The 124,461-nt window shown below is 54.5% G+C and overlaps 32 protein-coding genes across 32 annotated transcripts; 13 read left to right on the forward strand and 19 right to left on the reverse strand.

Annotated features, from left to right (window-relative positions):
• Positions 1 to 24,473: 24,473 nt before the first annotated feature.
• Positions 24,474 to 24,797, forward strand: IUM83_11538 (Amino acid/auxin permease protein; the record flags this gene model as incomplete). Its single annotated transcript, XM_067936109.1, has 1 exon — positions 24,474 to 24,797. The coding sequence occupies one exon, from the start codon at positions 24,474 to 24,476 to the stop codon at positions 24,795 to 24,797; it is 324 nt and encodes a 107-aa protein (XP_067781685.1).
• A 12,615-nt stretch (positions 24,798 to 37,412) lies between these two features.
• Positions 37,413 to 37,742, reverse strand: IUM83_11539 (uncharacterized protein; the record flags this gene model as incomplete). Its single annotated transcript, XM_067936110.1, has 1 exon — positions 37,413 to 37,742. One exon carries the CDS (start codon positions 37,740 to 37,742, stop codon positions 37,413 to 37,415), a length of 330 nt encoding a protein of 109 aa, XP_067781710.1.
• Positions 37,743 to 39,832: 2,090 nt separating this feature from the next.
• IUM83_11540 (uncharacterized protein) lies at positions 39,833 to 40,807 on the reverse strand (the record flags this gene model as incomplete). The annotated part of the gene is made up of 2 exons (XM_067936111.1): positions 39,833 to 40,253; positions 40,338 to 40,807. 2 exons carry the CDS (start codon positions 40,805 to 40,807, stop codon positions 39,833 to 39,835), a joined length of 891 nt encoding a protein of 296 aa, XP_067781862.1.
• Positions 40,808 to 42,158: 1,351 nt separating this feature from the next.
• Positions 42,159 to 42,617, forward strand: IUM83_11541 (Transmembrane protein; the record flags this gene model as incomplete). Its single annotated transcript, XM_067936112.1, has 1 exon — positions 42,159 to 42,617. The coding sequence occupies one exon, from the start codon at positions 42,159 to 42,161 to the stop codon at positions 42,615 to 42,617; it is 459 nt and encodes a 152-aa protein (XP_067781861.1).
• A 16-nt stretch (positions 42,618 to 42,633) lies between these two features.
• On the forward strand, positions 42,634 to 46,192 carry IUM83_11542 (Acetylornithine aminotransferase; the record flags this gene model as incomplete). Its single annotated transcript, XM_067936113.1, has 2 exons — positions 42,634 to 42,990; positions 45,707 to 46,192. The coding sequence occupies 2 exons, from the start codon at positions 42,634 to 42,636 to the stop codon at positions 46,190 to 46,192; spliced, it is 843 nt and encodes a 280-aa protein (XP_067781863.1).
• Positions 46,193 to 50,717: 4,525 nt separating this feature from the next.
• On the reverse strand, positions 50,718 to 52,112 carry IUM83_11543 (TKL protein kinase; the record flags this gene model as incomplete). Its single annotated transcript, XM_067936114.1, has 1 exon — positions 50,718 to 52,112. One exon carries the CDS (start codon positions 52,110 to 52,112, stop codon positions 50,718 to 50,720), a length of 1,395 nt encoding a protein of 464 aa, XP_067781821.1.
• Positions 52,113 to 53,279: 1,167 nt separating this feature from the next.
• Positions 53,280 to 54,146, reverse strand: IUM83_11544 (TKL protein kinase; the record flags this gene model as incomplete). The annotated part of the gene is made up of 1 exon (XM_067936115.1): positions 53,280 to 54,146. The coding sequence occupies one exon, from the start codon at positions 54,144 to 54,146 to the stop codon at positions 53,280 to 53,282; it is 867 nt and encodes a 288-aa protein (XP_067781865.1).
• Positions 54,147 to 56,188: 2,042 nt separating this feature from the next.
• Positions 56,189 to 58,032, forward strand: IUM83_11545 (propionyl-CoA carboxylase beta chain, mitochondrial; the record flags this gene model as incomplete). The annotated part of the gene is made up of 3 exons (XM_067936116.1): positions 56,189 to 57,582; positions 57,653 to 57,770; positions 57,895 to 58,032. 3 exons carry the CDS (start codon positions 56,189 to 56,191, stop codon positions 58,030 to 58,032), a joined length of 1,650 nt encoding a protein of 549 aa, XP_067781864.1.
• Positions 58,033 to 58,307: 275 nt separating this feature from the next.
• IUM83_11546 (Aspartyl aminopeptidase) lies at positions 58,308 to 59,696 on the forward strand (the record flags this gene model as incomplete). Its single annotated transcript, XM_067936117.1, has 1 exon — positions 58,308 to 59,696. The coding sequence occupies one exon, from the start codon at positions 58,308 to 58,310 to the stop codon at positions 59,694 to 59,696; it is 1,389 nt and encodes a 462-aa protein (XP_067781866.1).
• Positions 59,697 to 59,872: 176 nt separating this feature from the next.
• IUM83_11547 (uncharacterized protein) lies at positions 59,873 to 62,959 on the reverse strand (the record flags this gene model as incomplete). The annotated part of the gene is made up of 3 exons (XM_067936118.1): positions 59,873 to 60,021; positions 60,091 to 60,337; positions 62,759 to 62,959. The coding sequence occupies 3 exons, from the start codon at positions 62,957 to 62,959 to the stop codon at positions 59,873 to 59,875; spliced, it is 597 nt and encodes a 198-aa protein (XP_067781806.1).
• A 377-nt stretch (positions 62,960 to 63,336) lies between these two features.
• IUM83_11548 (3-hydroxyisobutyryl-CoA hydrolase) lies at positions 63,337 to 64,855 on the reverse strand (the record flags this gene model as incomplete). The annotated part of the gene is made up of 4 exons (XM_067936119.1): positions 63,337 to 63,672; positions 63,760 to 63,839; positions 63,907 to 64,132; positions 64,211 to 64,855. The coding sequence occupies 4 exons, from the start codon at positions 64,853 to 64,855 to the stop codon at positions 63,337 to 63,339; spliced, it is 1,287 nt and encodes a 428-aa protein (XP_067781867.1).
• A 206-nt stretch (positions 64,856 to 65,061) lies between these two features.
• Positions 65,062 to 65,940, forward strand: IUM83_11549 (uncharacterized protein; the record flags this gene model as incomplete). Its single annotated transcript, XM_067936120.1, has 1 exon — positions 65,062 to 65,940. The coding sequence occupies one exon, from the start codon at positions 65,062 to 65,064 to the stop codon at positions 65,938 to 65,940; it is 879 nt and encodes a 292-aa protein (XP_067781856.1).
• A 140-nt stretch (positions 65,941 to 66,080) lies between these two features.
• Positions 66,081 to 69,049, reverse strand: IUM83_11550 (AGC/PKG protein kinase; the record flags this gene model as incomplete). The annotated part of the gene is made up of 7 exons (XM_067936121.1): positions 66,081 to 66,502; positions 66,586 to 66,964; positions 67,036 to 67,245; positions 67,311 to 67,376; positions 67,444 to 68,315; positions 68,389 to 68,695; positions 68,765 to 69,049. The coding sequence occupies 7 exons, from the start codon at positions 69,047 to 69,049 to the stop codon at positions 66,081 to 66,083; spliced, it is 2,541 nt and encodes an 846-aa protein (XP_067781819.1).
• A 1,042-nt stretch (positions 69,050 to 70,091) lies between these two features.
• IUM83_11551 (3hydroxyisobutyryl hydrolase) lies at positions 70,092 to 71,264 on the reverse strand (the record flags this gene model as incomplete). Its single annotated transcript, XM_067936122.1, has 1 exon — positions 70,092 to 71,264. The coding sequence occupies one exon, from the start codon at positions 71,262 to 71,264 to the stop codon at positions 70,092 to 70,094; it is 1,173 nt and encodes a 390-aa protein (XP_067781763.1).
• Positions 71,265 to 72,705: 1,441 nt separating this feature from the next.
• On the reverse strand, positions 72,706 to 73,371 carry IUM83_11552 (dynein light chain-like protein; the record flags this gene model as incomplete). Its single annotated transcript, XM_067936123.1, has 1 exon — positions 72,706 to 73,371. One exon carries the CDS (start codon positions 73,369 to 73,371, stop codon positions 72,706 to 72,708), a length of 666 nt encoding a protein of 221 aa, XP_067781700.1.
• Positions 73,372 to 74,079: 708 nt separating this feature from the next.
• On the reverse strand, positions 74,080 to 74,586 carry IUM83_11553 (dynein light chain-like protein; the record flags this gene model as incomplete). Its single annotated transcript, XM_067936124.1, has 3 exons — positions 74,080 to 74,171; positions 74,255 to 74,332; positions 74,391 to 74,586. 3 exons carry the CDS (start codon positions 74,584 to 74,586, stop codon positions 74,080 to 74,082), a joined length of 366 nt encoding a protein of 121 aa, XP_067781686.1.
• A 249-nt stretch (positions 74,587 to 74,835) lies between these two features.
• On the reverse strand, positions 74,836 to 75,414 carry IUM83_11554 (dynein light chain; the record flags this gene model as incomplete). The annotated part of the gene is made up of 1 exon (XM_067936125.1): positions 74,836 to 75,414. One exon carries the CDS (start codon positions 75,412 to 75,414, stop codon positions 74,836 to 74,838), a length of 579 nt encoding a protein of 192 aa, XP_067781817.1.
• Positions 75,415 to 75,485: 71 nt separating this feature from the next.
• IUM83_11555 (dynein light chain) lies at positions 75,486 to 78,874 on the reverse strand (the record flags this gene model as incomplete). The annotated part of the gene is made up of 3 exons (XM_067936126.1): positions 75,486 to 75,519; positions 75,605 to 75,631; positions 77,829 to 78,874. 3 exons carry the CDS (start codon positions 78,872 to 78,874, stop codon positions 75,486 to 75,488), a joined length of 1,107 nt encoding a protein of 368 aa, XP_067781818.1.
• A 334-nt stretch (positions 78,875 to 79,208) lies between these two features.
• IUM83_11556 (uracil phosphoribosyltransferase) lies at positions 79,209 to 80,175 on the reverse strand (the record flags this gene model as incomplete). Its single annotated transcript, XM_067936127.1, has 5 exons — positions 79,209 to 79,327; positions 79,399 to 79,495; positions 79,558 to 79,709; positions 79,780 to 79,823; positions 80,024 to 80,175. The coding sequence occupies 5 exons, from the start codon at positions 80,173 to 80,175 to the stop codon at positions 79,209 to 79,211; spliced, it is 564 nt and encodes a 187-aa protein (XP_067781680.1).
• Positions 80,176 to 80,866: 691 nt separating this feature from the next.
• On the reverse strand, positions 80,867 to 81,704 carry IUM83_11557 (uracil phosphoribosyltransferase; the record flags this gene model as incomplete). The annotated part of the gene is made up of 3 exons (XM_067936128.1): positions 80,867 to 80,970; positions 81,053 to 81,149; positions 81,222 to 81,704. 3 exons carry the CDS (start codon positions 81,702 to 81,704, stop codon positions 80,867 to 80,869), a joined length of 684 nt encoding a protein of 227 aa, XP_067781671.1.
• On the forward strand, positions 81,322 to 81,573 carry IUM83_11558 (uncharacterized protein; the record flags this gene model as incomplete). Its single annotated transcript, XM_067936129.1, has 1 exon — positions 81,322 to 81,573. One exon carries the CDS (start codon positions 81,322 to 81,324, stop codon positions 81,571 to 81,573), a length of 252 nt encoding a protein of 83 aa, XP_067781764.1.
• A 336-nt stretch (positions 81,705 to 82,040) lies between the features above and the next one.
• On the reverse strand, positions 82,041 to 83,714 carry IUM83_11559 (AGC/PKG protein kinase; the record flags this gene model as incomplete). Its single annotated transcript, XM_067936130.1, has 2 exons — positions 82,041 to 83,218; positions 83,297 to 83,714. The coding sequence occupies 2 exons, from the start codon at positions 83,712 to 83,714 to the stop codon at positions 82,041 to 82,043; spliced, it is 1,596 nt and encodes a 531-aa protein (XP_067781765.1).
• Positions 83,715 to 85,068: 1,354 nt separating this feature from the next.
• Positions 85,069 to 87,489, reverse strand: IUM83_11560 (family 3 glycoside hydrolase; the record flags this gene model as incomplete). The annotated part of the gene is made up of 1 exon (XM_067936131.1): positions 85,069 to 87,489. The coding sequence occupies one exon, from the start codon at positions 87,487 to 87,489 to the stop codon at positions 85,069 to 85,071; it is 2,421 nt and encodes an 806-aa protein (XP_067781841.1).
• Positions 87,490 to 89,363: 1,874 nt separating this feature from the next.
• On the forward strand, positions 89,364 to 91,559 carry IUM83_11561 (family 3 glycoside hydrolase; the record flags this gene model as incomplete). Its single annotated transcript, XM_067936132.1, has 2 exons — positions 89,364 to 91,470; positions 91,537 to 91,559. The coding sequence occupies 2 exons, from the start codon at positions 89,364 to 89,366 to the stop codon at positions 91,557 to 91,559; spliced, it is 2,130 nt and encodes a 709-aa protein (XP_067781840.1).
• Positions 91,560 to 91,940: 381 nt separating this feature from the next.
• On the reverse strand, positions 91,941 to 94,148 carry IUM83_11562 (family 3 glycoside hydrolase; the record flags this gene model as incomplete). Its single annotated transcript, XM_067936133.1, has 1 exon — positions 91,941 to 94,148. The coding sequence occupies one exon, from the start codon at positions 94,146 to 94,148 to the stop codon at positions 91,941 to 91,943; it is 2,208 nt and encodes a 735-aa protein (XP_067781848.1).
• An 885-nt stretch (positions 94,149 to 95,033) lies between these two features.
• IUM83_11563 (Transcriptional repressor EZH1) lies at positions 95,034 to 98,295 on the reverse strand (the record flags this gene model as incomplete). Its single annotated transcript, XM_067936134.1, has 14 exons — positions 95,034 to 95,117; positions 95,178 to 95,288; positions 95,368 to 95,431; positions 95,501 to 95,777; positions 95,970 to 95,998; positions 96,098 to 96,134; positions 96,391 to 96,463; positions 96,531 to 96,845; positions 96,917 to 96,984; positions 97,051 to 97,267; positions 97,334 to 97,472; positions 97,574 to 97,820; positions 97,899 to 98,028; positions 98,119 to 98,295. The coding sequence occupies 14 exons, from the start codon at positions 98,293 to 98,295 to the stop codon at positions 95,034 to 95,036; spliced, it is 1,968 nt and encodes a 655-aa protein (XP_067781839.1).
• A 149-nt stretch (positions 98,296 to 98,444) lies between these two features.
• On the forward strand, positions 98,445 to 100,612 carry IUM83_11564 (DNA-directed RNA polymerase III subunit RPC3; the record flags this gene model as incomplete). The annotated part of the gene is made up of 3 exons (XM_067936135.1): positions 98,445 to 98,648; positions 98,750 to 98,845; positions 98,921 to 100,612. The coding sequence occupies 3 exons, from the start codon at positions 98,445 to 98,447 to the stop codon at positions 100,610 to 100,612; spliced, it is 1,992 nt and encodes a 663-aa protein (XP_067781747.1).
• A 247-nt stretch (positions 100,613 to 100,859) lies between these two features.
• IUM83_11565 (DnaJ heat shock protein) lies at positions 100,860 to 101,869 on the forward strand (the record flags this gene model as incomplete). Its single annotated transcript, XM_067936136.1, has 2 exons — positions 100,860 to 100,921; positions 101,008 to 101,869. 2 exons carry the CDS (start codon positions 100,860 to 100,862, stop codon positions 101,867 to 101,869), a joined length of 924 nt encoding a protein of 307 aa, XP_067781844.1.
• Positions 101,870 to 102,012: 143 nt separating this feature from the next.
• Positions 102,013 to 102,601, reverse strand: IUM83_11566 (uncharacterized protein; the record flags this gene model as incomplete). The annotated part of the gene is made up of 3 exons (XM_067936137.1): positions 102,013 to 102,173; positions 102,245 to 102,431; positions 102,593 to 102,601. The coding sequence occupies 3 exons, from the start codon at positions 102,599 to 102,601 to the stop codon at positions 102,013 to 102,015; spliced, it is 357 nt and encodes a 118-aa protein (XP_067781838.1).
• Positions 102,602 to 104,228: 1,627 nt separating this feature from the next.
• IUM83_11567 (Electron transfer flavoprotein-ubiquinone oxidoreductase) lies at positions 104,229 to 106,444 on the forward strand (the record flags this gene model as incomplete). The annotated part of the gene is made up of 5 exons (XM_067936138.1): positions 104,229 to 104,375; positions 104,476 to 104,757; positions 104,877 to 105,101; positions 105,192 to 106,345; positions 106,432 to 106,444. 5 exons carry the CDS (start codon positions 104,229 to 104,231, stop codon positions 106,442 to 106,444), a joined length of 1,821 nt encoding a protein of 606 aa, XP_067781837.1.
• Positions 106,445 to 106,964: 520 nt separating this feature from the next.
• On the forward strand, positions 106,965 to 108,883 carry IUM83_11568 (methionine-tRNA ligase; the record flags this gene model as incomplete). Its single annotated transcript, XM_067936139.1, has 4 exons — positions 106,965 to 108,281; positions 108,357 to 108,406; positions 108,479 to 108,618; positions 108,690 to 108,883. The coding sequence occupies 4 exons, from the start codon at positions 106,965 to 106,967 to the stop codon at positions 108,881 to 108,883; spliced, it is 1,701 nt and encodes a 566-aa protein (XP_067781857.1).
• Positions 108,884 to 111,126: 2,243 nt separating this feature from the next.
• Positions 111,127 to 112,833, forward strand: IUM83_11569 (putative transmembrane protein; the record flags this gene model as incomplete). The annotated part of the gene is made up of 1 exon (XM_067936140.1): positions 111,127 to 112,833. One exon carries the CDS (start codon positions 111,127 to 111,129, stop codon positions 112,831 to 112,833), a length of 1,707 nt encoding a protein of 568 aa, XP_067781746.1.
• Between the last annotated feature and the right edge of the window lie 11,628 nt (positions 112,834 to 124,461).

The following is a 124,461-nucleotide window of genomic DNA, read 5'->3' on the forward strand; positions in this document are numbered from 1 at the left end:
GCCTACTGGATGTTCGCGTGTTTTGTTAGTCCGCGGCGATGCCTAGCATCGCCACGACAGCCACCTCCAGGGGGCATGGGAGCTGTGCACTCCCGTGCGAAGTGACCGATCCTTCCGCAACGGAAGTATCGCACGTTGCCTCCCTGCTGCTGGTAACCAGCAGTTGTTGCGTTCGAGAGGTCCATTGGTTCTGGACCTCCCGTCCTCACTACCGGGCGCGGTTGCGGCCTCGGCACATTCGCATGGAGTTTAGCCTGCCGCAGGCTAAACTCTTCTTGCATGGCAAGGGTGATTGCAGCTTCGAGAGTACTCGGGTACTATCGGAAGAGATAGGTCTTCACGGGCCCATCTCTAAGCCCCTTCATGAACGTGACGACCTTAGTCGCCTCGTCAATTGGATTGGTCACGATATTTGATACCAAATATCGTGCGCGCTGCGCGTAAGCATGGACGTCATGCTTACCCTACTGAAGGTCGAGGAACTCCGCCCTCGACCGGAACTCGTTTTGCGGGGGCTCAAACGCTTGTCTGAGCTCCTCTTTGAACACTTCGTACGTGCTGAAGCACATAGGATCAGAGAGTCGGGGTTCATAAACCCAACTCCTTGCGCGTCCGCCAAGGCAGGCCATGGCGAACGCGACCTTCGACAGCGGGTCGACGATGCGTCGAGCCGCTATGGCTGTGTCGAGCTCGACAAGCCATCGGAGGAGAGGCTCGCCCTCTCTTCCCACGTAATTGCTCACGCTCAATTTTAATGGTTGAGCACGCGGTGTCGTCCCCGACGACGCCGTCGCTGAGGAAGCAGCATCGCGCTGCTCCTTCATGATGAATCCCAGAGCAACACCATGTTGCTCCGTCGGCGATAGCGTACGCAGCATCGTAGCTATCGCCGCTTCTCCAATGACTGTTGACAGTCGTTGGAGGGCTTCCCACTCTGGGTCAGACAGGTGGGGGCAGTCAGCGCGCGCAACCTGCGTTGCAGGCGTGTTGGAGCTCTCCATGGGCACCTCCGTGCTCATGTGGTTCTCGGCTCCGCGTTCGTACACCGCGTACGAACGTCAAGCAGTCGGTCGTTGGACGGACTACAAAGTGCTACCAGGTGTAGTGGGTCTAACTTGACTCACTACTTTAGCTTACACGTTGCGCAACGTGTATGAGGAAGCGTAAGTACTTAGTAATTACTTAGGTTAATTATATTTGAATACACATATATAAGTTAACTTAGATAAGACTCCAAGTAGGTAGTTTAAGGTAAAATGAGAACTGTATTGTTTGTAAATTGATCTTCCTCCTAAATCTGCTAAAACTGTTTATCATCTATGAAAGGGATTGACAGCGGCTGGCTGTCGGTGCCCCGCTAATATGCACGTCTCTAATTGGTAGAAAGATGCTGCTTTCTACCAATAGGATCTTTGGGTAGGTGTGGACCACTCATTGTGGTGGCCCACTTCAATGTATCCATTGGTGTGACTTACACCAAGGTGAGGAAGTATCCAAAACTTTTAACAGATATCCTATCTGTTAAATTCACAAGTGGCTTGTAGCCACTTGTACGTGTAACCCCGTTACAGCTACGATGCCATTGCCACGGAAATTCTTCGGCAAAAACACATTCATCCGGACAAAGAGGTCAAAACGCACGTCGGTGATGTTGCTTCGGCGTACCGTCACATCTGCATTCACAGCCACTCTGCTTATTTATTTGGCGGTCGTTTACACCACCATAAGGCTGTAGTAATTGACATGTCAGCCGCATTTGGGTGGTCCGGTTCGCCGGGCAATTACAGCGTGATTGGTGGTGCAATTTCATTCATCCATCGGCACACTGGAAACGCGTTCAACCATGATAGCTTCTTCAGCTACCATTGGGTAGACGATCACGTGAACGTTGTCGCCGACATCGGCTCCAATTGCCAAGACACGGAACAATCGTTACGGTCCGCGATGCTCACCGTACTCGGTCCTGACGCGGTCAATGAAGATAAGTTCTCAAACTGGAGCACACGCCAAAAGGCCCTTGGCTTAATCTTTGACTCATCGGCGGGAACCGTTTCAATGCCGGCGCACAAAGTGGTCAAGGCTAAGTCCATTGTGCGCGCGGCACTGCAAACGTCCTCCTGCGTCGAACCGATTGCAGATCGCTACTCGGTTGCCTTCGCCATGTTGCCACATGCATACGGCCTTATATTTGAATACACAAATATAATTTAAATCCGATAAGACTCCAAGTGACTTAGAATAGGTAAAATGAGAACTGTATTGTTTGTGAATTGATCTTCCTCCTAAATCTGCTAAAACTGTTTATCATCTATGAAAGGGATTGACAGCGGCTGGCTGTCAGAGCCCCGCTAATATGCATGTCTCTGATTGGTAGAAAGATGCTGCTTTCTACCAATAGGATCTTTGGGTAGGTGTGGACCACTCATTGTGGTGGCCCACTTCAATGTATCCATTGGTGTGACTTACACCAAGGTGAGGAAGTATCTAAAACTTTTAACAGATATCCTATCTGTTAAATTCACAAGTGGCTTGTAGCCACTTGTACGTGTAACCCCGTTACAGCTACGATGCCATTGCCACGGAAATTCTTCGGCAAAACACATTCATCCGGACAAAGAGGTCAAAACGCACGTCGGTGATGTTGCTTCGGCGTACCGTCACATCTGCATTCACAGCCACTCTGCTTATTTATTTGGCGGTCGTTTACACCACCATAAGGCTGTAGTAATTGACATGTCAGCCGCATTTGGGTGGTCCGGTTCGCCGGGCAATTACAGCGTGATTGGTGGTGCAATTTCATTCATCCATCGGCACACTGGAAACGCGTTCAACCATGATAGCTTCTTCAGCTACCATTGGGTAGACGATCACGTGAACGTTGTCGCCGACATCGGCTCCAATTGCCAAGACACGGAACAATCGTTACGGTCCGCGATGCTCACCGTACTCGGTCCTGACGCGGTCAATGAAGATAAGTTCTCAAACTGGAGCACACGCCAAAAGGCCCTTGGCTTAATCTTTGACTCATCGGCGGGAACCGTTTCAATGCCGGCGCACAAAGTGGTCAAGGCTAAGTCCATTGTGCGCGCGGCACTGCAAACGTCCTCCCTGCGTCGAACCGATTGCAGATCGCTACTCGGTTGCCTTCGCCATGTTGCCACATGCATACGGCCTTATATTTGAATACACAAATATAATTTAAATCCGATAAGACTCCAAGTGACTTAGAATAGGTAAAATGAGAACTGTATTGTTTGTGAATTGATCTTCCTCCTAAATCTGCTAAAACTGTTTATCATCTATGAAAGGGATTGACAGCGGCTGGCTGTCAGAGCCCCGCTAATATGCATGTCTCTGATTGGTAGAAAGATGCTGCTTTCTACCAATAGGATCTTTGGGTAGGTGTGGACCACTCATTGTGGTGGCCCACTTCAATGTATCCATTGGTGTGACTTACACCAAGGTGAGGAAGTATCTAAAACTTTTAACAGATATCCTATCTGTTAAATTCACAAGTGGCTTGTAGCCACTTGTACGTGTAACCCCGTTACAGCTACGATGCCATTGCCACGGAAATTCTTCGGCAAAAACACATTCATCCGGACAAAGAGGTCAAAACGCACGTCGGTGATGTTGCTTCGGCGTACCGTCACATCTGCATTCACAGCCACTCTGCTTATTTATTTGGCGGTCGTTTACACCACCATAAGGCTGTAGTAATTGACATGTCAGCCGCATTTGGGTGGTCCGGTTCGCCGGGCAATTACAGCGTGATTGGTGGTGCAATTTCATTCATCCATCGGCACACTGGAAACGCGTTCAACCATGATAGCTTCTTCAGCTACCATTGGGTAGACGATCACGTGAACGTTGTCGCCGACATCGGCTCCAATTGCCAAGACACGGAACAATCGTTACGGTCCGCGATGCTCACCGTACTCGGTCCTGACGCGGTCAATGAAGATAAGTTCTCAAACTGGAGCACACGCCAAAAGGCCCTTGGCTTAATCTTTGACTCATCGGCGGGAACCGTTTCAATGCCGGCGCACAAAGTGGTCAAGGCTAAGTCCATTGTGCGCGCGGCACTGCAAACGTCCTCCCTGCGTCGAACCGATTGCAGATCGCTACTCGGTTGCCTTCGCCATGTTGCCACATGCATACGGCCTTATATTTGAATACACAAATATAATTTAAATCCGATAAGACTCCAAGTGACTTAGAATAGGTAAAATGAGAACTGTATTGTTTGTGAATTGATCTTCCTCCTAAATCTGCTAAAACTGTTTATCATCTATGAAAGGGATTGACAGCGGCTGGCTGTCAGAGCCCCGCTAATATGCATGTCTCTGATTGGTAGAAAGATGCTGCTTTCTACCAATAGGATCTTTGGGTAGGTGTGGACCACTCATTGTGGTGGCCCACTTCAATGTATCCATTGGTGTGACTTACACCAAGGTGAGGAAGTATCTAAAACTTTTAACAGATATCCTATCTGTTAAATTCACAAGTGGCTTGTAGCCACTTGTACGTGTAACCCCGTTACAGCTACGATGCCATTGCCACGGAAATTCTTCGGCAAAAACACATTCATCCGGACAAAGAGGTCAAAACGCACGTCGGTGATGTTGCTTCGGCGTACCGTCACATCTGCATTCACAGCCACTCTGCTTATTTATTTGGCGGTCGTTTACACCACCATAAGGCTGTAGTAATTGACATGTCAGCCGCATTTGGGTGGTCCGGTTCGCCGGGCAATTACAGCGTGATTGGTGGTGCAATTTCATTCATCCATCGGCACACTGGAAACGCGTTCAACCATGATAGCTTCTTCAGCTACCATTGGGTAGACGATCACGTGAACGTTGTCGCCGACATCGGCTCCAATTGCCAAGACACGGAACAATCGTTACGGTCCGCGATGCTCACCGTACTCGGTCCTGACGCGGTCAATGAAGATAAGTTCTCAAACTGGAGCACACGCCAAAAGGCCCTTGGCTTAATCTTTGACTCATCGGCGGGAACCGTTTCAATGCCGGCGCACAAAGTGGTCAAGGCTAAGTCCATTGTGCGCGCGGCACTGCAAACGTCCTCCTGCGTCGAACCGATTGCAGATCGCTACTCGGTTGCCTTCGCCATGTTGCCACATGCATACGGCCTTATATTTGAATACACAAATATAATTTAAATCCGATAAGACTCCAAGTGACTTAGAATAGGTAAAATGAGAACTGTATTGTTTGTGAATTGATCTTCCTCCTAAATCTGCTAAAACTGTTTATCATCTATGAAAGGGATTGACAGCGGCTGGCTGTCAGAGCCCCGCTAATATGCATGTCTCTGATTGGTAGAAAGATGCTGCTTTCTACCAATAGGATCTTTGGGTAGGTGTGGACCACTCATTGTGGTGGCCCACTTCAATGTATCCATTGGTGTGACTTACACCAAGGTGAGGAAGTATCTAAAACTTTTAACAGATATCCTATCTGTTAAATTCACAAGTGGCTTGTAGCCACTTGTACGTGTAACCCCGTTACAGCTACGATGCCATTGCCACGGAAATTCTTCGGCAAAAACACATTCATCCGGACAAAGAGGTCAAAACGCACGTCGGTGATGTTGCTTCGGCGTACCGTCACATCTGCATTCACAGCCACTCTGCTTATTTATTTGGCGGTCGTTTACACCACCATAAGGCTGTAGTAATTGACATGTCAGCCGCATTTGGGTGGTCCGGTTCGCCGGGCAATTACAGCGTGATTGGTGGTGCAATTTCATTCATCCATCGGCACACTGGAAACGCGTTCAACCATGATAGCTTCTTCAGCTACCATTGGGTAGACGATCACGTGAACGTTGTCGCCGACATCGGCTCCAATTGCCAAGACACGGAACAATCGTTACGGTCCGCGATGCTCACCGTACTCGGTCCTGACGCGGTCAATGAAGATAAGTTCTCAAACTGGAGCACACGCCAAAAGGCCCTTGGCTTAATCTTTGACTCATCGGCGGGAACCGTTTCAATGCCGGCGCACAAAGTGGTCAAGGCTAAGTCCATTGTGCGCGCGGCACTGCAAACGTCCTCCTGCGTCGAACCGATTGCAGATCGCTACTCGGTTGCCTTCGCCATGTTGCCACATGCATACGGCCTTATATTTGAATACACAAATATAATTTAAATCCGATAAGACTCCAAGTGACTTAGAATAGGTAAAATGAGAACTGTATTGTTTGTGAATTGATCTTCCTCCTAAATCTGCTAAAACTGTTTATCATCTATGAAAGGGATTGACAGCGGCTGGCTGTCAGAGCCCCGCTAATATGCATGTCTCTGATTGGTAGAAAGATGCTGCTTTCTACCAATAGGATCTTTGGGTAGGTGTGGACCACTCATTGTGGTGGCCCACTTCAATGTATCCATTGGTGTGACTTACACCAAGGTGAGGAAGTATCTAAAACTTTTAACAGATATCCTATCTGTTAAATTCACAAGTGGCTTGTAGCCACTTGTACGTGTAACCCCGTTACAGCTACGATGCCATTGCCACGGAAATTCTTCGGCAAAACACATTCATCCGGACAAAGAGGTCAAAACGCACGTCGGTGATGTTGCTTCGGCGTACCGTCACATCTGCATTCACAGCCACTCTGCTTATTTATTTGGCGGTCGTTTACACCACCATAAGGCTGTAGTAATTGACATGTCAGCCGCATTTGGGTGGTCCGGTTCGCCGGGCAATTACAGCGTGATTGGTGGTGCAATTTCATTCATCCATCGGCACACTGGAAACGCGTTCAACCATGATAGCTTCTTCAGCTACCATTGGGTAGACGATCACGTGAACGTTGTCGCCGACATCGGCTCCAATTGCCAAGACACGGAACAATCGTTACGGTCCGCGATGCTCACCGTACTCGGTCCTGACGCGGTCAATGAAGATAAGTTCTCAAACTGGAGCACACGCCAAAAGGCCCTTGGCTTAATCTTTGACTCATCGGCGGGAACCGTTTCAATGCCGGCGCACAAAGTGGTCAAGGCTAAGTCCATTGTGCGCGCGGCACTGCAAACGTCCTCCCTGCGTCGAACCGATTGCAGATCGCTACTCGGTTGCCTTCGCCATGTTGCCACATGCATACGGCCTTATATTTGAATACACAAATATAATTTAAATCCGATAAGACTCCAAGTGACTTAGAATAGGTAAAATGAGAACTGTATTGTTTGTGAATTGATCTTCCTCCTAAATCTGCTAAAACTGTTTATCATCTATGAAAGGGATTGACAGCGGCTGGCTGTCAGAGCCCCGCTAATATGCATGTCTCTGATTGGTAGAAAGATGCTGCTTTCTACCAATAGGATCTTTGGGTAGGTGTGGACCACTCATTGTGGTGGCCCACTTCAATGTATCCATTGGTGTGACTTACACCAAGGTGAGGAAGTATCCAAAACTTTTAACAGATATCCTATCTGTTAAATTCACAAGTGGCTTGTAGCCACTTGTACGTGTAACCCCGTTACAGCTACGATGCCATTGCCACGGAAATTCTTCGGCAAAAACACATTCATCCGGACAAAGAGGTCAAAACGCACGTCGGTGATGTTGCTTCGGCGTACCGTCACATCTGCATTCACAGCCACTCTGCTTATTTATTTGGCGGTCGTTTACACCACCATAAGGCTGTAGTAATTGACATGTCAGCCGCATTTGGGTGGTCCGGTTCGCCGCGCATCGATAACATGTCTGCCGTGTGCTGGCAAACCAAGATGGCGTCCCCCAATGAGAGAGCTCTAACCGTCATCCGTTTGCTGAGCCTGTGGGAGGTGGAGTAAAAACGTGCGATTTTCATCATCGCACATTGCCGGAGTGGACAACACGGTTGCGGATGCCGGTTCGCGCAGATCTAACAGCTCGGCCAGTTCTAACATTTTTTGACTCGTTTACTTCCGGTTGGGCACACGTTTCTCCGAGCATATCATCCACCGATCTGATGAGGATTTGGTGTTCAATCTCCGCGCACACTCAGTCGCTGTAACAACTTTCGATCCGCACCGCAAGGCTTTACGCAAATGGTTCGACTGGTGCTCACGTCGTGGACTATCACCAACTTTTGGCCGAGTATCACATAACGTGAAACTTCAACATATCACGGACTTTATCCTGCTGGGTTTTCGCTCTGGATACGGCTGAGGGCACCCCGTTCGGAGCACAACAATCTCAGCCACGCTGTCCGGAATTCGCCATTTTTTCGCTGCCGCTGGTGCGGATTTTCCGTGTGGCCATCCACAGATTCGTATGCTCTTGAAGGGCATCGAGCGCGTCGACCGGCCCGTTCGACACAAGGCGCCCGTTTCGCTCCACCAGCTCAAGCTTTGCTTCTCATCTCTTCGGTTGAATCGACCTTCAGACCAAGCGCTTTGGGAGCCCTATGGCTGGCCTTCTTCTTCTTGTTACGTCGCTCGGAGATTGCGTCGTCAAACCGAAGGACTTTTGCGTGGTTTGCCTTAATGGCTGAAGATATCACAATTCGGGACGGCAATGGAAGACCGACGCTAAGCCCGGAGGCAGCAACATCGGTGCACATCAGACTGGTTGGTTCGAAGACAAATCAACGTGGTGACCCGACGCTCAGGTTGCTAAATCGGTCCGGTCATCGTTTTATTTGTCCCGTGTTCGGCGCAATGTGTCTCATCAGGGCTCGAAGCTCACTTCCGCAAAGCATACCTGCTGCGGTGTACCTAAACGAGCGCGGCTGGCCAGATTGTATCTCCTCGGTGAATCTGAACAACGCTATTCAGCGGTCAGCGTAGTTATCCGGCAGCAATCCAAGCTCATACAGCGCTCACTCCCTTCGAGCAGGCGGAGCAACGCACATGTACCGTGCCGGAATCGACTCGGTAACGATCCCGTTTTACGCCAGGTGGGCATCGGACACATTTAAGCAGTATACAAGACTGTGCAAGGAGTCGGTGGCAACCCTCGCGTCCAACATTATTAGCGGGTTGAGGCAAATGAACACTCTCCAGGAAGAAGGCCGCAGCGCTGACCTTCAACAAGGGGGCATTTAACTCGTCCTTAGTAGGATCGAGCCAAAAAGGCCAGCACCATGGCCTCCGTTTAATCGACTCACGAGGTTTGCCCCCATGCGACTGTTTAACAAAGGAAACCTACTGAGACCAGGCGCGTGTGATGTCGGCGCTGATGGCGCGCTCCTTGGTCTACGGCCAAACCTCCAGATGCGGACAAGACACCGCCTGCACAGCTGTTGCGACCCAAGGTGGTCTGGACCCACCAACAATGCCCTCTATCACTAAGTTCGAAAGTTGAGTGGGGTCGTGGCCTTATTAGTGGTAAACAACTACCTTCAACACGGCGGTAAAAGCAAGGGTACGGAGCCGAAACAGCACGGCGGCAAATACAGTGGCAACCGCGCTCACTTAGCATCTGGTGCTTCGTCCTCAAGCTCGAAGGCCTCCAGCTTGATCGCGAAGAAGAAGAGATCTCCCTGCAAGTTGTGTGGAGAGCTCGGACACTGGAAGCGCGACAAAGGATGCAGTGGCGCTGCGCAACACGACTCCAGTAACGACAATCAAGGCAAACAGCCCATGCAGCCATTCTCAGGTGGCGTGATTATAATCGGAAGCAACACCAGTATCCTTGCAGCAATGAACATTGTGGTACTCGCCAATGTGACGAGATTGTATCGGAATTCTCTCTTGACGAAGATTGTGCTGTGACGGACGAGCATGCTGTGAAATAACTACAAGTTGAGCGGGAGTCAAAGCCACCAGCATATGCAGATAGTTCATTGGCGCAAAACTCACCGTCGTCTCCACCATCCCCAGCCCCATCATCGTCGGACTCGCGAGGAATAATGGTGGGTAGGGTGCTCGACAAACACGAAGACAGTGCATCTCGTGCATTAACGCCCGATGAAATAGAGTGGCTGCATGACAGTGACTCTCCGATCAATATATGTGACGATTTATCGTGTTTTCCCTACGTGCAGCGTGGTAACTCCGGCGAATTGAAGATGGCGCTGGACCAAGCTGAAACACCGAACACCTGCGGTAGTGTCACAATGCGTGTGATAAACGAGCTGACGGGTCTGTGAGAGCCCCGCCTTGACGGCGTTCAGTATTCCCCCAATGCCCATGTGAACCTCATGAGCCTTGGGTACGTTCAAACCTGCGGCTACGGTGCCTAGTTGACTAAGGACTCGATCAAGCTGCGCTTGACGTTTTGACAAGCTCTACCGACTACGAACGAAAAGGTCGCTTCGACTTGTTGCTGCCATTAAAGCGCGCAAGGACGCAATGGGACTGCTGCATCACAGGTTGGGCCACATCGACATGACATTGATCCGAGAGATGGCATCAAGTAAGGTGGAATTTGAAGTTAACGTGAATCTGAAGTCACTTTTCGCGTACGATTGTGTACCATGCTTGAGAACGAAAATCGAGCTCGTGTCTTACAAACGGGGCCCCGAGCGACGTCGCAACCCGCTGGAGAAGCTCTCGGTAGACCTGTGGTCGGTAAGTGAAGAGGCGATCACAGGCGAGACAATGTTCCTGCTCGTGTTGGATGAGTCAACACTCTAGAATAGGTGCTACCTTCTTCAACATAAACGAGATACCGCTCCCAGACTGGAGAAGCTCATACTGCGGCTCAACACCCGGTTCAAGCGCTCTGATCACAACGTAGTCACCCTCCACTCGGATCATGGTGGCAAATTCTAGAGTGAGCAGCTACTTCGCTTCAGTGAACGGCTAGGAATCACTGTGCAGAACACCAATGGCAACTCGCCCGAGGAGAACGGATTAGTGGATAGAGCTAATGGAATAATCCTACCGCGGCTCCGTGCTGTGCTGCACGGCACACACCAAACGAACCTGCTTTGGGGAGGGGCAGCGCTGTACATTGTGGTACACTGAACATGCTACCGATAAATGCACTGCGGGGGAAGTGCGGGGGAAGTCTCTACACGAAGCGCTGTATGGCACCAAGCCTTCGCTGCGAGACCTGTTAACCTGGGGCCGTGTGGTGGACCAGCAGAGAAGGCCTCCACTCGCAACAAGCTTGGCCCTCGTGCTGAACTGGCCCTGTTGCTGGGAAACTAAACAAACACGGAGGGCTACAAACCGCTGAACTTGAAGGCTGGGTGTGTGCTACAGAGACGAAGTGGAAATGCATGCTGCCATGAGCGCCTAACTGTGACCCAGCCGTACGTTCGACAGTTGCTACTGAATGCCTACAAACATGGAACCTATGATTTACCTGCAGAATTCCGGTTGTACCAATAGTGATGTTACTTGAAGAGAGGCTCTTCCCTGAAACCGGAGATCCGCCGAGACAGCCCGCTCAACCCAACCTGGTACCGACCCATAATGTACCTGAATTGGTAGCCCTTCACAAGCAAGTGGGATAGCAAGTGGAAGGCCAAGGGTGGACTCCTCCAGCGCTGTAGCCAGCATCAGCGCCGTGCAGTGAGACGTGGAGAAATTATGAACCCACTACACACTCCTCCTGTCGGAGCAAACAGCGCGTTGGTCGAGACGACCCTGACAGCGACTACGAGCCACCGAATAAGATACCTGCAGTCACTCCACGTCGTGAGGCTGGAGCTCGCCGTTTGCAAACGCCACCAGACCAGACCATCTTCAAGATTACGTAGTGGGTCCGTCATCAACTCGATTCAAGACCTTCCGGTGTCAAGCACTTACAAACAAACCATGAAAAGTGACCAGTTGACGGAATGGAAAGATGCAATGGATGAAAAGCTCGCATCGCTTGGTCAGCACGGAATCTGGAAGCTAGTCGCAAAAGCAAAGAAAAATGACAGCGTGTGATCAACAGGTTGGTGTACGCGATCAAGAGCGACGAGCATAGTCGGATACGGCGGTTTAAAGCCCGTCTTGTGATCCGTAGTCTCCGGCAACATGTAGGTGTGGATTACGCAGAGACTTATTATCCGTTTCGAGACGATTCGAACGGCGATTCTGTAGGCACTAAAGCGCGGATGGAATATGTATCAGTATGGTGGTAAGACTGCGTTTCTCTGTGGGTTATTGGAGGGACTGATCTTCATAGAGATACCCAGCGGGTCTAATGAAGGAACACCAAGCGGCGACATGATATGCCACGCTTCACGGGCTTAAGCAAACAGCTACAGTCTGAAACAAGACGCTACACGCCTTCTTGGTTAGCTTGGGGATCCCGAGGCTCGACGGCGGCTATAGACTATAACCGCGAGGAGGTGTAGATGCTACTGACGGTTTATGTGGACGACCTCCTGATGGGACTACCTCCATTGTGTACTCAGGTTGCTATCCAACTTGAAGCGAAGTTCACGATGACCAGCGTGGGCAAAGTGAAGTATCTGCTGGGCATCGGGATTACTATTGGCCGCAAGCTCAACCGATTGTTTACAACCAGCGATCTCATATTGACGAGCTACCGAAAAAGTTCGGCCTTGCTCATTCGTACGGCGACTGGACACCGCAAGCGATGAGCGAGTCCAGGGTCAAGGCGTTGTCTTCCAATGCTGGAGATGTGCCATATCGTGAGGTCGTTGGCAGCCTAACCCGACCTGGCGATTCCAACGAGCCACCTCGGGAAGTTCCTGTCGTGTTATACAGCGGCTCACTACCCCGAAGGCCGACGAGTGTTGCACCATCTCTCGCAAACAAGGGACATGGTCTACATATGGACGTGATACCAGGCAACAGTGTCTCGATAACTATATTAACCGACTCCGACTACTCGAGCGGGCCCGACGACGCCAAATCGGTTTCCAGTTACATCACTTTCCTCGACGGTAACGTGATCTCCTACGGCTCTCGTATGTAAGGCATCAACGCCCAATCGAGCACTGAAGGTGAGTATATAGCTATGAATGAGGGCTTGAAAGACATTCTTTGGATCGTTGGGCTCTGTGGCGAATTGCGCTGGCTTGCATCCACACCGCTTCCGCGAGATGACAACCAAGCGACCCTCTACTTGGCCGAAAATCTTCCAACACATAAAATAGCAACAACAAGTACCACATGGTACGTCACCTCGTCGAAAACGGCAAACGCAGCGCACGTTGCACGTACTGTCGAATGACAACACGGCCGACATCATGACCAAGCCGCTGCAATGAAACAAGTACAGTCAATTCCTGTCAAACCTCAAGTAGTTGTCGGTTGGAGGGACTGGTACCGTCGCCGCAGACGCTCAGCGTGCAACCACCACCAAACGCAGCACAGGTAAACGAAATGCAACGGGCTAACGAAGTACGGCTACGCCAGTAATCTAAGCTACGACCCCGACACTTACAAGACGGCGTCACAGCCAAGCCGAATGCTGGCGTGTAGCCGCGTGTTCGTGCGCGAGTGGGGGTGTGAAGCACTGACGTACGTGCGCAAGCAGCAAGTGCACCGCACCCGCTGCGTACATGAGCTTAGGCTGCGATCCAAGGCTCTGGAGCACTGCACTGCAAAAAGCCGTTCTGTGTTGCCGCTGTTTCCGGTGACTTCCAGCGTCAACACACCGGACTGCAACGTACCGGTGGAGCAGTCTACTCCGCTTCAACTGCAGTAGCTGCGCACTGCAGCGCTGATGAAGCTGGGTGGTGGTACAACAGACGCTGCTGTTGCTCAGAAGTGGAGGACGTTGCCTTCACTGGTAAGCTGCAAGCTTCGTGTACCTGCGAGCACGCAAAGCAATACATCATGTGCTAATGCAATGTATGGGTTGCGAGGGTAGGCAGGCAGGCAGCATGCGCTGTGCGCACGGAGCTGCGGCAAACAAGTCGGCTTACCTTGAGCCTGCTAGGCCCCTCGAGTCCCTGTAAGGCTGCGCCTCACAACCACAGGTGTCACGTAGAGTTCCTCCGTCCTCGCCACCTGCACGACGACAACGCAAGTTCGGTGAGCACCATGGAGACACCGAGCTCCAGCGCGCTGACTACCTCTCATAGGAGGCGGGTCGGAGGGCGGGGGATTTCCACTAATAAATTTGAACATTCCACTAAGGAAAAGTTAAAATAACCGTATAACGAGGGAATATCACCAATACATTTATCTCACTTTAACCAACGAGAAAAATAGGGTAATCACCAAAACGTAGTTGGCGTTACTACCGTGCTAGATATGGGACTGAAATGCGTGGTGCAGTTGCCGAGGGGCACTCCAAGTTCTTTAACATCTGACTGAACAACGTGGTCCGCGCTAACATCTTCGTGACTTCGAAGCAGGCGCTGCTCTTGGAAACTTGCGAGCTCGTGCTTGTGTTCCTCGCCGCAACCAGCATGGACGCCGGTGGCATGGTACGTGTGTTGCCGTTCATCATTTCCAACGTGTGGTGCCTCTGGTGATCCAACTCAAGTGCGAGATGGAGGAGGACGGGACATGTGCGCAGAAGTTGTTTAACGACCAGGCCCTGAAGTGTCTCGGTGCTTTGGCTGAGGCTATGCGACGGTGTTAGTGGAGCCCGATGTAACGCGCAGCTCTGCGCGATGGCGCGAAGGTCTCGCACGGCGAATTATTGGAACGAATAATCGAACAGGCGCTACAAGCCCCGGTAACCTGTGCAGTGGCAGCGGTTATGGGCTGTGTTTTTGCGCGTTCGGGCAACCACAGGAACGACGCTGTGCATCAATGGCCCACCCACGCTCGGATATTCCGTGCCACATCCTCCTCTTGCCATTCATAGACTTGATCGATTTCAGACGATCATTCTCATCATCCACAAGTGGTGGAAACCGGCGATGAACTACGCAAAAGAGCGCTGACGCTGATGCCATGGGCGGGGGAGTCGCTCTCAAACAGTTGTGAGCGACAAATAAATTGTAAGTCGCGTGGAGCCGAGTGCTGACATCCGTTGTGTTCAAAACGATTTAGTGCCTTGCCAAGAAAGTCAGTCGGGTCCAAATCTAGTGAATCCAACAGTTCCAGTACTGTTGCAAAGCATTGTTTCAGATAACTTTCAGCATTTTGTGGTACTGCGCTAACGGATTGTTAGTTGCAGGGGTATGGAACGCCTGCCTTTTCCCAAACATGCGATGATTGATCCTTTTCTTGACGATGTGGTGGGTTAGACGCTGGGCATCGGAGTTAGCTGGAATCCGGTCCACTTTGCAAGATCTTCGAATTTCATGGCCCCAAACGCATCTGCTCGCGCGAAGTGGAAATCACACAAGTCGACAAATATTTGTTTAGTCTGCGCGCGGTCAGCCCCTTTAGCTTTAGCAGGTGATGTGTCATGCGCTAAACTGAGAATTGTCTCTGTCCATCGCCACGAACTCAGGCGCCAGACGTGCGTTAAAGATTTCACTCAACACGCGATCCAGCTGTCTCAAGCACCAAACACTATCACAAGCTCGCTGATACGGAGTACAGAAATATGCGACAGGAAATAAGTGAGAACTCCGATTCGACTTACCGGCAACTAACACAGGAAAGCGCTGCTTGTTGACTTTGAAGGTTGTGTCAATGTGCAGCATGGATGTCTGTTGGGGTTTTGCTAAACACCGACGTACACTTCCAGAGGTTTGAATGATGTGATACCTTCTTGGAATGTGTTGCTTTCACTACCATCACCATGATTTGACACCAGCCCATGGTCGCCTTCACGTGTATCGCACAGCACCACACAGCCACGGGAAGTTCAGCCGATATTCCAACCGTTTCGTACATCCGCAGCTCAAACCATAGGACGGCTGGTGGGTGCGAGGCCATCGGGCTAGCGTTTCTCTCCTCTTTCATGTAGTTCTGTACTTGCTCCAACTCTGACCTTGGCCCACGGATCTGGTCCTGTTGATCGTCGCGGTAACCGCACCGAAAAGCGCATAAGGTCTCTCGTCTGGTTGCTGATTAGCTGATCTTGCACAAACGTTTTCATCTCCAACGTGAATTTCAGTTTGACGGGTGATGTGGTGTTGCCTACACATTGGTGGTGCCCTTGTTGGTACAAAATGCTTGTGTTGCATGCTTCGCAGCGGTTGATCTTGTACCGACAGATGCACTTGGCGGTCCTCAACGTTGGCGTGACATCGTCGTGATAGGCACTCCGTGTAGAACGAACGCATCTTGTGCCGAGATATCGCCAGCGTGAACTGCTCCGTTACGATGTGGTCGACGCTGCAAGGAACACGTTCGGTTTTCATTCGAGAATAACGAGGCAACACTGCCAGTAGAGGGTCAAGTTCGTCGTCCCCTCCCCCTCACTGCACCAAAGCTGTTCCCACGCCTCCACTCCCACAACAGCGTCTGAAGCCATCGGGACAGCTCGGGGAGCTTCAAAACTAGTGGTTAGTCACACGTACTTGCGGTTGCTCGATTTGCCAGCGTTCGGGAGGATCGAGGAATGAACGAAGTCTGACTTCACTGCCATTTCCTCCGTATAGTAGCGTCTACAGTAGTATCCACTTCAACAGAAATTGGTTTTGGTGTAATGACGAATTGGTGACCACTCTTTTTTTCTTAGGGGTTTACCTCGTCGTTTTGACTCGTGCAACGAAAGGACGGCTGTTGATGATAAATTCCCGATTATTGGTGATGATACGTTCGGTCTTGGTGAGGTCACCGGGTTCTCAGGAGGCTCGCAAGCTTCAACCCGCTTAGGACACTGCCCATGGCTGGTGGAAGTAAGTTGAAAAGCTTTTCAGCTTCACAACAACTCTACATCTAAGTCGCGCAAGGGCCCGGGCTACAGGGAGCTGTTTCCCAACACCCCTGCGATCACTACATGCGACATGAAGAGAAGGTAAGGTTTGTTTTACACAATCCCAGATTTCGTTGTTAAATTCTACTGTTTTGACTATATATGCCCTCACAACCCGTGGAATCATGTCCTTCGTGGGAGCGATGGCGCCTGAGTGGGCAGAGGACTAGCTACAGCCACGGATTTACCTCCCAAAGCGTCCAACGGTGAAGGAAAGAACGGATGTGCTCACAGTTCGAGCTGACGGTTTTTTCATACATTTTCCATTTTTTTATTATATGGGGCTAAATTATATTTGTTATTATTATTTTAGGTAAACACAATGTAATAGGACAACGGAAAGCTAAAACGTGACCGAATTGGTCCGGCATCACGGGGGGGGCAGTGCGAAGGAAAAGCGAATCTAGGCTGTTCGGACTGCTGCTTCGGATGCCGTATCGGAGAGCACTTTAATTAAGAACTTCAATTCAGCTATTGCTCAGTATCCTGGGATTAGTGTTCGAATAAAACGCGGTTTGTTTCGTTAAACACCCTGAATTTTACTGTGGTTTTGAACTGGTATGCCACATTTTAACCGATCATCTTTTTTATCGGTGTCCTAGTTTCCGTTATGTTGCTAAACTATGGATGATGGTTGTCAGTCACGCCGGTCTATTCTGTCCTTCACATTAATTCCGGGCTGTCCCGCCGTGGCCGAATTTGGAGCAAACTGAGTTGATGCGGAATAAGCCGACCAAGCCCGCATTAGAGGAAGACATCCCGCCATTCCATCGTGTGTTTCCATCGATTGGTTTGCAAATGTTGATCGCGGGTGTTAGGGGAAGCGGTCACAATCCCAGACAAAATTAGCATTAAATAAGCTTTGGTAGCCCTTTCACAGATCTAATTCCGCTGAATTAAGTACTTACACGCCAAAGTAGGTGAAATGCTTCTTCTGTCGCTTGTTTACTAGCGATTTTCTTAAATATATTGTGCGTTTCAATTGTTTTGGCAAACCAGACTTGTAAACCAACAGTACTCTCTACGGTAATTAGTCTGAGTGCGAATATAGTCAACAGTTTCGTTCGGCCATACCCTTCTATACTAAGCTGACTCTATAGTGAAACCAATCCAAATCTGTAAAAAGGGAAAATATGTCTGGTTCTTATAGATCTATTCTTAGAAAGTTTGTTGAGTAAATCGAGTGGACGTTTTGGCCACTCTTCATCACAATGGGACGTTAGCTACGGTTCTGCATACGATGCATCGATTTGCTGAAACAAGTCAAGTATAGTTGCTTTACGTCAAAACAAAAACCCAGTTTGACGCTGGGGTAGTACTGTGGGAAACGCCAACATCCGGATCATGGTATTTGCTTTCCTAGCACCAATCGCGTAGCAGCAACTTTAGCACACAAGCGGCGAGCCATTCTTGTGAGTGACTCTCAGCTATACGGTGGACATCAGCGGTTGACCTTTCCGTCTTCTTGCTTCGACGCAGCTACCTCCAACACGCTGGAGCCTGTCTTTAGCGACGGGTCTTTGGACGACGCGCGCCACGACTCACTGCCATCCTCGTTGTGGATGCGGTGTTACAGCAGGTTCAAGATCATATCGCAGGCGGTCGTGATCGCCGGCGCGGCGCCGCCCTCATGCAGACCAAGTTAGAGGGCCACACGGGCCTCGCGCGAATTTACTTTGAGAACAATCTTGAAATGAATGAACCACTTCGACATCACGATATATCAGCTGCAGTAGTTCGAACCAGAGGTAGCAGGAAATGAGATCACTCGTTCGCTGGGCGCGGTTCTTGTAAACGCCGTTGTGGAAGCGGTCTGTGCCCTAGCTTGTTCCTATCTATTGTTTGCCTTGCTGTACTTGCTAATGGTGGTGTGGTTTACGTCACCAGGGTATTTCTACCGAACCCATGTTTCGTCACAGGGTTCCTCGCTGCGACTATGAAGTAAATCATAACTTGCAAAACTTAATTGCGACGAGGCGGGTGAGCGCCTTTTACCACCCAAGTGTATAGCACGTAGTCACGGGGCTACCCTTCCGGAGAGATACTCCTCCTTCAGGATTTCCCAATGTGGTCAGGCCTCGGAAGCAACACCAGGTGCTGCGAACCAAGGTTGGCGTGTGACCTTGTGAATCCCTGTAGATGTCGTTTACCTTCGGTGGGACGTAATTCACCGGTTGAGTTGTTTTCACTATGAAGAGGCCCTGAGCGTAGAGTGCTTACGTTACGTCAAACAGTAAGTCTCCACGATAGGGTGAGAGGGGGGGGGCGAAACCACAGAAAAGCCTTCCCAGATAATCTTTAAATGCAGAGAGTTAATATGCAAATATACAGCCGCTATTTATTCTTTTGGACCCTTGAGCGGGGGTCCGTACACCAGTCTAATTGGGTTTCTTCCAGGTCACTGGTCAAACCCGGAAGCACCCTTCACTCACGCGCACCAGCTCCTACAAGAGGATAATTAACTCCAAGCAGAAGACTTTGAGAAACTCAACTCCAATAGGAGGACAACCTTCAGTCAAACAATATACAGTTTATCACACAGTAGCCAATCGATTGGATCCAGGGGTGACTAGACACAGCCTCCTAGAAACGCAGTTAATATGAAATATGGGGCCTCCAGAAGGAGAACCAACAACTGAAATATGAAGTAAGACGTGTTACTTCGAGGCGCTCGTCGCCCGATCACCGCCTAACTTGGTCTTAGCCTTTGGGAGAATTCCCCAGCGGTAATCGCGGTCACAACGCGTCCAGACGCAGGCCTCACAGCTTAGGGCCGCCGGCAGGGTTGGTTCCTCCGGGCAAGGCTTGTTCCTCTCACGGTTTGACAGCACCACTTCGCCCCTCAGGGCTCTACAGCACATGCGCTCTTCTTGGCAAATTGAACTCTCTGATTATCTAGTCTGTTAGGTGTGTGTACCTACAATCTCTCTCGAAGCAGTCATTTTATCTTGAATTCACTATGGTCGGGGTGGCGTAATCACGTTGCACGTCGAGCAGGTCATGGATTGGGCAGAAATCTGGTCGGTGCATAACATATCATGGTCGGTCGTCTTGGTCGGTCGTTAACATCTTGGCTGGACTATACTTGAAACTCGGAAGGACTTCCTGGGTACATCTCTGGACGTTCTGGGTACAAATCAGGCGGCGACTGGTCGCATGTGGTCGCTCTCGGCATTCGAAGCTTGGCGTTCGGAGTTTCTACGTCTGGAGTCGGGAAACTGCGTGTTCTGGAGATGACTTGGGTTCAATATGCTTCACTTCCAAGTGTCCTCCGGCAGCATCCTTCCGCACTTCACCTCCACCGGCTTGGGCTCCCAGCTTGTGCGTGCCCCTGCTCTCCGCCATGGTTGACGTTCTTCAGCGTCGCATGTCTTTTTTCGGACCCATCGCAAGCAGGGTTACCGGATTTGGCGCTTGGGCCATTTCTGTGGAGCCGCTTCGTGTCATAATTCTAGGTGAGGATTCGTTCTCATATGTGTCAAAGATTACGCATGTTTACACTATGAAGTAGTCGGTTTTCCGCTAATACTAATAACGCAAATAGTGGATTGGATTCGCGTGCTTTGTGCCCAGATTAAGCTGAGCTCTCAAAATCACCCATTGCTTGATCTTGTGATATGAATTTCAGCAGACTGGATGGCGAGTATTCTGCAGGATTCCTTTTATGCCGCTGATGAGTGAGTCATTGCTTTTGTGATTAGAGACGGTAGCTTGACCTGAACGAGAGACTGGGTCACTAACGAAATCGTCACAACTGGAACAAGTAGAAGGCACGCTAAAGCTTTTCAGCGATCAGTTTTATATCGTATGATCAGGGTCTTGATGACATTTTCGCTGAAAGTAAATATAGCAGGAGAACGGCCTTGCATGAAAACTTCGAGAAGTCAAGATGCTACTAGGTTACGTGACAGCAACCATTTTTTAAGCAAGGGGAGAATGAATATTTCGTCATCATAATCGAGCCTTGAACCTGGATGGGCACGCCACCTGTTCAGGAGGACGGCCATGTACTTCCATCGTTGGCTAGGAATTCACATGCAATGGTACTTACGAATGAATATGGGTACCGTAACATGCTGCGTCGTTGTTTCGGCGTTTCAGGTATTAGCTCTGCTTGCTCCAATATTCACTACAAAACTGGTGTGCTAGTCCCGACAATTTTAGACAACTTAGCCAGCTGAGCCATCTAGTGCGCGCGCACACGCGCCGCCGTCAGAAGCGCGCGTGCCCTCTCCCGCCATGCGCTCCATCTCACCCTATCGGTCTTGATCGCGCTGCCCATTCTTGTTTTCGCACCATTCTTGTTTTCGCACTATTTTTGTTTTCGCACCCACCGCTAACGTCGATGCCCACGATCTACCTCGCTTATGTCTGTAGATGTGTTGGATATCCACTCTGTCTGGTAAGGAATCCCATTGGGACCTCAAAAGGCGCCAAATTAGCTTTACCACTAAGAAGCCCATTTTGAGCATACCTCAGGAGGTTGTATGTTCAGTCATACTTCCTATCCGAGAGCTCCGCCATTTGCACATTTGATGGGATTGAGGCGATAGGGCCTAGCTTCTTTTCACTGGCGAGATTGGCTTCAGAATAACCTACTTCCACTGTAGGTGGCTCCCATTCTGGCTCCCCATCCGATAACTCGTCAATGCGATCGGGTGCATGATTGCCTTGACTTTCCTCAATAGGAGGGTTGGCGACGGCGACTCCCATCGCCCGTGAATCCGCAACCTGCTTTTCTACAATCAGCTGGACATCCGTCGCCTGCGATTCAGCTACATGCGCTCCTGAAGTTTCCTACGCCTCAGTAACGAGCCTGTCTGATGGAAGCACTTATTCTGCCCCACCGCATTGATCCGCGAGTTGTGCTGTCGTACCTTCTATCGACGAAGATGTTTCGAGTTGTGTGCGATTTGGGCGAGCAGCTACCGTGTTGCGAAATTCGTTATGTGCTCATATTTGATATCACCTTGATTTTTAGCGATGAACGCCTGGACCTACCTCGGAACCGCTTCTACGGGAACGCACAGCATCGTGAAGTGCTTTCAGAGAAGGAACTTGTCCATGGAGTTGATCTTCGTATCCGCTGCCATGCGGTAATTGCCCAGCTTATTGAAGTCATTACGGGTGACGTAGTTGCTTTCCATGTCGTGTGTAATAGCACATGAGGGGTTTTAACGCCCAGGCTCACCTTTGGGTCTCACAAGTACATGTATATTCAGACAACTGGTCGATAATCGTTTTTTCCTCAAGAAATCTGTGTTGAGGGAAGGACGGACCTGCGATTTCATCTAAATTTTCAATGCAGCCGTGCCCCATATCCATGTTGGGCTCAAAGCGGTTGTTCTAGGTTACCACTCGGCAGGCTGAATCAGATCATGACTCGCTTACACTCTGTCATGGTTTTCAATCGCTGAACTGCTTTAGGGTCTTGGGCGCTGTAATTCCCCCGGACAGGAGGTATGTTGGGTGCTGAGAGTGTTGTGCTAACGTAGATCCACCGTCCATTGGACCTTGAGGCACCAGCTATAAAATGTAACTACAACATTGCCCATCATATTCAATGTGGGGAGCCTACTTTGGCTCACTACTACGGCTTGCTCGTACGCGAATGAGGATGAGGAAGCGTAAACTTTGGCTTTAACTTGTATTAATTATACTCATCCATTAGTATGCTTTATATCAAATAAAGGTACCGTGTAGCGGTTTTAGGTTGACGCTTTCACGATGAGAGAGCACATTTTCGCAATTAAGGCGTTTTGCAAGACAAGGTACGAATACGTTTGTGGTCGGATCGGATTGAAAATCGAATGTTGTAGCTGCCTCTTCTTTATAAAAAAGTAGTGCTTTGGGGACCTCGCATTCGATGAATCATACCGGAAGCACGCTAACAACGGTTTAAACCCTAGCGCACAACTACAAAGGGGTACAGGCAACAAACAAATCCGATCACAACCCAAGTGTATTTCTGCTCCATAACTACCTGTCTGCCAAACTCGGTTGAGCGGTCTAGCTTTGTTCGACAATTCTGGCGGTTGCTTCTGCTCCCTTGAAGGCGTACGAAAATACGTGCACTTTTTGCATGAATACGGTAGCCAAATTCGTTCAATTATCCGCTGATCTTCGATGATATCCACTTCGTTCATGGCCATTCATAGGTGGTGGTGTATGCCATTGGACTTGTTCTCATCAAAAACCTTGAAACCGGAACTTTCATATCCAGCTCTGGTCATTCGAAGGGTCTAGCTCCACCTTGATCCCACGCCCAACATGCTCATCGAGAAACGTTCGTTTGCGCATAAGAAACCGTTTCAGAAAATCGCGGCGGTCGCGAATCATCTGGCGAGTTATCTGTAATATGAAAGTTCTTTGAGAATGTTTTTATTTCTGAAATTGAGACCTAATCTACAACTCTAACCTCCAATTTCCATGGATATTTGAACCCAGTGCATCATCTACAAGAAGACATGCAGCGCTTCTCGTTTCTTGAGCAGAAAGCTTCATAGACAGCGTGCGTCTCTTTGACCGGTAACATTTCGATAAAGGCGTCAACGTCTTCAGTAGATCCGAACGCTGACTGAAAATCAACAAGCATCTTCTGTTAACCTACAAGCATTTACCACCCGGATAATGGTGTGGAATTGTCTACACTCGATCCTGAACCGGCCCAAATACAGGGAGCAACGAGTCGAAGTTCCCTTTCGTAGGTAAAAACGCGCTCCCCCACTAATTGTTTTTAATCATTTTCCCAAACTTTAACTACAAACCCACCTCCTTTTATTGCAATTAAAAAAGGTGCTTGGCGTAATCATCATATAATCATCTTCAATGCACATGTCAAAACATCGATTCGCGGTGGAGCTTCTTCAGTGCGAAGCATCCATAGCTCGGTGCACAGCCTCTCGATTCATGCGTACCTTAAACTTCTGTTCAACGAGCTTAACCGTCTGAGCAAGTGTCAATTCAGGTGTACTAGCGAGCTCGCTGAGCAGGTAGGCGACGTGCGTGCGCGTCGGCGAGCTTCTTCTCGGAGCCACCACGCTCCTTCTTGACGCCGCTATAGTCGCCGATGTCCATCGTCGTCGTGTTTCATCCCCAGGCGGTCCGCTCATGAAGCCCCGCCACCCTCTTCCACTCCTCACCCGCGCGCAGGATGTACGCACGCACTTGTTGCTGGTATCGCTTGTAGGGTGTGTGCCAAATGAGAAGTGGCTCGAAGAATGTACGAGCATAGCGTTCGCGCCAAGCTTCCCGTCATTTCCAAGTGCTGCTGGGTACAACCAACTATAATGCATCGGTTATTATTTTGTAAAGTTCGTTTGAATTCGACCGCACACGGTTCGAATTTGAGTGTTGGTTTTGTGCATAACGCCGTACAATGGTATAGAGTCAAGAGCTTAAGCGATGAAGCCTCCGATAGCGCGGTAGCCGAAGTGCATGTTAACGTCGCGACTACTACTACCCAGGGTGGCACTACGGTCATGACATTCAGGCCGTACGTGACTTTCTCCGCCCTGTGGGACTTCGGCAAACACGCTCCGCTCCCCACCGCGACGCAGGTGATCGACGTTCTTGAACCTAGCGTCCCAGAGCGGATGGTTCGATCGGACCAAAGTCTGCGTGCTCACGCCGACGATTCCCGGAGGTCTGGAACTGGCGTGACCAGCGCTTCCACCATGACCGCCGCGACTGTGTACGCGGGGGTCTCCCGGGCGTTCAGGCGCGAGTACGGCAAGTCCAAGGTGTCCGAGGATCGAGCGCTACTACGATATGACGCAGCGCAAGGACGAGAGTGCTTTGACGTTCCTGTACCGCCTGTATATCGCAGCGGAGCGCGCGGATGTCGACGCCCGGAGGACCAGCAACCAGCGCAAGGAACATGTGCTCCAATTCATCTGGAAGCGCAAGGACGACCAACCAAAGCCGCCATTCGTGATCCACCGGATCAAGACGGTCGCGGACCTGGAATATATCCTGAAGCACCGAGTAGGGTTGCATGGCAGCGACAACGCTCCGTCTTGGGGTATCACGACTGGGGCTTTCCGGCCGCATAACCTGTTTCGTGATCAGTTCCGACCCAAGCGACGAGATTGAGCGTATGTAGCCAACGCTGATGACTCGGACGAAATTGAAGAAGAACCATCTGATGAAACGGCGGAATTGCCGACAATCCAGTATGCTCAAGCTCCAACGATCCCTAATTGAATATACGAAACACCGGGGACAAAAGAAGCCCTGTTCGTTAAGGGTACCGTGCAATAAAATGCGCCTGATGGTGGCCCCTGGGGCGCCGCATCCACAAAGCCCATGCCGGCTCCCACTCATACGTATCCGCCTAAGGTCAACCCGGCCGAAACGAGTACTGCGAGGGATGCCACAAGTGGGGACATCGTCTGCATAACGGTTGGGGTCCCATGATGTATGCCCGCTGACAATTTAGTTAGCTTTTGTATTGACTGTGTCAGACTGCTTCGAGCAATTTGCAATGATGTTTCATCTGGGCATGCCCTCCAATTCCCCCAGCACGACATAAACGAACAGCGTTCATGCGAAGTGTGCTAGATACGAACGAAGCACTAAAAAGCACGATGCGGGTACATAAAGAAACAATTTATTACAAGTTATTTGTATTATACAGTATTTGCGCACTAGTGGTGGAGCGCCCCTACGGGACATCCCGCCAGCAGCAGCACCCCGCAGGGGCTGGCGGCAACACGGCAGACAGTGGCTGCAGGCCTTCCTCCCGCTTGACATTCTCCTTGCGCGTGCCGTCGTCCTCGTAGACGCCACCGTAGGTCAGATCGCCACCCTCTTTCATCCCACTGCCCTCCTTCCCCTTGCCGCTATCCGGCGCGCTGCACGCCTCGCTCCGAGTCCTTTTTACTCACCTTCATAACTTGTTGCCGTCTTGCTCGCCGGGCTCCTCTCAGCAGCCTCTCTCCATCTGTTCACCGCTTTCCATGTCCGCCCTCTTCTCGTCCTGCTCGTCGCCATCACCCAGCCCCCACACACGCCTCCCGAGCGACGTCACCCTGCTGCTCGCCATTCTCCGCCAGGACGCCGCTTCCTCGTCCTCGTCTTGCCCGCCCGCTGTCATCCAAATCGCCGCCCTCCTTACGCTCGCCATCGTCCTGCTCCCCGACATCATTCCCGCTGTTCGCCACGCTTATAAGGGACACCGGCCGTCGCCCTTCTGCTGGTTACCCTCCTCCTGTTTGTCGCCGTCATTCGCACGCCGCGTCGTACCGCCTGCTGCCTTCCTCCCGGCCGCCGCTCTCCGCGAGCTAAACACCCTCCTCCATTCTGACGCCCACTTTCCATCCGCCGTCTTCTCGCTGTAGGGAATCTCCTCTTGCTCGCGGTCGCTGCCATTTCCACTGGTGCCGCTCTCTCCCCACCTGCCAGTCTTACATTCCCTTGGGCACCCCTCTCCTCCCAGATGCGCCACTCTCTTCGTGTTCCCACCCTACTCCAGGGCGCCTCCGTCTTCATGGTGTCTGCCCCCCCCCCCCCGCCAGGCGCCGGCACCTCGTCAGTCGGAACCGTCACGCTACAGATGGTAGGTATAGAACGGTTCTGATGGTCAACGACAACAAATAGCGATGGTGCTGTGAACAATCAGGACCGAAGGCCTCCTTGACACCGGAGCGACTGTTAGGGTGATGGGTCTGAATCTTGCGCGTAGACTCAAACTCATACTGAACCTACGGAAGAGGATTAAGGTGTCCGAGTTAGGAGGAGGCTTGAGCTATATCTCGGCTAGCGCTGAAGTTAAGATCCTTTTGGGGCATCGGCTGGTTTACATTATCGAATGGTGGATCACGGATATCGGAGAAGGCGTTCGTGTGCTACTCAGTATGGATTTGATGCGCTGTGCAGGAGTACGATCGAGCAATCGGGAGGGACTCATTATCCTCCTAGATGCGGGGTCAGTGTTCATCTACGGTGACGGCGCGATCCCATGGACATCCCGGAGGTTCGCCGTGCAGCTCGTACTTGGTTAAAATCGCGAATGCGCAAATCTGCTACGGTAACACTAATCCCCAGCGTGATGTAGTTTGGGCTGGCCGCTGTGCCCGCTGGGTGACTGCGATTTTGTGCGGTGCGCGATCGTGTGCTACAGACGTGAAGGTGGTGAACACTTTGAAGCGGGATGTCTGGACTGACACCCGAACACCTCTCGCTCCGGTGATTGTGTGAGGAACGTTCCTGATCTGTGGAGGTGGCATATGTGGTATCAAGAATGGAAGCAACTCACTTAGGAGAGCATTATGTCTGGGCGAGCCAGACTGCGTGCGCGAGCAACCCAAATGCTCGAAGGTGGACGGCCGCCTGCAGTTGAGACTCGCGAATACCGGTGGTCCACGAAGCTGATGCTGCGGTCGCACTCCACGACCGAAGTAGTTCGGCAAGTCGGATTCGTCTTCGTCCAACCTATCTCCATCCGGGAGACCTAACTCGGAATTTGGAATCGGTTCGCTCGGGTCGCCTTGATGTACCCTTCCTGGAAACACCTCCATAGAATCCGATTCACAACCTTGTGTAACTTCCGTCCCACGCTTCGAAGGTTGTGTCTCTGGCGTTCGGGAGCCACGGCCGTTTCAGCCTTCCTAACACCACACTCGGGACACTCTCCACCAAGCACTCCTGGATTCATGTTAACTAGCGCGCACGCATTCTCCTGTAGCCGCACCACGGGAACATGTACGCGACCTCGAAGAATTCGTCATCAGAGTCGCTTCCGTTGACAGCATCCCGCACCTCGTGGCGGATGGGCATGTCTTCCGTGTTCTCGGGTGAGGATTGTTTGCAACTGATTGGTTGAAGTCATGGCTTAAGACTTGTGGTAAAACTTGTCGCAGCAGGACGCTGACGAAATGCCACGTCTTATATACGCCGAAGTCCTCAAGACCTTTCTCTTCCCCTTGAAGACTCTCGTTAGAACTTGCCGGTAGAGATGCCCTAAATGCTTCCTCCGGTCCGAAATGTTTTCAACATATCCCGAGTGATAGTAGTTTTAATGTGACACATCTGATTAGATTTATCGTGTTAGAAAGGTGTAAAATTATTCATGTTGGGGTCCCATCTGCATTGCCCAAAACATCGTAATCCCAAAAAATACAATATCAAGTTTCGGAATCAACAAAATAGCTTTTCGCCTTGGACGGTCCACAGCTGCGAGAAGCATGGGCTCGTCGATATGGCGAGCGCTCTTGCGGTGGTGTTGCGAGGTTTTCTCCCCTTTCACGAGATAGTATAGCCGGGCCTTCTTGTCACAGGCAATGTTTCTGGTAGGAACATACGCATTGTAGAGGCACCATATACTTCCTACGGTGCGTTTGTGCACACCAAACTTGGTTGCGGTGGTCGCCTTTCCTCAGTGAGGAAGAACGCCGTCGGCACTGCGTTCTAGCACCTCATGTCAGATGGCACAGCGAGTCTACTAGTTCACGCTGCGTTTGCCCGTGTCCTTGTCACGAAAGCAATCGAATTATTGAACGTTCTACTTGAAATTTCTCGGGAATATTGGTTGAATCGACCGCGCCGAATCGCTCCGCAAATCGGTCCAAACCATAAACTGGAATAATTGGAGCGACCCCCCCCCATATATAACGAAACGCACGTAGTATTTTTATGGCTTTTGTATGAGGTTGTCTATCCTTTTATAGACGCATGATATAAGCTCTTGAAATAGGTTAGGTGACACGAACTAGCATAGCCTGACCAGGGCACGTTTCGAGAGAAATTCCCCATAAGAACATCAAGAACATAGATATGACCCATGAACAGCGGCAATAGAAAGTCTCCTCTTTCGATAGGTTAAGATGACACTAAATCCTGAACGATCGTTTATAGAACCCTGTGGTCGCGTTTGTGTCAGGCAGTGAAGGGCTACGTAAAACACTACACTTTACGCTACGAATTGAGGTAGGGTTTGGCTTCACGAGGTGGTGAAACCCCTTGAATTACCCCTATTAAAGCGTAAACCGGGATTAATAACGGTACGAACTGAAACGCAAAAAGTCTACGGCGGTTGAAGAGCGCTGGTTCACGGAGTGGCGTATCTACGAACCACACGCCGCAAGTTCACCGAATGGTTGGATAATACCAAGCTTTACACGGTGTTTCTACTTGTCTAGACAGGTAGCGCCGATGTGGACCTGCTTGTCAGCAGACCAGCACTTACAGCTACCTCGGATGCGCTAACATAGCACATTTGGATGTCAGCGTGATTTTGTTTCTTCGCATTCATAATCCGTCTGTAGCGAGCACGCTGCGCAGCATTCTGGCACTGGCGATGGCCCTCACACAGTCAGTGACGATTGCCGTTCGGTTTGATTTGTAACGGGGTTACACGCACAAGTGGCTGCAAGCCACTTGTGAATTTAACAGATAGGATATCTGTTAAAAGTTTTAGATACTTCCTCACCTTGGTGTAAGTCACACCAATGGATACATTGAAGTGGGCCACCACAATGAGTGGTCCACACATACCCAAAGATCCTATTGGTAGAAAGCAGCATCTTTCTACCAATCAGAGACATGCATATTAGCGGGGCTCTGACAGCCAGCTGCTGCCAACCCCTTTCATAGATGATAAACAGTTTTTAGCAGATTTTAGAGGAAGATCAATTTACAAACAATACAGTTCTCATTTTACCTTAAACTACTTACTTGGAGTCTTATCTAAGTTAACTTATATTTGTGTATTCAAATATAATTAACCTAAGTAATTACTAAGTACTTACGCTTCCTCATACACGTTGCGCAACGTGTAAGCTAAAGTAGTGAGTCAAGTTAGACCCACTACACCTGGTAGCACTTTGTAGTCCGTCAAACGACCGACTGCTTGACGTTCGTACGCGGTGTACGAACGCGGAGCCGAGAACCACATGAGCACGGAGGTGCCCATGGAGAGCTCCAACACGCCTGCAACGCATGTTGCACGCGCTGACTGCCCCCACCTGTCTAACCCAGAGTGGGAAGCCCTCCAACGACTGTCAACAGTCATTGGAGAAGCGGCGATAGCTACGATGCTGCTTCCTCAGCGACGGCGTCGTCGGGGACGACACCGCGTGCTCAACCATTAAAATTGAGCGTGAGCAATTACGTGGGAAGAGAGGGCGAGCCTCTCCTCCGATGGCTTGTCGAGCTCGACACAGCCATAGCGGCTCGACGCATCGTCGACCCGATGTCGAAGGTCGCGTTCGCCATGTCCTGCCTTGGCGGACGCGCAAGGAGTTGGGCGTATGGACGCCGACTCTCTGATCCTATGTGCTTCAGCACGTACGAAGTGTTCAAAGAGGAGCTCAGACAAGCGTTTGAGCCCCCGCAAAACGAGTTCCGGTCGAGGGCGGAGTTCCTCGACCTTCAGTAGGGTAAGCATGACGTCCATGCTTACGCGCAGCGCGCACGATATTTGGTATCAAATATCGTGACTAACCCGATAGACGAGGCGACCAAGGTCGGCACGTTCATGAAGAGACTTAGAGATGGGCCTGTGAAGACCTATCTCTTCCGAGAGTACCCGAGTACTCTCGAAGCTGCAATCACTCTTGCCATGCAAGAAGAGTTTAGCCTGCGGCAGGCTAAACTCCATGTAAACGTACCGAGGCCGCAACCGCGCCCGGTAGCGAGGACGGGAGGTCCGGAGCCAATGGACCTCTCGAACGCAACAACTGCTGGTTACCAGCAGCAGGGAGGCAACGTGCGATACTTCCGTTGCGGAAGGATCGGTCACTTCGCACGGGAGTGCACAGCTCCCATGCCCCCTGGAGGTGGCTGTCGTGGCGATGCTAGGCATCGCCGCGGACTAACAAAACACGCGAACATCCAGTAGGCGCGGGGCGCCCTACTGGTAATGCAGTCACGCGTGCCGACATCGGGCACGCGACACTGAGGACTGCAGCCCCCAGTGAGACTAGCTCTCGCTGCAAGAAACAAGATGACAGGCCGAACCTAGTCATCTTGAAGGTTTACTTGAAGAGAGCGAGTGACTCTCTTCGAGCTTTGGTAGATTCAGGCGCGTCGAAAAACTTTGTTCGACTACGAAGCCTGCCGAGACTTGACTTCGAGGAGGTAAATGTACCTCGAAGTCTTCTGGAGGAGCGACTGGCAACAGGTGCCATCGTGAAGATCGAAAAGCGCGTCGTGAACGTGCGCTTCTCGTACAAACAACGAATGTTTGTCGAACATTTTATCGTCCTGGACCTGGACGATAAGTTCGACGTGGTAATGGGCATGCCGTGGCTTGCACGGCATGATCTGGTGATAGATTGGAAGAAGCGCACGCTCGTGCGCTTCGGCCGCGACAGCGGAACAGAGAGCGATGGCCCTGTTACCGCAGCGCACGCACCAGCAGGTGCGCGCGGCTCACCAGTCGAGACAGCGCTTAATACTGCTGTCCCGGAGTGCCCAAGAAGTGCGCGAGGGCGCACACAAGTGAGACCCACGTCGGCAATGCTGCCGACGGCGGAAGAAAAAGATGTGTTGGTTCCGGGAACCAACACCCACGTTCAAGCGTGTAAGGGACAGTCCCTGACCCGAAGAGGTCAGGTCGACAACGACGTGTCGGCTCCGGGAGCCGACGCACCCTCGGTCATGAGGGGCTCCGCCAATGAATGGCGTCGAGGTGACGAAGGCGTGTCAACTCCGGGAGTTGACGCTGCAAACAGTGCGGACGGTTGCAAACGTACCGCACTGACGCAATTTGCATGCTGTCGTGCAGCCGGGCTGCACGACGAAGCGCCATGCGATCAAGCCGGGCTTGATATCGCGCGCCCGCAGACAGGGTCTGCCGGCGAAGGGACACATTACCGTGCAGCCGGGCTGCACGAAGGAACATGCGGTCAAGCCGGGCTTGATACCGCGCGCCCGCGGACAGGGTCCGCCGGCGAACAACCGTCCACGGCCGGGCCTGGACCAGAAGAACAACTGTGCGGACCCGGGCTCCGCTCAACAAGAAGACGGCGCAAGCGGAGAACGCTGCGCAAGTCTCGGTCCGGGACCGAGACACAACAAGAACAGTCTGCTGGGCAGACTGAGGCGGTGACGCCGGACGTCGAGACGCTAAGCGTCTTGACGCGCACCGATACTGGATTCCAGTATCGCGAGATAGAACTCGCTAGTCCTCCGACGACGGCGTCGGAGTTGACTTCGCTTCCGGTCATGAGCTGGAAGCGCTTCACGCGCGACTTGCACGATGGACGCATCGAGCAAGTCTGCGTTCTTTCGGACAGCGAAAGAACGGAGAGCGAGAGCGAAGAGCTGAGGCAGCTCTTCATGGGAAGTACCACTGAGAGTGAAGACACTCTCAGTGCGAAGACGAAGTGAGAGCGCTTCGAGGAACAAGGTTGGGACTCGCTGAAGTCGAGTCCCTATTACGAATTATTGAGGGAGTACAAAGACGTACTCCCGGAAGAGATTCCTGCGGAGCTTCCGCAGGATAAGGGTATTCAGCACGAGATTGATCTCGTGCCGGGTACGAAGTACTGTGTCACGCGGCAGTGGCCACTGCTGCAAGAGCAAGTAAAAGCAATCGACGACTTCTTTGAAAGTTGTCGCAAAGCAGGACAAGTGCGGGAATCAAAGTCCCCGCACAGTGCTCCGACGTTCTGTATCAAAAAGCCACAGGGCGGATGGCGCATCGTTCATGCGTATAACAAGCTGAACGATGCGATGGTACCGGCGCAGACGCCGATACCGCGAAAAGATGTTATCATCGATTCGATGGCCGGGAGCACCGTTTACAGTGCTCGCGACTTGTGAGATGGATTTCATCAAATCCTAATGAGAGCGATATCCCTCTCACGGCAGTGAGCACGCCAAGCGGCATGCTCTGGGAGTGGCTAGTAATGCCACAGGGGCTTAAGAACGTCCCTGCGACCTTCAACAGGTGCGTGACGCACTTGTTGCGCTCGGTGCGCGACTTCGCGCCGAGCTACTTCGATGATATGTTCATCCACAGCCGGGCTGTGGACGGGAAGACCGACGTAGAGATGCACAGGGTGCATCTCCGGAAGCTACTTGAGCTTATGCGAAAACATAAGCTCTACGCGAACCTGATGAAGTGTATCTTCGGGGCGAGCGAGATACCCGTCCTTGGGTGTCACGTAGGGAAGAATGGTGTTCGCCCTGACCCAGAAAAGGTCAGAGTGATTAACGAATGGCCAACGCCTTCAAGTGTCAAGGAACTGAGGCAGTTCCTTGACTTAGCCGCGTACTTGTGCAAGTACGTGGAGGATTACGCGGGCAAGATCCGCCCGCTGTCACAGCTTCTTAAGAAGGAAGCTGTGTGGAATTGGACAACCGATTGCCAAAAGGCATTCGATGCAGTCAAGCGGGGCTTGACTGAGGCACCAATCTTGGCAGTGGTTGACCAAGATCGTCCATTCCACGTTGTATGTGACGCGTCCGACTTCGCGATCGGATGTGCGTTGATGCAGCACGATCACGAGGGCCGTGATCGTGTCGTCTATTACCAGTCGCGTCAGCTGAAAGCAGCTGAGCGTAATTATCCGGTACATGACAAGGAACTCCTTGCCATGAAGTACGCACTCGCAAAGTTCCGAGTGTATTTGCTTGGAAGTAGACCATTTGTGGTCTACACCGACCATGCTTCACTGCGCACCGCAGTGAAGTCGCCACACATATCACAAAGAATGGCGAGATGGCTCTCATTCTTTGCGGAGTACAACTTCCGGGTCGAATACAAACCCGGAAGATTGAATGTGGTGGCCGACGCGTTATCACGTCGGCCGGACTACGAAGAAGCTGCTGACGTCAATGTCATTGACGCCATGCGATCGAGCAAACCCACATCGTCCCTGTTGGATGATGTGAAGGCCGCGTACGCGCACGACGCGGACGCGAAACTCTTGTTGGCCTATGGCACAACACCTTCTGACAAGGCTCGTCAGAAGTTGCCCAAACACCTTCGTGCGCGTGCACACCGATATCGGGTGCACGACGGACTGCTTCTTTATAATGCAGTTGACGACAACGCGCATCGCGTTGTCGTGCCGAACGACCATGACCTGCGACTCAGGATCATGTACGAATATCAGGATGCCCCGACTGCGGGACATCTCGGACGTGAGAAGACATACGTCCTTCTCACGCGCGTCTTCTACTGGCACCACCAGTATAAGTGGGTGCGCAAGTACATCCGTGCTTGCGAGGTATGCCAACGCGTAAAGCCTGCGCCATTAGCGCAGGCTCCGTTACAATCACTACCGACTCCGTCGGAGTGTTGGAAGTCCATATCTTTGGACTTCATTTTTGGTCTTCCCCCGGACAGCGGAGGGAACACCGGTGATGTGGTCTTCGTCGACCGATTCAGCAAGATGATACATCTTGCTGCGGTGCCGGCAGAGGTGACCGCGAAGCAAACGGCCCGTCTGTTCGTCGAGATGGAGTTCAAACACCATGGCATGCCGACCGACATCGTGTCGGACAGAGACCCGCGCTTCACAGCGCACCTGTGGCAAGAAGTGTTTACACTTCTTGGGAGCCAGCTTTCAATGTTGACTGCGGACCATCCGCTGACGGACGGTCAAACCGAGCACGGGAATCGCGTGCTCGTCGACATTTTGAAGAGCTACGCTCACTCGTTCCAATACTGGAGCGAGTGCTTATCGATGGCGGATTTCGCCATCAACAACTCAGTATGCCTCGACCCGGCATAGACCGTTTTATGTGAATGCCATGCGGCATCCACGTCTACCGAGTATACTCGGAGTGATGGCTCCCACTTTAAGTGGGGGAGGATCTACGACTGCAATACAGCAGCCGCAGAAAACCGCTGACACTTGCACAGTGTCAGCTGCAACAATGGGCAAACCACATGAGTCTGCGCAGGGCGCAGACGCCGCAAAGAACCACGCAGAGGCAGGGCCTCTAGCGGAGAGCGAGCTGAATGACTTCAGCTCGGATGCAATCAGTTTCATCACCAAAAGACAAGCCGTAATTCGGTTTGTCCACGACACAATAGCAGCTTCTGTTGATCAACAGAAGCTGAACGCAGACAATGTGGGCAGAGGCAACACAAATGAATTTAAAGTTGGTTCATTAGTTTTGTTAGCTACACAAAACCTGCCTAAACATGCAGTTTCGGATTTCGGAGCAAGTAAACTTGCTCCGTGCTTCATCGGGCCGTTCACTGTGTTGGCACGGCACGGCAACGCTTACACACTAGACATACCGTCTAGCATGCGCCTCCATCCGACCGTTTACGTCGGACGGCTGAAGCCATACCTGCAGCACGAGCCATCTAGCTCGGCTGACCCGAAGCGTCGGCAGGAGCCGAGGCAGAAGCGGAGGACTTGGCCTCGGCGACGAGCAGCCTCTCCTCCAGCGCGCGGACGCGCTGGGGCAACCCCTTCATCTGGGTCCCCAGCTCGACCTGGATATTCGAGGCGGTCTGCGAGACCGCCGCGACTTGGGCCTTCTGGTTCGCCAGCTCCTGTTTCAGGGCGGCGAACTCAGCGCCCTGCAGACGCTCCACGACGGTCACCCGGTCGTGGAGAGGCGCATACTGATCAGCCCGGGGCTGATCATACCCGGGGCGTGTTCCCACCCCCGCCACCGCCGATCCGTGACGCCCGCGGCTCAACCCGCTGGATTGTTGAGCGGATTGTTGACCACAGTATCCCGAAAACGAACCCTCCAGGGGCTCGTTTTCGGATTCGTTGGAGAGGATTTCCTCCCCATCAAGATACATGGGAGCCGCGGAACGTCTTGCTGGAGGACGTTCCGGAAATGGTGAGGGCGTACGAGGAGCAGTACGCGCTGGCGCAGCGGAAGTAGTACGAGCGCTGCGATCATCGCTAGCGCCCGAACCCTCACGTGCTAAGAATTTAGCACGGAGCTCTTTTAGACTCTCGGGCACACGGAACGACGTGTACCCGATCAGGTCGCGGTCGCTCAAGCGGACCGCGCCTGGAAAGCACTTCGTGCACTGAAAGCCCTCGGGCACAGCGCACGGCACATTTGCCTCCTCAGCAGCAACATGAAGTTGCTCCAGCTTTCCACGCTTCGAATACGTCTCGAAGCGATCACGCGCTTGCTTAATCCGATCACGGTAAGCACTCGGCTTCTTGTTGAAGTTTTCAACAAAAGCGTTCCAACTTTGACAAAGTACCTGCCATTCGGGCACTTTGCTGCGAGAAGAGGTCTTCTTACTTTGAAACCATCGGAGCTCATGAAAGAGTCCGATGTAGTAATCGCGCCTTTGATGCGTTTCCGCATCAAAGTGCAGCTCGGCAGCAACAGCGTCATCTTTGATGGCGCTGCATACGTACAGCGGCACCTCATTCGGAGGTACCGAGTTCCCATACCGGTCCGCGATCTCGGACGCGGACGGCATCCATGGATCGCGCGCTGCGCCTGCAGCGCGCGGAGAGCCTTGAGCTTTGACATCACGCGCTGCAGCTGCAGCGCGCGGAGTACTGAGAGCCTCAGCGGAAGCGAGTGGAGTATCGCTCTCAGTACGCGAACGCTTCGAACTCGAAGCGTCCGATTCGTTCCCTTCACGCGGACGAACGTTTTTGGCGTGAGGGTCGAGCGATTCGCTCGACACTGAGTCCTTGCGCTTTGAGGGCGAGTCTTCCTCGCCCTCCATATCTTCATCGTCGTCGTCGAAGTCGACGACGTCACCGTACTTCGCCTTCTGGCGTTCGAAGTAGTCGTCGATGGAGAGGTGACTCCCCACCGACTTTGCGGACTTCTTCTGAGGCGCGCTCATCGTTGAATGAGCGCGGGTTTCTTCTCCAAACGCGGAGAATTGACGAATGGTCAATTCCGAAGATTGACGTGCGGAGACCCCGCGCGTCTAACCTTAAGGGGGGATGGTGTAACGGGGTTACACGCACAAGTGGCTGCAAGCCACTTGTGAATTTAACAGACAGGTTATCTGTTAAAAGTTTTAGATACTTCCTCACCTTGGTGTAAGACACACCAATGGGTACATTGAAGTGGGCCACCATAATGAGTGGTCCACACATACCCAAAGATCCTATTGGTAGAAAGCAGCATCTTTCTACCAATCAGAGACATGCATATTAGCGGGGCTCTGACAGCCAGCCGCTGCCAACCCCTTTCATAGATGATAAACAGTTTTTAGCAGATTTTAGAGGAAGATCAATTTACAAACAATACAGTTCTCATTTTACCTTAAACTACCTACTTGGAGTCTTATCTAAGTTAACTTATATTTGTGTATTCAAATATAATTAACCTAAGTAATTACTAAGTACTTACGCTTCCTCATACACGTTGCGCAACGTGTAAGCTAAAGTAGTGAGTCAAGTTAGACCCACTACATGATTGCTCTTTCATTGCTGAGCAGCCCAGGACAGTGGCACCGCAACTCGCTGAAGTGGTGGTTATTGCTCCATTACCTCACGTGACCTAGCCTTAAACAGCCATGTTTGTTCTGCTGCGCAAACGCAGCTCCGCTCCCTCTCACCTCAGGAGTTACAGTATCAACAAGATACACCTGCTAAACAATGAGAACGGACACATGGGCGCTGTTATTCGCATAATGCGTAGCTTAGGCAATAGGTCCCAGGAACGCACCGGATGCCGACCGAAATGCGGGTCGTAGAGACAAGGAAACACTCGCGCCGTCGTTTCGCCAGTAGCGCCTTCACTCATCAGCGCTTCGCCACCTTTCGTTCCCGACGTCGTTTGGGCTCGGGGAGTCGTCACTCACAACCGCGGTGGCCTATTGATCACCGCCACGACCGCCGTCGTCGACGCTCCGTTAGCAATGGTGATCGGCGGGTCGCCTTCGCCAGCTTTGCCAGGCCCCATCTTGCACAGCTTAGCCACCCCAGAGACTCTGGCGTGCCGTGCGCTCGCGTCATCACTGCCCGTCCTCGTGCGACATCGCCGTCGCGCCTTCCCCAGGCCGACGTCGCTCCCCTTCTCCAGTCCGAAGCCGCTCGCCTTCTCCCGTCCGAAGCCGCTCACCTTCTCCAGTCCAAAGTCGCCCGCCAGTGTACTTGGCAGGAGCATCACGGTGCTCCCGAAGCTCATTCTCCCGATCCGTGTGTGCGAACCGAACCGTCGCCATCGATGGCCGAGCCGTTGCGACGTACCGTGCAGCCCGCTCGCCATCACGCGAGACCGCATCGTCCTTCATCCACTGCACCACTCGGTGCACCTTACCACGGCCTGCGGACATTGCACACCGTGCAGCTCGTACCGCTCTCATCGTTGGTTCGTCGTCGTCGAGGTAAGCCACTTCTGGCACCCACATCTCGTTCTGCGTCATCTCGTTCTCATGTTCATTCTCGTTCGTCTCGTCTTCGTTCGTACTCATATCATTATCGTTCTCATTCATACTCATCTCATTCTCGTTCGTTGGTGTTTCGTCGTCGGAACACCCTTCCTTCGACGCGGCCACCAGTAGCATATTCGCCACCCTCAGTCATCCTTGTTTCTCATCCAAGCCGCTGCACCACCGCGCCCTTGTTTTCCGCTTGCCACCAATTGTGGCTCGCGTCGGCATAGTCACTACTACCATCCGTTCGTCCTCATTCGCACCCAATTCCCGGGGACCCTCGGTCTGATCCGAACGCCATACCCCCGTTACGACGTCGGGCTGGTATTCCCCGACGTCGCCCGAGGTTTCCCCTCACGTTGCTGTAGGTACTCCACATTCCTTGCTTTCGCCTCGCTATCGGTGCAGTTACGCGCGTAGTGACCAGGCTGATTACAGGCAAAGCACTTGACTTCCTGCGTACACTGAGACGCCCAGTGACCAGCCTGTCCACAGTGATAGCAGTTGCCGCTCGCTTGCCCGCCGTCGCTGCTGCCTGACGTCACACGCCAGCGTTCACTCGTTGCGCGCTTTGTGTTTGACTTCCCTTCCACCGTTGCCTGTTTTGCCGCGGCCTTCAGACCCTTGCGACGCTGTTTCGCGTCGGACGCCTCGCTGCTCGACTCGACTTTCTCTTTCTTCGACCTCACCGACGCCGTCCTGTGGCCTGCTGTCGTAGCAGTAGTAGACCTTCTCGCCGCCTTTCGTGGCTCGTACCAATACTTTCCATTCCACATGTGACCCGGAGGAATATCCCACGTGCCGGAGAAAGCATCATATACCCCCATCGGATTCGTGAATAGGGCCACCTGCTCCACTTCTGGTCGCACCATCGCTCCGCCGTCATGGCCCCCGACCATATCCGTAGGCAACCCCGTTCCGCTGACCCCTGGGATCACGTTGGTGTCGACGGTTGTCCACTCATTGAAATCACGTAGCAACTAGGAGCTGTAGCCCAGGCCTGACCTATGTTAATCATACCTTGAGCAACATTATCCATTGGATCATCGATTTCAGTTCCCTTATCCACTGCTTCATCCAGGGTACGCGGCTTCGGTTCTTGCCGGACCAGCTTTTTCGTCGTTTTGTCAAGACGCCTGTAGAATTGGGCTAGTAGCACACGTTCACTAACCTCGTTTCTATCGACCACGTCATGCAGGTCAGCCGCAAAATCGACATGCGTTTCGCTCGGCATCACTCGTTTCATGCTGACACGCCACTCAGCCGCGGACTTGTCAAGCTTCTCCCCGTACCGGCGCAAGAGAGCTTTCTTCAAGTTAGTCCAGGTACGATTCCGCTCAGGTAGGCGCCGATCCACGTCTACCCACCATTTGGCAGCGTTTTCCATCAACTTATTCCACAAAATGAAGTTCAGTGAATTATCTGATCATCGTCCTCGCCCAGACTCAGCAGCTCCCTTTAGTGCCAGATCAACCCTGTCGATCCAGGTTGACACCGAAACTTTCGGCGACGGAGTGAAGGTAGGAAACTCGAGGTATTTCACACTCACTCTTGCGTCTTGATTGTCTCCCACGTGGTCATCTGCTTCGTTCTTATCGAGGTTCATGCTCCTGCTGTCGCTGACGTCGTGCGCGCCAATCATCGCCACGCCGCTCGCCGTCGTCACTACTCGAGTTGCTATCGTTGCCGTCGTCGCTGCCGGACAGGTCGTCACTCTCCGAGCTGCTACCGCTTCTCAATTCTCGCTGTCGTCCACGTCGCTGGTGCCGGTCGTCGTCGCTGGAGAAGACGTCCGAGCTGCTGCTACTGCTACTTCCACCGTCCGGAGGTGCCGGAACTGTTCTCAATGTTCGTCGTGATCCCGCACGACCACCAGCATGCCGTCGTCCGCGCTGCACCGACACTTGGCTGCCGCCACGCTGCTCACACCGATCATGGCCATGATGTGCGCATGATCGGGAGCCGCTGTCGTCGTCTGCTTCTGCAGTGCTGCAGCCACGGCTGTCAAGTCCACCTCAGGTCTCTGTGAAACGCGTCTAGCATCACTCGCTGCTGCCTGCAAGCCATCGATCCGTCCCACCAGCTCTTGGATCACCGCAGTCACCGCATTCCAGTCGCCCGTCGCCGTCACTCCGCCCATCGTACTCATCTCGTGGCTCGCCGGGACCACCGGCGTCACTCCGGCGGCCGGGTGCGCCGTCACGTTCGTCCCGCTCGTCTCTGGAACCACGGGCGCCGTCGGCCCAGCATCCGTGTACACCGCCCTGCCGGTCGTCGCTGCGCTCGTCGTACTCGTTGTCGTCGTGGGAGCGGGTGGTCGCTGCTACTCGTTGCTCGTCGCCTCGTACGCTGCCGTCGTCACCTGTGGTCCCTCGTGTCCGTCAGCGCCGGATGCCGCTGCATCCACCTGCGCGCGTTCCTCGTTTGGTTCATTGCCTCGCGCCGGTGCCTCGGCAGGCTGCATACCCGCCACGATTGTTATCAACTGCCGCAGTGTAGCTGCGATCGCCTCCATCTCCATGGACCTCGGGGACGTTGCTGTGCCCGGTGCCCTAGCCGACGCTTTGGCCGTCCATGGGTCTGCCAGCAGCGACCCTCCCGGTGCGTTCGTCTGGGCCTCGTCATCCGTCACAGGTCCTTCACGTGACTTATCTCGCCGTTCTTCGTCTCGTGGTGCGTCGTTGAGATCCATGGGTGAAGCCGTCTCGTCCTCACTCGGATCCTCATCTTCGGCATCGCCGTTCTTCGTCTTCGACTTCAAGACGCGCTTGGACTTGCCGGATCTCAACGCCGTCTTTGCTCGTGCCACCGGAGACATCGTCGTGACCGCTCACGTGATGACACCCGCAGTTTCGAAGGTAGACGACGAAGTAGGCCCCTGTGTGACCACCTTAAAGCAGACATCTTACCTCGCTCGGCTGTGAAGCGAGTCGTAGAGCCGTCGCTGCGCGGCCGTGTCTACCTCTTACGTCTTCAGCGCCCAGATGGCCGACAGCGATATCAATCGCTGCGCCCGACCGTCCACCCTCGTGTCCGGTCGACTTTTATTAAGCGGGGGTTACTAGAACCTCTTTTACACTCAACTCAACTAAACACAAGCTATTGTCATCCCTCTGCCGACACTAACCCACACCCAGCCCAAAATCATGCGTCCGTCGCCAGCCCTCGCCAGCCACTTCCCACGCTGTCCGTCAATTCCTCGTCGTGAGCCTCAACCGTCCAACGACAGTTTCTCGCTTCGTAGCTAATACTACGGAAGGTCTTCGTTCCTCACGGAGACTGACGTCCCCGTGCCTCGTTCTTCAGGAGGACTGACGTCCCCGTTCTTCGTGTGCGTGCTCGTTGCGTCTCGCGATACAACTCGCGCTACCGGCGGTCTCGATGTGTGCTCGAGCCCGCAAATTCCGTTCTGCGGCCACTGTCGCCCGCTGTCTCGTGCCTCGGCCGCCGTGGCGACTCAACTCTCGGCGCCAACTGCAAGCCCCGAGTCCTGCTGACTGTGCCACTCTTCGTCAACTTGGCCACTCAGGAGCGTCCGCTTGGCTCCGCCGACCGCTCCGGAGGAAATGCTCATAGCAACGAATTAATCTATGGACTGCCCATATATACATGTACAGCTCTTCTAGCTGTCCTCCTATTAAAAAGCTGGTGGTGATGCCTTACAGGCTACTACGGAGACATCCCGGTAAAATTATACTCTTGCTGATGGTTTTTCCTTGATAACTCGTGAGGCAGGTAGTTTGTCCTAACTAAAACTGCGACTAACCTTTAGTTTACGCTTTGGTCACCCTCTTCGTTCGGATCAGTCGTCAACGGAGATCTATGCAAATCAACACTTGTCCCGCCTGTAACCCGGTGGTACGAATGACCAGCGCCGGCGGGCATGCCGGATTGGCAGTTCTCTCAGGCTTGAGGTGACGGCTGCCCATGCATGCGCCTCATGCGTTAATTCGCATTGAGGAACGTTGCGTTAGCTTGGATGAGTGAGCAGTACTCGCACCTTGGTATCAAGCATTGCGTGACTTGCTGGGCACTGCAGGCACTGTTTCATAGCTCAGGATACGGATCCCTGACTGCGTCCACGAGCTCAATTGCAGACTTTCCGGGACACGGACTCCGATCTCCCCAGTCGCGATGGCTGACCACATCTCAATTTCCATCGAGCCACGATGGTGCAGCACCTGACCGACCGCGTCTCCGCCGAGAGTCTCACTAAGCTCAAACCCGAGGACGCCAGGACGCAACCGTCAGGATACCAGATCCAACTCGAAGACGGCAGTTTGCGCCCCGCTAATGGCTCCGTGTCGGCCTACATCTGGGAGAACCTGGGCATGCTGACGCACATTGCGGCCGTCGGCACGGTCTACGGCACCGTCAGCGGCGTCATCTACTCCGTGCTCAACAACTATCTGCACATGTCGACGACCCTGGTCGCAACAACTACTGCACTCGTGACGTTCCCACGCGCCCTTCGTATCTTCACGGGGATGATGACAGACACTCGCCCGATATACGGGTATCGCCGGCCGTACATGATCATCGGTTGGTCGGTGTCCTTCATCTCCTGTCTGCTGAAAGGCGGCGCTGCCACTGGGGGATCCCTACTACGGCGATGCATCATTGTCTGACATCGCATTGGTCGACATGACACCCGAACAGCTCACTACCCTCAACACGGATGCCCCAAGCCGCGGAGACAAGCTCATCATTCTTATGATGATTGCAAATTTCGGCTCGGCCATGGCGTACAGCGGCTTCAACGGTGCCTTGATGGACGCCTCGCAGCGCGAGCCAGAGGCAACGCGTGCCACGCTCATCGGCGACGTCATTGTCATCCACTACGTGTTCATGGTTGTATCCTCCTTCGTGACGGGGATAGGACTCAACGGTGAGGATTACGGCGGCACCTTCTCATGGACGATGGGCTTCAACGCGGTTATGTGGGTCTGCGCTCCTGCTTCGTTCCTCACCACTCCGTTTTCGTGGTACTGCATCCAGGAGGTGAAGAACGAGCATGCCCAGATGCCGATCCTCCCATTCCTCTGCGACGTCTTCCAGCAGGAGGCATCTACCGCTACTCCGCCTTGCGATTCTGCTTCAGCGTCTTCTCACAGATCACAGCGACGGCATCAAGCGTGATCCAAAGCGATTGGGCGAAAGTGGCGCCGCTAAACTCGGGCATCGCCAGCATGCTCACCGCATTCTTGACGATCAGTGGCACGTACTTGATCAAGAAGCGCGGTCTACAATGGAGTTGGCGCTACATCATCATCGTCTGCGAAGTCTGTGTCGTGTGCATTGACGCTATTCCGACCTTACTGACGATTTGGGTAGACGTTTTAGCGGGTCACCGAGAGGCCTGGTCTCGTTTCAGGTCACCTCGCAACTTGAGACCGAAGGTGAGACCAGACCCAAACAAGGCCTGAAATGCAAACAACTGGATAAAATGAAAAGGTTCGAATTACTTAATATGAAATAGTAAGTAGATACTCTGGGTTGTGTATCTTATAAACTCGCAGCTGCTCTGCTCGATGCTCGAGTACTACGTCTCGTGGTCGTATTGAAACGCTATTGGGTTCGGCGAGTACGACGTGTTTGATCACTGCGTTCCGTTCGAGTTGGTGCTTCAGTGGCAGAAAAGCGTCCAGCTCTTCGGCCGCGCTGACTGCCCGACGGAAGAACATTGACTGGAGTTGGTAAACGAATTTCATAACGGGCTGGGGCAGTAGCTCTTCGTTGGGATATATCCGTAAGTAGCTGAACGTATCTACGAGATAGCATATCTATCACTCCGACGAAGACAGGCAAGTTAGGATGCGGAGATGTTATGGACGCATTCAATTCACGATTGAAGCGCTCGAGAGGGTTATTGGTTCGTGACACTATCGACAAGTCCATACCATGCACGTTCCACAGGTCGACTGGAAATCGTCTAACCCATGTGCGTCGGAAATAGTTCCAGAACGTTGTCCACTTACTGTCTGAGTAGCCTAAATTTCGGGCTAAGCATTCCTGGCGGATCTTTCGAGTCACAAAAGCAATTCCGTGCGGGACGACATGTTCTGGGCTTATAACTGTTAGCATATCAAGCATTCCAGTTTCCATTGCTAAAGCGATGATGTTGTTGCTCAATCTTAGTTTGATCATACGTCTGCGAATAGCCTGTTTGAAGTGAAACATACATCCAACGATACGGGCAGTCGGGAATTGGGCTCCGATAGAATCAATTAGCGCCTGTTCAAAGTTCCATACCGGTCATACTGTGTATGAGATTCGTTTAGTTGATGAGGGTGTTGAGCGGGGTCACGAATTCCGTCCGTACGATCCACGACAACACTGATGGTCCTGGCAGCTCGTCGTGCGCCAGTACCCTTTTCATCCTGGAAGATGGAGTCAGCTCCGCCTCCACCAGCTGATGGATGAACGTAGTCAGATCTTTCGTACGTCCATGTTGTATGTTGCAGAGCTTGCTAGTACTCTCCTTCCACTTCCTCTTCTTCGGGGCCGCTTTCGTATGCATAAGAATCTTCCGAGCTTGCAGCGTCTTCTTCTTGAGAAGTCTCAATTGTAGCGATGCGTGTCATCTGCAATAGATAGTGCCAAAAGGAAAATGATCTGGCTTTCCTCGCCTACAAAGACATCAGTTGAAGCTATACAGGAGTTGGTTTCAGATTTGAAGGATCGCGTCTGTTAGGCATCAAAGTATAGAGTTGCTAGGCCGCACGAAGTGGTTACTTCCGCATGGTTTCCCAACAAAAGCAATGATCCTTTTGATTTAGTCAGAATAGTAGGAAAACAAACTGAACCTGCAACGAACGCTTAAAAAAGTGAGCTGTCATTAACTGCCGAAGGATTGCATGAAACCACCGGAGATTCGTTTGAAACCATCAGAGGTTTGCTCAAAACTGCCGGAGGTTTGCCCAAAACTACCAGATATTTGCTCACAACTGCCGGAGTTTTTCTCACGAGAACCGGAATATTTGTTCATAATCTCCGGAATATCACTTAAAACAGGATGTGGTGCATCCAACAGATAAGGATAAAAACATACGTGTATTTTCTGCAAAATGCCTACTTCTGACTTCGAAAATACATGTCCTTGTAGAGATTCCCAGAGTTAGTGCCTAACTACGTCTGCGGTGGTTCAAACGGTCGACGGCAAAATGGGCATGGCGGCGGGCCGCTACGGCGTCCATACACAGGGTCTCGCTCGTGGTAAGTTCTTGTCAATTGTTTGTAGCATTTAGTGTGTAGTGCATGCACACAGTTTCTTGAGTGTGTCATCCTCACGGCGGTGTCGGTGCAAATCACGCATTTAAAGTAAATTCTCTTCTCTACATACTTTGCACGCTTGCGGGTGGCATCCTTCTCGCGAGACCTGGCCTTGGCCTTTTTAGACGAGCATCGCGCAGCTTAGGATTCCGTGTCTCCCTGCAGATGCGCCGTCTTTGATGCTGCTGTAGATTATGCTTAGTCTTGAGAGTGTGGCCACATTTCTTGCATGTGAACATTTTTGATAAATGAAAAGAGCGACTGTGGTTCACTTGAGAATCCATCGTACATTCTAGAATTGTGCATAATGCTCTGAGACCAAACGGTGACCCATCAAAAATTTTGCTACTGGTCTCGCTTCGGGTCACGTGACCAGAAACAAGACCTGACCTCTCGGTGATCCGCTAAAAATCCTTCCACGATTTGGGACGTCTACCGCAGCCAGAGGTTTTGGCTTGGCGTCCCGCTCGTGGGCGAGGTGCCGTTTGCAGCGGCCGATTACGTGGATCAGCTGTTGATCCTCGAGATCGGAAACCAGAAGGGCTTCGAAGCCACACTCCTTGGTCTCGGGGTGACCACGGAATCCGTCGGCACCCCGTTCGCGACTGTCATCACCAAGTCCGTGGACGGGTACTTCGACATCGAGCGTACCTTCATCGAGCAGGACACGCACTACGTGCGATCACAAGTGACGTACACGTATCTGATCGCCTACGCATTCAACCTGCTGTCCATCGCCGCCGTGTTCTGGCTGCCCAAGCAGAAGGACGAGGTGCACGAGATGCAGCAACGGAACCGAAAGAGCAAGTTCTGGGGAATTGTCACCATGAGCTACCTCATCTTCTCCCTCGCGTGGACGCTCATGACCAACATCTTGAGCCTCTTTGACTCCACCAGCTGCCTGCGCATCGCCGGTGGCAGCGGGTGCTAATTCGTACCAGGAAACAACACAACAGGCGGTGCACACGTCGCGTTTAAAATAAATAGGAATCCCTTGAACTGTTTGAACTAACCACTTCAACTTGTTGTTATCTGTATTTTATCCGTCCGTCCGGACTTCATGTGTTCTCAGTTGGAGTAATGGACCTCACAGAGGAATTAGGACAGAGGAGGACAGTATGCCATCGACATGTACGAATGTAGGAGCTTGAGCGTAGAGAACACGGTAAAGGAAGTAGCTATGTGAATACTCTAGTACTCACTTTCGAAAGCAGCGTGGACAACTCGAAGCTGGCGAGGCCGACCCACATCCCACTTTGTCCACGGGAGTCCTTAGGCAAGTTCTGTGTCCCGATAAATAGGTTTCCACACAAAAAATGAGAATTGAAGAAAGATTCAGCAGGAGTACTGTCGTGAGCCAGTCCCCCTCGATTCGAATGGCCACCGGTGTTGTCCCTGTGGGTTCAGTGGTTACATGCTCCTGCAGCACAACACGCCATCGTTCCACGAAATCCCACTTCACCATCTTGTGTTTGTGAAATTGGGGGCGCCACCAAAACAACTTTGGACTGCGCCGACAATCAGGAAGTATGTTTCTACATGTAGAACATGGTCTATTTGATTTAACTGATGATCTTTGACCCAGATGCAATCGATTGCACATCCAATTTCAACACACATGAGGAGTTTGGAGTGCAGCAAGAGCTTGCACAGTCAACATCGAACGCGGCAGCGAAGTCGTGGATTGTGCAAGCGTATACCTGAAGTGTTAAGTAGGAAGGCTCGCGCCAGCCACGTCCGTTTTCAGAGGTTCGGATAATTCAAAGTATTGTATTGTACTCAGTTGAACAATGTAGGTACAGTATTAATACAAATTGCATTAAAATTAATACTCATTATTTGGATAATTGTATAATTATATTATATTATAATAGCGCAGCCTTGCGCGAGGAATTAATAATTCCGTTTTCTCCCGGCATAACTGCTTTGATCGCCGTTGGTGTCTGGTCTGGCTCAATCAGCAATGCGACAGCAAAATCGACGAAGTATTGTGCTGCGCAAAACCCACTCGCGCGTTTTCGAAAAAGTTTTATTTTTATTTTCCATGCAGAACAAAAGTTGTAATTGGGGCGAAGCCCCCTCTATAGTTGTGATGCCCTTATTTACGCCCTCATTTATTCCCTGATTTACTTCTTACCACTGGTACATATAAGTTCTTCGAATGGGTTAGGTTTACGTTTTGGAATCTTTCTCACCAGAGGCCCAAAAACGCAACAAAAAAACTGTGTTTAAGAACATTTTCTGATATGGGTTCCCTGACATTTCTGTTCGAAGTTGCGGTTACATTTCCCATCGACGGGTCGCAGCAATTAAACTGAGGGGTTGTGTTATTTATTACTGTTAGTATGAGACGCCTAGAAAATGGTATAAAACGGTATTTTTTAGACTGGTACACCCTCGATCCGCGCCCCGTTCACACTCTTATATAGGCCCCTAATATGTGTCATTACCTGTTATGTCTTATACGGCCCGTAAAAAACCGTAAAAAGACGGACATGGCGTGCGTGCAGCAAGCATTGCCGACTTGTTGGGGACCATTTCTCTGTAGTAGGCGATCATGCCCAGGAACCGACGCAGCTCTCTCTTATTGCGGGGCTCCGCAATCTGCTGGATGGCTTCGATTTTCTTCGTCTGGGGCTGGATATCATCCGCTGTGAGAGTGAAGCCGAGGTAGTCCACTTGCTCTCGAAGAATATGACACTTTTTTGCGCTCAAGGTCACATCGTATTGCCGCAGACGCTCGAAAACGATACGTAAATGCTCCACGTGGTCCACTGCATTCTCTGAGAATATGAGAATATCATCGAGATATACGATCACGAAGGGTAGATCGCCGAGGATGCGCTCCATACACGATTGGTATTCATCCGGAGCTGTTGAGATACCCATCGGGAGCCGCTTGAATTGATATTTTCCAAATGGTAAGCAGAATGCTGTAGCTGAACGGCTTTCCTGCGCAAGGTACCGTGCGAAGTAGCCCATGTTGGCATCCAGAGTGCTCATGCACTTGGCCTTGTCTAACCTGAGCAGTATTTCGCGAATTTTTGGAACATAGTAGGGAGATCGGCGCAGATACTTGTTCAACTGGCGGAAGTCGACTAGTAACCGAAGAGAACCATCCGGCTTCACCAAAAAGAACGCAGGCGCAGAAGACTCCGAACCGTAAATCTGTTCGAGCACGTCAAGCTCCAAAAGACGTTGAATCTCGCGACGCGCAGCCTCTTCTTGGCTACAAGGTACGCTGTATGGTCTTGACTGGGTTGGTACAAAGTCAGCACGTAGTGGGAGAATGTAGTCAGGCAGGCGAATGCGTCCGAGCCGCCCGTTGTACAAGACCGCATATTCTTCCATTAGTTTCAGGTAACTGTGCTGAAGTGCCTCCTCTAAGTGCTTGGGCAATAGATCCATGGGAGTGACGGCCACCGTATCACCTGCGAAATACTCTTCGTGTTCGTCCTGGGTTAATTCAGAATCGGAAACGATTGGCAGGTCGTTCTTCTCAGCAGTAGTTTGAAGTACGAGTTCACTGCCGTCCCATTGGACACGGCCGTTCTTAAAATCGATCACCAAGCCAAGTGCCGTCATTAAGTCACGCCCAATCGTCATGTCATCGCGAAGGGAAGGCAGCACTTCAAATTTGTGAATGATGACCGAGTTGCGTTTCAGTTGCGGTATTCTAAAGCGCACTTCCATGGCGCATTTGCTCTGCGTGCTTCCCTTGACCAACTCGAACGCGACCGCGGACGTTTCTAGCTTGACTCCCTGGGTATGTAGTGCTTGCATGAAGGTTGTGCTTATGATGCCGCGCGAACATCCGCTGTCCAACAGAGCTTGCTACCGCTCTTTGCCATTTCTCCAACTTGATCATGATGCGCATTGGCGGAGACGAACTGGCGGGCGGTGCACGAAGTCCGTCGAACATATATTCATCATCACTGGAGCCTCCAGCGATCTCGCGTTGCTCAACGCGCGTCTGCTGAGGGCCTCTTTGGCCACGTGAGCCCCCTCGAGTTTTTCCACATTGGTCGACTTGCGGATGTTCTTCCTGCTGATTGTCCTGGCGCAACGCGCGGCACTCTTGCGTGTTGTGTGTGGAAGGTACAGTACTTGTTGTTTACTGTGTTGTTGCCGTTGTTGTGGCCGTTACCGCGACCACGGTTTCCACCTCGGAACTGCTGCCGGTTGTTGTTGTGGTTGTTGTTCCGGTTGTTGTTGTTGTTACTGTTGCGGTTGTGGTTGCCGTTACCTCGACGGCTCTGACCGCGTGCTCTGTCGTTGGAGTAGCTCCGTTTGTCTTGATTGCTAGCGCGATGTAGACGCCGCTCGCCTTGTTCGATGCGCTCGAAGAAGGGAACGAGGGCAGCAACCGTAGTGTAGATTTGTCCACTTGCATCGTACTTGTTCTGCCACTCATATGGTAGACCGCGTTTGTACAATCGGCACAAGGCATCTTCGCACATCGGCGAGGTTTCGCACAGCCCGGCAAGCGTGTGCTCCATCCGCACCAAAGCGCGGAAGTGCTTGCTGTACTCGGACAGGGATTCGCCGCGTGACTTCTTCATCTCCCACAGCTCCTCGTGCAGCTTTTCGCTGTAGTCCGTGGGCAACACGACAACCGACGCTTTGTACAGCGCACGCGCGAACTCCTCATCCATGCGCACGTCTTCGTCGGTGATCGATGCGTCTTCAAATGCCTCACGGAGGTCACCTTCCAGGAGAATAGTTGCGTTCAGGAATTTATCTTCTGCATTCCAGTGTTTCAGCTTCGCAAGCTGGTTGAAGTTGTACGTCCACTCCAAGAAGTCCGTGGGGCCGCCGTCGATGAAGTTGGTCATCTTCTTGGTCACGACTTCTTCCTCGATGCCTTTCTCTTTGTTGGCAGCACGTACTGTGATGGAATGCGTGAGGTAGCGCTCCTTGTTCGTAGAGCCGCTCATTGTGGTTGGCCGACGGGTGAACCAGGTCGATCTGTTTGAAACGTTTCAAAGTGCCAAGCCGCTTGAATCCTTTGAGTAGAATTGAGAACTGATTGATTGAATAAAAGGCTTAGCCTGGCATCGGCTACAACTAGCTACACATGCAGTGCCTTGGAGGTACGACCTGTGCCTTAGGCCTTGGGTGCAAACGAAGTTTGGGTGACGCGCCCATCCTGGGATCCGTGCGTCAGTGAGGACAGACGTAGTGCCGACAGGGTGCAGTAGGATGTCAATGTATCGAGCACATGACGCTAAACACCGTCCTACAGTCCATTCCTGCTGAATTTCGAGGTCTCTTTGAAGTAGGGAAGCTGTGGAACGCTTTCCACCTTTCGAAACTTGCAAGCTAAATCTTAACATGAAGAATGCATATTTGCCTTTTTGGCACGCCTGCAAACGGTAAGAAGAGTGCCAAACGTGCGGCACCCAAAGCATTCTTTCTGTGAGGTACGGTATAATTATGAGGAATGGACGAAACAATCAGTAGTGACGGTTCTTGAGTGCCGTCTGCAAGCAGTAAACAACCTCTGCAGCCGTCGGCCGGTCAGCTGGATTCACACTAACACATTTTCCAACGAGATGAACCATTTCTGGGTGCATGAAGCGAGAGCAGCGGACACGAAGCGTGCCCATCGACACCATCTGAAGCACAGCAGCCTCCGGAAGAGATCGGCCACTGCTTCCGTTTTCGTCTTTGGCGTGCGAATACGGCAGTTCATGGGTATCCAACTCCGATATCACAACCCCAAGAGAAAACACATCCGCCTTCTCGTCGTAGTGGCCACTCATCATGACTTCCGGAGCCATCCACAGTGAGCTCCCCACATTCGATGTCATGGTCGCATCTGAGCGGATACGCGAAGCGCCGAAGTCGGTGATCTTGGCATGGAGAGACTCCGTCAGGAGAATGTTGCGGGACTTTAGATCACGGTGCAACATCGCCGGCTGCAGCGAGTGCAGGTACGTCAGAGCAAAGGCGGCTTCGTACGCGATCTGCATCTTTGTAGCATCCATCCCTTGAGGGACATCATGGTTGAGGTAATCTTTCAACAAAGTACGCAGGTCACCACCCTTCATAAACTCAGTCACGCAGAACAAGTCGCTCAGGGACTCCCACGCCACGCCGATGAACGGCACAATGTTCGGGTGCTCCATGGTTGCCATGATCCGCACCTCCGACAGGAACGCCTTGATATGAGCAATGTCCTTGCGCTTCTCTGGCAGCAGCGTCTTGACGGCCACATCGTGATCTCGATAGCGTCCGCGATAAACCTCACCGAAAGCTCCGTGGCCGATGATAATACCCAACTCGATGCGGTCGATCGGGATCCGCGACGCTAGAATCACGGGGTCTTCCCACAAGGTTGCCCGGTGTCGCCTGCCCTCCGGTATTGAGTCTCCCGAAGAACGCGAGTAGACCGCCGTTCTTGTCACGTCCGCGTACTCCGTGTCAGCCATCACTTGGCCCTGCTCCAGTAGCCGTACTTGTTTCCCAACCACAGGCGGGTCGAAGATGTCATCTGAGGAAGCATCACTCGGCCGGTCCTTGGTGCGTCGTCGCTGCAGGATGAAGAACGCGAACAGCACGAGTATGAGCACGAAAGCTCCCGCTATGATCCCAACGACCGCTCCGACTCCTAGGGCACTGGAAGACTTGACAGTGCTGGTGGGATCCGACAGTGAACTGCTTGATTTGGTATTGTTATCGCTGGTGGCGGTGGTTGGGCTGGTGGTTGGACTGCTCGAAGGGCTCACCACAATGGTCCTCACGGTTTCTCCGATCTTAGTGATGACCACGTAACCATACGAGGTGGTTCCGTCCCCCAGAGTCGTTTTCGTGACCTCCACATTGACGAGCGTTGAACCGTTGAGCATGCTCGAGTCCACCACAGGAGGAAGCGTGGACGAGTTGTAGTGATCCACGACAGGAGCTGCGGTTGGAGAAGAGGGTGCATTAGTCGTCGTACTTGGAGCTGTCGTGATCGTCACCGGGGCTGGTGTTATCGTCACCGTCGCTGGTGCTGTAGTTGTTGGAACTTCAGTATTCTCTGGTGTTGTAGTAGGTTCTAGCGTATTTGGCTCTGTTGTAGCTGGTGTCTGAGTAGTCGATGACGGAGGTGCCGTCGCTGTTTCAGTCGTTGCTGGAGGTGTCGTCGGTGGGGATTCGGACGTCACTGGGGATTCGGTCGTCGCTGTTGGTTCGGTGATCGCTGGAGGTGACTCGGTCGTTACGGGGGGCGTCGTCGCCGGAGATGTCGTCGTTGGTGTCTCAGTTGTTGCTGGTGGTGTTGACGCGGGCATTGTTGTTGCCGGAGATGTTGTAGTTGGGGGCGGTGAAGCCGGACTCGTCGTCGCCGGTGATGTCGTCGTTGGTGTCTCGGTTGTCGCTGGCGGTGTCGTTGCGGTTTCGGTCGTCGCTGGTGGCGTTGACGCGGGCATTGTTGTTGCTGCTGGAGATGTTGTAGCTGGGGGCGTTGAAGCCGGACTAGTGGTTGCCGGAGATGTTGTAGCGGGTGATGTGGTTGTTGGTGCTAGTGTTTCGATCGTCGGAGGTGGTGTGGAGCTTGAAGCGGTGGTGGTGTTGACAGAACCAAATCCTACGTTGGTAGTAGCAGCTCATTCAGACACCCAGAACAGGCGAGCCCAAGCGCTGAAGCACTCACCGCTGTCCTGTGAAGCCACAACAGCGCAGAGCAGACACAGCAGCAGCCCGCAGAGGCGCCAGCTCATGCAACGCCGCTGTCCTTGGCTACCAAACGCCATCTCAAATTTTCTTCTGCGCCGACGGAGAAATGTCGTCCCAACGGCAAATGGGTGAGTGGAAGGAACGGCGACTAAACTTAGTTGAGGCCAGTCAAGCATCACTTTGGATATTTGCCGAAGGGTTCATTTCTCGGTGACGCGAGTCCAAAGTGGATGCCAGAGCACGGCTGGATATGCGTGAGTTCAATACATTATGTCGAGTTAGCCTTCTAGCCTGCACACAGGCATACTCTTTGCAGCTGCTATATACACGTTTTCTACATCTTCGGAGAGCAACGATCAGAACTGTCGGTTCTTCATTGCCACCTGCATGAAGTAAAGCGCCTCGGCCGCCGTCGGCCGTTCGTGTGGGTCCACGCTCACGCAACGTTCGGCGAAGCTGACCATGTCCGGGTGCATGAAGCTCGAGAAGCGAACTCGCAGTTTGCCTATCGACACCATCTGAAGCACAGCAGCCTCCGGAAGAGATCGGCCACTGCTACCGTTGTCGTCATTCGCGTGTGAATACGGCAGTTCATGAGTGTCCAGCTCCGAGATTACCACGCCCAGCGAGAACACATCCGCCTTCTCATTGTAGTGGCCACCAACCATGACTTCCGGCGCCATCCACAGCGAGCTCCCCACATTTGATGTCATGGTTGCATCCGACCGAATACGTGAAGCCCCGAAGTCCGTGATCTTGGCGTGTAGAGACTCTGTCAGGAGAATGTTGCGGGACTTCAGGTCGCGGTGCAGCACCACTGGCTCGAGCGAGTGCAAATATGTCAAGGCGTACGCGACTTCGTACGCGATCTGCATCTTGATAGCATCCATGCCTTGCAGAATACCATCGTCCAGGTACTCCTTTAACAACGTGCGGAGGTCGCCACCCTTCATGAACTCAGTCACACAACACATGTCGCTGAGCGACTCCCATGCCACACCGATAAACAGCACAATGTTGGGGTGCTCCATAGTTGCCATAAGCCGCACCTCGGACAGGAATGCCTGAATGTGCACCATATCCTTGCGCTTCTCAGGCACCAGCACCTTGATAGCCACGTTTTGACCGCGGTAGCGTCCGCGGTACACCACACCAAAGGCTCCGCGGGCGATCACAGTCCCCAACTCGATGCGGTCAATGGGGATCCGCGACGCCAGAATCATTGGGTCCTCCCACAATGTACTTCGGTGCTGACTGCCGCGCGGCATCGAGCTGCCAGTAGAACGCGAGTTGGCTGTCGTTCTCGTCATCTCAGCGTACTCCGTTTCTGCGAGTGATTGGCCCGGCTCCAGTAGCCACGCCTGCTTGCCCACGACAGGCGATTCCAATACATCATTTAATGAAGCATCGCTTGGCCGCCTCTTGATATGTCTTCGCCGCGCAATGAAGAACCCAAACAATATGAGCATGAAGACGACGGACCCCACGATAATCCCGGCGATTGTCCCCATTCCCACCGAGCTGGAAGTATTAGCTGAGTTGTTGGCGTCCGACACAGAACTCCCGGTTGTTGGGGCAGTCGAAGGACTCAACACGATGGTTTGAAGCGTACTACCGATCCTAGTAATGACAACGTAGCTGTACGTCGACGTGCCATCTTCTTGGGTTGTCTCCGTCACCTCTACCGTAACAAGCTCAGAGCCGTTAAGCATGCTCGAGTCCACCCCAGGAGGCAGCGTGGACGAGTTGTAGTGTTCCACCACAGGTGCTGCTGTTGTTGTGGCGGGTGGTGCCGTAATTGGAGACTCTGTGGCTCTTGATGTGGTCGTTGGGGTCGGTGATGCGGTCACAGGGACTTTAGTCGGAGGTATCTTTGCTGCTTCGGTCGTCGCTGGTGGAATTGTTGCCGCTTCAGTCGACTCCGGGGGTGCGGTGGATGCTTCAGTAGCCTTGGGTAGTGGTGTGGCAGCTTCAGTTGTCTCTGGAGATGGAGTAGCGCTGTCAGTAGAAATTGGGGGTGGCGTATTATCTTCAGTCGAACGGGGAGGTGGCGTGGCGTCTTTAGTCGAACTAGGAGGTGGGGTGGCACCTTCAGTAGTATCTGGTGTAGCAGCCTCTGTCGTTGCAGGTGGTGCTGTAGCAGACTCCGTTGTGGTGGGGGATACTGCAGTGCTGGTTGTTAGAGGAGGTGCCGTGGTTGATGTGCTGGTTGTAGCACCACTCGAGCCGGTCCCTGGGTGGACAGAAGCAAGGCATTAATGCTGCAGAGCGAGAGCGAGCAAGCCTTACAAAACGAAGAAGAGCTCACCGCTATCCTGTGAGGCGACAACAGCGAAGAGCGACCAGAAGGAAACTACATAGCGACCCCGCGCCATCCGCTGTCGTTTTACTCGACAGCCTGAATCCATTGCGCCTTTCGTCCTCGTAGCAAATGCAGAAATGCGAGAACTTTCACCAGAGAGCCAAGTGGCGCGAGTGGGTGAGGTGGAAGGAAGCGGTCGCATCAAACTTTGTTGGGGCCAGTCAAGTGTGGTCGATAGTGCTGAGGGGTTCACCTCCAAGTGGGTAGAGCACTTGCTGTTCCGCCACGACTGTGGTAATAGTGTACATATCGGCGCTGAGTCAGTTCGTTACGAGGTTCTTTTGTCGTGGTGCCGTCAATCGTTCACGTCCAGATCTGCTGTATACCTCCACAGTCATCGAGCGCTCTGGTGGCGATATTGCTTGCCACTGCGCCGTTTCGGTTGCAATTCTCTGCAAGGAAGGTAGGGTCTTCGCTCTCGCACACTTGCAGCTGTCCTCAAACCTGTATGCATGGCACTAGCGTTCCCCAATCGAGTGATCCGGCGTACTGTAAAGCTCTGACATTGCGTAGCATTCTGAAGCAGCGCTTGAAGCCGCCACGACCAGCATTGCGACGACATGAGCTACAGTACCTGCTTCCACGCATCGCCACAACGCCCCCTAGCCAGCTTCTGCCCTCCGCTGGCGCAGCCAGGGAACGCCTTGGTCGTCGCAGCCACCACAGCGCTGTGCTGCACGCCTGCAATTCCTGTCAAACAAGCATGGCACAGCAACTTCAACTTGCGTTGACCGATGGCCTGCGGTGGCCGTTTTCTGGCCATCCGGGCCCATGGGCCGGCGGGTCCGATCCCACCATACAAACCGCAAGTCGTTCTCGACCCGCACTTGAACTTGCCCGAGCCTGTGGAGATCCGATCGCCGTCGCCGTCACTTCCGATCGCTCCGACCTGCGCACACGCTCATGCTGGCCTCCAGACAGCTCCGCGCGCTGCGCCAGCCGCTGCAGCTGCAGCTGCAACTGCAGCACGCGCGCTGGGCTAGCGCGCTGGCCGACGCGGCCGACGCGTCACCGATCCTCACGCCGGCCGCGCGCAAGCTGCAGTTCAAGGACGAGCTGCAGCAGGCCCGCCAGCGCGCGCTCGAGGGCGGCGGCGCGCAGCGCGTGGCCCGCCAGCACGAGAAGGGCAAGCTCACGGCCCGCGAGCGCATCGAGCTGCTGCTGGACCGCGGCTCGTTCCGCGAGTTCGACATGCTCAAGTCGCACCGCTGCGCCGACTTCGGCATGGAGACGCAGCAGGTCCCGGGCGACGGCGTCGTGACCGGCCGCGGGCTCATCAACGGCCGCCTGACGTTCGTGTTCAGCCAGGACTTCACGGTCTTCGGCGGCAGCCTGTCCGAGACGTACGCCGAGAAGATCGTCAAGATCATGAAGAAGGCCATGGAGCTCGGCGCGCCCGTCATCGGCCTCAACGACTCGGGCGGCGCCCGCATCCAGGAGGGCGTGGCCTCGCTGGCCGGCTACGCGGACATCTTCCAGCTCAACGTGCTGGCGTCCGGCGTCGTCCCGCAGCTGACCATGGTCATGGGCCCGTGCGCGGGCGGCGCCGTGTACTCGCCCGCCATGACCGACTACATCTTCATGTGCCGCGACTCGTCCTACATGTTCGTGACGGGCCCGGACGTGGTCAAGACCGTGACGAACGAGGAAGTGACCCAGGAGGAGCTGGGCGGCGCCGCCACGCACACCAAGACGTCGGGCGTGGCCCACTGCGCGTTCGACAACGACGTGGAGGCCATCCGCGAGATGCGCCGCTTCTTCGACTTCTTGCCGCTCAACAACAGGGAGAAGCCGCCCGTGCGCAAGTCGGACGACGACCGCAACCGACCCGTCCCCACGCTCGAGAGCATCGTGCCGCCCGACCCGAACGTGCCCTACAACATGAAGGACATCATCAACCAGATCGTCGACTCGTTCGACTTCTTCGAGATCATGCCCGACTACGCCAAGAACATCATCGTAGGCTTCGGCCGCATGGAGGGCCGTGTCGTGGGCATTGTCGCCAACCAGCCCATGGAGCTGGCCGGCTGCCTCGACATCAACTCGTCGGTGAAGGCCGCGCGATTCGTGCGCTTCTGCGATTCGTTCAACATCCCCATTGTGACGCTGGTGGACGTGCCGGGCTTCCTGCCGGGCACGGACCAGGAGTACGGCGGTATCATCCGTCACGGCGCCAAGCTGCTGTACGCGTACGCCGAGGCGACGGTGCCCAAGATCACGATCATCACGCGCAAGGCATACGGTGGTGCCTACGACGTCATGAGCTCCAAGCACCTACGCGGCGACATTAACTACGCGTGCGTTGCTGTCATGTTCCACGTATCTGATGGAGTTTATCACTAACTTTTCTTCTTGTCATTAACGCAGATGGCCGTCGGCTGAGATCGCTGTCATGGGGGCCAAGGGCGCCGTGGAGATCATTTTCCGCGGCCAGAACGTGGAGGAGAACACTGCCGACTACGAAAAGAAGTTCGCCAACCCCATGGTACGCTAGCTGCTGCTGCTGTTGCTGCTGCTGTTGCTGCTGCATTTGTGCACCTCCTCAGCGCGTCGTTGCAACTCGACCGAGCATTTCATACTGACGTTGCATTCAATGTTGGTGCGTGCAGGTGGCGGCCCAGCGCGGCTTCGTGGACGACATCATCGAGCCTGTGAACACCCGTCGCCACATCTGCGAGGACCTGGACGTGCTGGAGACCAAGGACGTCAAGAACCCGTGGAAGAAGCACGGCAACATCCCGCTGTAGGTGTCGCTCGTGTTCCTGTAGACTCGGCCAGCGGGCCGCTGCGACACACTCATCCGTCTACCGCTTTCCCCAGATCCTATAACCCGTCAAAGCAATACTATACCGTCGTGTTACCGAGTGGAAACCTCGCAATGCCCACCTTCGAAATCACATACCCCTTCCAACTCGAAAAGGTCTCTTCTCTAGTACAAGTTGATTGCCGATCTTTTTCCTCTTCGAGGTCACTTCCGCATTTGCGTCGTCCAGCACAAGACCATCACTCCTGCACCTACGCCATGGCCAAGCTCACGCTGTCGCCGCGCACCCCCCAGACCGTGGGGGCGTTCCTGCAGTTCATCAACAAGAGCCCGTCGCCGTTCCACGCCGTCTACGAGAGCGTGCAGGCGCTCACGGCCGCCGGCTTCACGCAGCTGCGCGAGGAGGACTCGTGGAAGGACGCCGTGCGCCCCAACGGCAAGTACTACGTGACGCGCAACCAGTCGGCCGTCGTGGCCTTCGCCGTGGGCGGCAAGTACCAGCGCGGCAACGGCTTCCACGTCATCGGCGCGCACACGGACAGCCCGTGCCTCAAGGTCAAGCCCGTGTCCAACATCGAGTCGCAGGGCTGGCTGCAGGTGGGCGTCGAGACGTACGGCGGCGGCCTCTTCCACACGTGGTTCGACCGCGACCTGGGGCTGGCCGGCCGCGTCATCGTGCGCGAGAACGACTCGAGCTTCCAGTCGAGGCTGCTGCTCGTGGACCGCCCCATCCTGCGCATCCCGACGCTCGCCATCCACCTGGACCGCAAGGTCTCGGAGGGCTTCACCTTCAACAAGGAGACCCACCTGCGCCCCGTCATCGCCTCGGCCGCGCGCGCCGAGCTCGAGGCCACCACGGACGCCAAGGACCAGCCCAAGTCCAAGCACGCGTCCGTGCTGCTGCAGCTCATCGCCAAGGAGCTGGACGTCAAGATCGACCAGATCTGCGACTTCGAGCTGTGCCTCTTCGACACGCAGGGCGCCAACGTCGGCGGCGTGCTGGAGGAGTTCATCTTCTCGCCCAGACTGGACAACCTCTGCTGCTCGTGGCTGGCCACGCACGCGCTTATCAAGTCGCTGGACAACCTGGCGGACGACGAGAACGTCCGTGTGGCCGCGCTGTTCGACAACGAGGAGGTGGGCTCGCAGTCGCTCATGGGCGCCGGGTCCAACTTTATGCAGTCCGTGGCGGAGCGCGTGGCACAGGGAGAGCTCTGCGGCGCGGCGGCTCGCAAATCCTTCATGGTGTCGGCGGATATGGCCCACGGCGTGCACCCGAACTACTCGGAGAAGCACGAGCAGAACCACCGCCCCGCTCTACATGCCGGACCCGTCATCAAGTACAACGCCAACGAGCGCTACGCCACCAGCGGCACGTCGGCCTTCTTGATGAAGGAGCTGGCGCGTCGCCACAATGTGGACATCCAGGAGTTCGTGGTGCGCCAGGACACGGGTTGCGGATCGACTATTGGCCCGATCCTGTCGACCAACACAGGCATTCGCACGATTGACGTGGGTCTCGCGCAGCTCAGCATGCACAGCATCCGCGAGATGTGCGGCACGGAGGACCTGGTCAAGTCGCTGGACTGGTTTACGGCGTTCTACTCGGAGTTCTCGTCGCTAGACAAGTGCCTCAAGACCGATTAAATGAGTGCGCTGTTATTGGAAGTTGGAAGTAGCAAAAGCATGCACATGCACACGCCCGTTCAATGGTAAAAAAAATCTGAATGCCTGTACTGTTGCTGGGTAGGGGGAACGAAGATGTTGAAGAATTCATGGCACGTTTTGTACCAGCGATATTGGTATGCACCCTGTCTAATAAGTTATGATTTTCTGACTGACCGTGATCGATTTTCTCTCATCAGGAACACAAACGCACTTGTCCACAATTCTCGTGTAGCTTCCGAGTCGGCTTCCAGGTCCAAACGCCTGTCTTCGGCGACAACGGAGAAACACCGACTGAGCGCTTTATCTGTCGTAAACGCGTCAATAAAACCGTGAGTGATCGAGATACACAAGCGGGGTGACAAAAACATCTTACCGTCAGACAAGTGTTTCATGAAAGCGTATCGTGTGCGGGCAGAGTTTCCTGGCAGAACCGAGATCATGGAGGTCACTGTGATGCCATCTTTCGTCAAATTACTCTTCTTGTTTAGTGGCCTCCAGTAGATCGCATCAAAGTCCTTGGAGCACCATACAAAGCGCCGATGAGGATTACCCCACTGCCCGTACTTCTTAAAGACGCCACCTTTGAGCAGAATACTCTCGAAGAAAACTTTCTCATCTTCCTGGCGCAAAGGAATCTTACTGAGCGGTGATGGCGGTTGTGACGAAGCACTGCTCGTTCGCAGGTGTAAGCTTGGACTTCGTGGGGGTGATCCCGATCGATCTGAGCTTGGAAGTGCTGCTGGCCGGGTGTCGATGGCGGATATCTCTAACGGAGTAACAGCTTCTTTTCGATCGGACTTCTCCGGAAATGCGGTCGGGATACTTTCAGAGAGGATAGCGACTGGCTCAACTACGCGTTGTTCTTGTTCTTTGAGCTCTTCGGGAATGCTAGAAGATCGGATAGGTGGATCCATCGTCCTGGTCGAGGGCTCCGTGTGTCCATTTAAAGCCTCACTGGAAGTCTTTATTCGCTGCGTCAAGCCCACACTTGTGTTTTGCTCATTAGCGGTAATTGCATTGCGGAGAAATGCGTTGCGAACGAGACGATCAAGAGCTTCACGTCCGCGTCCGCTACCGTTAGGTACCGTCTTATCGTTGAAAAGAGAGGAAGAAGAGAATGGTGCTGAGAAGACCCGACGAGACGTATTCCCGACAAACGGGGCTCCCGTGCTGCACACGATAGCTTCCGTCCCTGTGGACATCCCGACTGTTGTTGGCACACTGGACATCATTTTTGAGTCGGGAGAGCCCGGGTAACCATTGATGGTGTCAAGCGTCAGGTAATCGGGGGAGCCTTCATATCGCCACATATCAACAAATTTGTTGTTGAACGCTACGCTGCCCGAGTAAAACTTAGTGGCATGTACGGAAGTGGAGCCATGACTTTTTAGGATCTCCAGAACTCTTGATCGTGTCAGTCCCCGACTAAGGTGATGAAATACCCCCTTCACACAGTGGATAGTCTTGAGAGTTCTCGTTTTCGTAAATGCAGTGAGCCCAATGCGGCCCAAGGCGTCAAGAAAAGCGGATACCCCCATACACATGCGTCCTACTTGATTTTGAGGAAATGCGTAGGCCACAACCCCCTCTACACTTTCAAGAATTCGCTGGATTGACGCTATTCCAGAACTAACGCTGTTACCCGCGCCAGCGGAGCCGGACACGCTGTCTGATCTTTGTGAACGTGAGTCGTTGCAATCCACAGTCTGCGTTTTATCATTTCCGCCGGCAGCGGCCTCGAACAAAGCCCCATGAAAGGGTGGGCTCGAGCAAGATGCCAGAAAAACGTGTGCAGCCTCAACGCTCGAGAGTTGCAAATTGGCGAAGCAGAAGTCGTTGATAAATTTTGTGTAGTCTCCATACGACATGTAGAATTCCTTGACCGCGGACGCGTTTAAGACGTAGCTTTTCGCATAGAACATGAACATTTCTACCAACGGCTCGAGAAACTTTGAAATGAACGACACAATTTCGGGCCTCCGCAAGCGCTGCGTATGGTTCAACCAAGTGTTCGTGGGCCACCTAGACGCCAGCGGTAAAATATGGTCCATGACCAACCTCTGGAAAAGTTCGTCTTCTTCTTCACTATCGCACAAAAGCTTGCTGGAAGTACAGTTAGCTCGATTTCCCTTGGTGTGGGCAGCTCGAGCTACTTTCACCAGCGCATTAAGAAATTCCTCATAGTTCATCTTCCCAGAAGTTTGAAGCCTTCCTTTAGTCTCGGATGTGTAGATAATGTCGACCATCGCCGGCGTCAAATTGCCCCCAAAGACCCGAGAATCGCGCAGCAGTTTGTTAAACTGGTGCGCTTTCAAGCATTCCAACTCCATACTGTCTCCGTTGACGCAATAAAAAGTGAAAATTCGCCAAAGCTCCTCAACAGGATTCGAAGCTGGTACAGAAAGCGTCGCTTCAGAAGAAACCAAGTCGGGATCTGTTGCGGATAATGTTCGCCGCAGCGCGAAGGTAGACATCGATGGCTGAGCGGTTCTACTCAGTCCTATTGGCGGCGGCAGCGATACCGATAGTGCAGAAGCCGATATTGCACGCCGCGTGCCTGGCCGTCTATCTCTCCCTATTGTAGCAGCACTCATGGCATCTTTCAAGCTGACACTGTTAGGAGCCTTAGCTGCAATTGTGCCACCTTTATACTCAAGGATGATCCCCTTGTCGTGGAGATCCTCGGCACTCATCAACGAAAGGATTTTGGCCTGCTCCGGCCACAAACAGCCTTCTCTATCCGCCAACGCGACTTCTCCAGCAGGAATATTCCAATACCGCGCAGCATCTCGACGCAATTGCTGGAATGTATAGTCATCAGTGATCCATACGTGAAATTCCTCCCCCGACGCTGTCCTGACGCACACCTTCTCGGACATATTGGGTGACGGGGTCACATTCGTTGCAGTAGCTGCAATTCCAGTAGTTGTCCGTCGCGGTGATGACAGCGGTGACGGTGCTGGTCCTCGACGCAGCTCCCGAATTCGCACCATTGGATAGAAGTAGGCGATTTTCTGTGTGCCTTCCTGCCTCGCACTCACAGGCGCGCCGTCATCCAAAACGAACTGAAACTCGGCCGGGGCATCCTCGACGTTTTCCCAGATCAGCGATCGAGCCTCGAGCAGCGTCATTCCATCGTGAACGTCGATAAAGCCGATGACACCCTTCCGCTCAAGCGCAACTCGGACGATGTCTGTCACGTGGCGTTTATGCGTACGCCCGAACGCCTCGGGCGACATCATCCTGCGTGGCAGCAACTCCCAGCTAAATGGAGCCAACAAGTCGCAGAAGGACAAGCTCACTCAAGGCACTTGGCACCTTCGGCGACTGGTCCATCAACTGCAAGTCCAAGCACCAAAACCCTTGTTTCACCTGATGCGCTTGGGGATGAAGCAAACGAGCCACTAAAAATACGAACCGCATCACCCCGCCGCTGCTTTCGTGAAAATAGCTTGAGATTCCTGCAAACAACAAGCAATGGAGATCCATGTGATCGTCTTTTCTTAGCAAAACGGTGGACATATATGCTGAGTTAGTCACTGAGAGAGCTGTTGCATCTTTTCTCGTTGTTGAAGTTCTCGCGATTTGCTGAAGGTTAATGACGTTCTGAGCGATGACCTTATTCCTCCTTCGCCGTCGCGGACGGGTACAGAATCAGCTCCTGGTCCTTGTCCAGTGGCTGGAAGAATGCCTCCACCTCCTTAGCCGTCACCTTGGTAATGTCGCGCTTTGCCCACTTCGGGTTGCGGTCCTTGTCCACGACCACCGAGCGCACGCCCTCGAAGAAGTCTGGGTTCTCCATCATACGCGCGGCCATGCGGTACTCCATCTGGAAGCACTCAGCGCACGTCTTCACGGCACCCTGACGCATCTGCTCCAGCGTCACCTTCAAGCTCAGCGGCGACATCTTCTTGAGCGTCGCCAAAGTCTCCTTCGACCACTCCGTGTTCAGCTTCTGAAGCAGTCAAACGCACGCAGCACAGCGCGTTAGAAGTCCGTAGATGCTGCACCCCTGAGCCGCAACAGAATCCCAGAAACGCACCTCCAAACGCTCGTAAATGCCCTCCACTGTGTCGTTCTCGTTGAGAGCACCGAACACAGACTCAACCGTCTCCAGGTACTCTAGAAGAATAAATCAACGACGTCAGAGCCATATCTACCCTACTCGGAAAAAAAACTTTTAACTTACCGGGGTCAATCTCCTGGAAGGCCTCGTCAGTCTCGAGCTCCTCCAGAGCCTCGTGGATCATCTCGTCGCGCTCCTCCTGCGACACGTTGTCCGCGAACTCGAGTCCCGTCAGGTGGTGCACCAGCGTCTCGTACTCGCTCGTCTGCAGGTAGTGGGTGGCCAGTCCCAGGCCGATGACCTCGTGGCCCTTGAGGCGCTCGCCCGTCAGCGCGAGGTACGTGCCCAGCTGCAGCAGTCACAACAAATAAAAGCACCTGTTAGTGTGACGTCCTCTTCAACATGACATCATGCAAAAGATACTCACGCCCTGGCCCTTGAGCGCCTGCGACTTGGACACGTCAGCCACATAGTCCTCGCCCTCGATGAGGCGGCGGCCCAGCCGCGGCAGCAGGTAGGACGCGCCCACGTCCGGGAAGAAGCCGATGGCCGTCTCGGGCATGGCGAACAGCGTCTTCTCCGTGGCCACCACGAACTTGCCGTGCATCGACAAGCCCACGCCGCCGCCCATGGTGACGCCGTTGAGGAAGGAGATGATGGGCTTCTCGGTGGTGGCCAGCAGGTAGTTGAGGCGGTACTCGTGGCGGAAGAAGTCGAGCGCCACCTGGCGCGTGGCCGGGTCCTTGCCGTTGTCCGCGAGCGCGCGGATGTCGCCGCCCGCGCAGAAGGCCTTGCCCCCCACGCCGGAGAACACGATGGCGTTGACCGTGCTGTTGGCCTCGATCTTGTGCAGGCGCTGCGTCAGGTGCTGCGCCATGGGCAGCGTCAGCGCGTTGAGCTTCTCCGGCCGGTTGAACTGCACGGTGCGCACGCCCGTGTCCTGGCCGTACACGATGTCGCTGAACTCGGGCGTCTTGGACGCGAGGCCGCGCGCCGCGGAGGAGCACGGAGCGGCCGTCGCACGCACGGGGCGCTGCAGCAACCGCAGGCGCGTTGCCATCACTCGCTGCATTATTGCTATTGCTGTTGACGGAGCCTTATTGAATCTAGGCGCTTTTGTATGGCGTAAAAGCTCGCGAGGGGATGATACCAAAACGTGTGGTGCGCATGCATATCAGCTCGCTCATTGGTCGAAATCCTCACCTACTTTCAGCCAATCGCGGGGAGGGACACGGATGGGACCATCACTCTGCCGATTCCGCACTCGACACGGCAAGCATGGAGGCGGCGGCCGGCGCGCGCGAGGACGACGTGGAGCTGCTGCCCTGGAAGGGCGCGCTGGACGACGACGCCTTCGCCAAGCTCAGCGAGGCGGACCTGGGCTACGCCGCGGCGAACTCCATGGGCCTGGAGCCCAGCCAGAGGCCGCCAGCCAGCCAGCGCGCGAGACACGGCGCGGCCTCCGCGCCGCGCTTCAAGCGCAAGAACTTCAGCAAGCAGCTGCAGCTGCTGAGCCTGCAGCGGTACGCGCAGTACGCGCGCGACTTCGGCCGCCTGCCGGACAAGAACGAGACGCAGCAGCTCCTGCAGCAGAGCTACCTGCAGTTCCTCAAAGACGGCGGCGCGCCCGACGAGCCGCGACTCACGTACCCGGAGTTCCTGAAGCTTATACGCAACAGACGCCGGGAGATTCACGTCAGGGCGCAGCGCCCGCAGAAGCAGAGCAAGGAGGGCCAGGTGAGCACGCCCAGGAGGATGGCTGTGCTCACCCCCGCCAAGAGGAAGCTGCAGGAGGAGCACACCAAGATCCGGGAGCTGATCGAGGTCATTGACAGGGCCAGAGAGCAGGCGGGACTGATCCCGGACCCGCAGCAGCATCGGCGACTCAGGCCGCAGCAGTCTGCAGTGCCGCAGCCGCACTCGCAGCAGCAGCAGCACCAATCGGCGGTGGAGATGGTTATGGTGCCGCCTCCACCCATGATGGAAAGTCTGCCGCCCTTGCCGCCAGACCCTATGGAGCAAATGGAGGCTATTTTACAAATTCACCAGGAAACGCGCGACGTGCAACGAGAGATTGCGGCGAGGCTGCGGTCCATCAGTCGCGTGTTGAATCAACACGAGGGCCATGGGGAGGAGCCATCCAGTGCCAGTGTGTGAGGATGTGGCGTCGTGACGGCGTGGATGAATGATTTAATTTATAATCCTTTGGGCTTACGTCCAAAATGATCAAGACTAATCAAGACTAGTGTACGGGGGGTATCGCGAGGTACGAACTTGTCGCGACGGTGGGGTTGACCTTAGAAGCCGACAAAGTACTCGTCACCTTGGCCGTCAAACGGTCGGTCTTTAGCGCGGTTGCCGATTTCTCCTTCGAAGAGCGAGATGTCGTACTTGCCATTGATTGGCGGCAAATACGGCGGCTCCAACTTCATGGAGTACAGCTTGTCCCATTCGATCTTGCTGAACCACGGGTGCTGTCGGAGTTCTTGGTCGCCGTTGATACCGACGCCGATGCGCTTGGTGGGATCACCCTGAAGCAATCGACGCACCAGGTCGCATGCGTGTGGGCAGTTTTCCTGGAGATGGAACGGGAAGTCGACCGAGTTGGCACCCGTGCGAATCATGGCGATGTTGCGGAAAAGTTGGGTGGTGTCGCCATCTCCGGTCCCGAATGGGGTGTATCCGACTAGCATCTCGTAGATCAGGATGCCGAGTGCCCCTGAAATCATACATGCAAACGTTGGTGTTAGTTCAGTCAAACAAAACGACGAGTGGCATCCTCACTGAAGCTATGAAACGTACAGTAATCGACAGCGAGATCATGGCCGGTGTTCAGCACGAACTCGGGAGCGAGGTATTCTAGCGTGCCGCAGAGTGTAAATGTGCGAGAGTGGAGTTCTTCGACACCATCGCTGTTGACGACGGTAAACGGGATTTTCTTGGCGAAGCCAAAGTCGACGAACTTCAGGTATCCCTCGCGGCTGATTAATAGGTTCTCGGGCTTGAGGTCCCGATATGCGTAGTCAAACCGGTGCATGTGCTGCAATCCAAGTACCGCGTTGGCTGAGTAAAACCGAACTGAAGACTCGTCAACGGTCTCGATGAATTCTTCGTTGTGAAGAAGTGTGAAGAGCTCCCCACCCTGCACTAACTCCATGAGCATGTACAAACTGTTCGAGTCCTGTTGTCAAGAATAAAATGCTCAATCAGTTCCGAGCTGGATTCATGAGCTGAGTAAAAAGCCGGACTTACTTGATACGTTGCGTACAAGTCGACGATGAACGGGTGCTTTGGAAGCGTCATGAGCACTTGCTTCTCGCGCATAACTTGTACCTGCTGGTCCGATTCAATGATGTGTGATTTCGCCATGATCTTTAGCGCCATGGGTTGCTCTTGTTCACCGTCCACTAAAGCATGAACCATCACAACTTTGCCGAACGAGCCTTCGCCGAGCACACCCGCCTAGATTTAAAGCGACAGCCAAGTTAGTGATTGGATCGAAGTTTCACGAAACATAATTTACGTACCACTTGGATGTCGTCCAGAGTGAGCGTGCAGCTTTTTATGCGACCCTGTTCTGCCATATTCACACGCTGTGGGAAGGCACACCATGGTTAGATTCCAGAAAATTCTCTCGGTGCTGCATCGCAATCGGTTTACCTGTGTGAACTGACGGGAACCAGAGCGAGCGAGAGACGACACTTTGAGCCGCTGACACTGCGAGCGACCCGCCGAAATGACTGTCGAAGTGTACTTGTCGGCCTGTTCGAAGACTTCACCTCCGAATGTGTCGTTCGCCTTGAGCAAGAATTCTTCGGTCACAAGATTATCAGAGCCATCCTGCCGCTTCTTGATAAGTTTGACACACCCTGATTTGACGATGTAAAATGCCACCGCCGTATCACCTTGCCGGAAGATGCATTGCGAGTCCTGGAACGCTTTGATTTCAAGCTGCGAGACCGCGTAGTCTAGAGCCTCTTGGGATTTGGTGCCAAACGCTGGAATCGTACGCAAGATACGGATACGGCTGTTACGGTCAAGCACATCTGTGAGTGGACCCAGCATAGAGTCGAACTCTTGGCGACCCAGACTGAGGCACTTAACACTTCCTTTGGCATAAATGCTGGCATTGCGTGGCATGTCACTGAGCAAAGCCATCTCTCCGAAATAATCTCCAATCGTGAGGACTGCAAGTTCCGTTCTGTCGTGGTGACCATCGGAGTTCTTGAATCCACGAGGACCCTCCATCTGACAGGACACGGTCCCCTCTTCGACGATGTAAAACGTGTCGCCGACGTCGCCTTGTTTAATGATCATCTCACCATCCGAGAAGGTTGAAGCCTTCAAGGCTCCTGCCAGTAGGGCTAGTTGCCGTTCAGATAGACTTGCCAGGATCTCCACTTGGCGCAACCATTTTGCACGTTTTACGAGAGAATCACTGGATGATCGAGCTTGCATCATGCGGAACTCGTCACGATCCAGCGTCCACAAGATCGAATTCGTTGCCGCACGCACTGTTGCCGCTCGGGGGGCTACGATAATAAGAAGTGTTTGTAAGTCTGAAGTCATATCGCAAAATTTCCAGTGGAAACAGGCACAACTTACCGTCGTATATGAGAGCTAATTCTCCGAAGTGGTCACCAGGTTTGAGGTAGCCGAGGACAGACGTGTTCACGATTACCTCGAGCGAGCCTGATTGAACAACGTAGAACTGGTCGCCAAGGTCACCTTGCTTGATCACATTTTGCTCCGCTTCGATCTTAATTCTCTTCATGAGGAAAAGGAGGCGATCCATCTCTTCATCACTCGAATCCGTGAACAGAACGCATTGCAGCGCATTTTTGAGCATGGCGGCACACTCTGGTGTTTTCGATTCCGACTGCCTCTTGGGCAAAATGTCTCTTGTCACATCCTGGAAATGAAAATCACAACAATCAGAAGAGCTGAATTGATAAGGTACAGTAGACTACGATTGACGTACCAGGCCTTTCGAGTACACGACCTCGCGCTTCTTACGGTGGGGATCAGATGCACGACGATATAGTCCGCGGCCGTTGGGTGTCGACTTCGGTGCGTTGGGGTCCCGCGGAGCGTATGCCGTCGTACAAATCTGCTTCATTCGCTCAAAGATGACCTCATTGCCGAGGTCCCCGTTCGCCATTTGATCGTACTCCTGCTGGATCAAGGTGAACAAGGCAAGATCACCACCACTGCGCGGCGTCATCTCGCCGTCATCCGATCTCGGTGTTGAAGCTCCTGCACCCATTGTTATTGGCCAACCGCCTCGGCAAAGTGAGCTATCTTGACTGAGGCGGGGAGTGCGAGGTGTTCTTTGGTGCCGACTTCAAAATGAACTCCATCGGGCAGCGGCGGCCAAATGTAGACATTGGCTTCAAGGTCAGACAGCTCTTTATTTGGCGTCGGGTAAGGTGGCAGGCCAAGTGCCCGGCAGTACATGTATTTATAGTCAGAAGTATGTTGGTGGGCTTGTATGGTGCTGTCGTCCTCAAAACTCTGGCGAGGAGGGCTCGTGTTTTCGTCGACGGCTGATAAGGAGCCTAGTATGACCTTCTCCCTTTTAAATACCGGTAGCGGGCAAGACGCTGGAACACAGTCACATCCATCCAACGACGCTGGCACGATTGTGTTTCCACTTTGAAAGACCAGTCTCGTTGAACACCTGCGTGTCCGGCCCCAGCGGAGATTTTTGGTTAGCAGTTTCAGAAGAGTACTCGGTGGATATCCGTCCATGCTGACGAATAGACCAAACAAACGTGGTGGGTGCAGCAAGAGACTATCCCGATACTGCAACGGTAGTGACCATTCAGGCCCCAACGTTGAAGTCGCAATAGACGTTTGTTGTAGCGACTTGTTCAGTTGTACAGTCGTACACGACATTCTGAGAATTTTGGAACACACACTTCTATTGCAGCTCTTCACAACTTTGGGCGGCACAACTCCATCCGACTCACTGAATTGGTAGATCAAATAGTGATCTAGTACCGAGCTCTCATATTAGGTTAGAAAAGTCACGAGGACGCAATAGAAAGAAATCAAAACCTACAGCTCCGCAGGTGTCGGCTTTGGCTTACCGGGAGCCAGTCGCATAGTGATACAAAGACCCCGGGGTCACGTAACCAAAGTCTCGCGACCATCAAACCTCGCATCCGTTCTATACGATGTGTCAGAGGTCCGCTATGGAGCTGCGTCTAACCGGTTTTGAAAAAAAAAGACCTGCTTCAGATCTTGGGGCCATCAGTGCTGCTGGCCACGCTGTTGACGGGTCGATAATCAAGACGAAATGCTGCCTAAATCCAGTCGCCTTCACTGTCATCACTGTCGTACTCGTCGTCGCTGTCAAAGAACGTAGATCCGGACGATGACTGCGTGTTAGTTGTGGCGTTCGTGTGCACAGTTGGCCTTGCCACCGGCGCCGTTCCATCAGGGAACGAGTTCGAGTGAGATCCAGATGAGAACTGGGACGACAAGCCTGAAGAACTGCACGAGTCGTCCCAGGACGAGGAAGAGCGCTTCTCGAACACCGTGCGTCGCTCAGGCACCTCTGCCACCGACCCCATGGGCCTCGACGGCACAGAAACCAGCGAGTGGCGCCCCACATTGCCGTACTGCTGCATCCTCTGCTGCTGCTGGTACTGCTGCTTGAGCTTGGTGGGTGACGGGCCGCCCATGGACAGCGCTCGGAACGAGCTCCTGGCCGCCAGCGACTGGCGCACGTTGTTCATCTCTGCGTTGGCCGCCTCGATGGCGTCGCTGAGCTTGAGGAGCCAGAGCTCCATGTCGCCGCTGTTCCTGGCCGACACGCGCAGCACGCGGCCGTTGTCGAACGTGACGTCCAGGCCGTTCTTGACCGTGCCGTTCACCTCGACGGCGCGCACGTGGCCGTAGCCCTTGGCGGCCGCGCCCGTGTCCTCCGAGTTGAAGTACGACAGCGCGTTGCCGCGCAGCACGAAGTAGCGGCGCTTCCAGCTCTTGACGCGCGCGCCCTCCTTCTTGAGCCAGCCCGAGTGGACCACCTGCTCGCAGCCGTCCTCGCTCATCGGCAGCGACTCGAGGCGGTCCAGCAGCTCCATCTCGTCGTCCACGTCCACGGGCTTGGCCGTGCTGGCGGCCGAGAGCGTCGAGAAGCGGTCGGGCGGCGCGAACTGCTGCGGGGCCGCCGCGGTGGCGTCCAGGATCATGTTGTACCACGAGCTGGTGGCCTCGGCCGAGGCCGTGTAGAGCTTGAGCACGCGGCCGCCGCGCCCGTGCACCAGCAGGCCGTTCTGGATGTCGGTGCTCAGCTCCACCGTGATGACCTGGAAGCTGCCCTTGGCCTTGACCGTCGGGCCCACCTTGGCCGTGTCGTAGTACGTCAGCTGCCGCCCGCGCAGCACCATGAAGCGCTTCTTCCAGTTCCTGACCAGCGAGCCCTGCTTGTACACCCAGCCGGCGAACTCGCCGTCGATGCCGCTCAGCGCCATGCTCGGTCTGTGTGTCTGTCTGTCTCTGTGTGTGCCTGTGTGTACTGTGTCGGTGGGTTCCCGTCCGGGGCGGTGGGTGGGTGCCTCCGTGGGTTCTGCCTGCCGGACGGAAAGGGGGGAAGCGCGGAATGAAGAGCAGGCGCCGTTGCGTAAGTCACTTGGCGCTGCTGGTCGCCCCTACCGCGAAAATCCGAAAATTGGGCACGAGCGCCCAAAAAAGGGCTCGTGGCGGCGTGTCTCGCTTGACGCCAGCCTGCTGCTGGAGACCCAGGCAGATGGATGGCCCAATCTGCGGCACGAAATACATGACATGGCCAGCACTTTTACTCCTCGAAAAAAAAAAAAGACTGTGGCAGGAAGCTCTTTTTTTCAAGAAGTATGCATACTGCCGACTCGTTCTCAGCAAGCATCTTGTACAACTACTGCTACCTAGACTATAAGGGGCTCGCGCCAGGTGATGGAGAGCCCATTGCTACTGCATCGGCAACATGGATTTGTTAGCGCGGAGATAGCCCAGGAACTGAGTCTCACATGTACTGCGGAGAGTCTCAAAATGGAGGAATAGACACGAGGGGTGGTAGCGGATAGTTCCCCCGAGCATGATGACAGTTGTGCTCCATCCAAATAGCATAAAGAACATCACTGCATGGAGGTTAAATCGGGAGCAGAGGGTTAACGAGGTGGTCGAGGGGGGTCAGTCTCATACATATCAAAGGAGCCGAGCCTCGTCATTTGACACTGATGTCCCAAAGTCCCCACGCCATGGACAGTCGAAGACAGAGAGGCTGTTATCTACTAGCAATACAGTAGCTTATCGACGCAAGGGTCGCGGATTAAAATCTCGCTTAGAGCAGTTGCTGTTAATCATGCGTCGGAACTGCAACGCGGACCAGTCAAGCGAGTCGCTGGCTATGTTCTCGTTTTCTTTCATCCATAGAGCTCGCTAAACCTGAGTAAAGAGCGGATACTCAGCTTTATGAAGTATGTAAACTCGGCAGCGCCAGAAGCTCCGCAAGCAAAACAACAACTATCTAATATATTAAAATACTGGCGCCAACGATGTAGAAATAAACAAACTGGGCAAATGCGACTTCCAAAATGGGTCATTGTGGCCGTTTTCTGCAATTGTGAACTTCAAAAATCCAATCAATTTTTGATAGCGCAAAAGTCTTTGACCACATGCGTCATTGAATACAAACGTGCATAGCATCGAACCCCATGGCTCCGCTATTATGCAGGCTGCAGTACTCGAAACGGTAACAACTTCTCTTGCCAGTTGAACCCGTCTCACTTCAACGTGTGTATATACATTTGGAGTGTGGTAGTGTCGCTCCACGCACCAGTACAGACCACACCCTCGTAGGCAAAAAGCACGACTCGTGAGTTTATATATTGCATGCATCCGCGAGCTGGCCCCGCATCATTCCGGGCGGCGCTTTCTTTACATGACGACGCAGCAGCAGCCCTTGACGTCTTGCGGGTCGGACTTGCTGGGCGCGCGCATGAGCACCGTGTTCTCCTTCATCATGGCTTCTCGGCGCTCCTCCTCCAGCTCCTCCTGCAGCAGCTTCTCAGCTAGCCGCATGCGGCGGATCGTGCTGGTGCCCGGCGCCGTGGGCGAGTACGGCTTCTCGGCGTTGTCCTCGCTCTCGCGCTCCTCGGCCACCTCGATGAAGCTGGCCGTGTTGTCGGGCATGGTTTCCACCACGATGTGGCGTCGGAACGAGCTGGCCGCGTACAGTTCGGGCGGGCTGCTGCCCTCCTTGAACTCGCCCTGCTGGGGCGAGTCGCCCTCCGTCTTGCGCTCGTCGCTGTGCGCTGCCGAGGCGACACTCGAGTACGGCGGCGGGGCGTCGTCCGCAGCGCCGATGGGCGCCGCACCGAAGAGCGAGCTGGCCTCCTCGTCCGTCACCTCGGTGCTCGCGGCGCTCGTATTGGCCTGGCGCTTGGCGAACTCTCTGTCCCTGGCGTTCCTGGGGTCGTCGTCGACCGAGGGCCGACCGCCTTCCTGCAGACTCTTGCGCTGCTCCTGCGCGTAGAGCAGACCGCGCCGCAGCGCCTTGTGCCAGTCGTCGATGTCCACCTCGGACTTGCCGCCCACGCGCATCTCGCGCCCGCCTTCGAACGTGACGGCCAGCGTGAACGGCCGCGTGGGGTCCCTCCTGGCGCCGATGACGCGGCCGCCGCCGAGCCGGTCGGCGCCCATCGTGGCCGAGTACGTGAGCTGCGTGCCGCTGAGCACGAAGTAGCGCTTCTTCCACGTGCGGAAGTGCTGGCCCTCCTTCTCGAGCCAGCCCACGCGCTGCTTCGAGTCGTCGCCCGGGTTCTGCAGGCGGCAGAACTTGCTGATGGCCTCGAAGCAGCGGTCGCACTCGGCCTTGGTGTCCGTGAAGATCTTGAGCTGGCGGCCCTCCGTGCCGTGGATCAGCAGCCCGTTCGTGATGTCCGGCAGCCGCTCGATGTGCGCCGCCGTGAGCGCGCCCAGCAGCTGCGCGTGGTTCTCCTCGTCCGTGTTCTTGTAGTAGGCCAGCTCCGCGCGCTTGCACACCAGGAAGCGCTTCTTCCACGAGCGCACGAGGCTGCCCTCCTTGAACACCCAGCCGGCGTACGTCACCGGGTCGTCGCGCCCCATGCTCAGCCGCAGCGGATACTTGGCCTGAATAGGAGTGGAGTGGATGCGTTTTCGCTAGAACTCAGATGAGATGCAGATCGCACTTAAGACGAGATATACTGAAAGCCAGAGAGACGAAGCGCTAATGAATTTTGGGAACCTACAACCTAAATCAGAATTGGCTTTGGAGCTTTGGAGCTCGTGCTAGAAGCTCAGGCCGCTCACGGTGATGACACAGTACATGGATCGGTTGTGGTCCTTGTGCTTGTCGCCCGGCCACTTGACGACGTGGGCGCCTGCGGGCAATGGAGTTAGTTAGGTAGTTGGGTAAAATGTGTGTGTGTGGGGGGGGAATGGAGGTGTGTGGTGCGTTAGTTACCGTCGGTCACAGTGTCCCAGTGGCAGGAGACCGAGGCGTGCACGCCGGCGCCGTTCTTCTGCATGATGAGGCAGCTCACTGGGTGTACCAGTCGTTAGTAGTGACAGCGACAGGAGAGGTTGTCGACGTCGCTCACCTATGTACTTGAGCGGCTTGCGCAGCTCGCTGAGCCCCCGCATAATGGATTCGCAGATGTAGTCGACCCACTGCGAAACCTTGTGCTCGTCGTACACCTCGTCCTTCAGACAACTCTCGATCGACGTGAGGATGATGCGGTCCACCTCCTCGGCGACAAACGCGAGCTCCTCCGACGACTGCAGCTCGTCCGCCATGATCGCTTCGGGTCTGCGCGGTCAGCAGTCGCGACGGTTCACAACCCATTGTTCACTATCGGACGGACAACTTGGAATGAGCGAGATCACGCCGTGCTAGAGCTAGACTGCTTGGTTAGATCTCCTGGCTTTGGCAGCTATAGCGTCTTCATTGTTCAGTTAATGCTTTTGTCAACAGCACTAGATTACCACAAAAGCATCTTGAATCGCTCAGATCGGAATTGTCTGCTTTACTGCTACCAGCCCCAATCAATCGTCTACCTCCACCGTGGGCTGCGCTGGGTTATGGTCCAGGAACCAATTCCCGAGCCACTTCACAGCGTCCAATCCTGGCGGCTTCTCCCGACACAGCTCGGTCAGTCCTTTCACTATCAGGTTCACCAGCAAGTTGTCCTCTTCTGCTACTCGGCTGCTGTTCCACGTGCTGAGTCCGATCGGAGCTCGAGCAAAATAGGCCAAAGCTGCTTGCTGCGAGATGATAGGCGGCGGGAAGCTGACGCCAGGTAGCGTGGACGATAACTGGTACGCCGCGAGCACATTTTGTCCTGCACTGACCGCATCATTGCCCGTGTAGTAGGCATCCTCGATCAGCTCGAGCGAGTCCACGAGCGCTACGTGACCTTCCAGTGTCTTGGTGATCCCTGCCTTATCCAGCTCAGCTCGAGAAAACACTCGCGAGAACTTGAGTGGCGAGCCGTGCTCCGTGGATATCTGGAAAACCACCGCTGCGATGCCAGCATCGTCCACCTCAAACAACCGGACCTCGAACTCTCCACCGAGGAACGTGCGGCGCGCCTTGTAGCTGCAGGAATCGTACTTCTTGTCCATTCTCCAGGGTACTTCTCACTTGATATCGCTGCTTGGCAAATACAATGGAAATGGAGACCCCTCGTCAACAGTCACAGACTCGTGGAAACTGCAGGACAAGAAGCTCTGCCAAGATAGTAGTGCGTGAACCAAATGCATTGGTAGTGTACAGATCGTCCGTATGGAAAAGCACTACGGTAGGTATACTCACTGTCCAAGTAGACCGTCGCCAGCAATCCTACATGACGGTGCAGCATGGAGCACACCCAGCGATTGGCGGCTCGCCGTTAGCAAGTTTCTCAGCCGAGCGCTGTTGCTGGAGTCGCTCGTCTTCAGCAAGTAGTTCGCGGTAGTAGTCTGCGCCGGTGGTACTGAGTCCCATCTCTTCCTTCTCTTCGTCCTCGTCATTGAATTTGAGCTCCCCCTTGAACGAGCGCGCAGCGTTCATTGTGCCGGTAACCCCACCGTTGCGGGATTCGAGCAGTGCTGCTTTCCCTTTTTCGTCTTGAAGCCGCATGAATGTTTCGTTGGTGATTGTGTCGTTCAAATAATCCTTCGAGTTGAACCGGCTAATACGTGCTGCACGTTCTCCGCCATCGTCTTCTTCTTCTGAATCAACAACGTCATCCTCACTAATATCCGAGACCGCGGTCGTTCTGCTGCTTGAAGAGCGGCCTTTGGATAGCACTTGGTACCATGAATTCATTTCCGCCTCGCTTGCAGCTGTCACGCGCATGGTCTTACCACTGCGAAACTCGATGACCAGCGTATGAGGTTTCGAATCATCCTCATGAACGTCCTTTACCATACCGTGTCCACGTGCCACACCACCGATCTCGCTATAGTAGATCAAAGCACTGTTTTTCAAGGTGAAATAGCGCCTTTTCCATGTCTTGAACCGCTGGCCTTCCTTCTGTAGCCAACCGCTGTGGCTCATAGAGGCTTTTAGATCATTACTCGATCTATTTTCCGTGACACTGGCCATACTAGGTAGCTCCATCTCAGACGACTTCCTCTCCTTTTCTCCTGTCACGGCCTCTCGAATTGCGCCAAGCCACATATCAAAGTCTTCGTTCGAATCAGCTTGAATGATAAGTTTTCGACCGCCAGCAGTAGACACGGTTAGACCAAGCGAGACAGAGGGATTTGCCGCTACGTTTACCACATTGACGGAGCGCAGCAAAGAGCCCGTCTCACTCTTGTAGTAACTCAGTTTTGAGCCGTAGAGAGTGAAGTACCGTTTCTTCCAACTCTTTACATTGCCACCTTCCTTCTTCAGCCACCCAACACACCCTTTAGCCTCGTCGAGGGTTTCATCGCTTGAGCGGGGAACGGTGTCAGAGGCAGCATGTTGAAGGTCTGCCACTTCTTCATCGCCCTGTTCAGAAGCAGATGAGCTCAAAGCATCGTACTCGGGTTTGTTCTGCATTGCAGCGATCCACAGGGAAGCCCCTTCACCATCGCGAAGAGTCATTTCGTACTCAGCAAGGTCCTCTTCGGTGAAGTCCACGTCCGCTTCATTTGCGTTCTCACCACCGTCATTATCAAACTCTTCGCCTAAGACAATCACCCCCTTGCTTTGAGATATAAACGACTCAGCCAGATTAGACGCTTTTCGAAGCACATCAAACCATCGTGAAAATGCTTCTTGCGTTGGGGCCACGACATGCAGTAGTCGACCGTTCTGAAAGCGAATATTGAGACAAAATGGACGAAGATCCCCCACTTCCACCTCGAACACGACACCAGAACCGAGGACTTCGCTTCCAGCTTTCGCACTGTAGGCCAACCGGCTACTTTCAAGCACGAAGTAGCGCCGCTTCCAGGTCTTGAAGTTTTGTCCTTTTTTCAGAAGCCACCCACGGAAACCATTATCATTGTGAAGTTCCTCTTCTTCTTGGTTGGAAAATGACATAATGTCCGCCGGACTCTCTACTGAGTTCCAAGATGCTTTGCTCAGCGCAGCAAACCACGCCTCGGTGTCAGCTTTTGTTTGCCCATATACTTTTAGCGTGCCTCCATTTTCAAGTTGGACACCCAAGCATCCGGTTGACTCGTGATTGCGAGTGACATTCGTCACGTTTCCAAGCGTTTTAGGCGTTCCGTTGATGTGTTCATAGTGATGAAGAGTGTTTCCATCAAGAACAAAGTACCGTAGCTTCCAAGCCGTATTTTGGCCGCTTTGCTTGTACAACCACCCACGTTTGATGCGGTGAGCGCCAGTAGTTACCGTCACTTGCTTACCAGAGGAGCGATCGCCGTTGGCAGGAGTTGACGGTTGGGTGTTGCTCGATGCCGCTCCAGAATGGACACTGCCTTGAGAATATGATATGTTCCTCGGAAACGGAGGGAGTTGAGCCTTGCTTGGTCGGTCCTCCGCTGGTTCATCGCTTACAGGTGACGCAAGCTCAAAATTTACTTCAGCTGGTTCCAACCGCGGTTTGCCAACCACGTCGCAGAGCGCATTCATCCATTTGTCCAACTCACGAATAGACTCGGCTCGCACGCAGATGACATCGCTATCACTGAGCGATTTGTCCGACCCGAACTCAATTTCCAGTGCATCCGAGTACTCGCTGCTGTATCTCACATCGGTGACATAGAGCTCTGCCGACAGCTGCTCCATCGGGCCCTTGCGATACTCCAGCATGCCATTTGCCAGCGTCATGTACCGCTTTTTCCACACCTTGCTCCGTTGACCGAGTTTCTCCAGCCAGCCTTCACACACGGACGTCGAGTACTTCCTTGCCACCAACTCCGTGTCGCCCACGGTGGCCACCTCCTGGTTGCTAGCCTCTTGCTGCACTTCAATCACCTGGCGCAGCGCCACAGGCTGCCCAATAGCAGTGGCGATGGCTCGGTCCCAGCCCTCGATCTCCTCCCTCGTCTCCGCCGCCACGTGGAAGCGCTTCCCTCCTCTGGTGATAATTCCCAGCGACAGCGGACTGGTCTGGTCCGCCTGCACCTGCAGCAGCGTGTGCGACTCCGTCGGCGGCGCGTTCTGGTCGGCGCGAAACTCCATCGTCTTGCCTCTCAGCGCCACGTAGCGGCGCGTCCAGGCCTGCAGCTGGGTCTCCGCCTTCAGCAGCCAGCCTTCCTTGTCCGCGGCCTTCTTGGGCGTGGGCTTTGGAGGCTGCGCTCTCTTCTTGGACGAGTCCCGGAAGCTCGCCTCCTGCTCGCCGATGGCCTCCTTGATCTTGCGGAACAGCACGCGGCTCTCCTGCGCGCTGGCCGTCGTCATCTTGAGGTCCTTGCCCTCCCCGCGGATGAGCAGCCCGTTCCTGCGGTCGGGCGAGTAGTCCACGTTCACCACCGTGAGGCGGCCCTTCTCGCCCACGCCGGCGCCGCTGCCGTCGCTGCGGGCGCCCGAGTAGTAGGCCAGCTCGCGCCCGCGCAGCACGAAGTAGCGGTTCTTCCACGTGCGCACCTTGCTGCCCTGCTTGGCGCCCCAGCCGCAGTAGTCGGGCGCGCTGCTGGGCATGGCTGCGGTAGGAAGGACCGCTATTCGGTGGGTAACTGGCGCCGCTTCGATTAGAAAGTGAGTCGGAAATTCTGATTTTTGGGCTGAAGTTTTGCGAGAATTGATACACCTGACGAACATGGTCGTCGGAAATGAAAGGGCGGTCTATTACACTGTGTGAACAACCTTTATATTGAAATATGGGTGCGTTTGAATAGTTGGGCTGACTGGCTGAATTCACCGAACCATGTTGCTGTCGTCGACGACACAGTGTCGCCAAGCCAGCCGTCGAGCGCGTTCCTGGGCAAGAGCAACTGTAGCTACTCGGCTTCTTTTTAAGATTTCTCTTTTGTCGTCACGGGTAGTGGCTGTGCACGGTGTTGAAGTAGCGGTCGCCGAAGTCGCCGATGCCAGGCACCAAATACTTTGCCTCGTTCAGACCACGGTCCACGCCGGCCGTCACGACCTTGACGTCTGCACAAGCAGCAAGAAGGTCAGCAACACAATGGGGAACTGCCGACGGATACATTGGATCAAGCGCCTACTCGGGTGTGCGGAGAAGAGGGCGGCAAGGCCCTCGGGACACGAGAGGACATTCAGGAAGGTGATACGGTTTTCGTCGACACCTGCAGCGAGTAATGTCTGCGATGGGTGAGGACGAAATGCTGCTATGATCGGGTGGCTACTGCTCTTTGCTCGCTCACCTTGATGGCCATCGTGATGCTGCCGCCAGTCCCGAGCATTGGATCGACCACCAGCACGTTCTCGAACGTTGCGACGCTCGGAGGCAGCTTCGAGTAGTACATGACCGGGTGCTTGTCATCGGAACTCTCGTCACGCTGGATCAGGATCTTCCCTATGAAAACGAAGATGGCAATTGCAACGTGGTCAGAAATGTCTTGTAGGAGATGTCCGATTGGACTTACCCACAGCGATTGTCGGGTCACACGAAATTGCCGCGTGCAGTAAGCTACAGCCAGCACGAATAATGGATACTGCGCACACGCTTTCCGCTGGAGCGACACCGGTAACAGAGTCACCGGTGGGGGTCACTATCGTCGTCGTCGTACTCGCACAGGACGCCAAACCTTCCTCCGCTAAGATACTGCGTTGCGTTGAGAGCCCTTCGTAAAAAAACCCGAAGACAATAAGTATCCTACACGGTCTCACCTCATGAGGCGGTCAGCGTAGTGCTTGAACTGCATGTGCGTCGTAGTTCTATCCCGCATCTTGATCAGGAGCGGCTCCAGTGCCCGGTACTTGAGCACGTAGAGGTTCGGATGTTTGGCTTCCATCTCCTTTGCTAGCTCCAGGCTACTCATTCTTGATGTCCGGAATCCCCGTGCGATCCAATATTGACAGAACTGTAAATGTGTGGAATGTCCGAAGCGACGCCAGCAGGTACATCCTGCTTGTGAGCAGGCAAAGATGTCTTGTCATCACACTCCTCCAGAGCAGTCTGATTCTCGTGCTCATTCACGCTCGATGGGGTTGCACACCGCCAACGAGCAACCAATCCACACTGCTCTGGTGGGGGCACGTCGCTTTTGTCATTGTCACGTGCGTCACCACCACGTTCAAGTGGACCTCAAGGGAATCGCCGGAACTTGGCCATGCTTGCATGCAATAGAGTACGGGAGAATATGTTGTTACTGTGTGGGCTGAAACCCACGTGAAATCCGTGAAAGCACCCTTGGATTTCATTCACTCAAGCGTGCTTCACATGGAAATCATATGAAATGCTCATTTCACCCATGGAAAAAATCCCGACCCATCGAGTACGCAACGCACGCAAAATGAATGCGAGGCCTAGCATTCATTTTGCGTGGGTTGAACGTCGGCGATGGACGTGGCTAAATAGGCTTACTACGCGACGTTGGGAAGGTTCACGCCATTCATAAGGACAAGGAACTATCGTGCGAGCACACGCCCACGGCCAACGACGGCTATGCTACGCCAACGCTATTGCTATCGCTACTATCAGTCTGCTACACTGCTTCCTACTACCGCGTTCTACACAGTATTGTAGTAGCGGTCGCCGTAGTCGCCGAGGCCCGGCAGAATGTACTTGCTGGCGTTCAAGCCGACGTCCAGACCAGCCGTCACAACCTTCACATCTGGCAATCCAACCGAAAGCACACACAAGCATCAGCGAAACCTGCCGCTGCCTCTATCCGAACAACCAACGAAGTAGATTACCTGGGTACACGTTGAAAAGAGCCGCAAGCCCCTCCGGGCACGAAATCACGTTCAGGAACGTGATCTTCTTCTGCTCCACGCCCGCGTCGATCAAAGTCTACCAACCACAAAGCACACAGTCAGCTCCAGCCAACAACCTCATCGAACACTGCAGCAATGCAGTTGCTACCTTGATCGCCATGTTGACGCTGCCCCCCGTGGCCAGCATGGGGTCCACGAGCAGCACGTTGTCCAACGCCCGGACGTTGGGCGGCAGCTTGGAGTAGTACATGATCGGGTGCTTGTCTTCCGACTTTTCGTCGCGCTGGATGAGGATCTTGCCCACGGAGACCGTCGGGTCGCACTCGATGATGGACTGCAGCAGGCTGTCGCCCGCGCGGATGATGGACACGGCGCAGACCCGCTCGGCCGGCACGAGGCCCGTGAACGAGTCGCCCGTGGGGGTCACCACCGTCTGCGTCTTGCTGGCGCAGGCCGCCAGCCCCTCCTCGGCCAGGATGCGCATCAGGCGGTCGGCGTAGAACTTGAACTCGGTGGGCGTCGTCCTCTCGTCGCGCAGCTTGATCTGCAGCGGCGCCAGCGCGCGGTAGCGCAGCACGCTCAGGTTCGGGTATTTCGTCTCCATCTCGGTGATCAGCTGGGCGCTCGCCATGGCGTCGGAGGTCTCGGGCAAAGTCTGCACTGGTCGCGTGAACCAGTCGGTCGGTGGTCACGGGACCCGTTTTTTCCTCCGCTGCAGTCAGATTGGAAGAACACCCAGGGACGGATGTCACGACACCCAAGGGATATGGAACCCGGGAGGGAGGTCACTCACCGTGCAAATAGAAGCGCAACTGCGCTTCAACCAGAGCAGTCTTTGTGGGAGCCACGCACCACTCTTTGAGGAACGCGGTGGACCCCTTCGTCAAACAATGTGGACACCTCGGAATGGACCACCCTGGAGTATGGACACCTTACTTACACTTTATACTTATAGGTCGCTTGGGATCTAGTACTTGCGCTCCATCCAGTAGCTCAACGCGCCGACGAGGATGTCGTAGCTGGCGGCCACGGCGATGTACGTGACGACGTCGCTGCCGCCGCTCACGTTCAGCCGCTGGACGTGCTTGTAGCGCTCGCACGGAACGCTGAGCGTGCTGCTGCAGATAGACGCTCGCGACGGCCCCGAGACCTCGCTCATAGTCATGTAGTGGAAGTTGGGGTCGCCCGGCGGTGACTTGGGCTTCTGCAACGAGATGGACGTCGTCACCTTGCCCTGCGAGATGACCTCCGACATGAGCAGGCAGCGGTAGCCCTGACTCTTGGACTTCTTGACGAAGCACACGTTCTCCTGCCGCAGGCCGCCGTTCTGCACGTCGGGCACCATGCGCTTGACAGCCACCATGTGGTGGACGCCGCCGGCGTACTTCTTGAGCGACAGCGTGAAGATCTCGCCGTAGTTGACGTGACGCAGCGACCACTGCTTGCGGGACACGCGCACGATCTCGAACAGCTTGCGGCGGCCAAAACCGTACACGTTGCACCGCTTGAGGCCGTGCATTGGGCGGAACTCGCGCTTGTCCAGCAGGTAGATCGTGTCTGTGTAGTACGTGAGCACACCGCGTGACCGCATGAGCGTCTCGCTCGCGACCGTGGACTGGCGCACCTGGTTCCGTGTCTGAGCCTGCTCGTGGAAAAACTCGCCGTAGCGCTGCACCGACTTGTAATAGGTATCGCACATGCACGGCGCGTCGGACGCAGGCGTCTTGTTGTGCGACTGGAGGAGCTTTTCGATCTCACGACAGAGCGTGGACCCCTTCGATGCGCCGACCAGGTCCAGGTACGTCGGGCTCATCAGCACAGCATCAACGTCCGAGATGGCCTCCAGCACATCCCGCACTTCCGTCGAGATCTGCGCGGGCGACGCGTACATGCGCTTGAGCGAGCCAATGAAGCCGTCCTTGAGGCAGTTCATCTCGATGAACCGCAGGTGGCCTGCGCACTTCTTGTCCCTCGACAGCTTCTTAAATACTTCCAGCGCCCTGGACGGCGAGCACTCGAACGACTGCTGCGCACGGCCCACCGAGATCTCGTAGCGGAACAGCAGGGCCTCCGACGAGTCCTGTTGGCGTGCGCTGCTCGCTTCGCACGGGTTGATATCCACGCGGTTGCACGGGATCTGCTCGGCTGTTCACAGCACAATACACGGAACCCCCAGTTAGAGAGAGACTCACTCACTCATCGCCACCATTGCCACCGACTCACCGACGAGCACCGGCTTGGGGTCGTGCAGCTCGCACACGTATGTGGGGATGGCGTCCTCCTGCTCTTCCTCCTCCTCCTCCTCGTCCTGCTCCTCCTCGTCGTCGTTCTCGCCCTCGGACTCCGCCTTGGAGCTGGTGGACACGGCGTCGTCCTCCTCCTCCTCCGAGCTGGGCGCCTCGTCGTTGCCGATCTCCGAGCTGCGGTCGGTCTCCGTCCTGGACGAGTCGCGCTCCGAGTCGTCCTCGGGCGCGGGCTCGTGCACCTTGAGCACCTCCATCGAGGCCTTGCGCTTGGCGGCGGCCGCCCACTTGCGCGCCAGCAGGTCGCTGGCGGGCGCCGAGTGCGAGCCGCGCTGGCTGTCGGCCGCCGCCGCCGTGGGCGTGAGCGTGATGTACGAGTCCGTGAGCGCCTCGGCCATCGATCGCAGCTCCGCCAAAGCGTTCGGAATCGGGAATGTCTCGCTCTGACAACGGCGTCGAGCGCGAGATGATGCTCGGGCCGCGGCATACTGAGGTCAAGTCAAAAGCCACGTCTCTTTGACTCCTGACTCCCCTTGATCTGCGATATCAGACTACAGAGAGCCTCGAACCGCCGCGTTCATGCTGATGTTTGTTGAGCTGGAACGGAAGAATATCGGCTTGAAGAGGGCAAGAGCCGGTTGCACTTTGACTCGGACAGAGACGGGGTGGGTTTGGCTAGCGCGACCGACTCAGCCTACCTTCCTGCAGCCCCCCCGATCACTTTCGGATCCCGTGATGGCCAGGCAGATGACGGGACGGCACAGCGCCGCACTTCAACAGGTCCAGCAAACACTTGCTCTTTGTCGACAGTAGAGATCGCATATTGCACCGAAGGCGTCGGTGTCGCGATTATCTCTTGCTGCGGTGGAGTATGTACACCTTCGAAGCTGGACGCAATCGCCCCTGGCCATCGAGTGGCCACCCAGAAGCGGCCTTGTCGTCAGAAGCGGCGATATCCTTGCTGCTGGAGAGCGAGGTCCGTCCTGCGATTCTCAGTTGGGTCCGGCCGCGACGAGAGAGCTTTCGGAGGTGACTTGGATGCTCTGTCGGAGACTGCAGCGCTAGTCGGTCGCGCCAGCGCTTGCTGTCTGTGGCGCGAGTGAGCAGTTACGACACCGAACGCATCAGCAAGAGTGGTAGGATCGCGCAAAAAGATCAACTTCCGTCGGTGGCGCTAGCCAACGGCTGGATCCAAAAGTGCAGGTAGAGCTCCTGAAAAAGTGAAGGTTGAGGCGGGATTCGTCTGGTGGGCAAGGTGTTAACAACCACCAAGAACGAGGTCACCAGCTGTGTGGCAGCGAGCGCCGTGCTTCTCTGCGAGAATGACCGAGCTGAGACCTTCCCGGCGGCGGGAAGAACGGTGCTAGCGTTTGAACGCGCCTGCTCAAGATCCTCGTCACTTGATTTATTTTGACTGGTGCGTAGACGAACACTCGCTTCAACATGGCTTCGGCGTGCCCTTTGGTCTCCTGCTCGTTGGGAGAAGGCGCGGCGTCCGTGGCGACGACTGCAATGCGTTGTAGTCTAGCGACTTCGATGGCCAACAGCGAGGCAAGTTCCTACCTACATCCTCGTGCCGCACGCCACGCTGTTAACCAAGAGGCCCTGAGTGGCTCTCACGCTGTGCGGTGAGATTTTAGTCAGCAACTTGTAGAAGACACCAGCTAGACAGGCCGCAGGTTTGCACGGCCATCAAAACAGTTGCGTCATTTAATTACCGGTAATGGTGTCGCTGGATGTAAGCCTTTGAAGTTAGTCAAACGCCATCGCGGCGGCGACAGCAGGCTCTTGCTCCTCGCCCGTACGCACGGGAGCGCTCTCGAAGGCGCGCGTGGCATCCAGTCGAATGTCGCTGAAGGGTTCTGCGTCAGGTTGAGCAGGTGGTGAAATGTAGCCCTCGTCCGTCGGGAAAACACCCAGTGTCTCATGCTCTCCAACCAAGTGGATAGCAAACGTCACCCGCTCGTGGACTCCGTTGGTGATGATGACCTCGTAAAAGCCCGGGAAACTGGCCTGGTTACCCGAGTCGTCTACCATCGCAAGAGTGCTTTGCTGGATGCGGAAGCTCAGCTTGCGGTACTGCGTGGGGCGAAGACTCACGCGACGGTAGTCAAACAACTGCTCGTTCAACAAAGCAGCGTTTCCGGTCGCATTAACGTTGAGCGGGCGGAAGAACGCAAACACGACTTCGTCTCCGACAAGGTCACCGTCATTCGAAACGATAACAGTGACAATCTGGTCCAAATCACGCGTGATCACAATGGGATCACTTGGTTTCTCACTGTCGAGAGCCAACGTGAACTTGGTGTAGCTTAGCCCCCAGCCGAACGGGAACACAGGCACCTCCTTGTAGTAGCGGTACGAGCGGCCAGGGTACTTGGTCATGCTCATGCTCTTCATGTCCACGCTGTTGATGTAGTTGGACGGGTACATTGTCACGGGGAGCTTGCCACTCGGAATGGCGTCACCAAACAGTATATCACTTACAGCTTGCGCGCCGAAAAAGCCGGGGTAGAAGGCCTCCACGACTCCATCAGTGTGCAAAATGAGCTCTTCAGCACCAACCACGCCGCCGTTGAAAAGCACAACCACTGTCGGTTTGCCGGCGCGACGAACACGCTTTAGCAACTGCATTTGAATATTGGGCATGTCGATGTTTTCGCGATCCCACGCCTCACGCTCGATCGAGGTGTCAATTCCCAAGAACAACACGACAGCATCTGCCCCACGTGCAGCCGCTTCAGCCGCGTCGAAGTCTGCAGTAGACGTGTCGTTGATACCGGAACCTTTGGCGTATACAGTGGTTGAGGCACCGTTCGCAGCGGTGATCGCCTCCAGCGGCGTCTGCACACATCCAACCTCAAGGTAGTCACCGTGGCACATTTGGCCCAAATAGTTGCCTAGCAGAGCACGCTTGGCCTTAGCGTGAGGCCCGATCACCGCCAGCTTCTTGCCCTTGCTCAAGGGCAAAATGTTGCCATGGTTCTGCAACAAAACAATAGACTTGCGCGTCAACTCAAGACTCAACTCCTTGGATTTGGCCGTGCCCACTTCGCTAGGAGCAACGTGCCAGTACGGTTGGTCGTCAATAGGGTCGAACAAGCCCAATTCGAAACGCAGCTTGAGGGTCCTGCGCATCGCATCGTCCACAGCTTTCTCAGGAAGCTGACCACTGGTGACGAGGTCGGCAAGACACTTTTTGTACACGCTGCCACTGTTAACATCCGTTCCGGACAGAATCGCCAATCGACCAGCTTCGCACAGCGACTTCGTGTAGTGTCTCTGCTGGTAAATGCCCGCAATGGCCCCCGAATCGCTGGTAATATATCCATCGAAGCCCAGCGCTTCCCGCAGCAACTTGGTGTTCAGCTGCTCGTTGGCGCACATAGGCATCCCGTTCACGCTATTGTACGAGCACATGACCCCCTTCGCCTTGCCCTGCACCACGGAGGCTCGGAAGGCCGGCAGGTACGTGTCTGCGAAGTCGTACTTCGACACCTCGGCATTGAACGCCATGCGGTCGATGCCGTCGTAGTGCTCGTACGAGTAGGCCACATAGTGCTTGAGCGTGACGACAGCCTGCAGGAAGCGCTTGTCCTTGCCCTCCTGCAGGCCCCTCGTGTAGGCCACGCCGTACCTGCTGTTCACGAGCGGGTCCTCGGACGGGGTCTCCATGTTGCGTCCCCAGCGCGGGTCTCGGTTGATGTTGATGTTGGGCGACCAGCAGTCGAGGCCGAGGTGCGGGCCATCCTTGTAGTTCTCCCGGGCGCCTTCAAGCCACAGCGCGCGCAGCTCCCACCCGACGACCTGCGCCATGTCGAACACCACTTGCGGGTCGAAGATGGCGCCGAGGTTCACGGGGTTCGGGAACGACGTGGGGCAGTTGGTGCCGCACGTCGACTGCACGCCGTGCACGCAGTTGGCGCCCCAATTGTACTCCGGCAGGCCGATGCTGCTCATGTTGCCCCTGGGACTGGCGCGCGCCGTGAGCAGCGTCACCTTCTCGTCCAGCGGCAGGCGGCGCAGCAGGTCCTCCACGCGCTCGGAGGTGGGCAGCGATGCGTCGCAGAAGGGAAACTTCTGATGCTCAGCGTCCGAGCACGCGCGCGGGATGGCGGCATGGCCCCTGGAGGCCAACAACAGCAGCAGCGCCGGTGGCAGGAAGAGCTGCATCGGACCTTGCAGTTCGGATCTTAACGTCTGTGAATCAGAAACCGGGAGGTTGGCATTTTGATTGGTCATTTTTAAATGTATTTTCATTACAACAAATTAATTTTAAACGAAATAATTGATTTTAACTCATTGTTTTGAAGTGTTTGAAAAATTAATGTTTCGTAGAATACTCTTTGTGTACTGACGACAAATACTGGCTAGCGGGCTTTAGGAGCCCGTTTGATACCGCAGTTCGGCGTTCTACCTAGTCGCATAGGTGTCTATAGAGTGTTTGAATATAGTATTACGTAATACATGCTAAAGCTATTGTGCACACACTGGTTTTGCTAAATGAGCGACGTTCTTCCGAAATAAATTCATGTCTCTCGCTGACAGACCAACTGTCGTTTGATTTATACTGCCGAGGGCTGTTGTGTACTTTGTTTTTCCAAGGGCGGCAGATGCATCAATTGAAAAGATTGCATGTCTTGCCATCGTCTTGCTGTGCTTGCTTGATACGCGAAACACACCTAATCGGTCAATATGTATTTCAATAGGATTGATTGCTCGATGCCTTTGTTGCGTCTGCAATAAGCATTGCTCCGCAGCGTCACCATATTATTAAAATTTGTAATCGCAAACCAATTGGACTGCAAATTAATCGATAATCTTTATATGATAATTGAGTGCTTGGCGATTCTCATCTTGCATTGCATTGATGCTTTCTGAATTACCACCGATAACGTTGCGCAACGACAAACATGAATGACTCGGAGGTGCAACTTCGCATGGGCAACGTTGTCAGCTAATGTAGCTTGAAGGTTGCTCATTGTCGCTCGATGACAGGAGGGGCAAATTGGAGGGGCAAACACAGTTCTTACCAGCTGCGAATTCTTGCGAGCTGCGAACAAGCAAGAAAATGCGAGGAGTCATTAATAACGTATACGATAGTATATACTAACGATACGGACACTAGTTCAGTTCGCTTTAGGCTGCTTCGTTTCGCCTCCGCCCCGTAAGTTGGTGTCCGCAGCAAAAAAAAAAAAAGGAGGGTGGAATGGAGCAGCAGTGAGTCTAATACTGCAACTTAGAAGAGGGAATGATAACAGCTGTCCACATCACCACAAAGACTTGCGCGATCTAAATTGATCGTGGCGCAAAATGAATGGTCCGACCCGGGTTGCAGGTCTGACCGGTCAGATGACCGTCTTCTAATCATAAGTTTGAGCCGCTTTCTTTCCGATCCGCACGGCCAGATTCCAAGTGGGTATAGGTATCCAGAATATGTATCGCCTTTTTTTTACTTGAGTCGTGAGCTTCGTTCCGCTTACGAGACGGTGAGAGCCTGCGTTGCCGAGATTGTAAACAATCTCCACCAAACTTTGGTGGCCAAAGACACTGGAAGGCCCGAACCCACGTTTTCATTCGAAGTCGCTTTTTGCCCAGACCGTGCGGTGTTCGATTCCAGGCCTATCCAAAAACTCCTCTGAAAAAAATCCGTGCCAAATGCACTCGTCTCAACAAGACCTGGAATCCTGCGGCCACCTGCGCTTGCCAAAGCCATGTGAGCCGGCTGGTTTCGGACGGCACGACAAGTCTTAGTCTGTCGACAAGCAACACCCATTTTCAATTTCATCTCGGCGGACTTACAACGACTAGTAGTCGGCTCCTGCCGAGTAACCATGGCCGTACTCACCGTGCTACTTGCCATCGTAAGTTGGACGGCAACACTAACCAGCGCTGCCATCCCGCGCGCGTGTACGGGCATTGCAAGTCGAGAACGGTTTTGCAACACGTCACTGTCAACTGCCGACCGAGTGGAAGACCTGCTCTCCCGGCTGCCCCTGCAGGAGAAGGCGACCCTACTCACGGCGCGCGCCAGTCCTCGAGGCAGCATGAGCAGCATCGGACTGCCGGAATACAATTGGGGCGCCAACTGCGTGCACGGCGTGCAGTCGACGTGCGGCACCAACTGCCCCACGTCGTTCCCGAACCCCGTGAACCTCGGCGCCGTCTTCGACCCTCAAGTGGTGTTCGACATGGCGCAGGTCATCGGGTGGGAGCTGCGCGCGCTGTGGCTGGAGGGCGCGACGGAGAACTACCAGGGCGGTCCGCACCTCGGCCTCGACTGCTGGTCGCCCAATATCAACATCAACCGAGACCCGCGCTGGGGACGCAACACGGAGACCCCGTCCGAGGACCCGCTCGTGAACAGCAAGTACGGCGTCGCGTACACCCGGGGGCTGCAAGAGGGCAAGCGCCAAGATCCGCGGTTCCTACAGGCCGTCGTCACGCTCAAGCACTACGTGGCCTACTCGTACGAGAACTACGGCGGCGTGAACCGCATGCAGTTCGACGCCATCGTGTCGCCGTACGACTTCGCGGACACGTACTTCCCGGCCTTCCGGTCGGGGATAGTCGACGGCAAGGCGAAGGGCATCATGTGCTCGTACAACAGCGTGAACGGCATCCCCATGTGCGCGAACGGCCGCTTGGTCGACACGCTGCTGCGAGACTCGCTGGGCTTCGACGGCTACATCACGAGCGACTCGGGCGCCGTGGAGGCCATCTCGGACATGCACCACTACGCGAACTCGCAGTGTGAAGCCGCCCGGCTGGCCATCCTCGCGGGGACCGACATCAACAGCGGCAAGTCGTACGAAGCGTGTTTGAAGACGCTCGTGGACGACAACCAACTGGCGGAGAAGGCCCTGGACGACGCGCTGCGCCACACGCTAAAGCTGCGGTTCGAGCTCGGCCTCTTCGACCCCATCGACGATCAACCGTACTGGAACGTGACGCCCAGCGAGGTGAACACTGCGACGGCGAAGGAGTTGAGTCTGAACGCGACGCGGAAGTCGTTGGTGCTGCTCCAGAACAATGCGTCGGTGCTGCCTTTGCAGAAGGGCGTCAAGTTGGCGGTGCTGGGTCCGCACGCCAAGGCGAAGCGCGGACTACTCGGCAACTACCTGGGTCAGATGTGTCACGGCGGCTACGACGAGGTGGGGTGCGTGCAGACGCCGCTGGAGGCCATTCGAGCTGCGAACGGTGCATCGAACACGACTTTCGCTCAAGGTTGCGGGATCAACGACAGCTCGACTGCCGGCTTCGACGAGGCTGTGGCTGCAGCGAAAGATGCCGATGCGGTCGTGCTGTTCCTTGGCATCGACAAGTCGATAGAGGGGGAGGTCGGTGACCGCAGCAACATCGACCTACCAAACATCCAGATGCGGCTGCTGGAGCGCGTGCACGCCGTGGGCAGGCCCACCGTTGTGGTGCTGATCAACGGTGGCGTGATAGGCGCCGAAGACATCATCAAACAGACGGATGCACTCGTGGAGGCGTTCTACCCTGGGTTCTTCGGCGCGCGGGCGATGGCGGACGTCCTCTTCGGTGAGGCCAACCCGAGCGGCAAGCTACCTGTCACCATGTACCGCTCCGACTACGTTGGGCAGGTCGAGATGAAGAGCATGGACATGACGGCGCACCCTGGTCGCACGTACCGGTACTTCAAAGGAGAGCCCGTGTTCCCGTTCGGTTGGGGTCTGAGCTACACCACGTTCTCTCTGTCTGTGGACAACGGCGCGAACTCCAGTTCGCACAGTAACAACGCGGTGTTTTCGGCTGGAGAGGTGTCGGATATTGCGAACGTGACGATCTCGGTGGTGGTGTCGAACGACGGCAAGGTGTCGGGCGATGAGGTGGTGTTCGCATTCTTCCGACCGGTGAGCACGAACGCGTCGGGCCCGGCTACGTTGCTGAACGAGCAGCTCTTCGACTACCATCGTGTCAGTTTGGAGCCGTCAGTTAGCACCGAGGTGAGCTTCACGATTGAGCGGAGCACGCTAGCGTTGTCGGACGAAGAGGGCAATTTGGTGAGCTTTCCTGGGTCTTACGAGGTTATCGTGAGCAATGGCGTGAAGGAGCGGCTGACGTTCAGTGTGGAGATAAGTGGGAGTCAACTCACCGTTCGCGACAAGGTGCAAGCATTCTCCCAGTCTGGTAAGTCAGCGACCTCGATTTCCGTTGCAAGCAATGTTCGGTCATGTGGTATGATTGTGTGGTTAGTTCTGACGATTTTGTTAGCGTAACCTTAGCTGGAGCACGACACTAAACCTCTCTGCTATCATTTTAAACAACCATAAGTCTTAGAAGTATTCGCACGTGGATTGCTTGGTTTCGTTTGTTTTGACGACATGTAGAACATCTTACAGCATCAGCTAGATGCATCAGCATAGTTCTAGACCAAGAACGATGCTCCGTTTCTGGGAAATAAGCAAAAGGGCATTGGGAGCCGGGAGTGGGGGAGGGTATTAGTATACAACGATGTTTAGATCGGCTTTGTACGATCAAAACCAATAGATGCCTTCATCGCGAATGATCGCAAAAAACTAAAATTCACCTGAAGAGTAAATCGATCACTTCATAGCGCAAAAAGTTTGTGTATTCTACTGTACTACTGTAGTACTAATTTACATCCTCAAGCTCATCAAGACAGCGACTAACAACGTGCCAGCAGTCACCAACTCGCCTCGAGTGTTTCGACCAGCAGCACTAGCAATGTCGGACTCGTTTAACAAAGGAAATGGCTGTACCTTGTCGCGAAGAATCACCTCACCGCCAGCCACCTCCATACTGAACGTCAGCCGCTCCTTCACGCCATTGCTCACGATAACCTCGTAAGACCCAGGAAAGCTCACCAAATTGCCCTCTTCGTCCGACAACGCTAGCGTGCTCCGCTCAATCGTGAAGCTCACCTCGGTGCTAACTGACGGCTCCAAACTGACACGATGGTAGTCGAAGAGCTGCTCGTTCAGCAACGTAGCCGGGCCCGACGCGTTCGTGCTCACCGGTCGGAAGAATGCGAACACCACCTCATCGCCCGACACCTTGCCGTCGTTCGACACCACCACCGAGATCGTCACGTTCGCAATATCCGACACCTCTCCAGCCGAAAACACCGCGTTGTTACTGTGCGAACTGGAGTTCGCGCCGTTGTCCACAGACAGAGAGAACGTGGTGTAGCTCAGACCCCAACCGAACGGGAACACGGGCTCTCCTTTGAAGTACCGGTACGTGCGACCAGGGTGCGCCGTCATGTCCATGCTCTTCATCTCGACCTGCCCAACGTAGTCGGAGCGGTACATGGTGACAGGTAGCTTGCCGCTCGGGTTGGCCTCACCGAAGAGGACGTCCGCCATCGCCCGCGCGCCGAAGAACCCAGGGTAGAACGCCTCCACGAGTGCATCCGTCTGTTTGATGATGTCTTCGGCGCCTATCACGCCACCGTTGATCAGCACCACAACGGTGGGCCTGCCCACGGCGTGCACGCGCTCCAGCAGCCGCATCTGGATGTTTGGTAGGTCGATGTTGCTGCGGTCACCGACCTCCCCCTCTATCGACTTGTCGATGCCAAGGAACAGCACGACCGCATCGGCATCTTTCGCTGCAGCCACAGCCTCGTCGAAGCCGGCAGTCGAGCTGTCGTTGATCCCGCAACCTTGAGCGAAAGTCGTGTTCGATGCACCGTTCGCAGCTCGAATGGCCTCCAGCGGCGTCTGCACGCACCCCACCTCGTCGTAGCCGCCGTGACACATCTGACCCAGGTAGTTGCCGAGTAGTCCGCGCTTCGCCTTGGCGTGCGGACCCAGCACCGCCAACTTGACGCCCTTCTGCAAAGGCAGCACCGACGCATTGTTCTGGAGCAGCACCAACGACTTCCGCGTCGCGTTCAGACTCAACTCCTTCGCCGTCGCAGTGTTCACCTCGCTGGGCGTCACGTTCCAGTACGGTTGATCGTCGATGGGGTCGAAGAGGCCGAGCTCGAACCGCAGCTTTAGCGTGTGGCGCAGCGCGTCGTCCAGGGCCTTCTCCGCCAGTTGGTTGTCGTCCACGAGCGTCTTCAAACACGCTTCGTACGACTTGCCGCTGTTGATGTCGGTCCCCGCGAGGATGGCCAGCCGGGCGGCTTCACACTGCGAGTTCGCGTAGTGGTGCATGTCCGAGATGGCCTCCACGGCGCCCGAGTCGCTCGTGATGTAGCCGTCGAAGCCCAGCGAGTCTCGCAGCAGCGTGTCGACCAAGCGGCCGTTCGCGCACATGGGGATGCCGTTCACGCTGTTGTACGAGCACATGATGCCCTTCGCCTTGCCGTCGACTATCCCCGACCGGAAGGCCGGGAAGTACGTGTCCGCGAAGTCGTACGGCGACACGATGGCGTCGAACTGCATGCGGTTCACGCCGCCGTAGTTCTCGTACGAGTAGGCCACGTAGTGCTTGAGCGTGACGACGGCCTGTAGGAATCGCGGATCTTGGCGCTTGCCCTCTTGCAGCCCTCGGGTGTACGCGACGCCGTACTTGCTGTTCACGAGCGGGTCCTCGGACGGGGTCTCCGTGTTGCGTCCCCAGCGCGGGTCTCGGTTGATGTTGATATTGGGCGACCAGCAGTCGAGGCCGAGGTGCGGACCGCCCTGGTAGTTCTCCGTCGCGCCCTCCAGCCACAGCGCGCGCAGCTCCCACCCGATGACCTGCGCCATGTCGAACACCACTTGAGGGTCGAAGACGGCGCCGAGGTTCACGGGGTTCGGGAACGACGTGGGGCAGTTGGTGCCGCACGTCGACTGCACGCCGTGCACGCAGTTGGCGCCCCAATTGTATTCCGGCAGTCCGATGCTGCTCATGCTGCCTCGAGGACTGGCGCGCGCCGTGAGTAGGGTCGCCTTCTCCTGCAGGGGCAGTCGGGAGAGCAGGTCTTCCACTCGGTCGGCAGTTGACAGGGATGAATTGCAGAACGGCAGCGCTTGGTTCTCCTTGCCAACACATGCTCGAGGAATCTCGGCGTCGACTGCCGCCCAGCTTAGTAGCACGAGAAGTAGTTGCAACACTCGCATCGAAACTTTCCAAGTGGCAGACCGGGATCAGTTAGAATCGTGATCAGGAGATCAAAAGGAAAAGTGGATGTAGATCGTTCTGCATCGAGCAGCAGTGCCTCATTTCATTGCAGCACCGCGACTTTTTCCATGTGTGCTGGGCTGGCGTAGATTCGAGCATGCTGGAGACACTTCTGGCGAAAAGACACACGTGTAAACCACTTTGCTCCAGTGGTCGGTTTACCAACGCATTCCTGAACACCCGTGCACTGGTTGCAGCAGCACTTGACCTGCAACGTCATTTTCCACAGCACACCTGGCCAGTAATGGAAAACGAGTTCAGTGCCATGATATGCCCTTCCTTGTTTCAGTGGTTGTCCGTCGACGAATCTTGTCGTGAAGTGTACGTACGGAGTAATGGTGGACGTGCCTGACAATCTCATTAATCATTCCCCTTTTGAGCTCTAAAGTCAAAGCAGGCAAAGAGCTCAAACATATTTTCAGTAAATTTCTGAACCCAATATTGTACGCATCCTGAAGCATTCAACTACGAGCCAAAAGAGTGCATTGCTAATTCTTTCAGCTCCGCAGGGGGTTGGCGAAGTGCCAATGCCACTGCCGGTTCCAGGCCCTACAAACACCCAACGTACTTCGCTCACAGGTGTGCAAGGCAGGCCAAAGGCACCTGCTGGACAACTATTTCATCCAGTCGGTGACTGTCGGCTGTTTGAGCAGCTCCGCGTGATAAAGCTCCTTGTCATACCCATAGTCGAAGAAAAGCTGCAGTAACACCAGTGTTAGAAGTCCGAACAAGTCAACTGCATCCGAAAAAACGCGTACCTCTGTGTGCGGTGCAATGTCGTGGGTTGCATACAAGCCAATCCGAAAGTCGCTGCTCACATTCATGATCTTGCAAGCGCAATTTGGATCTTTCTTGGAGTGGTTAATAAACTAAACGCACAGCAAATGAGCGAAGCGTGAGTATTCACATACAGCACAACAAACTTCCAATTGGGCCTAAAGCACTTACTCTGGTCTTGTTTCCCTTTCGCGTCGAGTCGATCACAGTCTTGGTATCCAGGTTGAACAGGTAGCTAAATGTTCCACACATAACGTTGTCAGCACATCAGGTAGTAAAAATGCGTACTGAGTGGGCTTCATACCTGCGGTCGACTTTGTCGTAGACAGCACCACGTCTATCAGCTTCTTCCTGCGTGACCATTTCGCCAATATACTCGATAATGAATTCATCCTTGGCCACAAACTCGTCGACGAAGAGCCCCCAACCGGCAGCACTTAGGTTGGAGCGGCCCATTCGAACATGTTTTTGTCTGCCTAACGCAATGCTACGGTTCTGGCAAGATGTTTGCTGCTTCTCGTCCTTCATTTTGTCAGCATTGCAGTCATACGTCTCTCCTTTTTCGCGCGCAGCAATTTCGTCTGCGCAGCACACTTTGCATAAATCGATGTCGCACTCCCGACCCGCACAAAAGCACGGGCATGCCTTTGTCCGACAACGGCCACGCTGACACTGGCACCCTTGGAAGAAGATTTTGCACTCATCGTGGACGCAGTGGCAGTGCTTTGAGCAGAAGATACCATCTTCGACACATGAGCAAACACCTTGCTCACATGGCCCAGTGTGGGAGCACGGCTCAATTCTTCGTGCAATGAATGACACAACAACAACAGAAAAGGCCAATCACATAAGTCAGCGTTAAGCGATTCCAGCAAGTACATACACAGCATATGCAACGTACTTGATCTGAACGGAATTCACCACGCCATTCTGGGAGTCTGTCATGGTTGGTTACGCAGGAAATTTACGAGATGAGTATTGTGTTCACAAACAAGTAACTATGACAATAATGTGCAGCCCAACAAAAGCCCGACAACCACTGTCTCTCAAATCTCAGGAGGAATATGAAGGGCGCATGCATCTGCACTCGGTGTATGTCACTCCATGCGGCTGCAGTGCTCGGATCTCAAAGCATAGCAGCGTATCTAGGGTGACAATGTTATGCAGAAATCAAAATACGTAGTGTCAACGTACTGTGTAAATGCGCAATCGACATTCGAGCAGTTTTCTTCTTTCGTGAGCGTCGACTTTTGGACTGAGGTAGTACCTATTTTGAACCGCACATTCAAGTCATCAGCTTCGCTATGACAAATAGCACAGTTTTTTAGACGCACCTCTTTTGGTAAAGTACGGTCGTTGATGTCGTAGTACTCGCACAGCTCGGCGACTTCCATGCAAGTCTTGTCACCAAGTATCTTTGCCATCTCGCAGAAATTACCCGAGCAAAGAAAATAGGCTCGAGCGCAAATAATACGAGTTCGTTTGTTCCACTCAAACGTAGCAGAAATGGCACGAGCTTTCGAGAATCCGTTCATGCTCGAAGACCACATTCGACCCAGGAAGCAATGGTTCCCGCAGTTACGCCCCGTGTTGATCATCGTCTCTTTCTCCTTCAAGTTGATGGCGACGGCATTTTGCTCCGCTATGCTCTATAGGTTGCAACGCAGAACAAATGAGTGTCAAATACAGATGTCCTCCGAAAACCGCCGTACAGACTTACCAGTTTAGGCTGCTCGAGGCAGCCATGGTAGTCACAGTCGTAGACAAAACAACGGCGGCAGAAAAGGCCTGCACATAGAAAAATGGTCATCAATGCAGCTCGAACGAAATGGCCGAAGTGAGAATGATACGTACTGCGAAACGAATCAGCGGACTTCTCGTAAAGCTCGAAGTATTCCTCCATCGAAGTGTTGCTTTGGTCAGCCGAATCGATCTCCTCGTTGGATCCACGTTCTCCGGCAGCAGCGGTCAGGTTGTTCTGTCCGTTAGCAGCGGCCATCGCTTCTGTGCGCCGTTTCTTCTTCGCTGCGCGCTGCGTCAGGCGCAGATTCTTGTGCACCTCAACCAGCACCTAAACACGTAAGTAAGTAAGTACTGGCTCAGCCCAAGCACAGAGCGACATCCAACATAAGCCGACCTCCTCTTCCACTTGGATAACGTTGGCCACCCGCTTGAGATCGCTCGGCGTGAGGTCCCACGTAGACTGGAGCGTCTTGAGCACGGCCTCGCACATCTCCTTGGTGAACTCCACCTCGCAGGCACTCGTCCGTTGCTGCCTGCAATCAATGCAAATAAAAACCCGTCAGATACTTATTATCTTCTCTGCAGCCTTGATCCAAGGCCCTTGACCCCACCACAACTGAAACCAAGGGCTCACTTGATCTGGTAGAACTCCGACACGACGTCCTCCTCGTCGTCGTCGCCGAAGTAGGGCAGGAACTTGAGCTGCGGCTCGTCCTCCACCTCGTAGTTCTTGGTGAGCGCCGTCCACATGGTGGCGGTCGGGATCGGCGGCACCTTGGGCAGAATCACGGCGCGCTTGTACACCGTCTCGTCGGGGCTGCTCAGGTGGATCTTGGCCGAGTGCTTCACGCGGCGGTCCGGCGACCCCGGCAGCTCGGACGCTGCCAGAAAAATATATTAAGGTAAAATATTAAGGTAAAGTATTCCCAGTTAGAATAATGAGCAGCGCAACAACTCACTCTGCACGACTCCGAAGCCTTGCATGGCTTCGTGGACCGTCTCGCTGGCCGCCGTGGGGTACTCCTTGCGCCGCCGGCGCTGCTCGATCAGGTACAGCGAGTTCTTGAGCCGGTTGCGCGCCACCTCCGTCTAGTGATACATCGGCAGCAAAATAAAATACGAAAAATAAGTTACCGTGTCAAAAACGACAGTTTTCGACACGCAGGGGTCAAAACGCACGCTGGCGGCGATGTGGTGGCTGCGGATGAAGTGGTTGAGCGCCTCGGCCGCGTGCGCGCAGAGCTGCTCCTCCATCTCCGTCTCGGACGGTTCCGAGTCGTCGCGCTCGTCCGAGTCGGAGCCGTCGCCAGCCGCCGGCGGCCGCTTGCGGCTCGCGCTCGCGTCCTCGCGCGCCATTTTTGACAGTGCGGATCAAAAATGCAAAATTAGTTCTAGGGTAGGCAACACCAAATATTGGTCGCATACAAAAAATGTGTCGTCAGGTACCGCTTAAATGGTACCGATCCTGCGCTGCGGCCGTTGGATGGCCCACAATTGCAGACTCGATGGCTTCGACCGAGCGGAAGGCGGCGGCGTTCGCCACGCGCTCCGAGCGCGCGCTGGTGCTGAGCGTCGTGCGCGAGGACTTCGGCGACGCGGCCGAGCGCGTGGCCGAGGCGCTGCTGCGCTCCGAGGGCCTGCGCCTGGCCGAGCTGGCGCACAAGCTGCAGCGCCGCAGCGCGACCGCCTCGCCGCCGTCGGTGCACGAGGTGCGCGCTGCGACAGCAACAGCAACAGCAATACAATGCAATAGCAATTATGCGCCACGTCAATGTCTAATATTGCCGCAATTAATTGTCCGCTGGTGCAGATCAAGTGCGCGCTGCTCAAGCTGCTGCAGCACAACGTGCTGGACGTGACGCCCGTGGCTGGCGCCCGCGGCGGCGCGCCCACGGTCGCCTACAACGTGGGTCCCAGCAACGATACTGCTGTATTATTGCTGCTGTTGAGAGAGCTAATTTTTTGCTGGTATTTGCAACAGATCAACGTGCAGGAGGCGCTGTACCGACTGCGGTTCCCCAAGTTCGTCGAGCTGGCCAAGGAGACGTTCGGCGTGCAGGGAGAGGTGGTGATGGAGGAGCTGCTGGTGCAGGGCCGCGTGCGCATGGACCAGTCGCTGGAGACCATGGCCTACAGCCTGGCGGAGCAGCGCCGCCTCGAGCAGAGGCAGAGGGCGCAGGAGGCCGACGGCGAGCTGCCCGCCGAGGACGACGAGATCGGCGAGGAGGAGCTGGACGAGTGCCGCCACCTCGTGCGCGAGACGTTCGTGGAGATGGCCAAGAAGCGCTACATCTCGCGCGTGCACCCGCTGGACCTCAAGCTGGCGGAGCCAGAGGAGGCGCCCGAGTTCCCGGCCTGCATCACGCGCGGCCAGGACAAGGGCGCCACCAGCAACCTGAACAGCAAGTCGGCGGCTGCCGCCGGTGCGAACGCGGAAGCGGACGCTGTCAATGCGAACGGCGCGAGCAAAAATGGCAAGGCTGGTGACGACGACGGAATTACGGTGCGCGGGAAGAAGCGGAAGGCGCCCGCGCCAGCCTCGGGCAACGCGATCCCGGTGGAGCTGCAGATGATGCTAGACGCGGACGAGGCGGCTCGTAAGGAGAAGGACGACTCGGAGGCCGAGTGGGAGCCTAGCTCTGCTAGCTCGTCCACTTCGTCTGGACGCGGCGCCAAGCGGAAGAAAAACGCGAAGCGCGCCAAGCTGCCCACTCGGGGAACGTCGTCTGGGGATGGTACCACCGGTGGTGAGACCAGCGGCGAAGATGTACCGGACGGCTCAGGCGCCCACACAGACGAACGCTCGCTCGTGTGGCGCTTTGGCGTGACGCAGTTGCTGCGCGATCTGCGGCACAAGGCTTGCATTAGGTTTGCGACGGAGAACATCAACGCCGTGGCTGGTGTCATCGTGGCGGCGATGCTGCAGCACTCGTCGCCGCGCGAGCGCGAGAAAGACGAGCCTACTTCGTCCCCGGTGTCGGCGCGTGATTTGTTTGACATGGAGAGCGTGAAGAAGGCCCTGCCTCCTGAGGCTAACAACCCGTGGCGCCTGCTTCTCAACTACATCATGGTCATGTGCCGTGACAAGTCAGGCATGGTGATGAAGGTCGCGCAGGAAGCGTTCGACCCCACTCAGGCCCGCGCAGGTGATGGCGGACAGTACGTGGTGCACATGCAAAAGATTGTGGAGTTCCTGCAGCAGGCCACCACCCACGCGTACATCCAGGACAAGTATGGCGTCGCGAGCGCTCGTATCGTGCGCCTGCTCATGGAGAAGCGCCAATTAGAGCAGAAAACTATCGGCGAGCTGGCGCTGCTGCCGTCTAACGACGCACGGCATCGGCTGTACGAGCTGTACACGGATAAGCTGCTGAAAATGCAGGAGATCCCGAAGCGTGCCGACCACAACCCCGCCTTCACATTCTTCTGTTGGTCTGTGGACGTACCGCAGATGCAGGCTCGTGTCACGGAGAGAGTGCAGGACTCGCTGTGTCGCCTACGCCGCCGGCGCAAGTTCGAGGCGGAGGAGAACAAGGAGCTCATCGCTCGGTCGGAGCAGCTCGTTGAAGCCAACGATCTCGACAAGTTCGACAAGCTCAGCCGTTCACTCGACCGTCTCGACCGTGCCATTATCCACTTAGACGGTATGCTCATGCTCTACCGCGACTTCTAGTTCATCCAGAATAACATGCGTGTCAGAGCAAGTCGACAGTTGACAAGCTGCAGCCGACAGCCGAAAGACGTAATATATCTGCTACAAACACCATTTTGCCGACGCTCGGTCTCCAGTACTAGTGCCGTTCCAGTGCAGCTAGCATGGTCGTTGCTGTGTTCACACCATATTTAGTTGCTCGCGACGCCTCGAGCTTCCACTTCTCGAAACGACAAGTACAAACCCGCCGATCCTCGCACTGAGTAACATGGACTACTATGAGCTGCTGCAAGTCCCGCGTGGCGCGACGGAGCAGGAGATTAAGAAGGCGTGAGTGCCAGCGTTAAAGGCCACGTTGTTTGTGTGTGCGGATGGGGTACTGAATTTTCCGTACCGCTATGTTTTGTTTGTCGTAGCTATCGCAAGCTCGCGATGAAATGGCACCCCGACAAGAACAAGAACAATCTCGTCGAAGCCCAGTACCGCTTTCAAGAGATCTCCGAAGCTTATGACGTGCTGAGTGACCCTGAACGCCGGGCGATCTTCGACCAATACGGCTACGACGGTCTCAAGAACGGAGTACCAGACGAAAATGGTGACATGCGCGACGGCTACGCATTCAATGAGCGTGCGTCCGAAGACGTTTTCAACAAATTCTTCGGTACCAACAACCCGTTTGGCGACTTCGGCTTCGGCGATACGTTGCCTTTTGCAAGCTCACTACGTAAGAAGGGCCCCGAGAAGACCGATCCCATCGTGCGGGAACTCCCGTGCACGTTGGAGGAGCTCTTCTTGGGAACCTCCAAGTCTGTGGTCATTGAGCGCAAGCGATTGCAAAACGACGAACTTGTAAACGACGCCAAGACGTTCGTGATAAAGGTCAAGCCTGGCTGGAAGGCTGGCACTAAGATCACGTTTGACCGCGAGGGCAACGAGACTCGCACCAATGAAGCTGGCGACGTGATTTTCCAAGTGATGCAGCTGGAGCACAGCTTGTTCAAGCGTGACGGAGCTCATCTTGTGTTCACAGCCAAGTTGAAGCTCAGCGAGGCACTTGGCGACTATTGTGTGGAGGTGCCGACACTGGACGGTCGCAAGCTGGCGATTTCGTGCAACGAAGTGGTAAGCCCGAGCTCCGAAAAGGTTGTGAAGAAGGAAGGAATGCCGATTTCCAGTCAGCCAGGTGAGCGCGGCGATCTGCGCATTAAATTCGACATTGTCTTCCCACGCCATCTCACGACACTCCAGAAAACGGCACTGGCGAAGATCTTAGGCTAGTTAAATTAAACAAGCCATCAAAGTCGTGTGGGGCGTGAAGAAGCGGTGCCAATTGATCGAGTTTGGATAAACGAAGCCCTTCATCGATGAGCTGGGCCCTCTAGCCTTTTCTGTATAAAGTGATAAGCAACTTTTTTAAAACGTTAAAACGGAAGTGTCCAGCACCATTTTTGTGGTTTCAGGCTGACTACGGTAGTCACGAGGCGGCATCCGCGCAGCCTGCTGTGGGATGATACCGGTAACGAGCTGTCTCCAACAAAATACCTAGGTGTCTGATTGCTACAGCTCAGCACGGAAGTCAGACCTGTAACTCCATGAGTGTAAGCCTTCAGCCGCGTGGTTATTGCGTACATGTACATGTAGATCTTGCCTTACCTCCGATCCGTACCACCGCATTCATGCCAAAGTTAGCACGGCAGTCTCCGTAAAGGGAACCGGTAATACTGTAGCTGGCATGGACAGCACTAACCAGAGCAATCCGCGCAGCTCGCCCCGTTGTAAGTTTGTGCTGCAAGTGCGATTGTACTGCGCTGGACTCAAGCTGAAGCCCACAAGCGAGGTTCTGCTCGATACATGGACAATGTTGGTAAAATTGGGTTAATGTTAGGAAGATGCCAAGGGGACGCTCTGCGGGACGGCACTTGAGCTCTGCAGCACCGAGCGAACCGATCGTCGTCGAAGCAAGAACGCCATGCTCATAGTGCAGCGAAATTGAGTGCGCACCCGCAACATCGCGTGCTCTGTATGAGTTCGCTCTCGCCGCTAAACACTCCCGAATGCGTGCTAGCACCCATTCCGAACCGGAAATGGCGCCGACACTGCGCAGAGCTCCACGAAGGCAACGGATGCACGCACGACAGAAGAGGCCAGACCGCTTGCACTCCAACAATCGAGGCAACGTCAACCCGCTGCAGCGGCATGAAGCGCAATGGGCAACGGTTGCCCCCAGCTCGTCCCACTTGACCGAGCAACGTAGCGCACCAGCAGTTAAAAGAACCAGGGGGAACCCCCAGCTTCGGGCAGCAAGCTTTGGACGACCGGCTTCCCTGCACGAATAGCGCGCGTCTACCGCCCGTGGCTGCCCGCGGAACCGCAGGGAAACCGAAGTGAGACGCAAACCAGGGCGGACAGTCGAGAGCCTCTCGTCGGGCGGTCTCACGTCCGTTGCAAGATACGCGCCACGTACCCCTCGAAGCGTCACAGGTGGTGATGACGCGCCCTCTACTCGCACCAGCAGCGTTTCTATGGGTTTTCACTGTCGCATCGGAATCTGAGGCCAGCACCAAGCAGCAAAACGAGGAACGCGCCAATCGCGGAGCGCAATGACCAACATGGCCGGGGCTCACGGCGCGAGACCGTCGGACATGTCGACGGATAGCGGGTGAGAGCACGACAACCGGACGCTGCCTTGGGGACCATTCGGTGGATGCGAAAGCACCTCGGCTCGAGCTCTGCGGCCCGAGGCAGCTCCAGGCTGCGGGCTTGGCGTTTAGCAAACCGTTTTCGCTAGTGCTCCGCTTTGAAGTTCAATCCGCCCGATCCGGCGATTGATGTGCTGCAAAGTGCTGCTGCCACCGAGATCCAATCCGTGGTTTGGACGACCGGCGGAAGTTCGCCAAGCCGCGCCGCCGTTCGAGCCCAAGCTGCAGCGTTCACACAAGATGGGGACGCCACCGCTCAAAATTCGCCCTGGGTCGTCGACGAGAGAGCGACCTCGGACCCTGCACAACGAGGACGATGGGGAGCTCGCTCCGCACCGGTGTTGAATACTCACCCGTGCAACGTCAGTCAGCGCTGGTTCGTTCCGTCCTCAAAATCTGTAATACTCCTGTAGAGATATGCAGTAGCTGAACAAATTGTACTACAATTTTCCACGCTCCCGTACATACATGTAGTACTCAAGTAAATTGAACGCGGGCGTCAACTTCCTCCCCGCTACGCCGCGGTTGCTTGGTGCTGCGTCATGCATCATGCATCAGCGGATCACGGTCGCCGCCAGATTTAACGGGCAGGCAGGCCCTCCGCCGCCCTTGCTGAGTGAGAATTTGCCAACACAACGCCACACACCCAGCCAAATCAAATCCTTGCCCGTGTCTGTGGCCAGCACCGCGCACAAACGCCAGGAAAAAAAACTCGGCTCCGTTGCTAGGTGCACATTAGCCTGCAGGAAGATCGACTTGGACCGCCAGAATCCATTTTCGGCCAATGGGCGACGGTCTCCGCTCCGATTGGCCGTTCAGCTTGTAGGGTGGCCCTTGGGTCGGCTGTGACGTGCAGGCGGGCGGACGTGAGCGGCCATTGCGGAAATCCCGAGCTCGCGCTCAAGTGGCCCCCAAGAAGCAGCAGAAGCCTTTGAAGCATGTGGCGCCGCTCGCTGTCGCAGCTGCGCACGCTGCCGCGCCGCCCCGCGCCCGCCTCGCGCTGGCTGTCGAGCGCCGCGCTGACGCCCGAGGAGCAGGAGATGCTCAGCGAGCCGCGCGAGGGCATGGACTACGACGTGCTGCTGGTAACAATGGAGCAGGAGTGATGGTCCCTCTCGTCGGACTATTTGAGGCTGACGTGACGCGCGCGCGTGTGTGTGTGTGTGTGTGTCCCCTTCTGTGCAGGTGGGCGCCGGCCCCGCGAGCCTCGCGGCCGCGATCCGCATGAAGCAGCTCTCGGCCGAGAAGGGCACGGACCTGTCGGTGTGCGTGGTGGAGAAGGGCGCCGAGGTGGGCTCGCACATCGTGTCGGGCAACGTGTTCGAGCCGCGCGCGCTGGACGAGCTGCTGCCCAACTGGAAGGAGCTGGGCGCGCCGCTGGACACGCCCGTGACCAAGGACCAGTTCCTGCTGCTCACGGAGGACAAGTCGCTCGGGCTGCCGCACTTCCTGCTGCCCCAGGAGGAGGTGCGTCGCGTGTCTTTGGCTGCTGCTTTCCTGCTGGTGGTGGCGGCGCGAAAATGATATCTAACGGTGTATCTTCCTCTCCGCGGGGATTTGACAACCCTAACTGTTGCTGCGCGCAGCACAACGACGGCAACTTCATCATCAGCCTCAGCAAGTTCGTGCGCTGGATGGGCGAGCAAGCCGAGGAGGCCGGCGTGGAGATCTACCCGGGATTCTCGGCCTCCGAGGTGCTCTACCGCGAAGACGGCTCCGTGGGCGGCGTCGCCACGCGCGACGTCGGCATCGGCAAGGACGGCAAGCCCAAGGGCACCTTCGCTCGCGGCATGGAGCTGCGCGCGCGTGTGGTGCGTCGTTGGCTGTTTGGCTTCGGAGGAGGGAGCGGTCGCGGGTTACTGATGCGTTTCTTCTCTTTGTTGCTGCTGTTATTGTTGCAGACGCTCTTTGGCGAGGGCTGCCGCGGCTCGTGCAGTGAAGAGGTGATGGAGAAGTTCAACCTGCGCGAGGGTGTGCAGCCGCAGACGTACGGCATCGGCGTGAAGGAGGTGTGGCGCATCCCCAAGGAGAAGCACCAGGCCGGTCTCGTGCAGCACACGCTGGGCTGGCCGCTGCAGCGCTCGCTGATGGACAAGACCTTCGGCGGTTCGTTCATGTACCACATGGAGGACGACCTCGTGCAGATCGGCGTGGTCGTTGGTCTGGACTATGAAAACCCGTACATCAACCCGTACGAGGAGTTCCAGCGCTTCAAGACGCACCCGGCTATCCGGAAGTATCTGGAGGGCGGCGAGTGCGTGCAGTACGGCGCTCGTTGCTTGAACGAGGGTGGCTACCACGCTATCCCGAAACTGACGTTCCCTGGCGGTGGTCTCATTGGTTGCTCGGCTGGTTTCCTGAACGGCGTGAAGATCAAGGGCACGCACACTGCCATGAAGTCGGGTATGCTGGCTGCTGAGGCTGCGTATGAGGCTCTGACTGCCACTGGCGCCGAGCCTGTGGCCGAGACGGCAGAAATTAACCCTGAGGAGCCCGCGATTGTCATCTCGAGCTATGAGGCTGCTGTGGAATCGTCATGGATTGCTGAGGAGCTGAAGGCTGTGCGCAACGTCCACGCTGGATTCCACAAGGGTTTTCTCCCGGGCCTGCTGCACGCTGGAGTGGCGACGCACGTCCTCAGAGGAAAGGAGCCATGGACCATTCCGAACACCGTTGCGGACTCGGCAAAGACGCGCCCGGCTAAGGAGTTTACGCCCATCGAGTACCCCAAGCCGGACGGCGAGCTGACGTTCGACCTGCTCTCGAACCTGCAGCGTAGCGGTACCAACCACAATCACGACCAGCCTGCGCACTTGCGCATCAAGCCGGAGCACGCAGAGGTTCCCTCCAAGGAGTCGTTCCCGGTGTACGCTGGCCCCGAGCAGCGATTTTGCCCTGCCCGCGTGTACGAGTACACGGACGGCAGCGAGGCCAACGGCGTCCCGCAGCTGGTGATCAACGCTCAGAACTGCGTCCACTGCAAGTGCTGCTCCATCAAGATGCCGAAGGAGTACATCAAGTGGACCGTGCCCGAAGGCGGAGGTGGCCCTGCCTAGTAAGTTCCCATCTGCTGTGTGTTGTGGTGAACGTTGCCGGGCATTCTGACTAACTGTATTCTCCCCTATTTTTGTGTCTGTGCAGCGAGCTCATGTAAGGATCTATCCTTATTCGACTGGGGCTGTAGTAAATATTCAATGAATCATACACGATACCGGTTGGTACAAAACTACAAGTAACCAGTAGATCAACGCGTCTCCATGTTTGTAGCTGAACCGGGTTGAAATTTCGCCTTATAATTGCACGTGAACGAGTCATAAGTGACGGCGGATACCAGAGCAAAAGCGAGTCAAAGGTGACCTGTTACCACAGTGAAACTCAAACATTCAAAGTAGTCTTCACAGCAGCGTTAATCAATAGTTGTGGTGCAGTAGGCCGTGACGTATTATAGCACTTGGCTGCTTATTTCACATCATACGAACCTTTTTAGTTTCCAACAAACGCACCCCGTCAACGTGGCCAGCGGCTGCTGTCGTCAGAGCCAAACTGTTGTCGTGTAGCAACTTTAACGCGAAAGCTCGCAACACTATATGTCACTCTTTCGGGCGTACACATTCCCTCGCTCCACCGACTTTGACGTGCGGCGGACAGCTCACTGTATCATTCCTGCGTTGCTCATGCTGCGGCTGCGTCGCTCTCTCCTCGCGCGCCCGCGCAGCGGCCTGTGCGCGCGGCTGCAGTCCACGTCGTCGACCGAGCCCAGCCAGACCTTCATCACCACGCCCATCTTCTACGTGAACGCGGCGCCGCACATCGGCCACGTGCACTCGGCCGTGCTGGCGGACGCGCTGGCGCGCTGGTGCCGCGTCAAGGGGCGCTCCGTGCTGTTCACGACGGGCACGGACGAGCACGGGCTCAAGGTGCAGGAGGCGGCCGAGCGGAGCGGCACCGCGGACTACCAGGCCTTCTGCGACGAGGTGTCGGCGCGCTTCCGGGCCATCTTCGACGAGGCCGACGTGAGCTGCTCGCGCTTCATCCGCACGAGCGACGCCGACCACCGCGAGGCCGTGGCCGCCTTCTGGCGCACCATCCGGGACAACGGCCACATCTACCTGGGCGACCACGAGTCGTGGTACTGCAAGTCGGACGAGTCCTTCCTCACGGAGATGCAGGTGGAGGACCGCGAGGACGCCGACGGGCGCCTGGTCAAGGTGTCCAAGGAGAGCGGCCACCCCGTCGAGATGCTGCGCGAGGAGAACTACAAGTTCCGCCTCTCGGCCTTCCAGGACCGCCTGCTGCAGTGGCTGGACGACAACCCGGACGTGATCGTGCCCAGGTCCAGGTACAACGAGGTGCGCGCGGCCGTGACCGGCGGGCTCCGAGACCTGTCGGTCTCGCGGCTCAGCGAGAAGATCCAGTGGGCGATCAAGGTTCCGGATGACGACAAGCACTGCGTCTACGTGTGGCTGGACGCGCTGACGAACTACCTGACGAGCGCTGGGTACCCGGGCGACGTGGCGCGCGCCTGGCCCGCGGACTACCACATCGTGGGCAAGGACATCCTCAAGTTTCACGCCATTTACTGGCCGGCCTTCCTCATGGCAGCAGGACTCCCGTTGCCGAAGAAGGTGGTGGCGCACGCGCACTGGACGGTTGGAAACGTGAAAATGTCCAAGAGCTTGGGCAATGTGGTGGACCCCCACGAGATGCTGTCCAAGTATGGATCGGACTTCGTGCGCTTCTTCCTGCTGCGGGAAGGCGTGCTCACGAACGACGGCGACTTCAACGCTGAAGCCCTGGAGGACCGCGCCAACAGCGAGCTTGCTGACACGCTCGGGAACCTGGTTTCGCGCAGCACTGGCAAGTCGGTGCTTGTGAAGGGAGTTGTGCCGAAGCGTCCTCAACTTGACCGCCTCACAGCAGAGGACAAGGAACTCGTGGCAAAGGGTCAGGCCCTTGCCGCCAAGGTCGAACAGCTTTTCGATACGCCGGATGTACGTTGTTCCTGCGTTGCTTTGTTTATATGGTCTGTTGTGGTTTTTGACAACCTGCCTGATGTACTTTAACAGTTCGCGCGCGGTCTAGAAGAAATCGTGTTCTTCCTCCATGACGTCAACCGGTATGTTGTGAACTCCCTCCAACGATGTCCGTACGATTCCTAATTCCCAATGTTGCATACTTCCTATTTCAGGTATTTCACGATCATGGAGCCGTGGGTTCTGTCGAAGAGTCTCAAGAACTCAGAAAATGTGAATTCTAAAGAGTATAAAGCCACTAAAGAGCGCCTCGACACTGTGCTGTTCCTTGCTATTGATGCAGCACGCATAAGTGGTAAGTGCTCATACAATTTAAATTTGGCGTTGCGTGTATTTGTCTAACACTTGATTTTTTTGTTTCTGTAGCGATCTTGTTGCAACCTGTCGTTCCCATTGCAGCAACAAAGATTTTGGACTACCTAGCAGTTCCGGAAGACAAGCGCTCTTTGGCCGAAGCAACTTTGCTTTGCGATGATGATCAGGTGATGGGAGCTGTCCTGAACAACTCGAAATCATTCGTAACGTTCCCCAAGGTGCACAAAAATCGAACCAGCAATTAGTGTTGGTGCTCGAATTAGTGGCTCAATATTGATCAATAGAGACTTGACGTCACCTACTGTAACGTTCTTCGACATTGACCCTTTGCAACTGTAGGTTCTCTGATGTTCAGATCTACCGTAGGTCATTCGATTGGCTGAAAGTTTCAGCCGCAGTTTCAGCCACGCAGCCCACAAGCAGAGAGGCCCAAACGAGCTACTTGCGAGCTCTCGCCTATTAACATGGTAGATTATTAAGGCTTTAGAGCTCCCCCTACTAAATAAAATACGCCCGAAACGAGCAGGGAGAGCGCAGCACTCATATCCCCCCCCCCCCCCCAAAAAAAAGAATCTCAGCGGAGGAGGCCACCACGGACGCGCAGAAGCAGACAGAGGCCCATCACCGAGAGCGACCCGCGCCACGCGCGCAACGTGATCACGGGGGACTAGCCCACGGTGACCATATCTGCACGCACCAGTACGGTGACCCGGGGAAGCTCATGTTCAAGTTTCTGCGCGACGACTACAAGGTGAGCACGCGCGAGCTGGACTACCTGTTCGAGACGGCTCGCGGCTGCGAGGGCGTATTCGGCGCCCACATGACGGGCGGTGGCTTTGGCTGCTGCATCTTGGCGAGCGTGCAGTTGCAGCACGCACAGAATCTCATGGATGCCGGACACCCCGCCGACAAGCTAGGCTCCGACCTGCCCAACGCTCGCCAGCTTCCTCACGCGCAACGGCGATGGAGCTCATGTTGTGCCGGCCGGCGCCCCCACCCTGTTTCCGCCTATAGCTCCACCTGAACAGGATGGCGATGTATGAGAGACGAGGGCATCCGTTTGAGTTCGTGTATCAACGAATGACAAACGAAGGTTGCATTCCGGTCGCGATAGATCGAGCAGGCTGTGGCTGCTGCCGAGTTCTTCGGCGCAAGGGCACCGTTGCGTCGTGTAGGTGCGCCATGCAGTGGTGGCCGCTTCAGCTCCTCGACGGCCGCTTGGCACTGCAGAACGCGCTCCATGTACTCGCCGCCGTTTCGTGCTTGTTTTCCCGAGTCTAGATTTCCAATTTATTTTTATCCATTAAATTATGCTACTGTAAATACAATAATAGTGCCTCATGGGGCACTCCGTTAGTACCCCCTGCTAGGGTGCGGTATTATTAAAAGGGGGTACTATTAATGGGATGGGGCACTATTATAGTATTTACAGTATTAACCGAGCAGGCGCTCCCCTGTCAAATCGAATTCATAAGGAGTGCTCAAGATCCGGACGAGCGCGCTCGCAGGTTTTTTGCGTTCCCGCGAGCAGTGCTCCTGCTCAGCTCGTGTGGGATGCTTGACGATATGTAATCATCTCCCCGACCCCATCTGTGCGCTTCTAATGCCGCTCGGTCTGCTCGGAGTGACCTTCTCACTGTAATAGTTGTTGACAAAGTTGATGTTGTGTTGGTCGTGTGCTATAAGGTCGTTCCTCTCTGAAAATACTCTAGCCCAGAGTGCAGAACACGCATTTCCTTCGCTTCCTTGTGGTGGTGCCACAGCGAAGGAACAATCTTTTGATTCTGTCCAGCAGGTATCCGGAAACTACCAGCACCGCGGCTATCCTGTTTGACACACCTTGAATGTACATGCTGGACGCCTACCTATATATAGGTATACAGTACAGTACATGACCCCACATTTGAGCATTGCGGAAAACATGCAATAGCGACTGGCTCAGCGACCGAACTGAGTCAGCGAGCCCATTATGGCACTCCTTCCTGCAACTTGAGCATGTGCATTTTCAATCTCGTCAACAGTGTGCGTTATTATAGTACGTGTACCGCCCCGCGCCAGTCCGACCCGACGATTGATGATAGATCTGTCAACTCCACCCTGTCCGAGTCGGACACCTGGCAGTCCATGCTGAAAGACAGTCAAACATGTGTCTGAGAGCGCGCTCGTTGGGGCCGTAGCCATGCGATCGCGTACGGACAGAGATCGGAAATGCCCACCTCTCGAAGCACTTGCGTGTGTCTGGCGCCCGCTGTTTTGGTCTGCTGTTGAGGAGAACTGGCCGACAATATGGACTCCCAACCCGATAGCACATCCTGAGGAGTGACCGACCTGGCTCCAGCATTGCACGTTGTTCACCTGACCCTTGTTGCCCGCACGCCGTGCCGCACGCTGCCCGTCGTCGATCAAGCCGGTATCGGGGCATTTAGTTCTCGTTCGTCCGCCTCCAGCGCACATGAGTCTGTCTGACTTGAGACCGACAGAGACCGAAATGCCGCTGCCGGAGCAGCTAGAGTTCAACCCCAACTCGGCGGCGATGCTGGGCGACTCGAGGGACACCTTTTCCCCGCTGGGCGCGTCCCAGGGCTACACCAAGATGCGCTACTACGACGACTACATCGCCGGCGGCGCCCTTCGGAGCGGAGGAGCGCCTAAGCTGTTTTCGAGGGAGTACATCGGGCTCGTCGCACAGTACGCCGCAGTCGGCTTCATCGATGGAGTGCTACCCAACGTCATCTACCCGTTTCTACAGAACTACCTCAACTTGCCGGGATCGCAAACGACTACGGCCTCCGTGCTGGTGCAGCTTCCGTGGAGCTTCAAGGTATTCTACGGCATCGTATCAGATTGCTTCCCAATCTACGGATATCGTCGTCGGCCGTACATGGTCATCGGTTGGATCATTACGTTGGCCATGCTCTTGATTATGGTTTGCACCCCCGAGGGTGCGCCATATTTTACAGACCCGGCTTACCGCGATGTGAAGCCCGAGGACTACACCCCCGAAATCGTTGCCACGATTAACTACGACGCAGCCAAGGACGGTGGCTTATACGTCATCCCCATGATGGGGTCTGCCTTCGGGTACCTCATGGCCGACGTGTGCGCGGATGGTATCGTGGTGGAGCTGTCCCAACGAGAGCCGCTTGAGCTTCGAGGGAAAACGCAGACCGTGATCTACACAACGCGGTCTATATTCAACATCGTAGCGCTGATTCTCGTCGCGTTCTGCTTCAATGGTGAGGACTACGGCGGCGACTTCAACTTCTCGCTGACGTTCCCGATCCTCATGTTGATCGTTGCTGTCGCGCTGGTGCCGATCATCCCGGTCACGTGGTTTTTCATTAGCGAGGAGAAGCGTCCGGGTGATCACAAGAGCTTCAAGCACTACATGTGCGAGCTCTGGGACGTCGTGCAGACACGAGCGGTGTACCAGTACATCGCGTACCAGTTCTTCTCAGGCATCTTCGCGTCTTTCACGTACGTGTCGAGCTACCCAATCCAGACCACTTGGGTGAATGTCACGCCGGTTGTGGACAAAGTCTCAGGCTTCGTTTCCACGGGTGTATTTGCCGCCTCGGTCTGGTTTGCTGGCAACTACGGGCGCGATTGGGACTGGCGCCGCACTACCGTGGTGACAATGGTCGTGACTGTGGCAATGGACGCTGTGTGCACGTTGCTGGTAATTTGGGACGTTGTGCGCTCGCCCTGGATTTGGCTCGGAATTCCCATTCTAGAGCAGATTCCCCAGGGAATTATCTTCATTGTGGGCTCTTTCATCATGGTGGAGCTCACAACGGAAGGACATGAAGGCGCCATGTACGGCTTACTCACGACGGTCCTCAACTTGTCCACACCCTTCGCAACTGCGATTACCCGCAATGTAGATGGTCAATACGATCTCTCGACGGAGCGAATCCAGAACGACAGCCACGGCGTGAGGCGCGATGTGACCATTACCGTGGTGATCATGTGGGCGGCCAACCTGTTCTCGCTCGTGTTTCTGGCCATGCTTCCCCGCCAAAAGGAACAAACCCAAATGATGAAGCGCATCGGTGGTTCCAGCCGCACGATGGGCATTATCACGGTGGTGTATCTGTCGTTCTCCCTCGTATGGTCCGTGATGACCAACGTTATGAGCATCTTCAACTCCACCTCATGTCTTGTCATTGCCGGTGGTGATGGTTGCGATAAATAGATGCATGAGTGATAGAATTTATTTCTGAACTGAGAGAGGAGAACCCACTTTTCAAAAACTAGGTCTTCTGCGACTTGGCTGGGAACACCAGTGCTGTAAAGACCTGCTGCTCGCACTGGTACAGTTTTCTTTTTGCCGTGACAACAGGAGCTATTTATTCTTACCGTCATGGCGGCCAAATACGTAGTAGTATTCTCTAAGCGTCTTGCAATGTCGTAGGGAAATTATTGTTATTACTTACTCGAAGTAATACGGAGTAAACATATCACAGTCAATCAACTCGTCCTGCGGACAGCCCTGAAGGGATTGCCGTACCTCACAGAAAGAATGCTTTGGGTGCAGCTTGTTTGGCACTCTTGTTACCATTAGTTGAAATGCATTCTTTATGTTAAGACTTAGCTGGCAAATTTCAAAGGCTGGAAAGCGTTCTGCAGCTTCCCTACTCAAGGGTTTCGGCTGTCTGATTCAGAAGGAGCGAATTGTAAACCTCGTTGTCTTGCAGTCGACCCATGTGCTCCTGAAAAAGGTGGTTATTGGGCTGTCGTGGGTCCTGTCCGAGGTGGCTGAACGTGTATTCTATCTTGCGCACCGAGTGCTGCTGCTCGTTTACCATAGAAACAGTCTATTCGATTCAGTGGATCATTTGCACCAAATCTATTTTGTACCAGAGGTCCGCCAATACAGTATGATATTGAATTGGATCCACCAGCTGCCACTACTAAAAACTGCAATTTTAAGCTAAATAATAATAAAAATTGCCGCAATTTATATTGTATTGGTACAGAAATGGTACAACTTATATCACTTTACAGAGGGATATAGCAGTTGAGATCGCAATTTTCAAGAGAGTAGGCTCAATCTAATGGTGCTAGCTGGGAGTTGAACGGCGCCATCAACAGGTTCAGGGAACCCCAGGCGCAAAACTGTCCTGATCCCGTCACTATTAATATTAAACTCGGTTGATCGGCGATAGAGGTGCTGGTAGTGGTGTCAAATGAGCAGCTCAAACGGGGAATCTATGGGCTGATCGCACGCACACGTGGAAATAAATATCGTTCCGGAGGCGCATGGCTGTGTAGATGCGCCATAGAAGGATCTCACGAAAATGGCGCCATTCGTCATGGACATCGCGGTCGTACGGGAAGATCAGCAGCTTCCACCCCAGGGAGCATCGAAAATCTGGAGCCCATGGTTCTGTCACAACACCTGGACGGGATAACACTCGAAGAAGCAATGCGTAGCAGCCTCTATAGGCCGGCAGCCAGGGCTGCGCCAGCGGTGATACTGCACTCAAGTGACCCTGGCCTATAGACTGGAGGTTTATTGGCTAGACTTTCGGTATTTGCCGGTGGGGGCACTTTTTACGAATTTATTGCCAATAATTGGGTCAATTTTATATTGTATTGAGGTCAGTGTAGTCCAGTAATAAAAAATTATATTAAAAAACTGATTATTTATTGTATTGCACTATTTTTTCCGACCTCTGTTTTGTACATACCTAATAATTTCTTCCTGATGACAGCTTTTAGAGATCGGTTGGCGTAAAAATCGCAGATCTGCATTATTGACGTCAAGCCAGCGATAATAATTCATATATGGTCCCAAATAATCGATCACTTCGTAGCACGCGTGGGCTGAGGCGGCATCCTATAGACCTCATATGATATGAGGCCAATCTTTTGTCCTGGAAAATACTGACTAGGAAGTCGACATACTTTTTTTGCCGAATGCTATTGTAATGCTATTTTGGGCTTCTAACATTAAAACGATAATGCGTCAAACATTATGTTAGCCATCGATTGGAAACTGCTTTCTTTGTGTTAAGAAATAGCTATCAAACGAAACCAAATGCTCGAAAATCTGGTTTTGGCATTCTATGTTTCGCATTTTTTCTGTGAGGAACGGTAATTCAAATTTGTGGACCGCAAATCCGCAACTAAGTGCATCAGCACAAATGTCAAGTGTAGTAATCTTATGGTTGCAGTGGCGGGCGCGGGCAGCTTGGTTGACTACCAAGTCGTACTCTCGGCGAGCCCATCCGGCTCGGCAGCAGAAAATAGCCCTCAGAGGGGTGGGGGCTGCCGTGTCGTCAAATCTCGCTAAGAGTGCGACTTAGGTAGTGATAGAATATCAAGCGCAATTTGACCAGCCTACATCACTCAATGTACTTCTTACCGACAGCTCTAGCTAGGATGTTGCTCAGAAGTATCTTGAGTGATGTGGACTGAGCTTCTAGAAGTCTCTGGTTGACTCAGTCCACATCGCTCTAGATACTTCGCGTTGTGGCTACACACCCAGTACGTGAATGCCAAAATCTGCGTGTCGGCGGCTGCCTTTGGAAATCTTACGTCGTTGATTCTGCCGGTGATATGATTCGAATCACTATGATCAATGAAGGCTTCGGAATATCGTACTCCACGTTAAGACGTGCCGCTTCTATCTGGGGCGCATCGAGCTAGCGACCTTCGGAAATACGGGGTCTACATATGAAACTACCTACCGTGCTGATGCCAACATTCAGGAGTTGGATGGTGATCGGGCCGTATCAAAAGATCCCATCGCAGCATGTACACCCCTAAATTACGTCGCCGCACTTCACACTGGAGCTATTTTCACCACCACTCGTATCTTCCACGCCACCGGGAATATAAAACGCTTCACGAGCTCTAAAGTCGAAAAACGTTGGTGGACGAGACTATGACAAAATTTTTGCCTTGGCTGAGGTCTACTTGCTCGGGAGATGGATTCTGGGTTCCCAGGAAAACCTACCATTTTCTAAGACGCTCAAATTACGGACTATAACGGTTCCCACTCCGTAAGTGTTGAGTCTTCCACTGCGGTTCTTTTAGACCCTGCCACAGCTCCCTCGGAATTCTTACGTCTTCCATACGGCGCGCTGGTGTGGCGAGGCGGGTGAGCGCCTTTTACCGCCCAGGTGTATAGCACGTAGCCACGGGGCTGCCCTTCCGGAGAAATACTCCGCCTTCCGGATTTCCCAATGGGGTCAGACCTCGGAACCAGCACTAGGTGCAGCAAAGAACGAGGTTGGCGTGTGGCCTTGTGAATCCATCTAGGTGTCGTTCACCTTCGGTGGGACGGAATTCACTGATTGAGTTGTTTTCACTATGAAGAGGCCTTGAGTGCAGAGCGCTTACGTTACTTCAAACAGTAAGTCTCCACGACTGGGGGCGAAATCACAGGTAAGCCTTCCTAGATAACCCAAAATACAGAGAGTTAATATGCAAAAATATACAGCCGCTACTTATTCTTTTGGACCCTTGAGCGGGGGTCCGTACACCAGTCTACTTGAGTTTCTTCCGGATCACTGGTCAAACCGGAAGCACCCTTCACTCACGCGCACCAGCTCCCACAAGGAGATAATTAACTCCAAGCAGAAGACTTTGAGAAAGCTCAACTCCAAAAGGAGGACAACCTTCAGTCAAACAGTATACAGTCCTATCACACAGTAGTCAATCGATTGAATCCAGGGGTGACTACACACAACCTCCTAGAAACGCAGTTAATATGAAATATGGGGCCTCCAGAAGGAGGACCAACAACTGGAATATGAAATAGGACAGGTCACTTCAGGCGCACGCCGCCCGATCACCGCCTAACTTGGTCTTAGCCTTTGGGAGAGTTCCACGGCGGTAATCGCGGTCACGGCGCGTCCAGACGCAGGCCTCGCAGCTTAGGGCCGCCGGCAGGGTTGGTTCCTCCGGGCAAGGCTTGTTCCTCTCACTGCTTGACAGTACGACTTCGTCCCTGAGGACTCCGCAGCACTTGCGCTCTTCTTGGCAAATTGAACTCTCTGATTATCTAGTCTGTTAGGTGTGTGTACCTACAATCTCTCTCGAAGCAGTCATTTTATCTTGAATTCACTATGGTCGGGCGTGGCGTAATCACGTCGCACGTCGAGCAGGTCATGGATTGGGCAGAAATCTGATCGGTGCATAACATATCATGGTCGGTCGTCTTGGTCGGTCGTTAACATCTTGGCTGGACTATACTTGAAACTTGGAAGGACTTTCTAGGTACATCTCTGGACGTTCTGGGTACAAATCAGGTGGCGACTGGTCGCATGTGGTCGCTCTCGGCATTCGGAGCTTGGCGTTCGGAGTTTCTTCGTCTGGAGTCGGGGAACTGGGTGTTCTGGAGATGACTTGGGTTCAATATGCTTCACTTCCAAGTGTCCTCCGGCAGCATCCTTCCGCACTTCACCTCCACCGGCTTGGACTCCCAGCTTGTGCGTTCCCCTGCTCTCCGCCATGGTTGACGATCTTCAGCGTCGCATGTCTTTTTCCGGACCTATCGCAAGCAGGGTTACCGGGTTTGGCGCTTGGGCAATTTCTGTGGAGCCGCTTCGTGTCACTGGACACTAACATTACATTTTCGGCTACCAGGGGATGATCCTGACGGCATCTATACCGCGCCTACCTGAGAGGGGTTGTATTTTTTTTTTTCATTTTGGGCTTCGCGTGACTTACTACCACAAGACAGTCACAATTTTTCTTTACTAAATTATATTATCCGCTTTAAGTCATCTCCCTGCCACTCGGCCCGCCTTTTTTGAGTGGTCTCTATCGTGGGCACTATCAGCCCAATCCTCTAGTTATACCGTATAATCGAAGTCATAAAGCGTGCCTGATCAACACGGGGGTTGTGGTTACAATTGCTATGTTACCAAGTAAGTATAGTTGTCTTGAGATTGCTGATAATGAGAGGTTATTTCCCAAGGGCTAGGTGTTGCTGTATTTGAATGCACTGTGGTACGAGGACGCCGTCCCTGGCCATCACAGATAGTGGAAAACTTTAAAAGTAATAAAAAATAGTCTACATTCCTGTTTGTGTTGCAAGAGTGCAATGGAGCCACCGAGCCTGCAAGTGGAGCTCGAAGCGAGCGCTAATGCAACTCTAGATCGCTACCTCGCGGCGATACCAACGAACACGACACGCGAGTACGTGCCGAAGCAACAAGAGTTTAAAACCTGGTGCAATCGAAAGGGTTTTCATGAAACTACACGCTTACAAGTTACAGCAGCAAAAACTACACATATTTCTACAATAAGAAGTGGTCGATAGCGATGTTTGAGTAACAAACTCGACGCGTAATGTTGGCGTTGCTACCGACGAGATGCATGTAAACGCAATTTTAGACTTGATAGTGATCAGCACAGCCGTGGTGCGAATGCACACCCTCACCCTCGAAACAGTCTCACCAAGGCAGTACTGGCTACGTTAAAGTGCGATAAGCACGAGAAACAAGCGTCAGTATGTGGCGCCGCCTCGCGCACGCCGCGCTGCATGCCGCGGTCGCCCGGTGTAGTGGGTCTAACTTGACTCACTACTTTAGCTTACACGTTGCACAACGTGTATGAGGAAGCGTAAGTACTTAGTAATTACTTAGGTTAATTATATTTGAATACACAAGTATAAGTTAAATAAGAAGGGATTCCAAGTGACTTAGATTAGGTAAAATGAGAACTGTATTGCTTGTAAATTGATCTTCCTCTAAAATCTGCTAAAACTGTTTATCATCTATGAAAGGGTTGACAGCGGCTGGCTGTCAGAGCCCCGCTAATATGCATGACTCTGATTGGTAGAAAGATGCTGCTTTCTACCAATAGGATCTTGGGGTATGTGTGGACCACTCATTGTGGTGGTCCACTTCAATGTATCCATTGGTGTGTCTTACACCAAGGTGAGGAAGTATCCAAAACCTTTAACAGATAACCTATCCGTTAAATTCACAAGTGGCTTGCAGCCACTTGTATGTGTAACCCCGTTACACCATCCCCCCCTTAAGGTTAGACGCGCGGGGTCTCCGCACGTCAATCTTCGGAATTGACCATTCGTCAATTCTTCGCGTTTGTAGAAGAAATCCGCGCTTATTCAACGATGAGCGCGCCTCAGTAGAAGTCCACAAAGTCGGTGGGGAGTCATCTCTCCATCGACGACTACTTCGAACGCCAGAAGGCGAAGTACGGCGACATCGTCGACTTCGACGACGACGATGAAGATATGGAGGGCGAGGAAGACTCGCCCTCAAAGCGCAAAGACTCAGTGTCGAGCGAATCGCTCGACCCTCACGCCAAGAACATTCGTCCGCGTGAAGGGGACGAATCGGACGCTTCGAGTTCGAAGCGTTCGCGTACTGAGAGCGATACCCCACTCGCTTCCGCTGGGGCTCTCAGTACTCCGCGCGCTGCAGGCGCAGCGCGCGATCCATGGATGCCGTCCGCGTCCGAGATTGCGGACCGGTATGGGAACTCGGTACCTCCGAATGAGGTGCCGCTGTACGTATGCAGCGCCATCAAAGATGACGCTGTGGCTGCCGAGCTGCACTTTGACGCGGAAACGCATCAAAGGCGCGATTACTACATCGGACTCTTTCATGAGCTCCGATGGTTTCAAAGCAAGAAGACCTCTTCTCGCAGCAAAGTGCCCGAATGGCAGGCACTTTGTCAAAGCTGGAACGCCTTTGTTGATAACTTCAACAAGAAACCGAGTGCTTACCGTGATCGGATTAAGCAAGCGCGTGATCGCTTCGAGACGTACTCGAAGCGTGGAAAACTGGAGCAACTTCATGTTGCTGCTGAGGAGGCGAATGTGCCATGCGCTGTGCCCGAGGGCTTTCAGTGCACGAAGTGCTTCCTGGCGCGGTTCGCTTGAGCGACCGCGACCTGAACGGGTACACGTCGTTCCGTGTGCCCGAGAGTCTCAAAGAGCTCCGTGCTAAGTTCTTAGCACGTGAGGGTTCGGGCGCTGGCGATGATCGCAGCGCTCGTACTACTTCCGCTGCACCAGCGCGTACTGCTCCTCGTACGCCCTCACCATTTCCGGAACGTCCTCCAGCAAGACGTTCCGCGGCTCCCATGTATCTCGATGGGGAGGAAATCCTCTCCAACGAATACGAAAACGAGCCCCTTGAGGGCTCGTTTTCGGGATACTATGGTCAACAATCCGCTCAACAATCCAGCGGGTTGAGCCGCGGGCGTCACGGATCGGCGGTGGCGGGGGTGGGAATACGCCCCGGGTATGATCAGCCCCGGGCTGATCAGTATGAGCCTCTCCACGACCGGGTGACCGCCGTGGAGCGTCTGCAGGGCGCTGAGTTCGCCGCCCTGAAACAGGAGCTGGCGAACCAGAAGGCCCAAGTCGCGGCGGTCTCGCAGACCGCCTCGAATATCCAGGTCGAGCTGGGGACCCAGATGAAGGGGTTGCTCCAGCGCGTCCGCGCGCTGGAGGAGAGGCTGCTCGTCGCCGAGGCCAAGTCCTCCGCTTCTGCCTCGGCTCCTGCCGAGGCTTTGGGTCATCCGAGCTAGATGGCTCGTGCTGCAGGTATGGCTTCAGCCGTCCGACGTAAAAGGTCGGATGGAGGCGCATGCTAGACGGTATGTCTAGCGTGTATGCGTTGCCGTGCCGTGCCAACACAGTGAACGGCCCGATGAAGCGCGGAGCAAGCTTGCTTGCTCCGAAATCCGAAACTGCATGTCTAGGCAGGTTTTGTGTAGCTAACAAAACTAATGAACCGACTTTAAATTCATTTGTGTTGCCTCTGCCCGCATTGTCTGCGTTCAGCTTCTGTTGATCAACAGAAGCTGCTATTGTGTCTTGGACAAACCGAATTACGGCTTGTCTTTTGGTGATGAACCTGATTGTATCCGGGCTGAAGTCATTCAGCTCGCTCTCCGCTAGAGGCCCGGCCTCTGCGTGGTTCTTTGCGGTGTCTGCGCCCTGCGCAGACCCGTGGTCGTTGGCCTTGTTGTTGGGGGAGTCTGCGCCCTGCGCAGACTCATGTGGTTTGTCCATTGTTGCAGCTGACACTGTGCAAGTGTCAGCGGTTTTCTGCGGCTGCTGTATTGCAGTCGTAGATCCTCTCCCACTTAAAGTGGGAGCCATCACTCCGAGTAAACTCGGTAGACGTGGATGTCGCATGGCATTCACGTAGAACGGTGTATGCCCTGTCGAGGCATGCACTGAGTTATTGATGGCAAACTCTGCCATCGATAAGCACTCGCTCCAATATTGGCACGAGTGAGCGTAGCTCTTCAACATATCGACGAGCACGCGATTCACGCGCTCGGTTTGTCCGTCCGTCTGCGGATGATCCGCAGTCGACATTGAAAGCTGGCTCCCAAGAAGTGTAAACACTTCTTGCCACAGGTGCGCTGTGAAGCGCGGGTCTCTGTCCGACACGATGTCGGTCGGCATGCCATGGTGTTTAAACACCATGTCAACGAACAGACGGGCCGTCTGCTTCGCGGTCACTTCTGGCGGCACCGCAGCAAGATGGTACATCTTGCTGAAGCGGTTGACGAAGACCACAACACCGGTATTCCCTCCGCTGTCCGGGGGAAGACCAACGATGAAGTCCAAAGATATGGACTTCCAACACTCCGACGGAGTCGGTAGTGATTGTAATGGAACCTGCGCGAATGGCGCAGGCTTTACGCGTTGGCATACCTCGCAAGCACGGATGTACTTGCGCACCCACTTATACTGGTGGTGCCAGTAGAAGTCGCGCGTGAGAAGGACGTATGTCTTCTCACGTCCGAGATGTCCCGCAGACGGGGCATCATGATACTCGTACATGATTCTGAGTCGCAGGTCATGGTCATTCGGCACGACAACGCGATCCCCGTTGTCGTCGACTGCATTGTAAAGCAGTAGTCCGTCGTGCACTCGAAAGCGGTGTGCACGCGCACGAAGGTGCTTGGGCAGCTTCTGACGGGACTTGTTAGAAGGCGCTGTGCCATAGGCCAGCAAGAGCTTCGCGTCCGCGTCGTGCGCGTACGCGGCCTTCACATCATCCAACAGAGATGATGTGGGTTTGCTCGATCGCATGGCGTCAGTGGCATTGACGTCAACCGCTTCTGCATAGCCCGGCCGACGTGATAACGCGTCGGCCACTACATTCAATCTTCCGGGTTTGTATTCGACCCGGAAGTTATACTCCGCAAAGAATGAGAGCCATCTCGCCATTCTTTGTGATATGTGTGGCGACTTCACTGCGCACCGCAGTGAAGCGTGGTCGGTGTAGATCACAAATGGTCTACTTCCAAGCAAATACACTCGGAACTTTGCGAGTGCATACTTCATGGCAAGGAGTTCCTTGTCATGCACCGGATAGTTGCGCTCAGCTGGCTTCAGCTGACGCGAGTGGTAGTAGACGACACGATCACGGCCCTCGTGATCGTGCTGCATCAACGCGCATCCGATCGCGAAATCGGATGCGTCACACACTACGTGAAATGGGCGATCTTGGTCAGCCACTGCCAAGATCGGCGCCTCAGTCAAGCCCCGCTTGACTGCATCGAATGCCTTTTGGCAATCGGGTGTCCAATTCCACACAGCTTCTTTCTTAAGAAGCTGTGACAGCGGGCGGATCTTGCCCGCATAATCCTCCACGTACTTGCACAAGTACGTGGCCAAGCCAAGCCAAGGAACTGCCTCAGTTCCTTGACACTTGATGGCGTTGGCCATTCGTTAACCACTCTGACCTTTTCTGGGTCAGGGCGAACACCATTCTTTCCTACGAGACACCCGAGGACGGGTATCTCGCTCGCCCCGAAGATACACTTCTTCAGGTTCGCGTAGAGCTTATGCTTTCGCATAAGCTCAAGTAGCTTCCGGAGATGCACCCTGTGCATCTCTACGTCGGTCTTCCCGTCCACAGCCCGGCTGTGGATGAATACATCATCGAAATAGCTCGGCGCGAAGTCGCGCACCGAGCGCAACAAGTGCGTCACGCACCTGTTGAAAGTCGCAGGGGCGTTCTTAAGCCCCTGTGGTATTACTAGCCATTCCCGGAGCATGCCGCTTGGCGTGCTCACTGCCGTGAGAGGGATATCCCTCTCACGCATTAGGATTTGGTAGAATCCATCTCGCAAGTCGAGAGCACTGTAAACGGTGCTCCCGGCCATCGAATCGATGATAACATCTTTTCGCGGTATCGGCGTCTGCGCCGGTACCGTCGCATCGTTCAGCTTGTTATACGCATGAACGATGCGCCATCCGCCCTGTGGCTTTGACACAGAACGTCGGAGCACTGTGCGGGGACTTTGATTCCCGCACTTGTCCTGCTTTACGACGACTTTCAAAGAAGTCGTCGATCGCTTTCACTTGCTCTCGCGGCAGTGGCCACTGCCGTGTGACACAGTACTTCGTGCCCGGCACGAGATCAATCTAGTGCTGAATGCCCTTATCCTGCGGAAGCTCCGCAGGAATCTCTTCCGGGAGTACGTCTTTGTACTCCCTCAACAGTTCGTAATAGGGACTCGACTTTAACGAGTCCCAACCTTGTTCCTCGAAGCGCTCTCGCTTCGTCTTCGCACTGAGAGTGTCTTCACTCTCAGTGGTACTTCCCATGAAGAGCTGTCTCAGCTCTTCGCTCTCACTCTTCGTTCTTTCGCTGTCCGAAAAAACGCAGACTTGCTCGATGCGTCCATCGTGCAAGTCGCGCGTGAAGCGCTTCCAGCTCATGGCTAGAAGCGAAGTCAACTCCAACACCGTCGTCGGAGGACTAGCGAGTTCCATCTCACGATACTGGAATCCAGTATCGGTGCGCGTCAAGACGCTTAGCGTCTTGACATTCGGCGTCACCGCCGCGGTCTGCCCAGCAGACCGCTCTTGTTGCGTCTCGGTCCCGGACCGAGACTTGCGCAGCGTTTTCCGCTTGCGCCGTCTTCTTGTTGTGCGGAGCCCGGCTCCGCACAGTTGTTCTTCTGGTCCAGGCCCGGCCGTGAACAGTTGTTCGCCGGCGGACCCTGTCCGCGGGCGCGCGGTATCAAGCCCGACTTGACCGCATTTCCCTTCGTGCAGCCCGGCTGCACGGTAATGTGTCCTTTCGCCGGCAGACCCTGTCTGCGGGCGCGCGATATCAAGCCCGGCTTGATCGCATGGCGCTCGTCGTGCAGCCCGGCTGCACGACAGCATGCAAATTGCGTCAGTGCGGTACGTTTGCAACCGTCCGCACTGTTTGCAGCGTCAACTCCCGGAGTTGACACGCCTTCGTCACCTCGACGCCATTCATTGGCGGAGCCCCTCATCACCGAGGGTGCGTCGGCTCCCGGAGCCGACGCGCCGTTGTCGACCTGACCTCTTCGGGTCAGGGACTGTCCCTTACACGCTTGAACGTGGGTGTTGGTTCCCGGAACCAACACATCTTTTTCTTCCGACGTCGGCAGCATTGCCGACGCGGGTTTCACTTGTGCGCGCCCTCGCGCACTCCTTGGGCACTCCGGGACAGCGGCATAAAGCGCTGTCTCGACTGGTGAGCCGCGCGCACCAGCAGGTGCGCGCGCTGCGGTAACAGGGCCATCTCTCTCTGTTCCGCTGTCGCGTCCGAAGCGCACGCTCGTGCGCTTCTTCCAGTCTATCACCGGATCATGCCGTGCAAGCCACGGCATGCCCATTACTACGTCGAACTTATCGTCCAGGTCCAGGACGATAAAGCGTTCGACAAACACTCGTTGTTTGTACGAGAAGCGCACGTTCACGACGCGCTTCTCGGTCTTCACGATGGCACCTGTTGCCAGCCGTACCTCCAGCAGACTTCGAGGTACATTTACCTCCTCGAAGTCAAGTCTCGGCAGGCTTCGAAGTCGAACAAAGTTGTTCGACGCG

This window comes from Phytophthora cinnamomi (genome assembly GCF_018691715.1).
Source record: "Phytophthora cinnamomi strain GKB4 chromosome Unknown Contig114, whole genome shotgun sequence".
Classification (NCBI taxonomy): domain Eukaryota; phylum Oomycota; class Peronosporomycetes; order Peronosporales; family Peronosporaceae; genus Phytophthora; species Phytophthora cinnamomi.